Source organism: Sminthopsis crassicaudata, chromosome 3 (genome assembly GCF_048593235.1).
Source record: "Sminthopsis crassicaudata isolate SCR6 chromosome 3, ASM4859323v1, whole genome shotgun sequence".
NCBI classification, from domain to species: Eukaryota; Metazoa; Chordata; class Mammalia; order Dasyuromorphia; family Dasyuridae; genus Sminthopsis; species Sminthopsis crassicaudata.
In genome coordinates, this window is record NC_133619.1 from 337,739,059 (window position 1) to 337,864,065 (window position 125,007).

At 38.6% G+C, this 125,007-nt stretch overlaps 3 protein-coding genes and 3 long non-coding RNA genes across 8 annotated transcripts in view; 1 reads left to right on the forward strand and 5 right to left on the reverse strand.

The window, feature by feature from the left end:
• The window catches only part of LOC141564773 (uncharacterized), a 7,074-nt gene extending 2,741 nt beyond the window's left edge, over positions 1-4,333 (forward strand). Inside the window, exons 2-4 of the long non-coding RNA XR_012488712.1 lie at positions 1,810-1,994; positions 2,979-3,162; positions 4,087-4,333. This is a non-coding gene — a long non-coding RNA (uncharacterized LOC141564773). The remainder of the gene's footprint in view (positions 1-1,809; positions 1,995-2,978; positions 3,163-4,086) is intronic.
• Positions 4,334-28,118: 23,785 nt separating this feature from the next.
• LOC141561653 (uncharacterized) lies at positions 28,119-35,823 on the reverse strand. Of its 2 annotated transcripts, none has more exons than XM_074301551.1 (4): positions 35,544-35,823; positions 32,337-32,387; positions 29,205-30,656; positions 28,119-28,325 (listed from the first exon to the last, which is right to left on the reverse strand). In XM_074301551.1, the coding sequence occupies exons 2-4, from the start codon at positions 32,368-32,370 to the stop codon at positions 28,147-28,149; spliced, it is 1,665 nt and encodes a 554-aa protein (XP_074157652.1). In that variant the 5' UTR covers positions 32,371-32,387; positions 35,544-35,823; the 3' UTR covers positions 28,119-28,146. The 2 variants fall into 2 exon arrangements, with proteins under 2 accessions (XP_074157652.1, XP_074157655.1); XM_074301554.1 differs by having other exon boundaries at positions 32,337-32,383; positions 35,544-35,815.
• A 19,157-nt stretch (positions 35,824-54,980) lies between these two features.
• Positions 54,981-63,909, reverse strand: LOC141562095 (uncharacterized). Its single transcript, XM_074302107.1, has 6 exons — positions 63,766-63,909; positions 60,676-60,725; positions 58,971-59,069; positions 57,367-58,550; positions 55,401-55,469; positions 54,981-55,268 (listed from the first exon to the last, which is right to left on the reverse strand). The coding sequence occupies exons 2-6, from the start codon at positions 60,704-60,706 to the stop codon at positions 54,981-54,983; spliced, it is 1,671 nt and encodes a 556-aa protein (XP_074158208.1). The 5' UTR covers positions 60,707-60,725; positions 63,766-63,909.
• A 4,318-nt stretch (positions 63,910-68,227) lies between these two features.
• On the reverse strand, positions 68,228-74,286 carry LOC141561654 (uncharacterized). The gene is made up of 2 exons (XR_012488104.1): positions 73,906-74,286; positions 68,228-72,234 (listed from the first exon to the last, which is right to left on the reverse strand). It is a non-coding gene; the product is annotated as an uncharacterized LOC141561654 (long non-coding RNA).
• Positions 74,287-83,228: 8,942 nt separating this feature from the next.
• LOC141564774 (uncharacterized) lies at positions 83,229-92,888 on the reverse strand. 2 transcript variants are annotated; one of them, XM_074307658.1, is made up of 5 exons: positions 92,709-92,888; positions 89,917-90,018; positions 89,621-89,673; positions 87,687-87,739; positions 83,229-87,165 (listed from the first exon to the last, which is right to left on the reverse strand). In XM_074307658.1, exons 4-5 carry the CDS (start codon positions 87,718-87,720, stop codon positions 83,252-83,254), a joined length of 3,948 nt encoding a protein of 1,315 aa, XP_074163759.1. In that variant the 5' UTR covers positions 87,721-87,739; positions 89,621-89,673; positions 89,917-90,018; positions 92,709-92,888; the 3' UTR covers positions 83,229-83,251. The 2 variants fall into 2 exon arrangements, with proteins under 2 accessions (XP_074163759.1, XP_074163757.1); XM_074307656.1 differs by lacking the exon at positions 89,621-89,673.
• A 13,718-nt stretch (positions 92,889-106,606) lies between these two features.
• Positions 106,607-121,683, reverse strand: LOC141559539 (uncharacterized). Its single transcript, XR_012487471.1, has 3 exons — positions 121,510-121,683; positions 110,907-111,092; positions 106,607-106,855 (listed from the first exon to the last, which is right to left on the reverse strand). It is a non-coding gene; the product is annotated as an uncharacterized LOC141559539 (long non-coding RNA).
• Between the last annotated feature and the right edge of the window lie 3,324 nt (positions 121,684-125,007).

A 125,007-nucleotide genomic window follows, 5' to 3' on the forward strand; every position in this document is an offset into this window, starting at 1 on the left:
GACAGAGGTTAAGGGACTTGCCCAGCATCACATAGCTATTAAGTATCTGATACCAAATTTGAACTCAGAATTCCAAGCCACTGATCTTCCTAACTACTTTCTAGATCAGCTTTCTATCCACTACTCTACAAAGCCTCTCAAAAAACTGTTAATTTCCTAACAACAAATTTTTGGATTGATATGAAAACCAGTCCTATATCTTAGGTACCCACGATTTCAGGTTTAGTGGACCCAGTTGAATATAGATTTAAGATTAACTCAGAGGATTCATAACTAATTGTTCAATGAGCAGTGTAGACATTTGTTGTCATTATTTCAATCATATTTGGCTCTCTGTTACCCCATTTGGGGTTTTCTTGGCAAAGATACTAGATTAGTTCACCATTTCTTTTTGCAAGATGAGGAAACTGAGATAGTGTTAAATGACTTGCCCAGGGTCACACATCCAGGAAGTGTCTAAAATCAGATTTGAACTGAGGAAGATGAGTTTTCCTGATTGTAAGTCTGGCATGCTATCCATTGTACCACCTAGTTTCCCTTTAGACTCAAAATTCAGAGTTCAGCTTTGATGTGGACTCTTTCTCAGAGGATTTTGAGAATGGAGCTGGGCCTTGAATGATGGTTAAGAATTGGATGGGGAAAGAAGGTAAACAAGAAGCATCTTGAAAGAGTGTTAAAAGCATAATCCAGAGTCTACATCCTCCCCTCATCATGGCCACCTTTTTGACTCAGTACTCCTCCCCAGTTTTAGTTTCCCTCTCTGTTAAGTGAGGAAGATTAGTGAGAGTGAGAATGCAAAATGAGGGAATCTGGTGAAAACAGGCTGGTCACTTCCATTTCTAATCTCCTTATGATTCATCCCTATAGGGATAATGGTGAGAGTAGAATGATGGAAGTACAAAGACACAATACTTATGACAGACAATTTCAAGTCAATTTTGATTCCCACAAAGAAATAGTGGGGCACAATGGCAGTCCTTGCCTGACATAAGAACTTGCTAAATTTTCTGCAAAGAGGTGGTAAACTATTTACATGACAATCAAAACCATTTGAATGAATAAATGAATTCTCCCAGGGACTAAAGCAACATAGATTTAGAGCTAGAGGTGATTTCAGAGATTATTTAGTCAAACTCCTTCCTTTTATTGATGAGGAAACAGGCCCAGAGGAGTTTCACATCACATAATGTCTAAGATGCTCTCTTAACACTCTTTTCAATGTCCATGCTTTCTCCTCTAGCAGCATGACAAAAGATAGATAACAAATGAAAAGGCTGCCTATGAAATATGTATTCACATGAGTATGCTAATGTGTATAGACAGGTGGTATTCATTGAGCCTGTGAAGTAGCTTTTAAAAATGATCCTTCTAAGAAGTTTGCCCCCAAGGGGAACCTAACAAGTGAAGCATAGAAACTAGTGCTCAATGTCTGGGAAACAATCAGAAGATTAAGGTTTTTTCTTTCTCTACTTATACTAAAAGGTATTTGGAAACAGAAGAACAAATTACATTCTCCTTGGTCTTGAAACAAGAAGTTTGTTTTGAACCTCAAGAAAAAGTCTCATGGACGGAAGTGTTCAGCATAGGATGAATGATGATTAGTTATAAAATGTGAAGTTGAATTGTCTTTCTGGGGGGATAGTAGATATTTTCTTCTTTCCATAAATCATAATGGCACAGATGTATAGATTTTTTATGAAGAAGTAAATTAGAGCCATAAGTACTATAATTACATGAGTAATAGCCTGTAGATTAACAAGTAGTCAAAGTAGAAATGGTTGTTGATGTTTACTTTCATTCTCATTTCAGGAAAGAATACAGAATCTTGGGCAAAAAATCTGAAAAGTGCTGACTTTAAGTTATTATGTTTAAATGGAGGCCAGGATGATGTGGAAAATTTTGAGAATTGTCACCTGGCTAGGGCACCAAACCATGCTGTGATCTCACGGCAAGAAAAGGCATCGTTAGTTCGCCAGGTGCTATTGGATCAACAGGTCTGTATAATCCAGTGCTTGCTATCCCTTTTCCTTACTTAATTGGACTTGAATGCGTTAATAGGACCCAGAACCCAGTCACTTAATTTTATTTCCACTTAAATCTGAAAGTGGGTTATTGGCTGTGGCTGTATATTAACACTATTGCCTTAAGTCTCTATATAGAAAGTAAAAGAGAATGTGCAGGATCCTTTATGATCTTCTGTTAGTGAGCTTTCTGACTCAAGAACAGAGGAGCAGGAGCATTAAGTTTTTCAAACTCTGTGCCTTCTTGATTTTATTGAGAGACTTTGGGAAAGCTTCCTGTACTCAATCCTATTTCACTTAGTTCTTTTTCTAGGTGAGAATGATGGTTTAAATCACTTGGCAGACAGTCTGGATATAGGTAATGATAAATATATTTGGCTTTGTCCTTGATTATCTGCTTTTTAAAATCAAAGTTAAAACAGTCAGAAATAGCACTGGTAGAAGTTAGCATAACACTGGACACTATGAAAAAGACATGGTCTCTGAATTCAAGATATCACAAAAACGACAAACCAAATGAATAAACCAGGGAAAGCAGTAGTTACTGAATAGTATAATTGAAGGAGGATTCTGAAAACTTCGTTCCTCTCAGAAGGCAGCTTCACAATTTGGATAACATACTGCCTCAGATTTGGCCAATTATTCCTTTAGATAAGGGTATTTTATCTCTAGGAAGGCCATTTTAAATTCCCCTTAAGGCAATGTGTTAAGCAGAAATCTTTCAGGATCTGGGAAAACAGTGGCATAGCCTTTGGGCTATAAGGGGACCAGACAGAGGACAAATAAGAGGTGTCTATAATATTAGGAAGAGATAATGTTGACAAGGTAAAGAAAAAGATACCAGAGGTCAATGTGGATTGCTTTGAAGTTTTCTCTAAGGTTGATCCTGAGTATATTATATTTTTCTCCCTTTTTCCATGGATGCCTACTGATAACATGTCTGTCTCTTTGACTCAGAACCATTTTGGAACTTATGGCAGTGAGAAAGAAACTTTTAATATTCTACCCAAAACCAGAAACCTCTTGTTCCAAGACAACACTGAGTGCCTGACAAAAATCCCAGATGGCACCACCTATGAAAGTTTCTTAGGAAAAGACTATGTCACAGCTGTTGGCTCTCTCAAGAAATGCTTGACTTCCTGTAAGTAGGAAGACACATAATGGGGAAATGGAGCACATAATCAAATGAATTCCTTAGAAACACGGGAATCATCAAATCTGATAAATATTGAGTATTTGCTATGGGTCCAGCACTGTCCAAGGTGCTGAATAGTAGACAAAGAGCAATCTATTAGTCTTCATCTTCTGACTGTCTCTAGTTAACAGCCATGTAGGGGAATAGCTGGTGACCACACAGATTTCCTTCCAGCTTGCTGCTGGCCTATTTCTTCCCCTTTCAGACTAAGGTTGGCCCTGAATGTAACCTATGGCAAAAGGGGTGATGGTCTAGAGCAAGACAGAAGAGAATAAGTCAATAAGCATTGTATGAAAACTCATTGCCTTCATACCAACAACTCTTTCCAGGCCCTTAACAACCTCTACTCAGGCTGGGATCACTGGCCTGGGTCACAGGTGACAACTCCAGTGACTTGAAACTTGAGGATTGTGCACAAAGCAAAATTTAGACTAGATGACCTTTCTGGCTTCCATCCAACCCTAAAAATGTGTGTGTGTGTGTGTGTGTGTGTGTTTGTGTGTGTGTGTGTGTGTGTGTGTGTGTGTGTGTGCATATGACAACAGAACAGAATAAATTAGAAACAGATACAGGAAGGTAGCAGAATAGGAAAATAATAAACAGTCATTTTAAAGATACTTCTTTTGTGATGTATGAAGTTGTATAAGGGACCTCTTGGCTATTAAGGGGAAAGGTAGGAATATGTGGCCATGGCAGATCTCTTATCCCATTAAGATAAGGGTAAGGGAGAATTATTTCTATGCTCTTTATTTCCCGTAATTTCTAGTGTTTAACTGCCATTTACATATTGTAGGAAGGTGAGGATAGAATCACTTTTAGCAAATAGCCAGCAGAGTCTGAATAACCATCTGTTCTATTCTTTCCCCACAGCTATTCTGCCTGTTTGTGAATTTCACAAATTCTAGAAATCCAGGAAAACCAGACATCCACCTATGAGGGACTAGCCACCAGATTGTTATATTTCTCTTTGCCGCTCTCTTTCCTGATCACCAAGTATGGTGGGGACTTCCTTCTCACTTTCTTTTAACAGATGATCCTAGAGAGGAATATTGTCTTCAACCTTCACACTTCCCTGTTTTCATCTGAACAATAAATAAAAGTGGAAGAATGTCACTGATTCTGTGTGTCTTTGTATCACACTTCCTTCACACCTCATGATTTTACTTAATTCTAAACTACTTTGCCATATTGAAATGCCATTTTTGTTTTACACTAGATACATGATTTCATTGGTACAAGGAAGTCTCTCTCAGAGAAAATAACTCTGTCAATATAGACTGGTTCCTATTATATCAACTACAGTCTTAAGCATGGCCTGGAGATCTTGAAAGCTCAAGGGTACTCAAGGGTATCTAGCAAGGAGTAGAATTAAAATTAGCTCTTCCATGTAGAGGCCAGTTTTCTAAGGATTCTACTACTTACTACTAGCCACATGACTCTTGGTTAACTATTTCACTGCTTCGTCCTCACCTCCCTCATCTGTAAAATGGGGATAATCATACTTGTACCTGATACATGGGATGGGTATATTGAGAAATCCCTTAAATATTATAAAGGGCCATATCAGAAATCTACTTTGACAAATATGTAAAAGGTTTACCATATCAATATTTCCATGTAAACATATTTTAAGTTTTTAAAATGCATTTAGTTTTGGAAATAGGATATATATGCATTGATATATGTTTACATACATGTATATGTGTATGTATGTATGTATGTATTGTCCTTTGTAATTCTTATTTTCCTAATTTGCTTAGCAAGGGTAACTTCAGTTTAGCCTGGCTCATACTTGAAATAATTTCCAGAATTTGATTATTGAGACTTGAATAGTAGCTAGATAGAGCAGTCCCCAGTCTGGAGTCAGGAAGATTCCTCTTATAGGTTCAAATCTGGCCTCAGACACTTACTGATTGATCAAGTTACTTAATGCTGTTTGCTTCAGTTTCCTCATCTGTAAAATGAAGTGGGGAAGAAAATGACAATCACTCCAGTATCTTTGCCAAGAAAATATCAAATATAATCAAGAAGAGTTGAAAACAAATGGAAAGACTGAACAACAAAAAATCAATTTGAATAAGCAAGAATAGTCCCATAGAATTTCCTTGATTTCACCTAGATACTCTTATTTATAAAACAATTGAGGAAATTCAGGCTTCCTTTTTGGCTGTTTATTACACAAAAAGTAATCAGAGGCGCAGATAACAGAGAAAAAAATGTGACTTTTTCACTACATCTTTCCTCCTGCCTTACTTTTCCTAATTTTGCTCCTCTTTACCCTGATTAGCCGCTACCACCTCTCCTTAACCTCCCAATCTACCATTGCTTCTCTGACGTTCCCACATAGTAGCCTCTGCACTTGACCCTTTCAGCTTTTTACCAAACATCAACCCTTGCTTATACTTGTCATCTTTCTTATTCACTCTTACTGGAGTATTGCTAATATAAAGAAAGAAGAAACTTCCAGGAAACAGTTTCTAGTAAATTAATGATAATTTAACTTAATAATATAATAACTTTATAGTATTAATTAGAATATAAGATAATATTTAGCAATAAATAAAATTATTAATTAAGTTAGTTAATAATATATTGACGGTTTGCTTTATCTTGGCAATCAAAGACAAAAGACATGGAAAGCAGGAAAGTTTTAGATAATCCTGGAAAGGAATTCCCTTGACAACTGAAAATCAACTGATTGGTGGACATTCAATGAGGAAATGGAATAGAAAATTTCAGCTCTTCCTACTGAGAATATGTTGATCATGAGGTTTAACTATCTCCAGCAGTCTGGACAAGAGAAAACCTCTTCATTCAGACCACTCTGGTTGGCTTTCTCTTAAATGATCTGGGTGACCCTAAATTCTAATAAAGAGTTACAAGGGTTCATTTCCTGGGGCTAGATTCTATTTACACTCTCTCCCAAAATTGAAAGGAATGTTATTAAATTAGGACCCAGGCTTTTACTCTGCTGTTTCTTCATTGAGATCCAGCTCCTGTGGAAGGTTAGCCTCTGAAGACATGACTGATTGAGTGAACCCTAATCCAGAGAATGTGGATGACTCAAACTATGATCCACAGTTTGAGCCCATAGTGCCTCTTCCTGAGCAGGAGATCAAGACTCTTGAAGAAGATGAAGAGCTTTTTATGATTTGGGCCACGTTGTTCTGATTTGCAACTGAGAATGATCTTTCCAAATGGAAAGAGCTAGGAGCAGGTAACACAAATTTACTGAAACACAAGGAGAAGGAGATGATTTGCCTCCTCCTGAGAAGGGACAAAATTTTGAATATCTGTGCAAATCACTATTTGACACCATTGCTGGAGCTGAAGGCCAATGCAGGCAGTGCTCAAAGGGCCTGGGTCTGAAACACACATGTTGACTTTGTTGATTAAAATCCCAAGCCTAAATGTGATCCAGTTCATAAATGCAGCAAATGCCCTGAAGCTTAAGGCAAAATATGAAAATAAGGAATGTATAGGATGAATTTACAGGCCCAAAAACCTAGATTGATAAATAAAAGGTTTATTGTAGGAATTTGGAAGTAAAATTCAGTTAGAAAGATGCCAGGGCCAGAGGTGGCCGATGGGTGGGCAGGAATCCTTACATGGCTGGAAGGATACCATGTGTTGGCTGGGAGGGCTCCTGCAAAGAGGGCGTTCAGGCTCACCTCTTTTATACACAAAAGATGATGGGCGGTACCCCTAAGTTCTCGTCGGGCTTTTCAGTTAGCTCAGATCAGGTGAGGACTGGGGGAAGCTGAGCTGATAGTGAGGCAGGGCCTGATATTCAAAGGGTGCCTTTGACCAGGATTTGTGAATCAAGGTCAGCCTGGGTTGGGCAATTAGAAAGGAATCTTAAAGGGATCCCGACCCTCATCAGTTCCCCCCTTAAATAGTTGAGACTTAAATTCATTTAAGAAAAAAAGAAAATATGGGGCAGTGTGTAAAGGGCTAGACCCCTCCTACAGAGAAGATTTCTGATCAGCCCACATCAACTCCACCTTCAGGGACGGAAGGAGGAGGAGTAGTGGGAGGGGTGGTGATATCATCAGCACCTCCCCCCCAGCAATCACCAACTCCCATAACTAGATTACAGAAAGGGCTTATTGAAGTGATCAAAAATGGAAAAGAAATACATAATTATTTCAAACTTCAAATTTTTCCCATGATTCAACAGCATAATTCTGCAGGTCAAGAAAGTAGAAAATATACTCCTTTTAATATGGATGTCCTTAAAGACCTGAAAAAATCTTGCACTGTCTTTGGGGCTACATCAGATTATGTTAAGATGTTAATACACAATTTGGCTTATGAAACCTTAACCCCTAGTGACTGGAAAGTCATTGCAAAAGTGTGCTTAGAACCTGGAAAAAATTTGTTTTGGTTTTCTGAATATAGTGAGCTCTGTAGGATTCAAGCCCAACAAATAGTCAAAGTGCAGTTAATACTTCCATCACCTATGACCTACTAATAGGTGTAGGTTCTTATTCAGACGTTTCGGTACAGATTAATTACTCCATAACAGCATTTGAGCAAATTGCTGCTGCTGCTATCAAACCATGGGCTTCTCTTCCCAGTAAAAACTACAAGGGTGAGACCTACACAAAAATTGTACAGGGACCAAATGAACCTTTTGCTGATTTTGTGGCACGTTTGCAGACAGCTGTCATACAGGCAAATGGTGAAAATGAAGTAACAGACACTTTGGTGAGGCAACTTGCTAGAGACAATGCCAATGAGGTTTGTAGAAGGATTATACTAGGACTACGTAAGGATGCTCATTTAGAGGAGATCATAAGACGCTGTGCCACAATGGGCACAAATACCTTTTATAGCCAGGCTATGATGCAGACTTCCCAAGATCCCAACATAAGAAGACAGGGTCCCTTTTGGCAAGGGGTTTCCAGAGAGACTCGTCAATGCTTTCAATGCGGTAAAGTAGGCCATCTGAAAGCTCAATGTTGGCATAGAGACAGAGTGAGAAGACAGGCTGGGAGAACAAGCCCCAAAACCCCATGTCCAAAATGAAACAGAGGACTCCTTTGGGCCTCAGAGTGTAGACTGATTCAGGGAAACGGGATGAGGGGCCCAGCTCCAGGGCCCCAGGCAAAAAACACTTGGGGCATGATGGCAGCCGATGCCACACCCAGAGAGTGCCTCCAAGTCCAATACCCAGACATGACCAATCAGCCAGGAAGCAACATGATGGGAGAAAGGGATTACAATTAGGGAGGATAGAGTTGTATGCAGGTGGGACAACTGAGATATCCCCTAGAGAGGTGAAATCTGTTCCTCTCCAACCTATGGATCCCTTGCCTCCAGGGACAGTAGGCTTGACCATTTCACCTCCTGAGAGTACTTACAAAACAGTGCTCATTCATACACTGATGTGGGAAACTGGGGAATGTGTAGATAATATCCCAGTCACTAACACAGGTAGACAATATGTGACTTATCAACCAGGGGAAATAGTAGCATTGGGTTTATTGATATAGACCCCTAATATGCAATCTGGTGACAGTCACCCACATTCTGACTCCAAGCAGCAAAACCCAGGAATATACTGGACAGCAGCTGTGACAGCTGACCAGTCTATGCTCACCATCTATATAAATGGCATACCATTAGGAGGACTGATGGACACAGGTGCAGATCACACAGTCATTAGAGGTGCCAGCTGGCAGTCACTGGCTAAAGATTAAGGCATACACCTACATGTCTGGGGTAGGAGGATCAATAGCAGCTGAAGTTAGTGCTACCCCTTTAAGATGGATATTTGAAGGTGAAACAGGAGTTTTTACTCATTTTATAGTTGAAAAAATCCCCATCAATCTGTGGGGAAGAGACATTTTATAACAATTAGGGTTAAAAATGAGTACTTTGGTTTTTTAGGCAGGGTTGCTGTTAAAGGCCTGCCACAACTTTCACCTGTTCCTATCCAATAGAAAACTGATACACCAGTGTGGATAGAACAGTGGCCCTTAGGTAGTGACAAAATTCAGGCCTTACTAGACATAGTACAGGAACAACTTGACCAAGGACACTTACAACCTTCTCCAAGTCCTTGGAATTCCCCAATATTTGTTATAAAAAAGAAATCTGGAAAATGGAGGATGTTGACTGATTTAAGAAAGGTAAATGAACAGATGGAAACTATGGGAACTCTTCAACCTGGACTTCCATCTCCTACTCAATTGCCTAGAGAATGGCCTCTGTGGGTTATAGACATTAAGTATTGTTTCTATTCTATCCCTCTAGATAAGGAGGATATGAAAAGATTTACCTTTTCAGTGCCCAGCATTAACTTAGCTGAGCCTTATAAAAGATATGAATGGACAGTTTTGCCACAGGGAATGAAAAACAGACCTACTATGTCAAATGTATGTTGCTGCTGCTCTTACTCCAGTAAGAAAAGCATTTCCAAAAGTAATGTTATTACCTTACATGGATGATATGTTGGGATGTGCACCTGAGGAACAAATGTTAGAAGCATGTCTACAAAAAAACATAGAAACACTAAGGAATTATAAATTGCACATAGCTTCAGAAAAGATTCAAAGACATGCTCCTTTTCAATATTTAGGATATGAAGTATATCCTAAGGTGCTTACAGTACAAAAACTCTCCTTAAGAATAGAGAAGCTAAACACCTTAAATGACTTCCAGAAATTGATAAGAGTTATCCAATGGATACGTCCCATGTTAGTCTTGACTACCTGTCAATTGCAACCATTATATGACATTTTAAGGGGAGACAGTGCTTTAAATTCACCATGCCAACTTACAAAAGAAGCTCAAGAGCTTTGAGACAAGTTGAATTGGCTTTTTCTAATGTGGTTGAAAGAGTCACTCAAAAACCCTTGGAAATATCAGTTTTTGCTACACAAGAGGCACCCAGAGCAGTCCTTCATCAAGGAGACAGTGTGATAGAGTGGGTGAACCTCCCAGCACAACCAGAACAAAGCCTTATTCCTTACCCAGTGCTTGTGGCTAGAATTTTATTAAAGGCCATTAAACAAGCAGTACAATTATCTGAAATAAGACCTGACAAGATATACACCTTTTATACTAATGCACAAGTTAATGTGTGCTGTGAAACCATTCCAGAGTGGCAAATTTTATTAGCCATGGCTCCAAATTTTACACACGGGTCTCCATTAAAGATAACCAGACTGTTACATAATTGGTGACGGATTCTTGAAGAAAAGGTTTCTAAAGTTCCTCTTAAAGGACCAACTATCTTTACAGATGCATCCAAACATAATATTTGTGCTGTATACTCTTGTGACTTAACTATAAAGAGAGTAATCAGAACTCCTTTTCAGTCCACTCAGCAGAATGAATTGTATGCAATCATTCTAGCTCTTGCTTATTATCCAGGAGACATAAATATAATATCTGATTCAGCCTATTCAGTAGGTGTGGTACAAAGAATTGCCACAGCCCAAATAAAATTTGTAGCCTCCAATATATGTCAACTCTTTAAGGAGCTTCAAGAGCGAGTGAGAAAGCATCCAGGTAAGATTTATATTTTGCATGTCCACTCCCATAGTGGACTTCCGGGTCCTATTTTTGATGGTAATTCAAAGGCAGATAGCCTTCTAACCATGTTGGCCAGTACTCCTTTATTTCAAGAAGCACAAGAATCTCATTCTAAATATCATCAGGCTGCCTGAGCTTTACATTTACAATTTGGAATAATAAGAGAAGAAGCTGGGAGCATATTAAAAGCCTGTACAGCTTGCCTTCCTTTCCATGCTCCTACACTCCCTCCAGGGAAGAACCCTCGTGGTTTGAGACCTAATGAAATTTGGCATATGGATGTGACCCATTATAAATCTTTTGGTCATCTATCTTTTATCCACATCATGGTAGACACCTTTTCAGGATTCGCATTTTGCAATGCCAGCAGCAAAAGAGACACCTGAGTGGTCACTGAATTCCTTATACAAGCATTTGCAATTATGGGTGTGCCACAAGCAATAAAAACAGACAGACCTGCATATACTTCTAAACATTTTGCATACTTTTGTGCACAGTATAAGATTTTACTTAACACCGGCATACCCTTTAATCCTCAAGGGCAGGCAATAGTAGAGAGAAGAAACAGAGATATTAAGACACTCCTCCAAAAACAAAAGAAAGGGGGAGCCACAGGTAACCCTAGAGAACTTGTAAATTTAGTTCTCTATACCATTAATTTTAAAATTTTTGACAAAGATGCACTGGCTCCAGCAGACAGGTTTTATAACCCACCGGAAGGGCAGTGTCCAGTGCGGGCAGCTCCACTGTCTTTAGATAATCGTCAGGTGATGTGGAGAGACCCAGAAAGTGTGAATGGAAGGGACCAGATAGGTTAACTGCTTGGGGGAGAGGGTTTGCTTGTATCTCCACAGATGGAGAAGGAATCAGATGGGTGCCAATGAGCTGTATTTGCCTTGTCCATTGGAGAGAGACAGAGCAGACCCTTGAAATGAAGAAGAAAAAGACCCAAGAAACATCAGGTGGTTCCATTGCTGATTGTGCCCACCACTGAAAGAACCTGGCAGTTATGGTGTTTGATTCATGGACATCAAAAACTGTTGGATTTGAAAATCCTCAGAAATCATTGGATTCTTTGAGATGTGACAAGACTGTTATAGGACTTGAAAGCCCTCAGGAATCATTGGATTCTCTGAGGCATCATAAGACTATTGCAGGACTTGTAAGTCCTCAGGAATTATTGGATTCTCTGAGGCATCATAAGACTGTTGCAGGACTTCAAAACCTGTAGGGATCATTGGATTCCCTAACATAGAAAAAGACTGATGTGGGACTTCAAAAACGTGTGGGGATCATTGGATTCCCTAACATGTGAAGCAATGGACAATAGATTGGTTTTGGACTATCTCTTGGTTGCTGAAGAAGGTGTATGTGACTGATGTTTACATACCCTCCTTCTAGGACTTACAAAACCGTGTTGATTTATATTGTTTGTTATATCACCACTTGTATGTACAATTCCTGTTTTTTACATCACATCGAGTCTGCACTCACTGTGGGGAGAATCACCACTAATAGCCTCTGCGTTATTGCTATGTGCTTGTGTAATAACTCCCATGCCGATGGGTTTGTGCATACTTGTCTCTAATAAGGCCCTTCAACCCAGAAACCCACTAGCAAATCCCCACTTCCCTTTGGTGCTTTTCATCTCCCCTCCTGAGAAGTCAGGGAGGACGTGATCACCTCCTTTTTGGGGGTTCTCACCTCCCTGAAAAGTCAGTGATGGCGTGACCACTTGTGATCTAAAACAAAAGAAAGTGGGAGCAGTGTCCTTCATTTAAGGCAAGGTTGAAGATTTTCTCCAAAGATCTTCAGAGTAGTGGGGTCCCCTCATCTTGTTCCCCCCTCAAACCATTGCCTCCAGATGCATGTGGGAAAAGGGGCATCGATCTCCTCTTTAACTGCTTCAAGCTGACAAGGGTCATAGAGATTTGGGGTTTCATGCCAGGGGATGAGATGTGAGGTGTGGGGGATGGCAGGGCATTGAGGAGGTGTCCCGGTCAGCTGTCCCTGGTCAGTTGTCCCCAGTCAATGTTCTCCAGGCTGAAGCCTAGAGAAAACAGATCTTGGGAACAGATTAAAAGTGGGTGTCATTCAGGGTGGAGATGGTGATATTCAGGAGAATAGGGCCCTTAGCAAGAAATGCATCAGGTCCCTTCTGTGGGCTGCTTGTCTGATGTCCCATCTAATTATCAAAGAGAAATAGGAGAAAATGCTGAGAGAAAAAGATCATTTGTAGCCTAGCTCTTTTACCCTTAATTTCTAGGAAAGCTAATTTCTCCTGGGTTTGGGATAAACGGGCGTGGACTCTTCTGAGTCTTCAGGGGAGGCAAGAGGCCTTGATACCCAGTAGATGCAATGAACCACTGCTCTTTTGTAAGGCAGGGTCTAGGGATGGGTATATCCCCAGTTGTCAGAGCTGCAGATCAAGATAAGAATGCAGTTTAAGCTCTTGGAAATGTTGGGAAAAATGTGCTGTTTTTCTTGAAGAGAGTTAGTTATTCAATAACCAAAGATCCTGAATCTTTTCCTTCCTAGTTTCCCCACTCTTTATGGAGGAGAGGTGAAAAGTATCAGTATAGCCTACCCAGCTTACCGGCCCCTGAGGTGTTCGGGCTATCCTTAGATAAAAGGGAAACAGGGCCAGACCTCAAATTCCTACCAGGGAGCAGGATGCTGGGGGGCTAGTTCAACCCTTGTGGTGTTCTGTGGTGGTGAGAAGGCAGTTCCTCCTGCTCAGATTCAGGGCAGAGACTGGCGTCTTCTAAGGCTTAAATCTAGAAGAGATTTGCATTAAAAGGACATCTCTGCTTCTTTCTGAGTGTCTGGAGGCAGGAGTTGCCCTAGAAGAGAACTGAGAATCTCAGGTTAATTAGATAAACCAACAGGTGTTAGAAATTAGTTTTGGTCTTACAGATCTCTACTAGTTGTCCGTTGTCCAGTAGCAGACAGATGACCAGGCTAAATGATTATTTGCTCAAGCATTTAGTATACAATGATTACATATAATCAGGCTAGAAACAGCAAGGTATGACATAATTGAATCGCATTAACAATTTCTATTGACTATTGCTCTGATCTTAAAACCAGTTATATGAGGGAAAAAATGCAAGAACATAAACAAATATTTAGCATAATCTTATATTGATAACAATAAGGAATTTTTCCCAATTAGTTTATATCCAAGTAGATGTAATCAGTTTGTTTTTAATGTAAGAATTTCTTGAGTGAAAAGGGGTCAAGAGTGGAAAAGTTTAAGAAGTCCATTTAGAATCTAGATGGAGATCTTTGAAACAGTGGCCAAAGGAGTCAAAGGGGTTAAAAAAATGCTTAGTTGATTTTTCTCCTGACCCAGAAGTAGCCAGTTGGAGCTCCCTGATAAGATAAAAATATAGGAGGTAGGAAGAAAGACATCAAAACATCTTACTTCAGTCAGAACTGGCTCCACCACACAGGACCAGCAAAGCAGATAGCTGTGGCCAATCTGGAAAGATTCTGGAAAGGGATTGGATTAGGGCAACCAGGTCACTAGATGTGACTCCTGTATCTTCTCTGACTACCTACTAGCCCCTTTTGTGGAAAGGAAAAAACCAGTAAACGGAGGAAGGAAACCAACGGAGGAAGGAAACCAGCGTAGCAACAATGATGATGTCCATAGACAATGGGGGTTTCCCAGAGGCTGGAAAGACACTCCTGCCGGTAACGGCAGTCCTACCATGCTGTTAGTACATGAGAGTATACATGGGCACTTTAGGGACACTTCATCTGTCTGCTGCCTCTAAGTGATCAATTATTGCAACACCATCTTCCCTTGCTTCCCACATTATTAGCATTCATCTGACCACTGGTCACTTACCTAGTATTCCAAAGGATAACAAGGCAGGGAAGATGAGTTTCATTTCTTGTTAATTCTGAATTTAGCTTCAGTGGAGTGGTAAGGTGTCTGTCACCTGATTGATCCCTAGAACTCTGGAATGGCTTCTTAGCTGCTCTCCTGGCTCTGTTATAGAGAGACAAGAATGGAGTTAGCACAATTGGTGATCAATGTTTGACTTTCCTTGTCCCAATCCTTTATGTTTCTTGGGTTGACAGCTAGGAAACAGTAGAGTATCAACCTGACAATGATGCTCTTAATTCGATGATAGTTTCTTAGCTGTCTCCTGCCCCTTGGATTAACAATGTTGGCTATGATGACCAACTCAACAATTTGTCAGTGTCTGTCCTTCCTTCCTTCTTGTCTTATATTCCACCTTTTCATCCCCACCCTTCCCCACATTCCTTCTTACTCCACATTCCCACTCAGTCTGACCATTTTCAGGAATGAAAAGGCACTAGTATAGTACCTGTTGTAGCAGTGGGTGGTAGCAATGGAAAGGAATGCTGATTTCTAGAGGCAGATAAGAAAAAAAATAAAGAAAAGGCAGCAGGTGTTTACTGAGCTCCTAATGTGTACACTTGTTCCTGAAAGTCAGCTTCTCCCGGGTGAAAAGAATGCTAGATTTGAAGTTGAAGGATCTGGACTTGAATAGCAACTGCAAGACCTTGAGTATCACTTAAGTTCCCTCATCTATAAAATGAAGAATTTGGATTTGGGCAAAAATATTAATAGTGGGTCTTTCTGTAATAACCAAAAAATGGAAACTAAGGGGCTACCATTTACCATAAAATAATTCTGGTATGTAAATGTAAGAGAAAATTCTTGTGTCATAAAAAAATAATGAAATGGATAGTTTTAGAAAAAATTAGGGAGATCCAGATGATCTGATGCAGAAGAAAATGAGCAGAACCAGGAGGGCAGTTTATTAATAGCAATAATATAATAAAGAAAAACAAATGTGAAAAACTTAAGGACTTAATCAATGCAATGTCAAAACAGGATTCCAAAGGACCTCCTGACAGAGTGGTAAATGGCTTAAGATGCAGAACAAGAAATGAATTTTTGTAAATAGTCATTTTGGACATGGGAATGTGTTTTGTTTGAGTTTACATATTTGTTATGAAGATTTCATTTTTTCTTTTCCTTTTTGCTCAACTGTGTGTGTGTTGGGTAGGAGAGGTAGGGTGGGAAGGAGAGTAAACAAATTCTTGTTTAGCTGAAAAAAGGTAAAATAAAATTTCAAAAGTAAAATGAAGGCGTTGTATTAACTAGCCTCTAGCTTGTGCCTCTGAATTTAAGTCTGTTAAAGGAGAATATGGGATAATGGGAAGCACACTTTCTTTGGAAGCAGAGAATCTCAGGCTACCATTTTGTAAAAGGCAGAATCTATTCTGTCTGAATTACACCAATTGTAGGGTGGCGTACTCTCCAAGAGAATGCTGAGATACCAAAGAAAGAGGATCTCATACCAACTTGGTTATTAATAGATTTTTAAAGCTAATAAGATAAATAAGGGGAGCTTATTCACAAGAGACCAGTTATCCTGGGAGGCAGCAGGACAAAGTAATGTCATGGATTCCTACACCAACCTTAGGCTGGGCTGGTAAATGTACATTAAAGACTTAGAATTAGGAAGATTCATCTTCCTGAGTTCAAATTTGGCCTCAGACAGTTACTAGCTTCGTGATCCTGGACAAGTCATTTAATATTGTGTACCTCAGTTTCCTCATCTGCAAAATGAGCTGGAGAAGGAAATGGCATATTGCTCCAGTATATCTGCCAAAAAGTCACAAGAACAGCAACAACAACAGCATAAACAAGTGTTGTTAAGGTCTTTGTTTGTAAAAGGCTTTTTCTATATCTTATTGAGATAATATAAAATTCTCCTTTAAGTATTCAGAAACTTTCACAACTTGCCATTCCATTTTTGTCTTTCTAGTCTTTATACTTCCCATTTCTCCCTACATACTTTGGTTTTTTTTTTTTTTAATTTAATTTAATTTTATAATTATAACTTTTTTTTGGACAGTACATATGTATGGGTAATTTTTTACAACATTATCCCTTGTGCTTACTTCTATTCAGATTTTTTCCCTTCCTCCCCCAACCCCCTCCCCCAGATGGCAAGCAGTCTTATATATGTTAAATATATTACAATATATTCTAGATACAATATATGTGTGTAAAACCGAATTTTTTGTTGCACAGGAAGAATTGGATTCAGAAGGTAAAAATAACAGTTTACACTCATTTCCCAGTGTTCCTTTTCTGGATGTAGCTGATTCTGTCCATCATTAATCAATTGGAATTGGATTAGCTCTTCTCTATGTTGAAGATATCCACTTCCATCAGCATACATCCTCATACAGTATCATTGTTGAAGTGTATAATGATCCCCTAGTTCTACTCGTTTCACTCAGCATCAGTTGATGTAAGTCTCTCCAAGCCTCTCTGTATTTCTCCTGTTGGTCATTTCTTACAGAACAATAATATTCCATAACATTCATATACCACAATTTACCCAACCATTCTCCAGTTAATGGACATCCATTCATCTTCCAGCTTCTAGCCACTATGAAAAGGGCTGCCACAAACATTTTGGCACATACAGGTCCCTTTCCCTTCTTTAGTATTTCTTTGGGATGTAAGCCCAGTAGTAGTATGGCTGGGTCAAAGGGTATGCACCTTTTGATAACTTTTGGGGCATAATTCCAGATTGCTCTCCAGAATGGTTGGATTCTTTCACAACTCCACCAACAATGCATCAATGTCCCAGTTTTCCCACAGCCCCTCCAACATTCATCGTTATTTGTTCCTGTCATCTTAGCCAATCTGACAGGTGTGTAATGATACCTCAGAGTTGTCTTAATTTGCATTTCTCTGATCAATAGTGATTTGGAACACTCTTTCATATGAGTGGAAATAGTTTTAATTTCATCATCTGAAAATTGTCTGTTCATATCCTTTGACCATTTATCAATTGGAGAATGGCTTGATTTCTTATAAATTAAAGTCAATTCTCTGTATATTTTGGAGATGAGGCCTTTATCAGAACCTTTAACTGTAAAAATGTTTTCCCAATTTGTTACTTCCCTTCTAATCTTGTTTGCATTAGTTTTGTTTGTGCAGAAACTTTTTAATTTGGTGTAATCAAAATTTTCTATTTTGTGATCAATAATGGTCTCTAGTTCTCCCTTGGACACAAACTCCTTCCTCCTCCACAAGTCTGAGAGGTAAACCATCCCATGTTCCTCCAATTTATTTATGATTTCATTCTTTATGCCTAAATCTTGGACCCATTTTGATCTAATCTTAGTATGTGGTGTTAAATGTGGGTCCATGCCTAGTTTCTGCCATACTAATTTCTAGTTTTCCCAGCAGTTTTTGTCAAATAATGAATTCTTATCCCAAAATTTGGTATCTTTGGGTTTGTCAAACACTAGATTGCTATTTTTATTCACTATCTTGCCCTGTGAACCTAACCTATGCCACTGATCAATTAGTCTATTTCTTAGCCAATACCAAATGGTTTTGACTGTTGCTTTATAATACAGTTCTAGATCAGGTACAGCTAGACCACCTTCACTTAATTTTTTTCTCATTACTTCCCTTGAAATTCTTGACCTTTTGTTGTTCCATATGAATTCTGTTGTTATTTTTTCTAGGTTATTAAAATAGTTTCTTGGAAGTCTGATTGGTATAGCACTAAATAAATAGATTAGTTTAGGGAGTATTGTCATCTTAATTATATTCGCTCAGCCTATCCAAGAGCACTGAATGTCTTTCCAATTATTTAAATCTGACTTTATTTTTGTGGCAAGTGTTTTGTAATTTTGCTCATATAATTCCTGACTCTCCTTTGGTAGATATATTCCCAAATATTTTATACTATCGACTGTTATTTTGAATGGAATTTCTCTTTGTATCTCTTGCTGTTGGATTGTGTTGGTAATGTATAAAAATCCTGAGGATTTATGTGGATTTATTTTGTATCCTGCAACTTTGCTAAAATTCTGAATTATTTCTAATAGCTTTTTAGCAGAGTCTTTAGGGTTCTCTAAGTATACCATCATGTCATCTGCGAAAAGTGACAATTTGATTTCTTCATTTCCTACTCTAATTCCTTGAATCTCTTTCTCGGCTCTTATTGCCGAGGCTAGAGTTTCTAGTACTATATTGAATAGTAATGGTGAGAGTGGGCAACCTTGTTTCACTCCTGATCTTACAGGGAAAGGTTCTAGTTTATCACCATTACATATGATGTTTACTGAAGGTTTTAAATATATGCTCCTTATTATTTTAAGGAACAGTCCATTTATTCCTATTCTCTCAAGCGTTTTTAGTAGGAATGGATGTTGGATTTTATCAAATGCTTTTTCTGCATCTATTGAGATGATCATATGGTTTTTATTAATTTGATTATTAATGTGGTCAATTATACTAATAGTTTTCCTAATATTAAACCAGCCCTGCATTCCTGGTATAAATCCCACTTGGTCATAGTGTATTATCCTGGGGATGATTTTCTGAAGTCTATTTGCTAATATCTTATTTAAGATTTTAGCATCAATATTCATTAAGAAAATTGGTCTATAGTTTTCTTTCTCAGTTTTCGATCTACCTGGTTTAGGTATCAGTACCATGTCTGTGTCATAGAAGGAGTTTGGTAGGACTCCTTCAATCCCTATTTTTTCAAATAGTTTACATAGCATTGGAGTTAGTTGTTCTTTAAATGTTTGGTAGAATTCACCTGTAAATCCATCTGGTCCTGGGGACTTTTTCTTAGGAAGTTGGTTAATAGCTTGGTCTATTTCTTTTTCTGAGATGGGACTATTTAGACTACTTACTTCTTCCTCTGTTAATCTGGGCAAGCTATATTTTTGAAGGTATTCTTCCATTTCATTTAAGTTATCGAATTTATCGGCATAAAGTTGAGCAAAGTAGCTCCTAACTATTGTTCTAATTTCCTCTTCATTAGTGGTGAGTTCACCCTTTTCATTTTCAAGACTATCAATTTGCTTTTTCTCTTTCCTTTTTTAAATCAGGTTTATTAAGGGTTTGTCTATTTTGTTGGTTTTTTCATAAAACCAACTCTTAGTTTTATTAATTAATTCAATAGTTTTTTTACTTTCAATTTTATTAATCTCTCCTTTTATTTTTTGAATTTCAAGTTTTGTGTTTGTCTGGGGGTTTTTAATTTGTTCCTTTTCTAGCAATTTTAGTTGTAAGCCCAATTCGTTGGCCCTCTCTTTCTCTATTTTATGCAAGTAGGCCTGTAGAGATATAAAACTTCCCCTTATTATTCCTACGAGATCTAACATACACAAGGATGAGGGGAGCCCAACAATTCCATGTTATTTATAAAGACTTACTAAATACAGAACACTGAACTTAGTGCTAGAGGTGACAAAGTTAATATACCTGGAACTTGGGGAGATGGGACTAGATGATTTTAAGTCTTCTAGCTCTAATTTTTGAGAACTTTTTTCTAGAACTATAGAATGTCCAACAGGAAGAATTTTTTTAGGTCCTCTCTTGAAACCCCCACCTTTGAAACAGGTAAAAATTCCTATTCTTAAATAAATGCTTGTTGACTGAATGATTGGATGGACACAAAAGATAACTTTCAAGTACAAAACTATTGAGATTCCTCCTCATAGAACAAAAATCTCAGATTTCATTAATGTCTTGTAAAGTCTTGCAAAGGAATGAATCTAGAATTTCTATATTCTATGTTTTAAGAAGGGCAGTTAGGTGATGCAGTAGATAGTGTTGGGCATGGAGTCTGAAAGACTCATTGAGTTCAAAATTGGCCTCAAACATTTTACTAGCTGTGTGACCCTGGACAAGTCACTTAACTCTGCCATCTGTTTCCCATCTGAAAATGAGTTGGAGGAGGAAATGGCAACCATTCTAATATCTTTGCCAGGAAGAAAAATTCCAAACTGAGTCACAAAGTGTCAGATACCACTGAAATTACTGAACAGCAAATGTTGCAAGAAAATCAGAGTTTTATATAAAATCTAGGGACTTTGGATCTTTCTAAGAATATACAGTTTACCTTTCTATTCTCTCTGTGTCTCTGTGTGTGTTTCTGTCTATCTGACTCTCTCATACTTTGCAGCTAACCTTGAGCAATCATTGGAGTTTTCTTAAGGCAGAGGACATTTGGCATCATAGCCAGACCAGAATAGGGATTGGCCCTCTTCTGAAGAAAACTTTTGTCAGTAGTCAGAATCTAATGGTGATTTGATTCTACATTTTTCCCATCTATGCAGCCATGCCCTATCTCAAATCAATCACTTTTTTTTCTTTTCTGAGGTTTTTTTCCTTTTCTGAGGCTGGGGTTAAGTGACTTGCCCAGGGTCACACAGCTAGGACGTGTTAATGTCTGAGACCAGATTTGAACTTGGGTCCTCCTGAATTCAGGGCTGGTGCTCTATCCACTGCTACCTAGCTGTCCCAAATCAATCGCTTTTAACAGACTCTGTAGTACTAGTGGAAAGTACTCTGTGGACAAAGCAGTCCCTGTCTGCAAGTTTTAGTATTGGACAGTGATAGCAGCCCTCTGAAGAGCAAAACAAGTCATTCGACAAACCAATCAATCAAAAAAAAAATTACTGTTTAATGTGCAGGAAGAAAACGGGACTGCCAGTGTAAAAATGTTTCTTGTGGTGTGCACCGTTATTCAGATGTACACAATTGTTCTTACAATTACAAAATTGATGCTACTGAGAAAACCAGGAAAAGAAAATCTGGTAGTTGTGTTAGGGAAAAGATCCAGAAGATTTGAATTCTTGCTGGAACACAAAAATCTTTGTGATCATCTGCAAACTAAATTGACTTGAGCTTCCTCCTCTTCTGCTCCCTTCTCTCTCCCCCATGTCCAGTTATTGGGAACTTAGAACAAAGGTCATGCATAGAACTTTTAATCATGCATGCCATCAGAAGATGATTTCATTTTTGTTTTGAAATGACTTGGAACATTTTTTGTAATTTGCGTAGCTGAAAAGACGTAAGTAAAATTTACAATTATTATTCTTTTAAGATCATTTTGATTTTAGTTGCGTTCAGAAGGCTCTTATAGCAACCATGACTGTGCTTTTCCAGAGTTAAACATGCATAGTTAACCTTGCAGAAGTTCATTTTTTTCACTGCAGCATTTTCTCTGCAGCATAATTTCTCTTTGGATAATGCCCCTTATGGCACAAATAGGTATCAGTAGCTGAATGTATTTTAATCATTGTGGATACTTCCATTTTTTATTAACAAAGGTTATACATGTCAACATATCTTCTTTGCTTCCACTAACTATTTATATATGAATCATTTGTAATAGGACAGTATGTACCAACTTTTAAAAAAATTTTAAATTTTTTTAATTTAAAAATTTTTTTAAATGTGAGAGTTTCACTTTAAGTTCATCAGTCTGTATTTGCACAGATATGAAGAATTATCTGAAGTAATTGTGCTGTATTTATATTTATTCACCAGTCTTAACTTTGATTAAATTAGGGGGGAAAAGACATACAACTACCATTTTGTTTCAACATTTTTCAGACATACTACCAGCTGATTTTGACTCATCTCTGAGTCTGAATTTTTTTTTTTAATGTAAGGATCGACAGATAACAGATAACCAGCTGGAACAACAATGTCTTACCTGTCTTAATATGACTAGCCAAGTGACTGAAAATTCAAATAAAATGAAATTAGTAATTAAAAGAAAACCTCAAATGGGGTCACATAGAATGAGATAACTGAAAAATCTGAGCAATAATCCACAATGCACAGTCTCTAGAACATAATTATGAATCTAATAAATATTTGTAGAGTGAATTTATAAATCTTCCATATCTACTGAATCTATATTAATTAGGTGAGACAGACAGCAAAGCAAGTGGGTTGTTTTGGGAGCTTGTTTTGCTTTGTTTTTTCCTTTTAGGGTCCTATGGGACTCATATAGGTAGTAATGATGGAAGGCTTTATAGTTCCCCTTTTAAATTCTCTTCACAATGATGTTAACTAGTATGAATTGAGAGGCTAAAAAACCTTTTTTTCCTAGATGGATTTTAGTACAATAATATTTAAAAGAGCAATGAAAAATATGATTTTTGGAATTTTTTATCAATATTTTCATTTTTCACAATAGTGATGAAATTATAATTATGAAAAAACTTTCAAAATTATGTTCCTGTTTCATTAAAAAAGATTGTTTTCTTATTGATAGTCATTTTCTCTTGAGAAATAATTATAAGCACTTTTCTGTCTTTCTGACTAGAGAAATCTATACAGCAAAGTTTTCTTATTTTGTAACGTAATAACCAAGGTTTAAAAACGAGTGAAATATTGGAACATTCTGAACAAAGAAAAATTAAATTATACCCAGCAGAGTTTTTTTGGTATTGTCTATTTTTATTGCATTCAAGAACTTCAGCTTAACAATTAACCCAAAAACCAAAAGGTGGAGCTATTACTCCATGTAAGTCTTGGGCATGTCAATTTGTGTTGCTTTTCTATGTCCATGTCTGTTTCTGTTTGTTTTTTCTGCTTTATTCTCTCCCTTCCTCCCTTTCCCTCTTTCCTACTTTCCCTAATTTTTCCCTCTCTCCCTCCTTCTCTCTCTCTCTCTCTCTCTCTCTCTCTCTCTCTCTCTCTCTCTCTCTCTCTCTCTCCCTCTCTCTCTCTCTCTCTCTCTCTCTCTCTCTCTCTCTCTCCTCCCTCTCCCTCCCTCCCTCCCTCCCTCTCTTTCCTTCTTCTTCTTCTCCTCCTTCTCCTTCTCCTTCTCCTTCTCCTTCTCCTTCTCCTTCTCCTTCTCTTTCTCCTCCTCCTCCTCCTCCTCCTCCTCCTCCTCCTCCTCCTCCTCCTCCTCCTCCTCCTCCTCCTCCTCCTCCTCCTCCTCCTCCTCCTCCTCCTCCTCCTCCTCCTCCGCCTTCTTCTTCTTCTTCTTCTTCTTCTTCTTCTTCTTCTTCTTCTTCTTCTTCTTCTTCTTCTTCTTCTTCTTCTTCTTCTTCTTCTTCTTCTTCTTCTTCTTCTTCTTCTTCTTCTTCTCTTCTTTTCTTCTCCTCTTCCTCCCTCTTTCACTCCCTCCCTCCCTCCTTTCTCTCTCCTGTTTCTATCTCCCTTCCCCTGTCCCCCTTCGTGCTTTTTGTATATCCTTTCTTTCCGTTTGCCCAGAACATAGAACTGAAATACAATTTCACATACACATACACAGATGCATAAATATTATAATCTTCATTTTAAACTATATTCTTTTCTTTTTTTTTTTTTTTTTTTTTTTTTTGAGGCTGGGGTTAAGTGACTTGCCCAGGGTCACACAGCTAGGAAGTGTTAAGTGTCTGAGACCAGATTTGAACTCGGGTCCTCCCGAATTCAAGGCTGGTGCTCTATCCACTGCGCCACCTAGCTGCCCCTAAACTATATTCTTTTCAATAAAAACTTTTATTACCACAGAAAAATATATTTCCTCTTTAGTGGAAATATTTAACATTCCATAGTGGCAGCTAGGTTGTGCAGTAAATAGAGTGCTGAACCTGGAATCAGGAAGACAAATTCAAATCCAGTCTCATTCAATGGCTTAGCTATGTGACACATCTGCCTCAGTTTCCTGATCTGTAAATCTCTCAGGATTATTATGAGAATAAAGTGAAATGATGTTTGTAAACTTTTTTTTCCCACAAACCTTAAATTGCCATATACATGCTAGCTCTTAGTAACAATGGAACCCAGGAGCCCAGGTGCATTTCCAGTAAACTGGCCAGATCAAATGAGAGAGTAAATTCTGGGGGTTTTATTTTATTTTTATAGAAACACTTTCACAAAAGGAACCTTGGAGGCTATCCGGTTTAATCAGTACCTGGAAAACAAAAAAGATCCCCTCTACTAAGCCATCCTTTTAAAAAGATTCCCTCTAACATACTTAACAAATCAACGTCCAGTCTTCACTGACAGGGTACTTGTGAAAATGAATTCACCTTCTGGAATTGCCTACTTCAATTTTGGACAACTCTAATTGTTGGATAGTTTTTCCTAATTTCAAGCCTAAATTTATCTTTTTTGCTACTTCCACTTGTTGATTCTAGTTCCATCTTTTGGGACCCTAGTTTTTCTTTCCTATACTTGAATATATTTGTGAAGACTAACTTTTCTCTCTTCTAAGCTAAAGATCTTTAGTTCATCCATTCCTCATTTGACATGAACTCAAGAACCTTCATGACTCTGCTTCCTTTCCATGGATATTTTTATTTTATTATCATCCTTCTGAAATGTGGTAATTAGAAATGAACAGAGCCTTCCAGATGTAGTCTGACCAGAGATCATATATCGCCTTTTTCTTCCTGGGTGCTATGCCTCTTTTATAATGATGTAGCCCAAGATTACATGATCTTTCTCACCTGCCAGAGCACATATGTTTATTTTTTTAAACTCATTTTGAGTTTTGGGCTCAATAAAGCTTCAGCTCTTTTTTTTCTTACACATTACCATTATTTGTTAAAAAAAATTTCCATGTGCTGTTTTTTTTTTGAACCCAAGTATATTTCATATAAATTCATCTCATTTGATTTGGCCTGATGTTCTGTCTACTCAAGATCTTTTTGAATCCTGATTTGTCATATATTATGTCCTTTACTTTTTTGTATCATTGGCAAATTTGTTAAATGTAGCCCCCTCACTCTTAAGGAAGAGAATGTGGTGGGGGAGTGCTGTAGTGGGAAGGAGTAAACAAATATTAAGCATCTTCTTCCTCAACCCAGTTGAGGAAACTGAAGCAGATGTTAAATGACTTTCACAGCTACTAAGTGCCTGAGGTGAGTCTTTTTGAAGTCCCAGGTCAGTATTCTATCCACTAGGCCACCTAGATGCCTTTAGCTAGTCCACTCTCCAACTCATGTGGTGGGTTTTTCTAATAAGGTTACCTCCAAATTCACATTAAGCCTCTGGACCCACTGCTTCCTATGAAGTTCCACCAATGTCTTCAACTTTAATATTCAGCAGGATGATAGATAAGAGAATTCTGAACCCCAAAATGTAAATTAATGGACCAGTTAACCTGAAAAGTCTCCAGTGTACTAAACCACTTGTTTCAATTTGACTTGACTTTTTTTTTTTAACAATGACTTGGATTTCAGAATAAATAGCATGCAGCTAAATCCTGGGTTCATGAATCCCATCACATTGTGAATACCTTTAATAGTCAGCCAGAGACAGCATGGCACAACTGACTCATAAGAGTACATAGTACTACATCTCTAGCTGATATTTGCTATAACTGCAGAACTGTTGTTCATAAGTTCTTCAGACTTTATTTTCAAAGAACTAGAATTCCATGAGACATAACCTGAAAGAGGATAGCTCCAGAGTGAAAATGAAAAAAAAATCTAAAGAAGCAAAGAGGAACCCAGAGTAGATGTTGGAGATCTAAGATTCTTATGCAGGGTAGTAAAAGGAAGAAGGACCAGAAAACTTGGGGCTAAGAAACAAAAAGGAGAGTCTTTCTCTCTTTCTAAAGAAGGGGAAGCTATACATTAGGGAAAAAACCCATCTGTTTTTTACTCCATGGGATGATATGTGAATCTACTCATAGGTACTCTCAGGCAACAGATCATCCACTAAATGTTAGAGGAAGAAGAGATGAATAGAGATGCTTTGGGGGATTTAGACTGCTGTATCATCCTTGTAGATAAATGTCTTCTTGGAGAATGTATCCAAGATTTGCCAAATTATATGACTACTACTAATTCTGATGATTCATGTAGGTATAAATGATATTGCCAGAAGAAAGGTAGAACATTACCAAAAATTACAGTCTTTGATCTTCAACCAAAAACTCAGGGCAGAAGCATTATTTTCCTTACCCTTGCAGATGAAAAGCAATTGAGGAAAAAAGAGAGGGAGATGAGTATCTAGTTAAAAATAATGTCTCATTGGAAATTTAGGGGATGCCCATCAATTGATGTAGTATGAATGTGATGGAATTCTACTGTGTTATAACAAATGATGAGCAGGCAAATTTCAGAAAAACATGGACTTACATGAACTGATGATGGGTGAAATGAGAACCATAGTAAATAATAGTAGTAACATTGTGCCATGATAAACTATGATGGATTCAACTCTCCTCAGCTATACAATGTTTCAAGAAAATTCTAAAAGATTAATTATGCAAAATGCTATCCATCCAGAAAAAGAAGTGGAATTTGACTTGCATAGCAAAGCCTACTATTTTCATTTTCTTGGGATATTTTTTTATTTTGTTCTATTGTTTCACAACTTGGAAAATGTAGAAATATATTTTACATGGTTTTAGATGCTTAACTTATTATCAAATTACTTGCTACCTTGGGGAGGGGGACGGGGTAGGAGAGAAAGAGGGAAAAAATGTAACTCAAAATCTTATAAAAATGAATGTTGGGCAAAAATGGTGCCTGGACCATGGCTTAAAATATAAGAATGGCAGACTTCTGGGCAAGGATGAAATATACCTAACAAGGGTTAATAAAATTGATTTGCCTGAATTTTTGTAAATCTGACCAGAAGGAATTTAAAAATTAGAACAGTGGAAAAGGAGAAATTGTTTATGCATTCTCACGAAGTCAAATACTATAGAGAATAAGTACAGTGTTGGAAGAATGGGAGTTGCAACATTTAGGAGGCCATAAAAGGAAAAATCCAGGAAATAAGACTTATATAAAACCTGTGACCTTAAAGTAGAGCTAATAAGGAAAATGAACTGAACATATTAAATATAAAGACAAATTCGACCTCATGAATATCATTGAGATTTGGTGACATGAGATGTAATTGAAATGTCTCCAGAAGAGTCATATTCATATTATCAATTTTTTTAAACTTTGAACTATGGAGTTTGTTCTTTGAAGTTGGGGTTTGGGTAAAGAAGAGGGAATAGAATTAAAAAGGATTGTGGGTACCAGGTGTACTTTATCAACACTAATGGGGTGAAAGATATTGTTTGAGCCACTTTCATATAGAAAGAAGGGGAGAGAGAAAGAAAACACTATTTTGTTCTATGGGGAGTCAGTCAGAGTAGAATCTATCTTACCAGAGGTTAGATTATGGCATGAGAGGAAGAAGAAAACATAAGACTTTTTCTCCTTGAATGCCCAGGAGAGACTCTAACTGAAATTTTCTTACTGTCTGATATATTCTAAGAGAGTGAGAGACAGAGGCAGAGACAGAGACAGAGAAAAAAAGAGAGGCACAGGAGGGAGGAGGAAGAGAGAGAGAAAGAGGGAGACATAGACTAGAAAGAGAGTGAGACAGACTGAAACAGAGAGATACAGACAGAAAAAGGGAGATGGGGGACAGACAGAGACAGACACAGAAACAGAGACACAGAGAGAGAAAGACATACACAGAGACAGGCAGAGAGAGAATCAGAGACAGAGAGGGAGAGAAAGACAGACAGAGACAGAGAACACAGGTTTCAAATATATACAGGGTAAAGGTTTTCAGTTCATTTCTTTTCAAAGAGAAAAAAAGATTATTTAATTTCCTCTTTGTCTTAATCCTTTTGGCCCTTCTCTGTTGCTCCTACGCCTCTTCCTGGGCATTTCTTTAATGCATGACTGTCGGCTTCTAACTGCGGTTTCTCCCCTTAGGTGGTGATTCTTGCCAAGGATGAAGTGAAGCCACTTTTTCTTTGCAGCCTCAGAGAGTACCGGGTCTGAATGGGAAGATGTGGGAAATACTGGCGAGCGGTGTAAGGGCCTTTGAAAACAATAATGGGTATATGGGAGGCTGAAAATGTTGCATGCTATTGTCTGGGGCACTTGGAAGATAAATTTCACATTTAGCTTTTGCTTAGAACCAGGCAGCAGCATTGGTATGGCCAGTAATTGTATGACACATGGATATTTTGTTTTTTGAACATGGGGACAGCCATATGGGATCCAGGAGACACAAATTAAACAGACCAAGTAATTACTGGAAAAGAATTGACCAGGCCAATGAGATGGAGAATTCCCAATCCTCCATAAGTGAATCTGCTTGCTGATGTCATTTTTTATTTGCTCTTGAGGGATGGAATTGATGATGGCATGAACAATTTTAGCAGGCACAGATCCTCCCTCAATAATGTATGGTTTGATGTAGTTAAAACCCCGTGGACCTTGTTTTTTTGGTACAGTGTGGGCCTGATGTTGGGACCCGTTTCGGACCGGTCCTTGACGGTTAGGATCTAGTGCCATTAGAATCTCACTCTGATGGCTAGGAACTGGTAGAGATCTAGTCCTATAACTGGGTCTTGCCTGAGGTGTTTTGTGATTATTCAGCCTAATTGGAGGTGTGTGATTCGGACGGAAATTTCTGGAGCCTGGTACAGACTTATTCTGGTTTTTATGTTGGGCTAGAGTGTTGGGGCTAGGTGTGAAGTGGTGTATTGAACCCCCTGACAATTTTGTGTGGGATGATGGAAAGGAAGCCTGCGTGTTGGGGCGTGGAGCACTTTCCAAGTGATGGACACCGCGGGATGGACTTGGTGCCTGGTGGCAGCCAGGCAGACTTGTATTCTGTAAGGTTGAGCTCCTAACAGGTGTTGTCTTACCATTCTGGTCTAAAATTATGCTCTGGTGGTCTATTTCTACAGAAGTTGTTTTCCAGCACGCTTCTGTCTGAGTTGAGACACTGGCTTTGCTTTGAGAAATCAGGTTTGATATATCCCTAGCCTGGTAGGTAAGGCTGATTTGAGTTATGGTCTCATGGCTGGAGGCAGATAGAGTCTTTTTCTCTGTGTCTAGTGGAGATAGAACAGATGCTTTCCCATGGTCTGGACCTCTTCGTGCAGCAGCCTGGTGGCTGGTTCTTGGTGATGTGACCTTGTTCACTTGAGAGGTATCCAGGTGGTCAAGTCCCTCAGGTGAAGCTTTATCCTGGAGATCTAAGGCTTCCTGATCCTGACCTGTTATAACTGCAGCCTGATGGTCTGTCTTTGGTGATGTCATTTCCCAGCATTCTACCTCCATTGGAAATGAGGCTTGGGTGGTGGGGACCGGTAGACCAGCCTGCTCTTCAGGGCTGGGGGTTAGTGCAATTCTAGTTTTTTGATCTACATGGGACGGCGTTACACCCAGCACCTTGGACATCGGATGTTCACCACATCTTGATGGTGATGCTGTTTCCCTAGGGCACAGGTTAGTGTGTGAAGTCTTAGAATGTTGAGCTTCATTTGGTGATTCAAAAGCTGTGGCCCAAGAATAGGACTGGTTATCACAGGATGGTATGATTATGATGTGCTTCAAGTTGGTAACACTTTGACTGGACTTCTGCGAAGTCTCATCCTGGTTCTCGAGGCTCTCTGCCTCTGGTGGGTCCTGCTCTGGGGGGTCAGGGTCTGAACTAGGGATCTCTTCAGCCTCGGACGTGGGATCCTCGCTCCCTTGATCTTCCCAGGATGGAACTTCAGGGGATTGGCAGTCGGGGGGTGGTGGACTTGGGGACTTCTGGTCGTAGCTTGGAAGCTTCTCAGGTGGTTGGTTACAGCATTGGTTAATCTTAGAAACATGACAGGAAGGGCTTGGAGAATTCACTGTCTGGTGATCAGGATGCAATGGAGACTCAGGCTGATGTTTGGAGCTAGGTACCAGCACAAGTTGTTTATCAGTTTTTAATGGCACATCAGTTTTCCTGGTCCTGGTATTGGGCCGAGGAAAAGGCTTGGCTGAGGCCCGTGGATGCCCTCTGTGGAGTGTAGATGATTTAGCTGTAGCCTGGTGATGAAGATGCCCTAATGGTGCTACCACTGTTTTGTGATAGGCGTGAGGTACCTGTGGAGATGTAACTAGACGCTGGAACCATGGGGAGGGTGTGCTTTTGGACCAGGAGCAGGGAGGGGGTGTTTGCTTAATGATTCTGGTCAAGTGGTTGATGCGGGACATCTGCTTTATGGTGGACCTGTTGTTTTGTTTCCACAGTGGTGGAATCCGGTGTGGGGGACATGGTAAGAGCGTCTGTGGAGCCTGGTAATAGGGGCTTTTTCTAGTTGTTGATGCAGGAGAAACTGAGCAAGGGAAACAAAATATTACATAAATAAGTGTGAATGTGTTTATTTTACATATTTATACACACATGCATATATTTTACATATTTATACACATATATTTTATGTGTTTATATGAATACACACATATATTTGTATATTCACACATATGTATGTTTATATACTTACATATTTTATGTTTGCACACATAAGTATATATATTTTTATTCATGCAGATGCATATACTTTTATGTATTTACATACATACAAATATATCAATATATTCATGCATATACTTTTACAGATTTATACACTTATATGTATATATTATATATATGCATATATTTCATATATACAAATGCATATAGTTTATATATCTATGTACACATGCATATGTTTTATAGATTTATGCATGTGTGTATTTCATATTTCACATACATGTTTATTTTAGAGATTTATACACATGTGTACATTTATATATCCATATACATGTATATTTTGTATCATGCAATGTATTTTATACACAATATTTTATGCATCTACACATATGCATATATTTTATATATTTTTATGCATATGTAAATTTCATATATTTACACATGTTTTATAGATTTTATACATATAAATGTATATATTTTCTATATTTATAATACATATATATCCACACATGTATGGGGAGTCTATGGGGGGGTCTACAGAACATTGAGCTGTGGAAGCATTAGCCAGGAGATAACTTACATTTGTTATAGAAACTTTATATTCAGAAATTTTTTTTAACATATACCCTTTTTTTTTCCATATAGGAGGCTCTTTGAACTTAAGGAATATATCAAGCAAAGTAAGCAACCATTTATATAATAATACTTTTCCTCTAAAAACAAACTTTCAACCAACTAACCAAATGAACAAAACACTTGTTTTCCTAGTCCTATGAAGTAGGAATTACAAGTATTTTTTCCTTTGTTATTTTGCAGATGAGGAAAACTGGGATCTAGAGGCTTAAGCAATTTGCTCTAAGTTCCATGTATGTCTAATAAATGGTGCACAGACAGGAAAGGAAAACTGGAAAATTGAATTTCAGAGCATTTAAATGACTTAATAATAACTAGCATTTATGTAGCACTTTGAGATTTGGAAATATCTTATTTCATCTTAATACAAAAGTTTTATTTGATCCTCACAACAATCCTGAAAAACAGGTATTATTATTATCCCCATTTAAACAGGAGAAAATGTGCAGACAGAAAGATTAGTTAAATAACTTGCTCAGGACCACATTTCTAATAAATGCTAGTTTGAACTCAAATTGTTTCTTTCTGACTTGACCAAAGTATACATAGGTAATAAGTGGCAACAGTTGCATTAGAATTCAGGTTTTTAGATGTTTAAATCATTATTTTTTCCACTATAATGTTATATCTAAAATTTATAGCTTCTAGAATAATTAGATGAGCCACACAAGAAATTGTTGAGACATTCCATCTTGAGTGGAAAGGGACCTTGGAAACCATCTTGTCCACTTCTTCCCATTTTACATGTGAGTAAACTGAGGTCCTGAGAGGTTAAGCAAAGTAAAATGAGAGAGGTAAAAGGTGAATCCAGACCCTGTGATTCCATTTGCAATGCTCTTTTCATTTAACTAAGGCAAGTTCTCTTTGTGATGGGAGCCTCGCTGAAATGACTGAAAATTAAAGTTCTTACCTTTCAGAGGTATCCTGGCCCTTCTGACCTCCATTTCCTCTAAAGGGCTTCCTTGAGAAAACAACATATTAATGAAGGAATATAAAGTTCTCTCTCTGATTCTCAAAATGGCTACCAAAGACTGATGACACTTTCAGGGACTTCCTTCCTTCCTTCTTCTATCTCTCTTCTCTCCCTTCCTCCCAGTCTTCCTCTCTCCCTTCTTTCCTCCTCTTTTCTTTCTTTCCTTTCTTCCTTCTTCCCTCTCTCCCTCTTTTTCCTTCTTTCTTTCCTTCCTTCCTTCCTTCCTTCCTACCTCCCTCCTTTTCCTTCCCTCCTTCTTTCTCCCCTTCCTCCCTCCTTTTCCTTCTTTCCTTCCTCTTTCCCTCCCTTTTTCCTTCCTCTCTCCCTCCCTTTTTCCTTCTTTCCTACCTTCCTCTTTTTCTTTCCTTCCTTCTTTCTCCCCCCCTCCTTTTCCTTCCTCCCTCTCTCCCTCTTTTTCCTTCCTTCCTACCTTCTTCTTTTTCCTTTCTTCCTTCCTCCCTCCCTCCTCTCCTTTTTCCTTCCTTCCTTCTAATCTTCTTTCTTTTCCTTTCTTCCTTTCTTCCTCCTTCCTTTCCCTTCCTTTCTTCCCATCACCTTTCTTTTCCTTCTTTCTTTCTCCCTTCCCTCCTTTTCCTTCTTTCCTTCCTTCCTACCACCTTCCTTTTCCTTCCTCTCTCCCTTCTCCCTTCCTTCTCTTCTCTCTCCCTTCCTCCCTTCCTTCTCTTCTCTCTCCCTTCCTCTCTTCCTTCTCTTCTCTTCTCCCTCCCTCTCTCCTTCCCTTCCTTCCTTCTTCCCTCTCTCCTTCTTTTTCCTTCTTTCCTTCCTTCCTTCCTCCCTCCCTTTTTCCTTCCTTCCTCCCTTCCTATTTTTCCTTCTTTCCTTCTGACCTCCCTTCTTTTCCTTCCTTCCTTTCTTCCTCCTTCCTTCCTATCACCATTCTTTTCCTTCTTTCCTTCTCCCTTCCCTCCTTTTCCTTCTCTTCTCTCTCCCTTCCTCCCTCCTTCCCTCCCTTCCCTTTTTTCACTTCCTTCTCTTCTCTCTCCCTTTCTCCCTCTCTTCCTCCCTCTCTTTCTCCCTCTCTTCCTCCCTCTCTTCCTTCCTTCCTTCCTTCCTTCCTTCCTTCCTTCCTTCCTTCCTTCCTTCCTTCCTTCCTTCCTTCCTTCCTTCCTTCCTTCCTTCCTTCCTTCCTTCCTTCCTTCCTTCCTTCCTTCCTTCTAAATAGGCACCTCTGAATCCTTCCAAGATATCTTGGAGTTTACTGGCTAGATTTCTTTCTAAAGGACCAGGCCTTAAACCAAAACCAATCTGATTCTAATTGGCCACCAATAGGTCTTAGGCCAAAACCCATTTGATATTTGTTTGAATCCTGATTGATCCAGATTGAATATAAATAGCAATTATTGCTGATTTGACCAGAAACCCTGAAGGCCTTTTCAGATTCATCTATTTGTTTATTTGGATTTTTTTTTTTTTTTTGACTAGGTGAAAGGGGAGATTCTTTGCCCAATTGCTACCTAGCCTTAATCACTGAATAGGAGTTGCCTCAGACAAACTGAGACCTTGGAAAGACTTTAGCTTAAAAAGGCCAAAGTCTCCCATTGCATCCAGGACCATGTCCTGTCATCTTGATCTATATCTGGCCACTGGAGCCAGATGGCTCTGGAGGGGAGAATGAGGCAGATGATCTTGCACAGCCCTCTCTCTCTTAAATCCAGTTCACTTGCATGTCATAGTTATCACCTTCCTGCTGTCATGATCTTCTTCCAGAACTAAGGAGAAACAACTGGCCGAAGTCTAGCACATAATACACAGTAAGCAACTGGAAAACTAGGTTTAAAAAGACTTAGAAATTACTTGAAATTATTTTGATTCTACTGTCCTGCAATTAATTATTTTGTTAATATCTTGGACAATCCCTAAGATATTAAACTGAAATTTCTCTGGAATATCACATCCATACTTTGGATCTTTGGCCTAGGTCATCTAGTCTTTCCTTTTAAATTAGAGGTTTTTAAACTGAGGTCCAGGAAGTTGAAAAAAACTAATAACTACATTTCAGTATAATGGTTTCCTTTGTAAATTTGCATATTTTATTTTATGAATTTAAAAACTTTATTCTGGGCTTCATTAAACTACCAAAGAGGGTACACATAGCAAAAGAGGGTATATAGCAAAATAGGCTAAGAATCCCCATTCTAAACTCTCCCAACCCAGTCTTCTTGATTCCATTTCAATATCCCCTCTCTTCCATCATCAGAATCCATTCAGAATTTGGCCTGGTCCCGAATTGTCCATGAGTCAAAAGCAAGCTGCACTATAGAGTCCAGGAACTGGAACCTGAGACCTGCTGCTAGGCTTGATGCAGATTGTGGTCCCTTTAAGACCACAGATTAATTTATTCCTTTCTGATTCCCAGTCCCTCCTAGCTGACCTTTGATTCATAAATCCGTGTCAAAAGCACCCTTTTGAATTCCAATAGGAAATATCTGGACTCTCACAACCCCCATGGAATCTGAGCCAACTTGAGCTGTCCCAACCCCCATTCTAATGATCTGCTCAGGTTTCCCAACCCCCACCAAGCAAATTCTCACCCTCACTGAAACCCATCAAGGAGCCAATTTGGTACTCCACCCACAGGCCCCTTTAGCTAAATCTCTCATTATAAAAGAGCCAAGCTGGAGTCCTCTCTTTGCAGAAGGTCTAAACATGCCAGCCTTATGCCTGGCACCAAGGACTCTCTGCCCACTGGAATCCTATTTCTAGTGCCCTTTTACCTCTACCTTCACCTTTTACTAATTAGATTTTAATTTTACTTCCAAATCCCACAATAAACCTCCTTTATCAATCTAGGTTTTCAGGTCTGTAAATTCCTTTACAAAGGACTCTTGCACCTCTACTTCATTTAACCCGTATCCTTGCGCCGAATCCAAAGGGTTTGCAGAGGAGCTCCCATTTGACTCCCTGTACCCCGAGCCTGCCACTAAACCTCAATTAATCCTAATTTTATTTAGGTACCCCAATTCTAAACCTCATCAGGCCGACTGTCTATTGATGTTATGTTCTCATTGTTGAACACAGATTTCCGTCCCTTTCCTTTTGCCCCACAAGATTACATATCACATTTGTCCCTGGGGGAAAAGTTCCTCCATAATCAGAGTCAGTCCCAGAGGACCAAGACCTTACCATTAGGAACTTCCAAGAAGAGCAGGGTGTTTCAAATGTTCTAATGATTAGCAGTCTCAGCCAGCCTGATTCTTGCTTGTGGTTCTTTATGGTTACAAGATTTTCCAATAGGGAAAGGCTTACTTAGTTAGGGACTGGTTCTGTAGAATTATGAAGTAACTAAAATAAAAATCCAGTCATTTCAAAAGAGTAAGCACTCTCTCTGGAGAGGACCGTGTGCTGGGATACAAAGAAAAGTAGATGTTTTTTCCTTACATACTTAGTGCAGCACTGAAGCCTTTGGTCTCTTATCCCAGACAGAGGACCTAAAGTGGCCTTGACATCATAAAGCACCACTTGTTCTTTGTCCTCTTACAGGCAGAGCTGCTGTCCTGCTCATATTTAGGGGACTAGTCAGTGCAAGCAGGTCAGGAGCCCTCAGAGATGGAGGAAGGTATCTCATGGAGCTGTGGGGAGGCACTGGATGCAAGCAATACTGTGTTTTGGTTCTATATAAAACACTCATTTTCCTTTTGGTTCTCATCAGTTAGCGGCCCTCCTCCTTGTTCATAGTTCCTTTCAAGTCATTTAATAAACCTTTATTAAGTATCTATTATGTACCAGTGCTATGCTAAGTGCTGGACAGTAAAGAAAATCAAAGGATTGACTATTTCTTCAAGCACTGAGACGTGAGATAGAAGAGAAAAAGTTCAGCCATGCATGGATATGGCTCCTTTTTCTTTCTTTTTTTTTTTTTAAGTAGGACATTGAATCCACATATCTGATTTCCCATATCACTTTCTACAAATTATTTATTTATTTGTTTATTCAAAAATATTTATCTAGTTCTAGGTAGCACAATGGATATAGAGTGCCAGGCCTGAAGTTAGGAAATCTTATCTTTTCGAGTTTAAATCTAGCCTCAGATATTTCCTATCTGTGGAAGGCAAGATTTGGACAAGTCACTTTGATGAGGCTTGTAATTGGGGTACCTAAATGAAATTAGGTTTAATTAAGATCTAGTGGCAGGTTTGGGGTACAGGGAGTCAAATGGAGCTCCCCTGCAACCCCTTTGGATTCAGCGCAAGGATAGAAAGTTAAATGAGGTCTAGTGGCGGTGCAAGAGTCCCCTGTAAAGGAATTTACAGACCCAAAAACCTAGATTGATAAAAGAGGTTTATTATGGGGTTTGGAAGTAAGGTTAAAAGGTGTTAGGTAAAGAGAGGAGGGCACCAGAACTAGAGTTCCAGTGGGCAGAAATCCTTTGACATGGCAGGCATAAGGCTACCATGTTTGGGACCTCTGCAAAGAGAGGACTCCAGCTTGGCTCTTTATAATAGGGGGCTTAGGCTACAAGCTGAAGGGAGCTTGTGGATAGAGTCTCAGGTTGGCTCCAAGCTGGGTTTCAGACAGGGATAGAATTTGAATAGAATTCAATGGGTTTCAGGACTGAGCCAGATAAAGATGAAACTGTTTATGCTTAGGGTGGAGTCCCCTCCCTGAGGTAGAGTCCAAGGAGGTTTTCTCCTTTAAGGATTTTTCAGAGTTTTGTGGTTTCCTCGTCATTCCTCCCTCAAGCAGTTAAAACTTAAATTCATTTAAAGGAAAAAGACTTGGGGCAGAGTCTCTTATTGAGGCAGGGTTGAATATTTTCTCCCAAGATCTTCAGAGTAGAGGGATCCCTGCTTCATTCCCCCCCCCAAGCACTCACCTCCAAATGCATGTGGGAAAAGGGGCAATGATCTCCTCTTAACTGCTTTGAACTGACAAGGATGATAGAGATTTGGGGGGTTCATGCCAGGAGATGAGGCATGAGGTATGGGAGATGGCAGCAGGACATCAAAGGGCTGTTTGTCAGTAGTCCCCAGTCAGTCGTGACATGTTCTCCAGGCTGAAGGGCAGCTGAGAATGCAAACTTTGAAACCTAGAGAAAACAGATCTCAGGAGCAGATTAAAAGTGGGGTGTCATATAGGGTGGAGATGGTAATATTCGGGAATGGGGAAATGCATCAGGTCCCTACTGTGATGGCCCATCTAACTATCAAAGAGAAGTAGGAGAAAATGCTGAGAGCAAAAGATTATTTGTCTATAGTCCAGGAAAGCTAATTTCTCCCAGGTTGGGATTAAAGGGTGTGGACTCAGAAGTCTGGGGAGGTTGGAATCCTTGCTATCTAGTAGATTTAATAAGCCACTGCTCTTTTGTGAGGCAGGGTCTAAGGATGGGTGTATTCCCGATTGTCAGGGAAGCAGATCAAGATAAGAATGCAGTTTAAGCTCTTAGAAATCTCTTAACTGTCTGTGCTGCTTTTTAAAATAATTTTACCAGATTTAATCTTTAATCTTACCAGAAAAATAAGCAAAGATCCTCCTACTCCCCACTCTTTATGGGGAGGGGTGGAAGGAGTCAGAGGGAGTGCACAGTAGCAGCGCTGCACACCCAGCATACCAGCCCCTGAGGTGTTTGGACTGTCCTGGGATAAAAGGGAAACAGGGCCGGACCCCAAATCCCTACCAGGGAGCAGGACGCTGGGGGACCAGGTCAACTTCTGTGGTGTTTGCTGTGGTAGTGAGAAGGCAGTTCCTCTTGCTCGAATTCAGGACAGAGACTGAGGTCTCAGACAGTTTCCTACAGGCCTAAGTCTGGGAGAGATTTGTATTAAAAGAAAAGCACATCTGCTCTGAGTGTTTCTTTCATGAAGCAGAAGTTGCCCTGAGAAGGAGAGCTGAAAGTCTTAGGTTAGAGAGCAGCAGAATGGAAGAAAGAGGTTTTTTTATGTTTGCTTTGAAAGACACAAGTGTGTTGGGTGTGGTTCATAGCCGCCTTTTGTCTGAAGGCAGAAGTGTTAAAATGCAAAGGAAGCTCCTTTCAAGGTGGGTGGAGGGAGATGGGATCCCTTTTAGCTAATCTATTCAGTATTCAAATTGTCAGGTGGAGGCGTTTTTTCCAAGCCAATTGTGTCTCTGCATTAAGAAATGGTAACAAGGAGCAGCTAGGTGGTGCAATGGATAGAGCACCAGCCCTGAATTCAGGAGGACCAAATTCAAATCTAGTCTCAGACACTTAACATTTCCTAGCTGTGTGATCCTGGGTAAGTCAGTCAACCCCAGCCAGAGAAAAACAAAACAAAACAACAACAAAAAAAATGGTAACAGACCCCAAGCACCTCCCAAGAGAGAGAGACATGACAAAACTAATTTTTGTCAACTTCACAGAAGTTTTTCACCATAGACATCTCTATGGGAAATACCCAGCAAAGCGTTGTAATTCCAGACAGGTCAGCCAAATCCGGAGAAGCTGAGCTGTCTCAGGAGAAGCTGAGCTGTCTCACCTCATTATAGAAAGGGTGGGGTTTTAAAAAGAAAAACAAAACCACATGAACAGTAAATCAGAAAGACTGAAATAGACTGAAGCAGAAGTAGAGACAGAGAACTGAGAGCTGGAGTGAGCCTATGGAGAGAGATGACATAATCAGGGGAGATGCCCTGGACATGGGAGAGGCATCTTGATAAGACAGTATTCTGACATTCCAATAGCTTGGGATGGGGAGAAGCATTGTGATATTCTAAAACATAAGTTCTTTTACGCTTATCAAGTATTCTGATAAAGAGGGAGGGGAGGTTTTACAGAAATGAGAAGCAGAGAAACTGAGGCAGGACTGAGGCAGGATAATTAAGGAAATTGAGTCAGGACAATAAGCCAAATAAATTGACTAAAACTAGAAAAATGTAAGGACTTGTGGCAAAGACCAGTTTCTCCCTGGTAACCCCAGAATTATTAGCATCAAACTTCCTTATTTAGGAAGACACAGAGGCCTCCTTGTTCAGGTCCTCTGCAGTTGGGGAGCATCTCAGCCAGAGATGGGCAGTCTGAGGTCTGTGGTCATTTGTGCACTAAACTCAGCCTCTGCTGAGTAGCAGTGCTCAAGGCAGTCCTACTGCCCTAAGAGGGGCACCCCACATCTATCAGGGGCTCCAAAAGAGGGGAAAAGTGGGGCCTGGAATAGCTCCAACTGTCCCCTCTCTCTGGAACAGGAGCTGCTAGTAGGAGACAAGATTTCTGAGCAAATTATGTATGATTCCCCCCTCCATGGGGGAGGAGGAGGAAAGGCAGGAGAGAGGATGGGGTGTTATCTAATGCCCCAAATGGCGAGGGCTCATGCAGGAACTTGAGGGCGGGGTAGCTTGTCTAAATCCCCCAAATCTTGCTGGGAGAGCAAGACCTGAAGGGGAGACCACTTACCCCTGTACAGGGAGTAGCAGCCGGGTAGAGACATATCTCCAAACTCACCTCAATCTAGTGACCTTTCTCCTCATGGCTACAGCCTGACCATTACAGACTTTATTGTATTTAACAGTGGAATGGGAGAAGGACTCAAACTCGGATCCTCTTAAGTTTCTCTGGTTATCTCCCCAGAACAGATCAAAGACAGTGCTGGCCTTGGACTCCCAAAAGGGGTGGAGTCCCCAAAATGGCCATGTGTCTCCTTGGTCTGGGGGGGTGGGGTGGTGGTGTTAGAGACACTTCCTCATGTCTCAGAGTTCCTGCAGGAGAACAATTTTCTGGTGAGAGAGAAAAAGGATTAGAAATGCCTTGAGATGCAAAAGAAGGTCCTTTGTCTCTGGAGGGAGTTTCCTCAAGCCAAGCATCTACTAAGGAAGGATTTTAGAGGCAGAGGTGTGTCTAGATTGTGGACAGGTAAAAGCTTTTAGTTTTCCAAATTCTTGCAGCTTCTCTTTTATCTCTAGAGACAGAGAGTGAGACAAAAGGAGGCCTTTTGTCAATCTGCAGCAATTCCTAAAGAATCATGCCTGAGCATAAAGCTCTAACAACAATCCAAGACTGACTGAGCGGCTTTGGATGTCCACTGCAAAATAGGGAAAGAAAAAAGTCCTTTACCTCGTCCAGAGTTCTGGATTTCAAGTTTTCGGGGCTCCAGTTTTTGGGGTTCCTGGTTAGGGAACCAAAATGATGAGGTTTATAATTGTAGTACCTAAATGAAATTAGGTTTAATTGAGGTCTAGTGGCAGGTTCAGGGTATAGGGAGTCAAGCAGAGCTCCTCTGAAACCCCTTTGGATTTGGCGCAAGGATACAGAGTTAAATGAGGTCTAGTAGCAGCGCAAGAGTCCCCTGTAAAGGAATTTACAGCCCTGAAAACCTAGATTGATGAAAGAGGTTTATTATGGAGTTTGGAAGTAAGGTTAAAAGGTGTTAGGTAAAGAGAGGAGGACACCAGAACCAGGATTCCAGCGACATGGCAGGTGTAAGGCTGCCATGTTGGGATCTCTGCAAAGAGAGGACTCCAGCTTGGCTCTTTTATAATAGGGGCTTTGGCTACAAGCTGAAGGGAGCTTGTGAGTAGAGTCCCAGGTTGGCTCCTGGCTAGGTTTCAACCAGGGTTAGAATTTGAATAGAATTCAATGGGTTTCAGGACTGAGCCAGATAACAAAGATGAAACTGTTTGTCCTTAGAGTGGAATCCCCTCCCTGAGGCAGAGTCCAAGGAGATTTTCTCCTTTAAGGATTTTTCAGAGTTTTGGGGTTTCTTCCTCAACTTAACCCTGTCTCCCTCAGTAAAATGAGCTGGAGAAGGAAATGGCAATCCACTCCATTGTCTTTCCCAAGAAAACCCTAAATGAGTTCCCAGAGAGTCAGATACAACTGAACAACTATAAACTTTTATACAATTCCAAATAAATACCCCTCATCATCCTAGCTTCTGGGGAGACATGACCTTATTACATTCTATTGGAGGAATTATATGTACTCATATTGTTGTGCCACAGTTCTCTTCTAATCATCCTGACTCAGTTTCCCTAAATTGGTTCTGCCTCAGCTCCCTTAATTGTTATGCCTCAATGCCCTTAGTGGTAACCCCCTCCTCCCTTCATGAAAATTGATATAACTCAGGGCTATTTGCTCTAAAGTTATAAATTATCAATGTATAAACTCAGAAAGGGGGACCACAGACTTTGTGTCTGGACTCTGACACTTTCTTACCTCCCAGCTTGTTAGAGTTTTGGCTCCACCCCCCTGCCTTTGTTTAGCTACTGTGTATAAATATGTCATGGAGAACTCACATTGGCTGCTGGATGCTTGCTGGATTATGGATTCTTGGAGACGATAGTCTCATTCAGCCCTGGGACCAAACCATGGATCCTAATTTGGTCCCCGTATATCTCTCCCATTCAAATAAATTATTAAAACTCTTTAATCTCTATCTTGCCTGAGTTTCTCTGGCATTACAATATCATTAAATGCAAAATATTAGGAAGTTTCCTTACAAAGTTATTTCAGGATTGACCCCATCAACCAGAATTGTAGGAGTTGACTCTTGAGCTGAACTTTGAAGGAAGATAAAGATTCCAAAGTACAGGGGCACTCTATATTTCTGCCACTCAGATCCCCTGAACAAAATGATATGTCATCATTTTGTACCTGACAACTTCACTAGAAAATATGACAATTTGACACTACCCCAGGTTTATTAAGTCCTTGACAGAAATTCCAGAAGAACATTGCAAGGGGAACAGTCTTTTCAGAGGATCCAACTATTGCATGTTGAGCTCAATTGTCTGTACATTTGGGAGTCTTTTGAAACTAGAGCCACAAGTGTTGTAATAGTCACAGAAATTCTCATAGTAGGCAATCTCAGGTGGACCTAGAATAATAGTAATAATCCCAAGGTAGCTTCCACATGTACTTTATACTATTTTCCACTCTGTGGACCAGATGGCCTGTGTTCCAACTAAAGAGACTGATAATTCACCTTGCATGACTTGCTTGCCCTCATTCTGTCTGGGAACCAGCAATTTCTGAGGTTAATTAGATTTTCAGTTGCTTATTATGCTAATTAAAACAATTGAAACAACCAACAAGTATGCATTATGTGTCAGGCACTATGCACTAGGCAAAGAATTGAAACTGAATCAATAAACCTTTCATTAGGACACAAATACTAAAGTAATGAAAATAATATTTGCCATATTCTGGAGTGAGTACCACTATCTCTTCCCAGGAGAGTTATTTGGGCTTCTTACAAGTCCAAATACTCAACTCCCACGAAGTTAAGAGCATGATTGGAAAGTCTTTGCAGATGAAGGTTTCAATAAACTGTTGAACTGTCTAAGATTATCAGCCTTTCCTCATCCTTATGAATAAATCAACAAACATGCTGAATTAGGAAGGAGGAGGGATATAAAAGAGTTCACAGATGTGAAAGTTGACAAGGAGTTTCATGTGATAATAAACATTTTAAGACTCTGTTCATGGCTGTCAGGAGTCTGTGGTGAAGGATTTTTTGTTTGTTTTGTTATAGAACAAGTTTTGGCATATTCACTGACAATATTACATAGATTGTTTTGTACTTCCCAGTTCATAATTTGTGTTTTCAGTAGCTTCTTTAATTTGTACTGCAAAAATAAAAATATAAAGGAGGAGGACTAAAGAGAAAAGTACTATTTTTTACATATCATATGTGTTAGGGGCACAGTGCCTCTGTGATTTGGAAAATCTGTGAAAAATGTTCCCTTTGTACCAGAGAAGTCTGAATTATCATGGAACTAAAAAAATAAAATATGTTGATTTTTTTTTTACAATATTATAGAGATATTTTATTCATTTCTGAGTTTCTAAACTTTTTCTGTGTTGTCTGCTGGCACATATGTGTCATCTCCAGCTTCTGCAAAACTCCTGCCCTGCAAATTCCCATTTAATTTCTTTTTTTTTTTCCAAGACAAATTGAGATTAAATGACTTGCCCAAGGTTGCACAGCTGATATGTGTTAAGTATCTGAGGCTGGATTTGAATTCAAATCCTCCTGACTCCCCCCACCCCCAATTTAATTTCTTACACCAACCTGTGATATATTGAAATTATGATGGGAAAAATATTGTTGAAGGGATAATTGTACCTTCTAGGGAAACTGTTCCTACAATCCTTCCTTGATTTCAGGGAACCTTGATTTCTTTTTGGTTTTTGTATCTCCATCACCTAGCCCAGTGTCTGGCACATAACATGAATGTTTTTTGATTGGTTGATTAATGAGGAAAACTTAAGAAAATTTATAAAACATTTACTTTTTCACAGACATATATATATATATATATATATATATATATATATATATATATATATATATATATACACTATAAATGTACATATTCATATTGTGAGCTCAGTGAGAAATATATAGGTGTAGTCAAATTCCAATAGGGGTATATAAGGGAAATATTTTGAATAAAGAGAAAGCATTGCTTGTTTAAAAAAAAAAATCAGGGAAGCATTCTCATAGAATTAGAGAGCTCTTCTTTTGAAGAAGTAGAGAAGCTGAGAATAATAGCATTGTATGGTCTAACATGTAGTCTTATGCTAGGCCAGTGGTTCTTAAACTTGTTGGTTCCAAGACCCTTTTAAAGTCTTATAAGTTATTGAAAGCCCCTAACGCACCCCCCTCTCTCTCACACACACAGAGCTTTTCTTCATGTTGGTTACACATATGGACATTTACCCTATTAGAAATTTAAATTTCATTATGAAAATAATTTAAACTTTACAAATTTCCAAAGGGTCTTGAGAGCACTAGGAGTCACTAGACTATACTTTAAAACCTGTTCTTCTGGCCGGTCAAATAAGGACCCATTTCCTGTGCTTTAAATAATAATAGCTAGCATTTAGATAGCACTTTGAAGTTTGCAAAGCCCTTTAGAAATATCACCTCATTTGATCCTTATAACAATATATAGGTGCTATATTTATGCCCATTTTATAGATGAGGAAATGGAGGTATTAGAAATGGAAATGGAAGTTGATGGTTAAGTGACTTTTCCTTGGGATCCTTATCAGAGACTCCAAGCTTTAGTCACATGTCTAGACCCCTAAGGAGGAATAGAATGGGAGTTCACCCTCCACTGGGTCATAGACAAATATATAATCAATTTTGAAGGCAGATGGTAGCTGGGATCTGTGATTTTGAATGAACAAAAAACTGAATTGATTTTCTTTGATCAACTAATGAAAAACTGAACTTCCATTGTGCATTTTTCCTTTCTCTGTAGTTAAAAAGAGAGAGAGGGTCAGATTTTGTCATTCAATCATTTCAGTTGTGCCTGACTCTTTGTGACCACATTTGGCGTTGTCTTGGCAAAGATATTGGAGTGACTTGCCATTTCATTCTCCAGCTCATTTTTACAGATGAGGAAATTGAGGCAAACAGGGTAAATGATTTACCCAGAATTACACAGCTAGGAAGCATCTGAGGCCAGAATTGAATTTAGGAAGAGGAATCATCCTCACTTCATGTTTGGCGCTCTATATTCACTGTGTTAATTTAGCTGCCCCTAGGAATAGATTGCCTTTTCTAAGACATAACATCAGAAATTAACGGCGTTTACTTGAGGAAAGATAGGTAATTCTCAACACCAAACACAGAAGTAGAGAAAGATAAAAAGGGAAGAAAAGGAACATCAACAAGCCTTAGCCTGAGATAAAAGAATTTTAGGATATGAGAAAAATTGATAAACCTCTTTATCAATAGAAGATCTTTTCTTTTGGTATATGAAGTTATTTCCTTGTGGATTAAGACACAGGGTGAATTCAAACTCCTTAAACTCTAATTTTGGGAGGAAAGTTTGTAAATGCAACCAAAAATGTCCTGGGATTTGCCTAGTAGTGATGAATAATGGAGCAGCTAGGTGGAGTCATACTGCAGAGAACCTAAATCAGAAAGACTATTCTGAATTCAAGTTTGACCTCAAGAAACTTAGTAGCTGTGTGACCCTGGGAAAATCACTTAAGTCTGATGTTTGGTTCAGTTTCCTACCTGTAAAATGAAGTTGAGGAAAAAAATGGCAAACCACTTTAGTGTCTTTGCCAAAAAAGTTCCACATGGCATCACTAAGAACTAAAAATAACAACTAAAAATGACTGAATAATAACAACAGGAATGAATAAATAAATATCCATCAGCATCTTAGAAATACCACTGATTCAATTCAGTACATGAGAAATGGCTAATTTGAAAGACTAGTAAGACTTTTCTCAAAAGTAAAGTCAGTAATTTTTTTTTCCCTGAGGCTAACGTTAAGAGACTTGCTCAGGGTCACACAGCTAGGAAGTATTAAGTGTCTGAGACCAGACTTGAACTTGCGCCCTCCTGAATTCAAGGCTGGTGCTCTATCCACTATGCCACCTAGCTGCCCTCCTAAAGTCAGTAATGTTGATAAGAAATCATTTTCAGCATCTGAGAGTTGTTGTTTTGCTTTTGGGGGTTTTTTTGGGTAATAATTTAGGGATTTAGGGTGAATGGAAAGAAGACTAATACTGAATTGAAATTATACTAATCAACAATTATAGGATTATTCTAGGGAAGTTAGGAGTATGCATAGAGAGAGGGCAAGGGTATGAGTTGAATGTGATGGGATTATTAAAAAACAAAATTAAGGGATGGGAAAGAGGAATACACTAAGAGAAGGGGAAAGGGACTGGTAGAATGGGGTAAATTATCTCATATAAAAGAGGCATGAAAGAACTTTTACAGTGGAGGGAAAGATAAGGGAGGTGAAAGGAAGAGAATGAATTTTAATCTCATCAGAATTGACTCAAAGAGGGAATAATATATAAACTCAATTGGATATAGAAATCTATAGTGGTAGATGTGATAGAAAGGAAGGCAAACTGAAGTAAATGGAAGCGAAACACTTTTGAGGATAGATAGGATGAAAGGAGAGAGAGAATAGGATAAATCATGGAGAAAACAAGATGGAGGGAAATATGTAGTCACCATAATTGTAAAAAAAAAAAAATTTACAGCAAGTTTCTCTGTTAAAGACCTCATTTTTCAGATTCATAGAGAAATGAGTCAAATTTGTAAAAATGAGAGTCATTCCTCAATTGATAAATGGTCAAAAGATATGAACAGGCCATTTTCAATTAAAGCAATCAAAGCTATGTATAATTATATGTAAAATGCTCTAAATAATGATTGATAAAACAAATGCAAATTAAATAACTCTGAATTACTAGCCTACATTTACAAAATTGTCCAATATGACAGAAAAAGAAAATGATAAGTATTAGAGTGAATGTGGTAAAAATTGACACACATGCACTTATGATGAAGTTGTATACCTATTCTGTAGAGCAAGCTTCTTAAACTATGAATTGTGACCCCAGTTTTCATCATGTAACTGAATGTAGGGGCCATTAAACTACGATTTATTGTCAATAAATGTTTAATTTATATTCTTTTAAATGTACATATATACCTGGGGTTATGTAAAATTTTCTTGGGTGAAAAGAGTGAAAAGAAATTTAAGAAGCTCTAGTATAGAGTAATTTGGAACTATTCCCAAATGGCTAAAAAACCATGAACATTTTTTTGGCCAAATGCTATCATTACTAGCAGGTATGCCAAAGATATTTTTTAAAAAGGAAAAAGACCTATAAGGACAAAAATATTTATAGCAGCTCTTTTAGTGGTGTCAAAGAATTGATCAAATCAACAGCATATATTTATTAGTCTCTACTATGTTCTAGGCTCTGTGCTAACCACTGGGGGATTCAAAGAAAAGCAAAAAATAAGCTTTGCTTTCAAGGAACTCATAGTTTAATGGGGGAAGACATGAAAACAACAATGTACAAACAAGATACATATGAGATAAAGACAATCTCAGAAGGAAGGCACTAAAGGTTTTTTACAGAAGACCTAATATTAGTTGACATTTGAAGGTCAGGTGACAAAGATGAGAAGAGGGTTCTAAGCATGGAGAATAGCCAGTAAGAATGTTTAGGATTAGCACATGGAATGTTTTGTTTAAAGAGGAACAAGGAAGACAGTGGGGAGTGTAATATGTGAGAATACTGGAAGGGTAGGAAAAGGCCAATTTAGCAAAGGTTTTGAATGCCAAATGAGGGAAAGAGGGGGAATTATTTGATCCTGAAAACAATAGGAAGTCACTAGAATTTATTTAATTGGTCAGACCTGCACTTTGGGAAGTTGTGGCAGTGGAGTCTCTAGAGAATGGATTGGAGTGGAAAGAGAAGCTTGCTTAGAACCTCGATCAATAAATGACTTCAAAAGTCAAAAAAGAGTTATAGACCCAGCAGAAACATTACTACAAGTACCAGATGGGTTTTTCATATGTGAGAATCATGAGAATCATGGTACAAGACTGCGAGATAGTAAATATTGTCATTTGGGAAATCAGTAAGAATGATGTTTTATCTGTAAGTAGCCACACAATGTATTTTCTTCTCTTCTCTTCTCCTCTTCTCTTCTCTTCTCTTCTCTTCTCTTCTCTTCTCTTCTCTTCTTCTCTTCTCTTCTCTTCTCTTCTCTTCTCTTCTCTTCTCTTCTCTTCTCTTCTCTTCTCTTCTCTTCCTCTTTCTCTCTCTCTCCCTCTCTTTCCTTTCTCCCTCTTCCCTCACAATTGGGATTAAATGACTAGCACAGAATCACATAGCTAGTATCATAGGTCACATTTGAACTCAGGTCTTCCTGACTTCAGGCCCTTTGCTCAATCCACTGCACCACTTAGCTGCCCCAAATATATTTTTCCATTTCCCATAGACCCTTGCTCTGCATGAAGTCCTAAGGCCAAATTAATACTGAGTGGGTGGTTTTGAAAACTTTGCCAAATCTTGCTGCCTGTACTACTGCTGGAAAGGATTTAGTTACTAACCTAGAAAAGGGTATCATGTCATAGAAAGGACTCATATATGGTTGGATAAACATTGCTAAGTAAATGGGATTTTTTTTCATCTTAATAAAAGGTAAAAATTAACAACTCCTCTCATGGTTCCAGATTCCTACTATATGTTGATTATGAAGAGTTTGGATTGATATCATTATAAGTATTTTGAAGTTTTAAAATGATGAAGTATGGAATTATGAGCATGATTTTCTTTGAAGCTGGATTATGGATGAAGAAGTAGATCAGAATAAATAGTAAACTGTATGATCTTTTGGATTGATGTTTTTTAGGCTGGGTCTTCTAGGGAATGATTCCAATACTGTGAAGAAAGAGATCCAGCAAAGAATCCAGGGCAAAGAGTATTTCCAAGTGAGGCTTGTTTATGGATGACTTTGTTTGGAAGAAATCTATAAAACACTCAAAGGAAATTGGTCTATCCATCCATTCAAGAAATACCAAGCAGATGAAGTATATCTGTTGATCAGATTTTAACATACATGTGAATGGATTTCCTATATAGCTTGTCCAATAATATGTCTCTATGAGACAGATTGTTCAGATGAACAATAGATTGAACCCAGAGTTTGACAGGGGGAAAAGCATGGGCTGGATTGTTTTGAGGTAACTGCAAAACTTTGATGACCTCAATCTTCCCATGACAGCAATTTTCTCAGTATTAATATAGGATAATGGAATATGGATCACTATTTCCTCCAAAGAACTAAAAATGATTATCACATTGAGGGATGATGGAGAGGCACAAGATATGTTGAGCAGATTGCAACATTTTACCCTAGAGGAAGATGGATAAATAGGAGTAAAGGATGTAAGAAATCATATGGTAGGAAGAGAAGATGGATCTGGAAAAAAATAATGGATGGAAAGGTAGACATCCACTGGTATTTTGTCAATGTTGGAAAAACTAAAAAGAAAAAACAAGCAAATAACATAAAAGGTGAAAATACTATGCTTTGATCCACATTCAGTCTCCATAGTTCTCTCTCTGGATGCAGATGCCATTTTCTATCATTAGTCTATTGGAATTGCTTTGAATCACCTCACTATTGAAAAGAGCCAAGATCTAAAAAAAAATAAAAATAAAAATAAAATAAAATAAAATAAGACAAAGAAAAAAATTTAAAAAAAAAGAGCCAAGATCATAACAAAATGTTATTGTTGTGTAAAATGTTCTCTTGGTTCTGCTCATTTGACTTATATCAGTTCATAAGTCTTTTCAGGCTTTTCTGATCATTTTTTACAGAACAACAATAACCATCCTTCTATTCCATTTTATGACCTATTTAGCTATTTCCCAACTAATGGGTGTCTACTCAATTTCCAGTTTCTTGCCTCTACAAAAAAAAAAAAAAAAAAAAAAAAAAAAAAAAAAAAAAAAAAAAAAGGCTACATTTATATACATATAAATCCTTTTCCCTCTATGACCTCTTTGGGATACAGGTCCAATAGACATTCTGCTGGATGAAAGGGTATGCACAATTTTATAACCCTCTGGGCATAGTTCTAAATTGCTCTCTAGAATGGTTGGCTCAGTTGACAACTCCACCAACAATGCACTATCCCTATCGCAGTATTCTCACATTCCCTCCAACTTTAATCGTTATCTTTTCCTGTCATTTTAACTAATCTGAGAGGTGTGAAGTGGTACTTTAGAATTGTCTTAATTTTCATTTTCTAATCAATAGTAATTTAGAACATTTTTCACATGACTAAAAATGGCTTTATTTATTTATTTGTTTAGTTTTTTAGGCAATTGGGATTAAATGGCTTGCACAGGATACTTAGATGGCTTCTGTCTGAGGCCAGATTTGAACTGAGGTCCTCTTGACTTGAAGGCAGGTGCTCTATACACTGTTATCATCTAACTGCTCAAAATGGCTTTAATTTTTCATCTGGAAATTAAATGTTCATATCCTTTGACTATTTATCAATTGAGAAATGACTTGTAGTCTTATAAATGTGAGTCAATTCACCAGATGGATTTACATGTGAATTCTACCAAACATTTAAAGAACAACTAACTCCAATGCTATGTAAACTATTTGAAAAAATAGGGATTGAAGGAGTCCTACCAAATTCCTTCTATGACACAGAAATGGTACTGATACCTAAACCAGGAAAATTGAAAACTGAGAAAGAAAATTATAGATCAATTTCCTTAATGAATATTGATGCTAAAATCTTAAATAAGATATTAACAAATAGACTTCAGAAAATCATCCCCAGGATAATACACTATGACCAAGTGGGATTTATACCAGGAATGCAGGGCTGGTTTAATATTAGGAAAACTATTAGTATAATTGACCATATTAATTATCAAATTAATAAAAACCATATGATCATCTCAATAGATGCAGAAAAAGCATTTGATAAAATCCAACATCCATTCCTACTAAAAACGCTTGAGAGTATAGGAATAAATGGACTATTCCTTAAAATAATAAGGAGCATATATCTAAAACCTTCAGTAAACATCATATGTAATGGCGATAAACTAGAACCTTTCCCTATAAGATCAGGAGTGAAACAAGGTTGCCCACTATCACCATTACTTTTCAATATAGTACTAGAAACTCTAGCCTCGGCAATAAGAGCCGAGAAAGAGATTCAAGGAATTAGAGTAGGAAATGAGGAAATCAAATTATCACTCTTTGCAGATGACATGATGGTATACTTAGAGAACCCTAAAGACTCTGCTAAAAAGCTATTAGAAATAATTCAGAATTTTAGCAAAGTTGCAGGATACAAAATAAATCCACATAAATCCTCAGCATTTTTATACATTACCAACACAATTCAACAGCAAGAGATACAAAGAGAAATTCCATTCAAAATAACGGTCGATAGTATAAAATATTTGGGAATATATCTACCAAAGGAGAGTCAAGAATTATATGAGCAAAATTACAAAACACTTGCCACAAAAATAAAGTCAGATTTAAATAATTGGAAAGACATTCAGTGCTCTTGGATAGGCCGAGCGAATATAACTAAGATGACAATACTCCCTAAACTAATCTATTTATTTAGTGCTATACCAATCAGACTTCCAAGAAACTATTTTAATAACCTAGAAAAAATAACAACAGAATTCATATGGAACAACAAAAGGTCGAGAATTTCAAGGGAAGTAATGAGAAAAAAATTAAGTGAAGGTGTACCTGATCTAGAACTGTATTATAAAGCAACAATCAAAACCATTTGGTATTGGCTAAGAAATAGACTAATTGATCAGTGGCATAGGTTAGGTTCACAGGGCAAGATAGTGAATAAAAATAGCAATCTAGTGTTTGACAAACCCAAAGATACCAAATTTTGGGATAAGAATTCATTATTTGACAAAAACTGCTGGGAAAACTGGAAATTAGTATGGCAGAAACTAGGCATGGACCCACATTTAACACCACATACTAAGATTAGATCAAAATGGGTCCAAGATTTAGGCATAAAGAATGAAATCATAAATAAATTGGAGGAACATGGGATGGTTTACCTTTCAGACTTGTGGAGGAGGAAGGAGTTTGTGTCCAAGGGAGAACTAGAGACCATTATTGATCACAAAATAGAAAATTTTGATTACACCAAATTAAAAAGTTTCTGCACAAACAAAACTAATGCAAACAAGATTAGAAGGGAAGTAACAAATTGGGAAAACATTTTTACAGTTAAAGGTTCTGATAAAGGCCTCATCTCCAAAATATACAGAGAATTGACTTTAATTTATAAGAAATCAAGCCATTCTCCAATTGATAAATGGTCAAAGGATATGAACAGACAATTTTCAGATGATGAAATTGCAACTATTTCCACTCATATGAAAGAGTGTTCCAAATCACTATTGATCAGAGAAATGCAAATTAAGACAACTCTGAGATATCATTACACACCTGTCAGATTGGCTAAGATGACAAGAACAAATAATGATGAATGTTGGAGGGGCTGTGGGAAAACTGGGACACTGATGCATTGTTGGTGGAGTTGTGAAAGAATCCAACCATTCTGGAGAGCAATCTGGAATTATGCCCCAAAAGTTATCAAAAGGTGCATACCCTTTGACCCAGCCATATTACTACTGGGCTTATATCCCAAAGAAATACTAAAGAAGGGAAAGGGACCTGTATGTGCCAAAATGTTTGTGGCAGCCCTTTTCATAGTGGCTAGAAGCTGGAAGATGAATGGATGTCCATCAATTGGAGAATGGTTGGGTAAATTATGGTATATGAATGTTATGGAATATTATTGTTCTGTAAGAAATGACCAACAGGAGAAATACAGAGAGGCTTGGAGAGACTTACATCAACTGATGCTAAGTGAAACGAGCAGAACCAGAAGATCATTATACACTTCAACAATGATACTGTACGAGGATGTATTCTGATGGAAGTGGATATCTTCAACATAGAGAAGAGCTAATCCAATTCTAATTGATTAATGATGGACAGATTCAGCTACATCCAGAAAAGGAACACTGGGAAATGAGTGTAAACTGTTATTTTTACCTTCTGAATCCAATTCTTCCTGTGCAACAAGAAATTCGGTTCTACACACATATATTGTATCTAGAATATATTGTAATATATTTAACATGTATAAGACTGCCTGCCATCTGGGGGAGGGGGTTGGGGGAGGAAGGGAAAAAATCTGAAATTACCCATGCATATGTACTGTCAAAAAAAAGTTATAATTATAAAATAAAATAAAAATTAAATAAACAAAAAAAAATTTGAGTCAATTCTCTATTTTAGAAATGAAGCCTTTATCACAAAAAAACTGGCTGTAAGATTTTTTCCCTAGCTTCCTGCTTCCAAAACAATGGCTGCATTGTTTTGTTTGTGCCAAAATGAAATATATTCATTTTGAGTATAATTTGTTTGACTAGAGGCTAGACAATAGCATAAGAAGTTGGAAAGAACATGAAGTTTTTCTCACTCTCAAAATTAAGAGAGTTCTAAATTGAGCTGTTCCTAAATTAAAAAGATGGCTTTATCCTCAACTTATCAAACTACATTTTTTTAAAAGTGAGATACAAAATGAAACACAAATTTCAAATATACACAGAGTCAATTCTTTTCAAAGAGGAAAAGTTAGCCATTTAATTTACTTTTTGCCTCAACTGAAATCTCTCTAGCAGAGACTTGAAAAATATCGGATGTTTCTTTGGCTCATCTTCTCTGCTGCTGCACTTCATGGGTTTTATAGCTGGGGGTGACTGTTGACTTCTAAATGTGGCTTTCCCCACTGGCTGGTTATACTTGTCCATTATAAAGCTAAGAGTCTTTAGCCCTTCGGGGACAGGGGATGGCATCGAGGTTTGATGTTTCAGGGGTAAAGGGGCCCTCACAGATTCATCTGAGTGTGAAGATGAAGAGGATGCTGAATGATGTGAAGATGCTTGTGAAATGTAATGCATTTCTGGGAGAACAATTGTAAAGCGTTTGGTCTGGGGCGTTTGAAAGACAAATCTCACACCCATATCCTCCTTAGCATTAGACAGAGGGGTTGGTATGGCCAGCAGTTGTGCCTCACAAGGATATTTCATGTTCTGAACATGGGGACAGTCATCTGGAATCCAGGAGGCGCAGATCAAACAAACCGGGTAACTAGAGGAGATCCGTTGACCACTTTGAACAGCTGAAGATACTTTCATCCTTCTTAGGAGAATCTGTTTTGAGATATCATTTTTTATTCTTTCTTGAGGGATGGAACTAATGATTGTTTGCATAACTTCAGTAGGAATAGCTGTTCCGTCAACAGTGTATGGTTCGATGTATTTGAAACACCATGGATTCTGCTTCCCTTGCTTAGGCTTGAGGTTGGTAATGAATTTGGGCATGACTTTGTGATTTAAGTTAATTGATAATTTTGGCAAATGGTGGTTGTTTGAGGTAGTTGTGACATGGGTGTGGAGATCTGAGGCAACCTCTGTCTTGTGGTTAGGGTTGATTGGAGGAGCAATAGCCTGGTGATTAGAGTTAGAATGATTTGGGTCCCAGGAAACTGAGCTCAGTGGAAATACTGACCCATTAACCTGACTTACGTGATTTGTCACCTGATAGTTGCCTCTTAGTAGCATTGTTTCTTTGTACTTTGGTTCAGTGGTAAATGAGATGTGGGCATTGGAGTTTTGCACAGGCACCATTATCTGGTCAGGGATGAATTTTCTTGTGTCCTGGAGATTGAGGGTAGATAGAGTTTTGCCCTGGGAGTCTAAGCTTAGGAGAGGTATTGACCCATTACCTTGGCCTTTGACAGTTGTGTCCTGATAGTGGTTTATTCTTGGTGGCATTGTTTCCCAATTCTTTGGCTCTTTTTCCAGGAAGACGTGGACAACGGGCCTTTGTATATCCCCTGCCTGCTGGTCAGGACTGAGCATATTTGTGTCTTGGTAATTGGAGTCAAATAGAGATGTCTTGTGGGAATCTAAGCTTCCTGGAAGTATTGGAGCTTTTTGAGTTGTGGTCTGGTTGTCCATTCCAGGTGGAATTGTTTCCCAGAGTTCTGGGTCAGTTTGAAGCGAAATATGGACAATGGGACTTTGTATATCCCCTGTCTGCTCACAGAGGTTAATTGAAGGTATGGCCTGGAGCCTGGGGTTGGTAAGAACTTCATCCTGGTCTGAACTTGAAAGAGGTGTCGCCTCATGATCCGGGTCTCTCTGTGCTTTGGCCTGGGGACCTTTTCTTTCTGGCATTGTTTTCCAAAGGTCTTGCTCTGTCTCTGTTTGAGTTGAGGCATGGACGCTGAATGTCAGCTTACCCTCTGACTGATGGTCAGGACTGGGTAAACAGATGAGATGATAGAGAGCAGGCTGTACTTTATCTTCCTGGAAGCCCACTGCAGGTGCTGTGTCAGGATCTTGGACTGATGGAGCTGCAGGCTGTTGGCCTTTTGCCGTTGGTGGCTTTTCCAAGGGCTCTTGCACCATTTGAGGACAGACATGAGTAACAGAGTTTGAGGTGTCTTCAGCTGACTGTTCAGGGTTGGTTTGAGGGATGGCTTTATGGTCAGGGAGTGGTAGAGTCTGATCCTGTAGGCCTAAGGCCAGTAGAGGTATTTCTTGGCTTGTAAGCGTTATGGTCTTAGGTTCTATTCCTTGTGGTATTGACTTTCTTTGGTCTTGTTCTGACTGAGGTGAAGCCAATGCTTTAGGATATTGCGCATCCTTACCTTGACAGGAAACACTGGGTGAGTGTATGTCCCAGTTGTCAAGGTCAGGTCGAGTTCTTTCTTGGTTACCTACATCCAAGAAAGGAGGCAAGTCTGAGAAATCCTCAACTACTAGATTTATATGATTGAGGTCTTTTTCCTGTGATATTTCCCAGTGATTCAGATCTTCCTGAAGTGTGACATGGGCAGGGTGATCTATAACCATTTTATCCTGTTGGTTAGGGCTATTTCGAGATGAGGCCCAATGGTCAAGACCTACAGGACTTGAATCTGCTGGAGTTGTTCCATAATCTTGGTGGTCTGTTCTTGGTGGTATTGTTTTGAGTAGCTCTTGTTCTGTTTGAATTAAGATTTCAGGGACATGGTTTGGTGCGTCCTTGACCTGGTGGTGAGGAGATGGTGGTGTGGACAGTTGCTGGTCAATCTCCAAGAGAGTAGCAAGTAGAGGTACAGCTCCACGAACCTGGCCTTTTAATATTGTGGTCTGGTTATTTGTTCCTGCAGGTATTGGGTCCTGAGGATCTTGTTCTGTTTTCAACGAGGACTGGAGAATCTGGCCTTGGGGATCTTCAACTAGTTGATATACTTGAGGTTTGATACCATTTTCAGGCTTGAATTGGGTTTTATTCATTGCAGGTATTTTTTCATAATTTTGACTTGTCAGAGCTGAAGTCTGTCGGTCAAGGCCACGGATGGATTTATCCTGGGTGTCTAAATGCATTGGAACTGTCATGGCCTGGTGGTCTCTTCTCTGTGACATTGTTTCCCAAGACTCTTGTCCTGTTTGAATGAAGTCTTTGGTGACAGGACTTTGGGCATCCTTGACTTGTTGGTCAAGCTCAGACAGGGTTTTGTTCTGTGGTCCTAACGTGAGTGAAGGTGTGGTCTTATGATCCTGGCCTCTTAGAGTTGTGGTATGGGGGTCAGAGGCAGATGAAATTTTGCCTTGGGAGTCTATGCTCCATGGTGTTATTATCCCCCAACTCTGGTCTACCAGCATTGGGGTTTGGTGGTGTGTTTTCTGTACCACCTCTCCCAAGGAAGTCGATTGCTCTTGGATTGTGAATTGGACTTTGGGATCTGGTATATTCCAAACCTGGTGGGCAGAGCCAAGTGGAAATGTGGCCTGGTGGTCAAGGCTCGGTGAAAGGGTACCCTGGGAGTCCAAGACCAGCAGAGGCACCGTTACATTATGAACTTGGCTTCTTAAAGTTGTGGCCTGCTGGTCTGTCCTCCTTGGCATTGTTTGGTCTCGATTTGGAACAGAGATTTTAAGAAGGTGGCCTTGAATAGCATGGTTTAGGTGATGAGGGCTTGTTAGAACCATGGGGCACTGAGCAGCTTCAGAGATTTTGTTCTGTGGGCCTAAGGCTAGTGCAGCTGATGGAGTTGTAACCCAGTGGTCAGAGACAGGTAAAGATTTATTCTGGGTGGCTAAGTTGAAAGGAACCCCAGGCTCTTGGTTTGTCACCAAAGTGGTTTGATGGTGTGTTCTCAGTGCTATTTCTTGTTCTTTCTGAAACGTGAGTTGGATATCCAATACTGATAAATCCTCAGACCGATTGTCAGTGCTGGGTGGATACATGGACTGATGGTCAAGACCAGGTTGAGGTGTATCTTTGGAATCTAAGCCTTGTGAAAATGCCGCACCACAATCCCGATCTATTAGAACTGTAGTCTGCTGATATGTTTTTGGCATTTTATCATAGGGTTTGTGTGCTTTTTGAACTGAAACACAGGCAAGATGACCATGTGTCTCTTTAGTTAAGTTGTAAGCATTTGTTAGAGATATAGCGTGTTGGCCAGGTTTAGGTAGTATTCTTTTCTGTGAGCCTAAGGCCATTGGAGATATAGTCCCAGGATCCTGACTGGTCTGTATTGTATCTTGGTAGTCTGAGCCAAGTAGAGTTTTGTCCTGACGGTCTAAATCCATTGGCCTGTGATCCTCATTTATGAAAAACGTGACCTGATCTAGGTCTGTTTCTTGTTCCATTTCCCCCAGTGCATCTCGCTCTGCTTGAAGCCTGAGAAGAGGATTGATATCTACTATATTTCCAGTCACCTGGTGGACTGAATTCTGTGGGGCTATGGGATAGTCATTGAGACCAGAGACTGTCATCTTGGGATTTAAGTCCAATGGAGATGTTGCCCCATGAGCTGAGCCTATGCAAGTTGTGACCTGATGATTTATTCCTAATAGCATTGTTGGCCAGCTCCCTTCTTCGGTCTGAACTGAGACATGGAGCAGAGAGGTTTGATCTGTTTGGACGGAGACATTGGCAAAGAGGCGTGGTGTGGCTTCCTCCTGGTGAGAAGGGCTTGGGGTAAGCTTGGCCCACCGGTCAGATGAGCCATCTTGTGAGGCTGAGAGCAGGTGCGTTGTCTCGTGATGTCTGCTTGCTGGGATTATTGCCTGGTATTCCATTTCCTCTGTCATTTTTTCCCGTAGGTCTTGTTCCGCTTGAAGCATAAAAGGAATATTTGGATCTGGTAAATCTTTAGCCTCTGAGACCACATTTGGTGTGTCCCAGAATTCTGGGTTAACCTGATTCAGCAGAGGCACTGAGTCATGATCTTTGTCTGCTACCGATGTGATCTGGTCATCTGTCAGTGGCATTACTGCTTCTTCCCAGGACTCCACCTCCCTCAGAAATGTGGTCTTGTGGCCAGGACTGGGTGCACTTGTACCCTTGTTCTTCTGCTCCGGATGTGATGAGAGAGTCAGCGTTCTGGACTCGGATTTAGTGTACCCTGAAAGGGATACCATGTTTCTGGGGCAGAGGTCAGAATGTGATTTTTTCAACACTTTGGCCAGATCTGGTGGTTTCAAACTTTTGGCCTTGGACCAGTCTTTAAGACAATGAGAAGAGGTTGAAGCTGTAGGTCTGTCTCCCTTCTTGTTAATTCCTAACAACATAGTGGCAGTTCTAACCTGGCTTCGTCTGTGTCTTAAGGAAGGTTTAGTCGGTTGGGCAGTGGTCACTGGCCCGGATTTGCTTCCTGTGTGAGAGTCTAAGTGGGCTCTGCTGGCAGGTCCTGGTCTGGTCTTGTCACCCTCGCCTAAGGAAACGTCAGCCTTGTGAGCAGAAGTTGATGGAGATGAACCTTTTTGGTCAGGGTGTGTGATGATCTCAGTCCGATTTTTGTAGCCTGGGAAAATTTTAGGAAAGTGGTTAGGGCTTGAGTGAGTCAAAAAATGGTGGTCAGAGTCTAGTAGACAGCCAGGCTCATTTTTGTGACCAGGTGAAGGCGTTATACTTTGTTCATCAGCCATTAATTTCAGAGAGTTTTTCTTGGCCCTAACATTAGACCTCGGAAAAGGTATAACTGAAGCCAGCGCCCGGTGTTTATACCGAGGGGATGGTTTAGCCAGATTTCGGTGGTGGAGACAGGGTAAAAGGACAGCCATTGTCTTGTGATCAGTGTGGGACAGATGGGAGGACATGGCCAGCTGCCTGAGCAGTGGTGTTGAGGATACTCTCTCAGCATTCCTGAACGTAGGGGCTGATGGCATTTCAGTGACTCTGGCTTGGTAGCTGAGGTGGGGTATCTGCTCAGCCCTGGACTTACAGCGATGTTCCCAGAGAGGGGAAACTCGATGTGGGGGACACGGTAACAGTACTGATGGAGTCTTGTTCTGATGGCCTTTCCGAGGGAAATGGACCAGTTCTGTTGGTAAGGAAGATAATAGGTATAAAGGCAAAACAAAACAGAACAAAAAAAAAACTCTTCACCCACTATGTCATATGGGAAAAACAACTAAGCATTCAACTGTCATTTCTAAAGAACAAATCTGACCAAATAACTTCCTTACTGTTCTAAGATAACACACAAACACCCTCCCACCCTCCCACCTTTTTTTTTTAATTTTTTTTTGAGATAATCGGGGTTAAGTATTAAGTATCTGTGGCTGGATTTGAACTAAGGTGCACCTGAATCCAGTGCCCATGTTCTATCTACTGTGCTGTCTAGCTATCCCTAAGTGTTTTCTTTTTGTTATTTAGAGCACTTCATCATCTGGCTGATTATCTTACCCTGCCCTCCACCCTCTTCCTACTCTACTTCATGACGATCAGTTTGTTATTCTTGTCACCCAAGGCTCTATCTGGAATGCTCTCCCTTTGGACCTCCACTTCTTGCAATCCCTAACCCCATTCAAAGCTTAACTCATCTCCCACTTTACATAGGCCAGATTCTCCCATTTGTCAGTATTCCTCCTTTTCTACTCTCCCCTCCTCAGCCCCTTTTCACTCTTCTGGAAATTCCGTTGTTTTGGCTCTACATATATTTTATATTTCCCTAACTGTATACATGGTTTTTCCTCCTAAATAGAAAATACAGGGGCAGCAAGATGATGCAGTGGATAGAGCACTGACCATGAAGTCTGGAGGTCCTGAGTTCAAACCTGGCCTAGCTGTTATGACCTTGAGCAAGTCACTTAACCCCAATTGCCTTGCCAAAAAAAAAAAAAAAAATTCTCTTTCTAAATAGCCTACTTTGTATATAGTCAACTTAACACAGTGCTAGGATGCTTTTCAAAATATTTAGTAAATTGAAAAGAAGTGAAATGAGTGAAACACACATATACACATACACCTAAAATATAAGTATATTATGTGTATATATGTATATGTAATTATATATTACATATAATATATGCATGTATCTTTATCTATAAAACCACTTGAATTTTTTTGTCATACTTTGTGCATTTTCAAAGCACTTTTTGTGTCTTCTTTTAAACCAGGAAGACTTTGCTTCCTGGTTTGCTAAACTGCTAAGCTCATAGGACAAGGCATATATCACTATTTCAATATTATAGATGAGGAAAGAAAAAGTATTTTATACTTTATCATTTAATATGCTTTATTATATCATATAATATAACTATGATTTATTATATTCTGCCTTTAAAGTTCTTTGTAAGAAGTTACTCTCATTTACTCAAAGTTTTTATGGATAGTAAATGATAGGTAGTAGCTGGGACTCAAACCCAGGAAATAGCAATTCAGAACATTTAAAATGACTGGGACAAGGCTATATGGCTAATATATCCAGCACAAAGCTAGAACAAGATGTTCAGGTCTCACTTTTTTTTTTTTCCAGTCAGTGGTCTTCCCGCTACATTAAGTTTTATTCTGCATATTCTTATAGGAGCATGGTAAAATAGATGAACAAAAGCTCACTCTATCCTCCCCCCCCCAAAAAAAAAAAAGTAGCGAAGGAAAGATGTGATGGGGACCCAGTTAGGATGACTGAAAACCTAAGTTCTCACCTTTGGGAAAAATCTTAGGTCTTCTCTCCATTTTTCTTCCAAAAGGTCTCCTTGAGAAACAAAGTATTAATGCAAAGTGTCAAATTTGTCTTCCAGTGAATTTTTCAAATGATCATTCAGTTAAAAGGCTAGCTGGACTGATGACTCACTTCAGCTTTGCTTCTAAACCCTAACCCAGTCTGCCTGGGAACACTGTAGCCTCTATTTGGAGACAAAGGTGTTTCTAGCCTTACCTTACCATTCACAGGGATAGAATGGATAAGACTGGCTAAAGCAGAACTCTGTTTTTATTTCTGTGTTTATCTCAGTCTCTTTCTCTGTCTCTATCTCTTCCTCCCTCCTTCCTTTCTTCTTCCCTTTCGTTTCTTCTGTCAGTCTGTCTCTCTTTCTCTCTCCTCTGTCTGTCTGTCTCTACTTCTCTGTCTTCTGTGTCTCTGTCTCTGACTCTCTCTGTCTCTCTGACACACACACACATTCTCTCATTGCTTTCTAAGTCTTTCAAACTTTTTCTAAGGGTCCAACCCCATCTCCCCTCCTCAACCCAGGGTGACCCCCCCCACAATTTCCAGTAATAGTTCCTCTAAGGGAAAGATAAAAAAAACTCACTTGTGTAACTAAACAAAATTCACTGAGAAAAGAAGAAAGCTATCCCCTTTTCAGGGGGTCACTTTTTAGCATGTTAAAAAGACAAAATGTCAAAGCAGAGATTTCTAATTCAACCTCCTTTGATGTCAGGTGTCATATTTTTTGGCCCAATATTTCTTTTCCCAGCCTCATAGAAATCAACTTACCCAGAGTCAGGAGAATGTCATATATTTCCCAAAGGCTAGCTCAGGCTGAAATCCCTTAAATCACTCCTCCATGCCTAATGAGGTTGGTTTTTTGCTTTTTGTTTTCAAGGCAATTGGGGTTAAGTGACTTGTCCAGGGTCACAGAACTAGGAAGTGTTAAGTGTTTCAGGTTGTATTTGAACTCAGGTCTTCCTGACTCCAGGGGTGGTCGTCCTCTATCCACTGTGCTGCCCCAAGGAGTTTTCCTGTATGTATTCATATTCTTATGTCCCACAGTGATGAATGCATCTTATTTTATTTTTAAAAAATATTTATTGATTTAAAATTAAATACAAAATAGAAAGAGAAAGACAAAAAAGGGAAATTTTTTTTAAATTGTCATATGCCTAGCAGAATATCAGGGAAGAATCACAATATGTAACAATAAATTTACACTTAAAGAAAGCATATATAGTAATAAAAGAAATTATTTTCATGATTGTTCCATCTTTGCTTCCTTATAGGTTATTTTGTTCTCTTCTGTGTACTTTTTATTTTATTCTTTTTCCCCCTTTCATCATCCTCATCTCTCCCAAGAATATATATATATATATATATATATATATATATATATATATATATATATATATATATATATATATATATATATATATATATATACATGCATACATATACGTGGATCCTTCCCTTATCTTCTCTCCTGCCCTTTTCCCTCTATCGTTATTCTCTTCCCATTAATCTACACATTTTGTCTCACTGCCATAAATCTCTACAACCTTCTGTACCCTACCTTATTTTATTGCTTACCCTCTTATTTCTTTATAAATTGTGGAGAATGATATACCTTCTATGGGGTGTGTGTGTCTGTGCCTATGTATGTGTATTGTTCCCTATTTAATTTATTCCTGATGTGAGTAGGTTTTTCAGAATTGCCAGCTCTCCTTCCCCCTAATGCTTTGTTCTTTCTCTGTATCTTATTCATATAGCATTATTATTATTTTTACCTTTTCCTAGACAATTTTACTTTTTAGTCAAATCATACTCAGCTTTGCTCAATCATTCTTTTGAACTATCCAGTTACTGATGTCAATTTTAAACATATGGTTTACATTTCTGAATACATTTTATTTTGAAATTGAAGAAAATTATAGGATACCTTTCTCAAACTATTTTGATTATTATACAGTTATAGCTAAAATGGGCAGGAGATATTTCTTTTCAAAACTCCCATTTTCTTCTCTTAATCATCTTAGTGACCTTACACTCCATTCATCCCTCCCCAGGTCACTTTTCCCTCTTCTTCAGCATTTTTCACCAATAAAATCTGCAAGAACAGGAAGCAGGGTATTCCAAATGCCCTAATGACAATGAACTTGAGAATAGTATAATTCCAAGGAATTCTTGAGGGTTCAGGTTTTTTGTTTTTTTTAATTTATAGAGCTTTAAAAATCAACATGTAAAATGAATTAAGAAAATAAAAATAAGCTACACACACACACACACACACACACTCTACTCCTAAAAAGGTTAGATCTCAAGAGACACAGAAAACTAAGTGGACAGTGTCTTGGGTCCCTTTTAGGACCCTTAGTACTATGGTTCCAACTGCTCTGGGGACCTGAGACTCTGACATCACAGAATAGTAGTAAGGGTCCATTGTCCATATGGATATTTTCAGGTCAAGGTAATTTAAGATCCCTTTATATTGGCAGGCTTCTCTAGAGACACAAAAACAAAAAGCTTGACCTTCCAGCTCTATGAAAAATAAAATTGGAATGTTATGTTTATCCTTGCTTGCCTAACATATCCATTCACTGAGTAAGTATCTTATTCAATAAGAACCAAGAGTATGAATAGCCTTGTCCCTTTTGTTATCATAATTACTGTAAAAAATAGTGTTAACAGGCAGTGACTGTTTTTTTCATTATTTTGCCTGATGTCACACAAATTCAGTGCCTCACACAAAACTATTTTGTTATATTTCAGTGCTTCCCCCTTAGTTTGAAAATAGAATATATTTGTGGTTAAGGAGGGCATGTCAGATTCTGAGAGTTTCATTCAAAGCAAAAAAAAAATAAATATATATATATATATGTATATATATATATGTATATATATATATACATATATATATATGAGTTTGAATAGAGAGTTTAGTGAAGGAAATCTACCACCTAACCTAAATTGTCTCAATATAAGGTTGCCATAATAATCGCTGGCATTTATCTAGTGCTGTAAAGATTTGCAAAACAGTTTACTACATATACTCAGAGGGAGTATCATAGGACCAAGATCTTACCAGTAAGAACTTCCAAGATGAGCAGGGTATTTCAAATGTTCTAATACTCAGCAATTTTGCCAGCCCAATTCTTGCTTGTGATTCTTGTTGGTGACAAGTTTTCCCACAGTAATAAAGCCTTTGGGGACAGCATCCACAACAAATATAAAAGGGGCCTTGACATCATAAAGCACACAATTTTTCCCTTGAGGGGGCCTTGACATCATAAAGCACCAATTTTTCCCTTGTCCTCCTTTACTCAAGCTGCCCCACCCCATTTTCAGGGGACCAGTTATTGCTACAAGCAAGGTTACTCAGAGATGTTGACTATGGTATCTCATGGAGCCAGTGAGAATAAGCAGCCTAACTTTGAACTGGATAAAATACTTTAATTTCCTCAATTACATGCTTTTATCTCTCCCTAATCTATAGGACAGAGTCATAGAAGCCATTGACAAGAGTTCTCCATGAAGGAAACAAATTCTTGCTGAAGCCCTATGAGGCATCCTTATACTGAATGATATAATCCTCAATACTTATAAGGCATATAATGGACAGTCACATGAGAATTATATCACCAATTGTAATGAACAAAATACCCAGATTTGGTGGAGTAAAGATGCTGTGGAGGAAAAAAAAGACATTCCGTGAGATTCTACAATATTCCAGGTTGCTGCTTTCCTGAATCTATTTCTCCTAAGGCAGCTAGAGGTGATCCTGGTTTTAATCAGAAATTCTTTTTTTTTAAGCTTTCAATATTTTATTTTTCCAAATACATGTAAAGATAGTTTTCAGCATTCATTTTTGTAAGACTTTGTGTTCCAAATTTTTCTATCTCCCTTCCTTTACCTTTTCCCTCCCCACTACAGCAAGTAATATGGCATAGGTTAAATATGTGCAATTCTTTTAGACATATTTCCATAGTTATGTTGTTCAAGAAAAATCAGATCAAAAGGAAAAAAAAATGAGAAAGCAAACAAAAAGATGAAAATGTTACTCTTTGATCCACATTCAGTCTCCATAGTTCTTTCTGGATATAGATGGCATTTTTCCATTCCAAGTTTATTGGAATTGCCTTGAATTACCATATTGTTGAGAAGAGCCAAATCCATCACAATTGATCAGTACATATTCTTGTTACTGTGAACAATGTTATCTCATTTTTCTTCACTTCATTCAGAATCAGTTCATGGAGGTCTTTCCATGCTTTTCTGAAATCAGCTTGGCTCATCTCTTCTCATAGAACAATAACACCATAACTTATCCATCCATTCCTCAACTGATATACAATCACTCAGTTTCCAGTTCCTTGCTACTACAAAAAGGGCTGCTAAAAATATTTTTACACATGTAGGTCCTTTACCCTCTTTTAATATTTTTTGGGGGATACAGATCCAAAAGAGTGTTGGATCAAAAAGTATGCATAATTCTAAATTGCTCTCCAGAATGGTTGGGTCATTTCACAACTCCAACAACAATGTATTAGTGTCTCATTTTTTCCCACATCCCCGCCAATATTTTACCTTTTCCTGTCATTTTAGCCAATCTGAGAGGTATGAAGTACTATATAGTTGTCTTAATTTGTATTTCACTAATCAAGAGTGATTTAAGTATTTTTTTTCATATGACTAGAAATGGTTTAAATTTCTTCTGAAAAGTGTTCATATCCTTTCAAATCAATTGGGGGAATGACTTGTAGTCTTATAAACTTAAGTCAATTATCTAAATATTTTAGAAATGAGGCCTTTATCAAAAACACTGGCTGTAAAATTTTCTTCTTCCCTTCTAATCTTGGCTGCCTTGGTTATTTTTTGTTTGTGTAAGACCTTCCTGATTTAACGTAATCAAATTATCCATTTTACATTTCATAATGTTCCCAAGTTCTTCTTTGGTCATAAATTCCTCCTTTTCCCACAGATCTGATTCTAATTTGCTTATATTTATGCCTAAATCATGTTTTGATCTTATTTTGATATGGGTGTGAGATATAGGTCTATACTAAGTTTCTGACATATTGTTTTTCCAGTGTTCCCAGAAATATTTTGTCACATAGTAAGCTCTTATCTCAGAAACTAGAGTCTTTGGGTTTATCAAACAGTAGATTACTGTGTTCACTGAGTATTGTGTCTTGTGAACTTAACCTATTCTACTATTCATCTACTCTATTTCTTAACCAATAACAAATGGCTTTGATGACCATTGCTTTATAATATAGTTTAAGACTGGTATGACTAGGCAAATTTCCTTTTATTTATTTTTTCAGTGAATTCCCTTGATATTCTTGACCTTTTGTTCTTCCAGATGAATGTTACTATTTTTTCTAGCTCCACAAAGCATTTTTTTTCCAATTTGTTAATCAGAAATTCTTGAAGGGGTTTTGGTTCTGTTATATATATATATATATATATATATATATATATATATATATATATATATATATATATATATATATATATATATATATATATATGTATATATATATATATATATATATATATAAAGATGGTATTGTTCTATTTTAAACATTATTAGTCAGAAGTATATCAGCACTATTATACATTTACTATGTGCTGTGAGATAAGGAAAACAAAAGCAAAATGATTTATATCAATTGGACAAAGCAACAAGCATTAAAAAAAACACAAAGCATATAAAAGTTAAAGTTAAATTTTGAGGAGGATCAGAGGCTTTATGATTGAGCTTGAGAACCAGAGGCAAGATGGAAGGGCACTACTCCAAGCCTGTGAAAATATATGAAGATGGCAGGTGGCATACCAAGGCATACAATAAGCTGAACTACAGGGTAAACAAAAGGTATAGTGGAGGCTAAAAAGGTAGGTTGGATCCACGAAATAGGGCTCAGTCTCCTTGATTTTTCCAGTCAATAGCACATTGTAGCAGATGTTTTTTCTGCAAATGATACTTGAAGACCTGAGAGAACAGTAGATACACTTATTTTGTAAATTTAGACCCACAGGACTATTCATTTTTTCTGTCTCCCAGATGACAGAGTTTGCAGTAAAATCCTACTCTGATGTCACATCATGAAGTTGACTGTGGATCTGGAAAACTGCTAGTTTTGGCAAGTCCTATGAAACCAGAAGAGGAACTAGCTGATGCCATAGTGCACAGAGTGCCAGGCCTAGAGTCAAGACTCTCCTTCCTGTGTGCAGATGTGACCTGTCACTTCCTAGCTGTGTGGCCCTGGGTAAGCCACTTAACCCTGTTTGCCTCAGTTTCCTCATGTGTGAAGTGAGTTGGAGAAGAAAATGAGTAACCATTCAAGTATTTCTGCCAAGAAAAGCCCAAATGGGATCATGATGAGTCAGACATCACTGAAAAACACTACCATCAAACTGGAAAGACTTCCAATGCTGTACCTAGAGAAGTGTTCTTATTACTGATTAGAGAGACATTACCAAATGAGAGAAAACCAGATGATGGAATTTTAAAAAACTTGTTTAATATCTTATTTTTCCAAATACAAAGATAATTTTCAAAATTCACTCTTGCAAGACCTTGTGTTTCAGATTTTTCTCCTCTCTTCTCTGTTCCTTCTTCCCCAATTCAGCAGGCAATCTGAAATAGGTTAAAATGGAACTTCTAAACAAATTTTCATATTCATATGTTGTGGGAAAAAAAACCTTACTAGAAGATAAGAATGATCGACTAATTAAAGTTTCACAAACAAATCTACCTGTACTTGTATTCCTAATGTTTAGCATGGTACCTGACAAATAGTGCTTTAAAAATCTGTTGACTGAACTCTGTTTTGTCCTCCAAAGGGTTTCACTAAGTCTCACTTTTACAGGATATTTCCGCCAGGTCCTGGCTTCCTGATTGAACTTCTAAGAGACTTTGATCATCAATATAAGATTAAATTGAAATTTAATCAGGTTCATTCTAGGTTCTAATGCTATCTTACCTTAATTTCCCCCTCAATGGTATATAGTTCAATGTTTTTTTAAATATCAGAGAAACTTTTCTGTCTCTCTCCCACCTCTCACTCTCCTCCCCCTCCACCTCCTAGCAAATTTTGCTGTTGAACTCTAGCTAGAACCTGACTGATCTCATCAGGTGGGACAGTTGGCTCTTATCCTGGACCTTTTGAAATATAACTTATAAACCAAGAACACAATTTCCTTGGAAGCCGATATATGACTAAGGAATTAGATACTACAGTATGCCATACTGAGGTTTATAGGGACAAAAATATTTATCAATGTGCTATAAAATAAAAACAAAGAGGCAGGTTTTTCTGATCTATTTTGGGTCCGGTCTGCCCTCTGAGGTTAGACTGGGGCATGAATAAGAGAGAAGAACATGGGGATCTTTCTCCTGGCATACCCAACAAGTGTCTTTAATTGGACCTTACCATGAACTGAAAAGAAGACAAGTCTCCCTGTCCTGCTACATTAAAACAAAAATAAAACATGCAAAGAAATTAAATATAGGTTCCAAATAAACTCAAGGAGTCAATTGCTTTCAAAGAGAAAAAGATGATAATTTAATGTCTTTTTTGCTTCATTTGAAATATCTCTCGAAGAGACTTGAAAAGTCTCTTAGTAGGCTTCAGGCCCTCTCCTTTGCTGCTCTTCCTCTTCATTTCCCCTCCATGAAAGGATCTCCCTTTGGAGGAGTTCCTCCCCATTAGGTGTGGATCCTTACTAAGCATATATTGAAGCAATCTTTCCTTTGCTGGTGAAAGGGACGGCACAGACGGGGAAGAACAATGTATGCCCGATGAATGGTACAAGGGTCTGTGTGATTTGCTGCGAGTGTTTTGTTGTTTGTGAACAGGAAATTTGCCCTTGGGCACTTGGAGAACAAATCTCACCCCTAGTTCCTCCTTAGGACCAGGCAGAGGGGTTGGTATGGCCAGAAGTCGTGCCTCACAAGGGTGTCTCATGTCTTGCATATGTGAACAGCCATTTGGTATCCAGGAGGTACAGATTAAACAGACTGTATAAGTGGTGAAAAGTCTTCCATCTTTATGAAAAAGGGGAGACACCCTCATCCTTCGCAGAAGAATCTGCTTACAGATGTCATTTTTAATTTCCTGCTGAGGAATGGAATTGATGATGGTCTGAATGATTCTATTAGGGACAAATCCCCCCTCGACATTATATGGTTTGATGTAATTTAAGCACCATGGAATTCTTCTGTTTCTTACTATCTGCGTTTGGGATTGGAATCTAGTCTGAAGCTGATCTTGATACTTAGAGCTCAGTTCGACTTTACTCTGATAGCTTTGGCTTTTTGAAGGCTCACTTTGGTGGCCAGCCCCCAGTGGAGGTGTGAGCCTATAGTTGGCACCTGGCACAGCCCTGTGAGTATGAAACAGACTTCTTGGAAGTTTGCTCTGGATCTTTGTAGAGTGAAAAGTGGTTTCAGTTTGTTTTTCAGAATTGCATGGAAGAAAGTCTTGGGACTTGGGTGTGGATAGAGTAACTTTATGGTCTAACTCCACTGATACTATTTGGAAGTCTGGAAGAAGTGTGGCTTGGGATTGGGAGTCTGAAGCATCCTTCAATTTGTGTTCAACAATGGGTAAAGATATGGCACGGCATTTGAGCACATCTAGATTTGTGTCCTGGGGATCTGAACTCAGGGGAATTGCCCTTTTATGCTGGCCTGTTTGAGTTGTAGCCTGATGAGTTCTTGGATGCCTAATTGCCCAGTGCTCTAGTTCAGTTGAAGTTGAGGAATGGCTAAAGACAACTTGTGTATCTTCCTTCTGTTTGTTGGGACTAGATGGAAGCATGGCCTCAGACACAGGGTCACATGGGATTGAATACTGGGGTTCTAAAGTCAGGGTGGATATTGATGGGTGATTCTGGACTTCTGAGCCTATGTCCTGCTGGGCTGCCATTGTTTCTGGATGTTGCTGTTCAGTTTGTAACAAGATATGGGCAATAGGATCAGCTGGATTTTCAGGGCTCATGGAAGATATGCTTTGGTAGTTGAGGTCAGATAAAATATTATTCTTCTGATCCAAATCTATTGGAGGTCTCGTACAATCTTGATTTGACAGTGTTTTGTCCTGGTCATCATTTCTAAATGGTGTAATTTCCCAGGATTCTTGTTCTACTTGAAGGGACACATGACAAATGGGGTCTGATATATTCTCAGCCCAGTGTTCAAGGTTGGTGCAGAGTATGGTCTGGTGGTCAGAGGAAGGTAGGGTAAATTGATCCTGGGGACCTGAGGACAAATGAGAAGTTGTTGCCCTATGATCAATATTGGACAATGTTATAGCTTTATGGTCACTTCCCTGTGGTAATGTTTCCCAACATTCTTCTGTTTGAGGAGAGGTGACAGTATTAGAATCTGGTCTATTTGCAGTTTGGTGGTTAGGATGGGGTGGAGGTGTGCCCCAACAATTAGAGTCAATTAGGGTCTCTTGGTTGCTTATGATCGGGGAAAGGGGTGATTCCCAGAAATCCCAATCAACTGGTTCCATATGCTGCTGGTCTTTTACCTGTGATATTGTTTCCTGGGGGGCTATTTCCACTGGAAATAAAACATGAGCATTGTGCTCTAGTATGTTCTTCTCCTGGTGGTCAGGACTTGCTGGAGCTGAGGACTTGTTTTCAGGGCCAGAAGTAATGTTGTCTTGACTGTCTAAGCCCGCTACAGGTACCCCATTGTCCCAGACTATCAAAGTTGTATCTTGGCTGTGTGGTGTTGGTAGCATTTTTTCCAGTTTTTCTTTGCCTGTTTTCTTCAACTGAATTGAGACATGTACAGTGTAACCAGGTGTTTCCTCTTCAACCTTATGGTCCATTCTGAGGTGAAGGGTGTCCAGCAGCTCAGGGCCAGTTTGAATGTTGTCCTCCTGGTCTAAGCCCAGAGAAAATCTTGCTCCAGGTTCCTTGTCTGTTAAAATTATAGTCTGGTGGTCTGGTTTTGGTGACTTTGCTTCCTGGTCTGCTAAAATTATAGTCTGATGATCTATTTCAGGTGATTTTTTTTCCTGGTTTGTTAAAATTATGGTTTGCTGGTTTGTTTTTGGTGACACTTCTTCCCAAGACTCTTGTTCTTTGAAGTCCTGTGTTTCCTCAGCTTGCTGGTCAGATCCAGGTGGTGATGTGGATACACAATCCTGGTCACTGAGAGATTTTTCCTGCTGGTCTAATGTCAGTGGAGGTGTTGCCCTGTGATCCTGGCCTGTTACAGTCATATCCTGCTTGTCAGTTGTATATGCCACTTTTTCCTCTGGTTCTGCTGGAAATGTTTGGATATTTGCATTTGTAATATCCTCAACTTCAGCTTGGTCCAGGTCAGGGATGAATGGAGGGGTCACCTGGTCATCAGAATCAGGTAGAATTGTGTTCTTGGTGTCTAAGTCCAGTGGAACTAGGGCAACTTCCTGATCTGAGTTTAATGAAATCATGGTCTGGTAGTCTTTTGATGCTGACATTATTTCCCTTTGTCCTTTTTCTGCTTGAACCGAGCCTTGGGTATTGGACCTGTACCTCTTCTCAGTTTGACTTGCAGTCTTGCATCTTGTTCTCTGATTTAGTTGGGATGAAGACATAGTCATGGAGGCTCTGGACTGGCGCTCAGGTAATCGAAGCAAGGACATCACTATTGTGGATCTAAGGTGGGTCCGAGATTCCTTTGAGGCTTTGCCCACAGGGCCTGATGATTTCAAAGCTGTGGCTCTTGAAAGATAGTCATCAGGAAAAGATGATGATGGTGCAGCTGTAGCCTTGGGCTCATGATTGTATAATCTTGCTAGGGAACTTGAGGTCTTGACTTGGCGTCTGGACTTTGGTGAAGTTTTAGTCTGTTTACAAGGGCTCATTGGCACAAATGTGGTGACTGCCTGAGAGCCAGGACATGTTTGGGATTCGGCATCAGCCTTGGACCTATGGCCACTACTTGGTGGAATTTTAACCTGAGGACTGGAGATTGATCGAGATGGAAGCTTCTGATGGAAATGTATCAGATCCTCCATTAGATGGTCAGTACTTGGAAAAATCTTAGGAAGGTGGTCAGGACTTAGGGGATCCCCTGGACTCAGTGGGTCAGGGTTCAAAGGAGACTCTGGTTGATGTTTGGAGCTAGGTGGAAGTATAAGTTTGTGTTTGGTTGCTCTTAAGGATTTCTCAGTTTTCTTGGCCCTAACTTTAGGCCTAGGTAAAGTCATAACTGGGATCCCAGCACTCTTTTTAATGTGTAGTGTTGATTTAGCTCTGGCCTGTTGTTGAAGATAGGGCAATGGCACAGACAGTGCCATGTGGTTAGTGTGGGGGTGGTGTGGAGATCTGATTAGGTGTTTGATCCAGGGTTCAGGTTTTGATTCAGTCCACTTGGAAGGATGAAATGATGACTGGTTGGTTCTAGCTTGGTGGCTAAAGTGGGATGTGTGATCTGTAGACCTTTGGCCTTGTTTCCATTTCAGTGAAATACGGTGTTGGGGGCGTGATAAAATTATTGATGAGGTCCATGGATAGAGGCCTTTTCGAGGACACAGGATCAATTCTGCTAATGAAGAAGAAATTGCATGAGGTAATCAAATAAAAGTATCTACATATATTGTGTATGTAAAAGGCATCTGTGAAGTAGTAAGCAGTGGAAGGGTGGCTAGGACTTAAGTCAACCTGATATTTATTATAGAAAAAAATCTGACCTTTATTATAGAAATTAAATAGTTTTCAAATCACTTTCATATATATATTGATACTTATTAGATCCATGCAAAAAGTTCATATTCTGGCACTTTCAGCAAATATTCTCCTCATTTGACAGGTGAGAAAAAAATTATATTTTAAAATAATATTTGTATATATTAATATATGTATATTTGTATGCATGAATACATATATATATTTCCATCTCCCTTTTATTTCAGTATTAATTTTTGTATTATCATTATTCATCATCTTTTTTTGGAGGCATTCTGAATTAAATAACTTGCCTACGATCACAACAACTAGTAAGTGTTTGAGATTAGGTTTAAACCCAGATCCTCCTGTCTCCAGAGCCAGTGTTTTATCCACTTAGCCACCTAGCTTATCCCCATTCATCTACTTTAAAAACATTTATTGTCTCTTCATCCCCATTCCCCTTTTTCAATTGAATAATAAAACAGAAAAAGAAAACCTTTAGAATAGATACGCATAATCCAGTGAAACAAATTTCCAGTCTTTTCCAGAAATGTGTCTCATTCTGCATTTTAAATCCATCACTTTATTGGCAGGAAGTGGGTGCCAACAGAAAAATCATACTCATATAATGCTTGCTTGATGCTTTCCAAAGCATTTGTATTCTTCCCAGCAACTTTGAGAGGCAAGATATGTAAACATTTTTATTGCCATTTCATAGATGGGGAAATGGTCAGAAAGAAAGATTAAGGGACTTGCTTTAAATAATATGGTTGATAAAATGATCAAGGTTTTAAATTAGGGAACCAAAATTCAGGGCACTTGAGCAACTTGCCAGAGTCATAGAGTTATTTAAATGTCAGAAGCAAGACTAAAAGTTATGTCTTCTGACTAAAGGTTACAGTTTTCACTTCCACATTGTGGAGATTAGCATTGCAGTGTCCTAGTGATATAGAAAATCTGCATAAAATTTTTGACCCTCCATTCTTATCAGAGAAGTCTGAATATCTTTTCTTTTTCTTTTATGGGATGTTTACATTAGCTTATTATAAAATTTGGGTTAAATATTTGGTAATAGGTTATGTGTAGGTCAATGTTAAGTAAAAATACTAGCTTTGTGTAGTGTCTGCTGGCTTTTGCATTCTTTATGGCATTTAAAAATAAAATATGTTAATATCCAATACTATACATATATTTTATGCATTTCTGTGTCTCTTAACTCTTGAGTTTTCTATGTAATTTACTGGCCTTTGCATGTCATCTGTGGCTTCTGCAAAACTCCCCCCCAAATCCCCATTTAATTTCTATGCCAACCCTCAATATTTTGAAACTGCAATGGAGAAAATCACACTGTAAAAGAGATAGCTGTAAATAATTTTTCCACTATACCAAGTTCATTCTGGAATTTATAATAGAAATGGGATTAGCACCACAAAAAAAAAAATGATTAAAGAAATTGGAAGGGGAGATCATTCAAGTTGATTGCAAAAAAAACAAAAACAAAAAACAAACAAACAAAAAAAAAACCCTCAAAAAACTAAGTACTCACCTTTGGGAAGTATTCTGGTTTTTTTCTCCATTTCTTTTTACAATTTTCAAGGCTTTCTTTGGGGAAAACAAGCTTAAAAGGAATGTGAAGAACTCGGATGAGAGCTCACCAGTTTTCTCACTAGTTAAGAACTTAAAGAACAGGAATATCAGATAGTCCAAAGGTCCTGGAATATTAGTTAGCCCTTTCCTGCTTTTGCTTCTTGGTAGCTGCAAGTGTCCTCCAAAAATGGGAGGCTGAAGAGGTTGACAGTCCCCATTAAAAATAAAATAACTCAAAGTGAAATCAGTATTCTCAGAAAAATTGTATTGTACTCTATCCTGAAAAGACTGAGTCTTTAGGATGTTTGAGAAAACTGTATGTGCTTCCTCAGATATTTGCTCTAACGAGACTGAAACTTTGAGCATTTAAACCCAGGGAGGGGTATTGAGGTGGCCCCAACCATCATAAAGCATCAGTTGTCCTTTGTTCACTTGTAGTCAGTGCTGGACCATCCATCTCCAGGGGCACAGTCAGAGTCAATAGGAGTACTCAGAAAATGATATTTTGTTACTATTCAGTCATTTTAGTAACATCTGATTCTTTGTAACTCCATTTGGGGTTTTCTTGACAGAGATACTAGAATGGTTTGCTATTTCATTCTTTAACTCATTTTACAGATGAAAAATCTGAGGGAAACAGGATTAAGTGATTTGTTCAGGGTCACACAGTAAATGTCTGAAGCCATATTTGAACTTGAGTCCTCCTGACTCCATTCTATCCATGATCCCATCTAGTTTTCTAGAGAGTAATAGTGGTTCTTAATTCTTTGTTATTCAAGATAAACATTTCTTCCTTGGTGTTACATTAGGCACTCATTTGTTGTTGGTTCTCTACCTCTCTTACTCTTGGGTAGGTCCTTTGGACAGAAGATTCAATATTTCTTAGCAAGGCCAAAATAACTGAGCTTTTAGTCATAGGCTCTGTCTTTATTTTAAGAGAGGAAACATTTATATTCAGGCCATGGGTAGGTCAAAGGAATTTTGTAGGCTGTTTCTTGGAGCTTTGGAATATGTGTGAATTGTAAAAGAAAAAGCTGATCTGAGGACAAGTGTGGTTTCTTCTCTTGGTAGGACATTGCATTATTACCATCCTTATTCCTTATTTATTACTATCCATTTGGAACTAATGAAACAGACCTTGAAAATTTTCCTCCTCTCCATTACTCTTTGTGGCAGCTAGGTGGTTCAGTAGATAGCATGATAGGCTCTAGAGTCAGAAAAATTCATTTTACGGAGTTCAAATTTGGCTTCTCATATTTACTAGCTAAATAACCTTAGGCCAGTTATTCTACTGTATTTGCCTCGATTTCTGTAATCCGAGTTGTAAAATGAGCTGATGAAAAAAATGGCAAATCACTCCATTATCTTTGCCAAGAAAACCCCAGATGGGGTCATAAAGAGTTGGACACAAGTAAAATGACCAAATAACAATAAATAAAAATCATTCTCTATCATCTTCTCCTTCTCTCTTCCTCATAACTCTGCCTTTTGTCTTCTTCCAAGATCCCTAAACCTGACTTGCCTTAATTAGAAAATTATTTATCACTGCCTGAATCTCAGCCAACAGAAATTTAAATATTAATCACAATTTCCTGGGAAGCATTAGAAAAAACACAATCTCTTATTGGGATCTTCCTTTGTACTCTGATGTTAGTAGATCTTATAGATGTCTGGAGTTCTTGGTCCCAGAGTCACAGGAAAAGCAATACTTCCATTAATCATTACAAGATCTAGTTTACAATCAACAAACTATAACTCTGGCTTCTCTGGCAAGACCAGAAGGATTTCTTTAATCTTTCTTTCTGGTTTTATTAACAGAGCTGGTGATTCCCCTATATTTTTTCAAGTTTTTCCTTTCTAATCACAATGTAACCTTGAAATACACCTTGCCTGATTATCAGTCTTCCATGCATGCTTTATTGCTTTATTTATTTCTTCTATTATTAGTCCCTACTTCTAAATGATAGGTTGTTTAACTGGCAGAAAAACCACCAGGTTTGATGTCAACTGCTCAGGAAGCTATATCTACAAATCTAATGCAGGGGATTATTAGTGCATTGTGCATTCATTGTTTTCTTCTAGAGAGCTGGTTGTTAAACATTTCCCAACATTCCACTTGCAAGGAACTCTGTAATTAGAAACTGGTTAATTTTTAAGGGGTGTGAAAATGGATGACCAGCTTGGTATGGGTGGGCACTCTTGTAATTTCTTGGAAGAGCTAAGGAGGCCCAGTATCTTAAAAACAATAAGATAAAAGAGTGGATAAACAGAATTTGAAAGATTAAAAAACTTTTTGTGATCAGTAAGATATCAATGGAAAATCCAATGGTCCTTCAGTGACTATAGTTTAGAAGCTTTGTGAACTTACATAGAAAAATCCCTTGTATGAACTCTTGGGAACTTAGGTTTGGATTGTGGGATTTTTCAATGGTAGTATACCTAATCTTGCCTTGATTGTCCCCCACAGTCTAAAAACTGGGAATTTCTAAAGTTAACTTAAACCTATGTTTTCAGATACTCATTGTAGATCAAAATCCTTCCCTTCCTCCCCCAAAATCCAGTTGTATCCAATGCATATGTATATGTTATAGATATCCATTATTTAATCTCTATTAATTTAGGGTAGTATTGTCACAAACTGTCCCAGGGTATAGAGATTATAAGGGCATATAATATATAGCATACATGTTAGAATAGTATTTTATATTGTAGACTAAATACATAGGTTTCTTGTAAACACATAAGATATAGCATCCATGTTAAGAACTGCATATAGTAGATCAAATACATAGGTTACATGAGTAATGTGGTCACATCCAATCAATCATTACCCATTTAAGTACCTGATGCCATGAATATAAATATAAATAATGAAATAATTAATACTCTCAAGGAGCTTAGATTCTTTTTTTAAAAATTTAATAGTATTCCTCCCCCCCCAAGTATATGTAACAATAGTTTTAACATTCATCTTTGTAAGATTTTGAACTGAAAATTTTCTCTCTTCCTCCCTCCCCTATCCCTTTCCCAAAATCACAAGCAATCTGATATAGGTTATACATGTACAATCACATTATACCTATTTCCACATTAGTTATGTTGTAAAAGAAGACAGAACAAAAAGGAAAATCACAAGAAAGAAAAATAACAAAAAAAGTGAAAATAGTATTTTCTGACCTGAATTCAGACTTTATAGTTCTTTCTCTGGATGTGGTCAGCATTTTCTACCATGAGTCCTTTGGAACTGTCTTGGATTGTTAAGAAAAGCTCATGTAAGAGCAGTAATGAACTGAACCAGATACACCCAGCAAAAAAACTGGGAGATGACTATGAACCACTACATAGATTTCCAATCCCTCTATTTTTGTCTGCCTGCATTTTTTATTTCCTTCACTAATTGTACACTATTTCCGATTCTTTTTGGACAGCAAAACAACTGTTTGGTCATGTATACATATATTGTATTTAATTTATACTTTAACATATTGAACATATATTGGTCAACCTGCTATCTGGGGCGGGGGGGGGGGAGGGGGAAGGAGGGGAAAAATTAGAACAAAAGGTTTGGCAATTATCAATTTTGTAAAATTACCCCTGCATAATAAAAACTATTAAAAAGAAAAAAAGAAAAGCTAATGTATCATAGTTGATTACTGCACAACATTGTTAATGTTCTCCTAATTCTACTTACTTCACTCAGCATCATGTGAGTCTTTCCAGGTCATTCTGAAATCTGCCTGCTCATCATTTCCTATAGAACAATAGTATTCCATTTCATTTATCTGCCACAACATGGTCAGCCTTTCTTCCCTTAAATAACAATTTTTTGTCACTGCAAAAAGTCCTGCTATAAATATTTTTGTACATGTGAGTCCTTTCCCTTTTTTATGATTTGTTTGAGATACAGACCTAGTAAAGACATTGCTAGATCAAAGGGTATGAACAGTTTGTTAGCCCTTTGGGCAAGGAATTTACATTCTCATGGAGAAGACAATCAATACATATACAGAAGCATGCACAAAATAAATATAAAAATAATAAATGAAAATAAATGCAAGGTTTCTTGGGAGAGAGAGCATTAGTCATTAGGAGTACCAGGAAACATGTCATATAGAAGGTGGAGTCCACACATGAACAATTTCTCCCCTTTTTCCCCCATCTCCTATTTGCTTTCCTCCCCCCTTCCTTGCCCTCTTGTCCCCTCTTCTCGCCACCTCCTCTTCCCCTTCTCTTCCTGGAATTACGAGTGGGACAGCTGTGATTTGTGTAGCCAAATGGTGGACATTAAAAAACAAAAAACAAAAAAAAACAAAAAAAACTTATGGTGACTAAGAAAATGATCAATGGGCCCTATTGATCAATAGACTGGTTTATTATAGGGAGATATATAACTTAGGAGAACCTTTTTCAAAGAAAGAAATATAGGTTAACAAATGTTACAAGAGAAAGGTGATATGACACAGTAGATAGAGGAATGGCTTTGGAGTTAGATCTTTATTAAATTCTCATCTCTGACTGACTGTGTGACCTTTCAGTACTGAAGGCCAGTAGTGTCAAACTCAAATAGAAGGACATCCCTACCAGCTGCAGTTTGACTTAGAAAACTACAAATGAACTTTCTCTCTGGTGCATTGTATTTTGGGTTAATTTATTAAACCAGGATGGGGTCCATTTCTTGAGATTCTAATAAATAATTCTGCTTTCTATGAGTGATCTGAGTAGTCAATTTGGGTAGGTCTCTTTTTGTCCCAAATTTTCCCTCCCTTCCTTCCTTCCTTCCTTCCTTCCTTCCTTCCTTCCTTCCTTCCTTCCTTCCTTCCTTCCTTCCTTCCTTCCTTCTTTCCTTCCTTCCTTCCTTCCTTCTTTCCTTCCTTCCTTCCTTCCTTCCTTCCTTCCTTCCTTCCTTCTTTCCTTCCTTCCTTCCTTCCTCCCTCCATTCCTTCCTTCCTCTCCTTCCTTCCTCCCTTTCCTTCCTTCCTTCCTTTCCTTCCTTCCTTTCTTCCTTCCTTCCTTCCTCCCTTCCTCTCTTCCTTCCTTCCTTCCTTCCTTCCTTCCTTCCTTCCTTCCTTTCTTCCTCTCCTTCCTCTTCTTCCTCTCCTTCCTTCCTTCCTTCCTTCCTTCCTTCCTTCCTTCCTTCCTTCCTTCCTTCCTTCCTTCCTTCCTTCCTTCCTTCCTTCCTTCCTTCCTTCCTTCCTTCCTCTCCTTCCTTCTTTCCTTCCCTTCCTTCCTTCCTTCCTTTATCCCTTCCTTCCCTTCCTTCCTTCCTTCCTTCCTTCCTTCCTTCCTTCCTTCCTTCCTTCCTTCCTTCCTTCCTTCCTTCCTTCCTTCCTTCCTTCCTTCCTCTCCTTCCTCTCCTTCCTTCCTTCCTTCCTTCCTCCCTTCCTCCCTTCCTCCCTTCCTCCCTCCATTCCTTCCTTCTTCTCCTTCCTTCTTTCCTTCCCTTCCTTCCTTCCTTCCTTCCTTCCTTTATCCCTTCCTTCCCTCCCTCCCTTCCTTCCTTCCTTCCTTCCTTCCTTCCTTCCTTCCTTCCTTCCTTCCTTCCTCCTCCTTCCTCCCTCCTTCCTCCCTCCCTCCTTCTTTCCTTCCTCCTTCTTTCCTCTCCTCCTCTGTCCACATAGAGTATCATATCCTTACCTACAGATACTCTTTAAAGCTTTTTTTTTTTCTTTTCTTTTGTACCTCTGAAAATTCCCAAGATATTTTGGGGCTTACAGGCTAGATTTCTTCCTTAAGGACTGTGCCTTAAACCAAAACCAATCTTATTCTCATTGGCCACTAATAGGCCTTAGGCCAAACCTCATTTGGTCATTGTTTGGGTTCTGATTGACTCATATTGAATGTAAATAGCAGTCATTTCTGATTTGACTGGAAACCCTGAGAGTCTTCCCCTTCCAGATTCATTTATTTAGATTTTTTTTTTTTTTGGACTAGGTGAAAGAAGAGATTCTTTGCCTCAATGGGTGTGGCCTCAGTCAAGCTGAAACCTATTGAAGATCTAAGCTTAAAAAGGCTGAGGTTTCCCACTGTATCCTGGGCCATCCACTCATCTATATCTGGATGGCTCTGGAGGGGAAAGTGAGGGAGGAAACCTCCTTCACTTAAATCCAACTCACTTGCATGCTATGGCATGACATCATGGTTTTCTTTGGGAACAAAGGACAAACAATAACAACTTTATTAAACACTTCCCCTACATTGTATCTGGTTCTTGCTTCATTGAAAGTTTCACACATTTGTTTTAAGCAACTCTTTCAGATTAAGTTACAGATGTGTGGGACGCGGCTTCAGGTATAACGAGGAAGCATTTATTTGGTCCTTGCCAGGAAAGGTCCAAGCACACCTGAGAAGACCCAGAGCCTCTCAGCTCCCCTCTCCCAGCCATAGTGTCTGATAGTGAGCTGAAAATAGTGAATTGGTTAAATAGCAAAAGACCTGGGTTCACTGGATAGACTGAAAAGCAATGCTGTCTACTTCCTGTGGGTCATGTGACTTCCTGAAGCTTAGGTCTAGGGTCTCACCCACTCATGGACTTTTTGAGAACTCTTCCCCAGGTCCTATTCAGTTCCTCCTCTTTTTCACATGTTTAAAGATTTCTCACAACAGTCCTGGCATATTTCTCTACTAGCACATCTCTGTGAGCTGGGCCTTCTGGCTTATCCCTCTTCAGTATTAACCATAATCCTCCCTCTCCCATTCAGAACCAACAGCCACACATCAGTGGAAGCTTTCAGGAACCACTTTAGCTAAGAAATCTTGAACTACTCTAATGATAAAGTGCATAAGCAAGGGGGTGACAGGATATTGCTGCTTAAAGCAATGAGCAGGCATCAGAGACCCCGCTCCCACCAGCTCCCACCATTTGTCATCACAGACCAGATTGGTATCTGGCAGCCATAGAACTGCAGCACTGGGGGGGCCTCAGGGCCATTGTCACATCCTTCCCACCTCAAGCAGTCTAGACCTAGACTCATGTGGGACAGAGGGACGAAGGTCTCATTTTCTAGAGCTGCTTCAGGCTGACAAGGTCATAGAGTGGGCCCTGCCCAGTGGGGTCGGAACTGAGAAGGGAGACAAGTGAGTTGCAGGTGGTGGGAGCAGCATCCAGTGCTGAGTGTCCGAATCTGGTCTTAGGTGATTTCAGGTTGGCCAAGTAGTTGGAATTTCATGGATCAGAGTCTGGAAGAAGCAACTCTCAGAAGTAGATTAAATATGGACTAAATATGAGCTAAAGAGAAAAAATAAACAAAAGTGGAGTTAATATGGGGGTTACTAGGGACCCCACCCAGAGGAAGACTGGGGGGGAAATGAGGCTATCATGAATGTCTCTCATCAGAAAGCTTTTCCTGGGGTAAATACCAAAGAATGTTTTTTCCCACATTCCTGCTTTCGTTTCCTCAAAAGAGATGAGGCAGTGGGTGAAACTATGCCTTAAGTGAGTATGATCTCCTTTAGCAAAACCCTTAGAGCCTTTTCAGTCTTACAAGGAAAGGCTTTTACCCAATTAATACAGGTATTAACAAAAACCAAAAGCAGTTTCAAGCCCCAGCCATGGGGCATATGTATAAAATTCATCTGGCAAACCTCCCCTAAGGACTGGCCTCCAGATAGGCCTTTTTAACAGTCCTTTCAGAATTTACTTGCCTGGGAGCTTTGAGGGAATGCAGGTGTCTGGAGCTGAGGAATTAAAGGTGCCCTGGTCAGGGCCAATTAGGCAGCAGCATGCTGAATCTGCAAGCCTGTTTCTCTTGGCCTGAAGTAAATCTCCTTCTTTATGAAACATAACAGAAACTTCATTAGGTCCATGGATAGCTTGCAGTAATTGTTCCTCTGCTTACCTAATAGGGAATTTTTGGCTGTCAAAAATCTTCTTTCTTTCCATATAGCCCCCATGAGCATGCAAAATAAGGCAAATTTGAAGTCAGTATAGATATTCACTCTCATTCCTTTCTCCAATTCTAAAGGCCTGATATAGTCAATTAGAAGGGCTGTGGAAACCACTGCTCTAAGGTCTTAGGAGGGTCACCCCAAAGACACCAAGTTTCTTTGAGAAGTAAGCAGAGTCTGGGATCAAGAACTTGGCCCTGTCTTTCATCAACATACAGAATAAAAGGCTTTAGGTAGGGCTAAAATGGAGGACAGATCAGTTTAGATTTTCAAGGTCTTAAAAGCCTTGGCCCGATCAGGGAGTGACAGGATTACCTAATTCCTCTCCACACTGAGCAAAAGGGAGATAGGAGGTGATCCAAATACTTAACAGACTGATAGGCCAAGGGCGCCTTCAGACAAAGAAATTCTTGAGTCAGACAGCAAAAAAGTTAAGGGTTTTATGGCTGCATCCAGAAAAGCCTCCAGGGCTGGGCTTCAGATCAATGTATCCTCTACATACTTGTACTGGGCTCATGTATTCTACTCACCATTTGGTATAATTACAGAAATTTGCTATAAGAGGAAAAAGCAGGAACATGATTATAATATATAATCAATCAAAATTGATTCTTCAGGGCTTCAACCTAAGAGCACATACATGACAGAATAAGGCATCCTTAGCTCTGTTTGACAAGCAATCATCAGTAACACTTCCACCTTATAGCTAGACTCAGGAATAATCAGGTAGCAAACAAAAAAACTGAACTGAGAAACTGAGCCAGAAGGTTCCCACCTTAAGCAGAGGTAAAGGCTGTCCGCCCTGCATTTGCCAAGATAAGATATCTATCTACTGGAAGGCATCCCTTCCAGTAATTTATGGCATTCTTCCCAAATGAAGGATTATTGATTTAATAATCCATCAGGCAATCATATCTCTTCTAAGTTCACTATGCTTCTCCCCACTTCTACTTAAGAGTTCACTTTTTTAGGGTGCTAAGTCCCTTTCAAGATGTACCTTGCCAGCTAAGGACACCACTCCTTCAAGAGGTATTTCCTTTCTCTTGGCAAATGGCAAGTTCCTTCCACTAAAGAACTTGCCATTTTTTCCATTCTGCTCTTCTCTGTGCCCTCACATCTCCTCTCCGTCTCTGTGTCTGTCTGTCAGTCTGTCTCTCTCTCTCTCTCTCTCTCAGACACACACACACACACACACACACACACATACACACAAAATTTATCACTTCAATAATCACAATCTTAATCAATAATCACATCTTAAGAGTTTTAGGTTTCAATATTATGACAATAATAAAGGAAATGCAAGAGTTTTGTCATCTGCCCATCAAAGTATGTAGAATAATAAAATGAGATACAAAATCAGAAACAAATTTCAAAGACTTTCAAGATGTCAATTCCTTTCTGAGAGAAAAGATAGCCATTTAATTCCTTCTTTGTTTTTTTTGAAACATGTCTAGTATAGATCTGAGAAATGTCCTGTGTTCCTTTGGTGTTGCTTCCTCTCTTCTGTCATCATTTTTCATGGATGTTTTCCCTACATGAGGCCGTTGGATTGTAGGTAGTGTCTTTCCTTCTGGCTGGAGCTTCTTACCAGGTATAAAACCAAGCCATCTCCCCTTCACAGGCCTAGGAAGCTCCAGCTTCTTGGGGGAAGATACTGGAGAATTGAATGGATGGGTTAAAGGCCCCTGAAAATCATAATAGGGGTATGGGAGGGTAAAAATGGAACGCTTGGCTGTATGCTTTACTTGGAGGATAAATTTCACATTTATCTGCCCCCCAGAATTGGACAGAGGCATTGGTATGACTAGCAATTGTGCCTCACAGGCATATTTCATCCCCCAAACATGGGGACAGCCATTTGGGATCCAGGAAACACAAATCAGGCACACTGGATAGTCCAGTGGGATGCACTGGTCACTACAATGAGGGGTGGATACCTTCTTTATCTTCTGCAAAATAATCTGTCTACAGATGTCATTTTTTATTTCATCCTGAGGGATGGAATTAATGATTTCATCGATAATTTTTTCAGAGACATTACCCCCTTCAGTAATGTATGGCTTGATGTAATTTAAATGCCACAAAATTTGTCTTTTTTCCTTGGAAAAGGTCTGGTATTGAAGTCCAAGCTGAACTTCTTCTGGGTTGTCAGAGCTCAGTTCTGCCTCCAGGTGGTAGTCACGAGCTGTCAGAGCCTCATTTGAGTGTGTTGGACCTGATAGGGTTTGGGCCCTGTGCACAGGACTTAGTGGAGTTGTTTTCTCCTCATCTAGACTTGGAAGCGGGCTTTCTGGGTTAAGGACATCTAATTTAGCCTCAGTCTGGTTTTCAGGACTTAATAGAAGAACAAACGGGGGCTTGGAACGAGATGTTGGTGTGGCCTGCTCTGGATCCCCTAACATTTGTGCTGAGTGATGTAGAGTTAATGGAGTTGTGATCTCGGGATCAGCCTCTAGTTGATGATTGGGGATGGATTGCAATTTATTCTGAGAATTGAGATCAGAGAGAGCTACTTTGTGGAGTTCTAGTATTAGTGAAGGTGTTGCCCCCTGATCTCGGCTGGGGACAGTTATATCTTGGTGGTCTTTTGGTGATATTTCCCCCTGTGAATCTCGTTTCAGCCGAACCTTTGAGACCTCATCATTTGCGTCTGGAACTGCGTCCTCTTGGTGGCCAGTTGTGAGGGGAGGAATGATCTGCAAGTCTGGGCTGGGTGGCTGGGTGGCCCTGGGGTCAGGATCTTGGCCAAGTAGAGCTGTTAGTCCATGATCCCAGATTTCTAGAGTTATGACACTGTTACCTGCTCCAAGTGGTACTGCTTGCCAGTGATCCTCTTGTGTCTGGAGGGAGACTTGGAGATTGCTGCTCAGTGCATTTTCAGTTTGTTGGTCATTGTGTAATAATAGCCTTGGAATGTGGGCTTCTGACTCAATTAGATCTTTATTCTGGAAACCCAAGTCTGATAGAAACAATGCTTGGTGTGATAATTCTTCAGCAGTCATGACCTGGCGGTTACATTCTTGTTCATTCTGAAATATGAACACAATTTGTTCTGTTTGAAGTATGCCAGGAGCATTGGCCCCTGGGGTACCTTCAGCTGGGTGAGAAAGGCCATGTGGTATCCGGGCCCTTGGACCGGCTGGAGATGGCGTCTGGTTCTCAGGGCCAAAGGGCGTCAGGTGGTGGTGATCCATTATTCTTTGTGGAGATGTTTCCCACTCTATCTGATCCATGAAAGCTGGCCCCTGGGATGCCATTTCTGGTGACATTTTCTGCTGTTCTGGTTTCACATAAGTCAGCACATTTGGACCTGGCACAGCCATACCTTGGAAGTCACCAGTGGGTGAACATGTAATCTGGGGGTCAGGACAAGATGGATTTATATCCTTTTGTTCTATGTCCAATGGGAATGCTGCCCAATGAATCGGGTCTGTTTTATTTTGGGATTTTGCACCTGTTGAAAATTTGTCCTTTTGATCCTGGTCTGTGAGCGCTATAGGCTGGTGGTCTCCACCCGGAGCTCTTGTTTCCCTCTGGTCTAGTTTATCTTGAAGTGTGAATTGTTGGTGACAACTGTGTACATTTTCAGTCTGCTGGTCCTCAGGACTAGGTGAATATGTGGCTCTGCAGTCAGAGTCTGAGTGCCTTAAACTCTGGGCCCAGTTGGCCTCTACCTGAGATATGTCTTGGCTGTCAGCTTCTGTTGGTGGTGTGGTCTGGGGGTTATTTGGGGCTGCTGCAGCAGGTTCACTCCTGTGTTCTTTTCTGCCTACATCTATGGCCTTGAGTTCACAGCTGAGTGGTAGTGTGGCCCTGTGGTCTGGCTTTGGTGCTGATATGGAGAAGTCCAGGTCAGCTGGGGTTATGCCCAGATGATTGAGACTTGGGTTCCTGTCTTTTAGAACTTCATCCCAGGGGTCCTGACTTCCTATCACTGCTGTGTACTGGTGATATGCTAAGGATTGTGCTCTCTGGATAGACAAGCCTGGGCCATTCTGTAGAGGTGGAACTTGGACATCGGAGCCTGCCAAGATACTCTTCTGGTGGCAGGGGAAGGACAGGGCTGTGTCCTGAAGCTCAGAGTCCTGGGCTTCCTTGTTGTAGAGGCTTGAACAGATTGGAATCATGATTGGTGCAGCTTGGCGTTCAGAGAATAGGGATAACCCAGATGGGTCCTTGGTCTTGTAATCAGGGTCCAGTGGAGCCTCCCTGAAAGGGGAAGGGGACGCTTGAGCACACAGATCTTCCAGGCATGAGGAAGGAACTTCTAATGGCTTTAGATCTTGTGATGGTGTAGGTGTTGTATGGGTCTGGTGTTTTGGAGCTGGTGATGGCAAAGCTGTGGCTATAGTCCAGTGTTGTGGGCAGGGTGGACATGCAGTTGTGGCCCTTGTTTTCCCATTCAGATCTGATAAAAGCCTAGATGGATCTTTGGAACGGTTGTCAAGGCATCGTAGCAGTGATACTGTCTCCCTTACGTCATGCTTAGGTTGAAAAACCTTAAAAGTTTTGGCCTGCACCCAGTAATCCAAGTCAGATGTCTTAAATGAGATGGTTTTGGACCAACGGTCGGGACAAAATGGTGAGGGTCCACCTGTGGGATGCTTCTTAGTGCTTAGAACTCTGTCCTGGAATCTGGGTCTTGGAAAAACTTCAAGGGAGCGAGTTGATTTCACTGGTTTGTGAGCAGCCGTGGCTTGGTGCTTTGAAAATGTTTTATTTCTTTTTACTCCCTTGGTCCTATTGCCCATGAATGAAAACTCAGCTGGATGGCCTTTTGAAGATGGGAATTGCTGGCTGAGGTGATCCTCATGCGGATGGGCAAAGTCAGCAAAAATCTTGGGAAGGTGGTTAGGGCCTGTAGCAGCCTCCGTTCTGTGGTTAGAGTCTAGTGGAGTCTTGTGTTGGTATTTGGAGTTAAGCAGAGGAGATATGAGATGCTGTTTGGTCGATATCAGAGGTACAGTAGTAACTCTGGATTTGCAGTCAGGCTTAGGTTGATTGGCTGTATGGTGTTTGCCAGGTAAGGATGTTTTATTCCCATCCTGGTGATTAAGATAAAGGCAGGGATCTGCCCTGGTATCCATGCAGGACACTTGTGGAGCTGTGCTTGGCTGTTTGGGACAAGGAGAAGGGGCAGATTTGCTCTTGTGACATGGATGTAGTAATGGCTGGGTGTTTTTGGCCTCATGCTTGAGGTAGGCTATCTGCTCAGCTTTGGAATGGTATTGTTGTTCCCACAATGGTGAAATCCAGTGTGGGGGACAGGGTACTGGCACCGGTGTTTCCTCGTTAAAGGCGGCTTTCCGAGGGAAATGGACCAAATCTGCAGCTAAAAGAGAGACCATGTGAGTGATAGTGAAGAAATAGGACATACAGATAGTACAGGAGAGGTGGTTATGGATAAGGGAGCCAGAATATGATCCTAGTAAGTAAATGCCTTTGTAATTTATGAAGTACCTTTCACATTTCCTTCATTTGATCCACATCTGGCAAATGACATATCAAAGTTGTAATAATAATGGCATTTCTTTCATTTATTAAAAAAGACTTGCTTTTCTGAGTGCAAGGAGTACAAGTGTAATCATTCCCATTTTATGAAAGGAGAGTTACTGGGGTTTGGGGAGGTTCAAGGTCTTGCTGAAAAGCTAGCAATCAGCAGAGAGAGAGCCAGGACTGAAACTTAGGAAACTGAGATTAAGAGCAAACATTCCCAGAGCTACACATTGAACAAGGATGGGTTCTGAGAAACAGAAGATTAGGTGCACAAGGATGAGCCCCACAAAGAGAGATGGTTCCAAAGGAGAGAAGTGATAGTTCCTATCTGAGGTTATCAAGAGCCAAAATTCTTACCATTAGGAAATAATCCATGCCGTTTTCTCCTCATCTGGGGTCTATAGGATTTCCTTGAAAAAAGAATTTTTTGCGTTCATTGTTTTAATCATGGCCGGCTGTTTATTTTATTTTATTGTTAAAGACACTAGAGTGGTTTGCTGTGCCCTTCTGCAGTTCATTTTATAGAGGAGGAAACTGAGGCAAGAAGAGCAGGGTTAAGTGACTTGCCCAGGGTCACACAGCCAGCAAGTGTGGGGCGCTGGATTTGAACTTGGCAAGATGATGAACTTTAGTGACTTCATGCCTGGCACACTGCGGACTCTGCTGCCAACTAGAGGCCTTTCTCTAGCAGCCTAGTTGTTATAATGGTCCTATAGCAGAGACTCAAAATGTCAGCTGGGGCCTCCCCCTTTTCTTTCATTCTGATTCCCATCATTCCATACCTTTTTGAGTATCACTTTTAGGAAAGAAATGGAGAAATGCATTTTCATAAATATGCAAAAAGCTGACTTGCCCTTCTTTAGGCATCTTAGGAGGATTTGAGACCTTAAACAAAAAGCTGTATGTGAAACATCTACCCAGTGCAGTGAATCTGGAGTTGGGAGGACCCAAGTTTAAATACAGCCTTGTATACTTACTAGTTCTATAACCTGGCAAGTCACTTGATTATCTGTGCCTCAGTTTCCTCCTCTGTAAAATAGAGATAACAATGGCATCTACCTTCATGGGGGTTCTTGTGAGGATCAAACAAGATAACAACACATGCAAGAGTGGAAATGATGGGGGACCCTGAAGCTGTCCTCTGACTTTGGGGGGGACCTCTCGAGAAACTCTTGTCCCTGAGAGAGACCCACCCCAGTGAATCAAGATGAAGTGGTTTCATTTCATTATCTGGGCAGGACTAGTTGAGGACCACTCCTACTTAGCATGAGCTGGGGATTGAGGTGTCTATCCAATTCTGTGAAGTTGGAGATTACTCCAGGACTACTCATTCAATTGGAAAATTTCTATTCAATTCAAAGATCTCTGTCTAACTTCAAACAGCCCCCAGCCCTTAGCCAAAGTTTCAAATTCCTTATCAAAAAGGACAACTTGGGGCCCTTCCTTGCAGAAAGCCAAAAGCAGCAATCAGGCCAGGCCTAAGGTCTCTCCTTGACCTAGCTGCCTGGGAGGACGCCCTGCCCCCTGTGAAGAGACTCCCTTTGCTCAGTGTTAACACCCCTCTGGAACCTTCTGCCAAGATTTCTTTGCTAGATGATTTCTCTGCTAGGAACTTTCTCTCTCTGTCAGGACCTTGCCACTAAGGAAGTTAGTCTTCATAGCAAAGGTTGACTTTTCAGTGCCGATAATAAACTTCTTTTTGCCAGTCTAACTTTTCAGGTTCCTAAATTCTTTTACAAAGGACCTGCACTGACTAAAAGGGGTTCCCACAACGCTTTTCCCCGCGCCAAACCACATCATTTGGTTCCCTGACTGACTGGGAATGGAGGGCATCTGAACCTCATCACTAATATTATTAAAATTATGCATCATCTGAAAAAAATATATGCATCATCTGGCATTTTCTAGTATCACCCTATCAGTTCTTTCATGGAAAGTATTTTTCCCCCAGTCTCCTTGAAAAACAAGTTCCCTAAGACAGTCTTTGATTTTGCAAGATCAATAAATACATGAATGAATTCATAATTTGTTGATTTTGTCATTTGTGATTTTTGCAATAGATTTTGTAAATGATGCTACAAGTTCTCAGATTCAATCTCCAAACACACATGCATGTGCATGTGCATGTATACATATATGCATTCATATACATACATATGCATACACACATACACAAATATATATACATATAAAGCAGAGAGAGCTAGGTGGTACCATAGTGCACAGAGAACAGGGCTGGGAACCAGGAAGACTCCTCTTCCTGAGTTTGAATCTGGCCTTTAGACACTTACTTGTTGTGTGATCCTGGGCAAGTCACTTAACCCTGTCTGCCTCAGTTCTTTATCTGTAAAAATGAGTTTGAAAGGGAATGTTAAACCATTCCAGTAATTTCTGCCAAGAAAATCCCAAATGGGGTCATGAAGTCAGACAAAACTTAAATGGCTGAACAAGAACTGAATATCTAAAGCATACATGCATGTATTCTTTAGTTCCTAGTAATAACACTTATTTGGAAATCATGTAGACTTTCATGATACTACATAAGGAAATTAGAAACAGACTGTAGTAGTAAACTGAGGAGTATTACCTAGGTCATCCTTAGACTTCTTCTCATCTTGCTTTTTTCTCCTTTTCTTTGCTTTCACCAGGATTCATCTTGGTGACATACTGCATTGCCTTGATGAGGAATCTGATAAAAATGCAATCTAAGAATTTTCCTTGGATTTTTAGCACATAGGAATAGTAGATAAATCTCCACCTCTCATTATAACAAAAGTTCCCAGAAGGGGTTTTTAAAATTTTAAATGAGAGTGGAGCTTGGGCCTGCCAGCAGGTTACCCCACAATACCTCTCACCAGGAAGAGGTACAAGATGACTAGGAACTTAAAAGTATTTCATATGTCCCAAACTCAAGACATTGGAATGTCGAGGGCCAAACCTCTGAAAAGATGTACCTGAATCTGAGACTGCAGAGTACTTAAGGCTAATTACCTATTATTCAATGTGAGATAATGGTTCTATATACACATATTTAGATGAGATGGTGATGTGATGGCTCTCCTCACCACTGATGCTTGCTGAATGTGTGGTGGTGAGATAATTGTGGGCAAGGGTTGGAGGGCTGAGGGAGAGGGTCAAGGTCTTTCTGCCAAAAGATGAGGAGGAAAGAGAATTCAGGCACTGGACTCCAGAGACCCCAGGATTCATCCTTGGCAAGCCGTGTGGCAGCTTGCGGGCCTCCTTCACTTCTCCCCCTAGGGACCAAGGACTTTGACTGATCCTGACTCTGATTCTGAGGCCCTCTGGAGAGCTGGCCTGGATATTCTACTGGAACAATACCAATTCCAAATGGCTTTTGTCCGAAGTTTTCCTAATCATCTGAAATGAAATGAATGCATCTCCAATGGAAACAAATCCAAAGTTTGGGGCTGATGAAGATTGGCTCTTTTAAGCTTTAGTATTTTTGTGAATGGACAGAACCTTTTAGTTGGGAAGAGTTTGAAAATGCCTCCTGCTAGGGAGGGAGATTAATGGCTACCCAGATTTTTCTGGTATAGTCTGAAGAAAAAAAAAAAAAAAAGAGGGTTGTAATTGTTGCATACTCTCACTCCCACTATCCAAGCACGGATAGACTTAGTACTGGAGGAAGAAGATGAGGTAAGGAATGGGAGAAGTAACATCAGGATGATCCCATAGTAGACTGAGGGAAGAACTCACTGCAAAATGGATATTGAAAAGTTTCCCTCATACTGGAGATATGGGAGTAGGAAGAGGTGTCTTAGGGTTGAATAATCAGTTTACCTGTTATTATTGTGGACACTTCAGGAGGCAGTATCTGGAATTTAAGAAGGAGGTTTTTTGTAAGGTTTTGTTTCCATAGTTGAAAATGGATATTTCTGAAGAAGGAGGAAAAGGTTGTGCCCCTCTTTCCTTTTGAGGAAAATGAGGATGGGGGTTCCTTTTTCTAGACCCCACTGGGAACCCCTAGTAAATTAGAAGGATGGGACTAGCTGGGAGGAAAAAGAAGATTTAGTAGATGATACTGGGGTGGAGAGATCCTTGCTCTGTAAATTAGTAAGCAGTTTCAGGAATTTTTAATTGATGGGAATAAAAGAACAAGATTTCCATATACCCATTTTATAAGTCACTCCTTATGTGGGAAATAAAGCATAGATGTCCAAATTTTATATATCCCAGAAGTGGTGAATAGTTATGCAGAGATTTGATTATACAACTGGGATTGAAATTAAAGATATTGAATCAATATGTAGTTGTTAAAATATGTCCTCTTCTAGTAGAACATGAATGGCAGAAATAGGGGAAGTTTAAAAATACCCCCACTTAAAATCAATCTGAAAAATCCAGGGGAATATTGTATGTATGTGTGAGACAATTGCAATCTGTAATAAAGGGATTCTTGAGGGATAGGCTATTAGAATCTTGTATGCCTGTTTTTAGTTATCTCTACTTTGCCCCTTAAGAAATCAAATGGGATTTGTGGATTAATACATGACCTTGGGAGCAGTAAACAGGATAGATACATATTAGAGAGCATCAGAAAAGAATAACCTCTGAGGTAGTGGGGAACTGTTTAATTGATGAGGAAAACAGTTAAAGGAAATGGTTTATAGAGAGAGGAGTGAAGAAAGGACATTTGTCCTCATCCCCACTCTACAATAGAGACATCTTCAATATTTTCTAAAGAGGAAGAGAAAAGATTGGAAGAGATTGGAGCAATTATCCGATGAGAGGAGAATTTTAAATAAGACTATATAAGGTTAGGAAAATAAGTCAGGTTAGGGAAATTTTAATTGTATTGTATTAAGGAAGTCATTGAGATGTTTAAGCAATGTGTGATTTTTTTTTTAAAGAAAATTTGGCTGTATAAGAATAATTGCAAAATAAATATCTAAAAGGTATGTAATATGTCTAAAGATAAATAAGAAGATATTGAGGAAACATCACTCTGGAGGGAGGAATTGGCTCCAGAGTATTCAAGTAGATTTTACTGAAATGACACCTTCATCTAGTTCTTTCTAGATCCTCCCAATACACAATCTCTTTGTTTTCCAGCTGTCTCCCATAACAGGGTCTGATTCATCTGCTCTTCTAGTCCAGTTTTCCAAGGAAGCCAGAACAGAGGCACTTTCAAGGAAATCCAACCTCAGGCCTGCTTCTGGGCTGACTTATAGACTGTTTTCACTATTGAGCATAGACTCTCAATAATATTTCATTTCTCCAACTTTTAGACTCAAGAAAATATCTCTATCAATCACATTTGTCTCTAGAGGCAATCCCCAATCCCAACCTCCATAGATGCCACAAAACTTCTCATCACTAAAAATTTCAAGAACAGGAAATAAGAAATAGATCACATACTCTGAAGATCAGCAGTCTCAGCCAGTTCAATTTTAGCTAGTGGAGCTTGGTGGTTAAAATTTCCCCAAAAGGAGAAGCCTATGAGGGACTAAGTCCCCAGTAAGAAAAAGATAGTTTAGAGTAAAATTCACTAAGTTTAGAAAACAATTCTCATTCCTGCCAACTCAGACACCAGTGTCTAGACTGAGCCTTCAGGTCCCTTTATTCCAAGTAAGGGATCTGAGTTGTCCTTGACATCATAAAATACTATTTGTTCTTTGTCCACCAACAGAGCTGCCCCACCCATTTCTTCACATCAGCTCCAGCTCCCCTTTTAACTTTGACCCTCTAAAAGATCATTAGTTCATCTCTTTCTAAAACTTACCCATAGAAGGTAATGGAGAAAGTTTCCTGAAAAAAGAAAAGCATATCTTGTTGTTCTTTATAGCATACTCAATTCAGTAATCTTTATTGATCTCTGTTTTTTAGTCCAAGGACCAGAAGCAAAGTAATATCCTATTGCATTTCATAGTAGCAGTCAATTTAAATGGTTTAGTATAAATTTTCTTAATTATCCATGGCCTACAAAATTCTAGCAGTCACTTCAAAATTTGTTTTTCTTCATTATCAGTTTTTCATTCATGCTCTGTGGGGCTCACTTCATCCTTCTTTTGTTAATCATTCTTATTTCTAAATAATAGTGTCTTTGGTTGGGAAACAAAGTTCAAAGTAACTATTCTCTAAAGTTGTCTTACTTTTTCCTGGCACATTGGCAGGATAATGGAGCCTGGACCCATGGCACATGCTCAGATGTAACAAACCCCAAATGATTCATCCAGCATACTTTTTGAAGCAAAAAAAAAAAAAAATTACCCTTGTATACATGCATACCAATAAGTCATTCTATTAATTGAACCCCACACCACAGATTAAATATTGGCTGCTCTGCAAGATAAAAACCTTCACTTTATCTTAGTGAGATTCAATGAGCAAAAGGAGTCTACATAATGACTTTTCATATACCTTCATTATTCTGAGAATTATATATCAGATTTTATCACCTGCATTTTAAATTTTATTTGAATTAATATCTTTTATTTTTATATTATCTTCATTTTTCAAATATATTTTTCCCACTGGAAATTAGTATGGCAGAAATTAGATATGGATCCACACTTAACACCATATACCAAGATAAGATCAAAATGGGTCCATGATTTAGGCATAAAGAGGGAGATAATAAATAGATTAGAGGAACAGAGAATAGTCTACCTCTCAGACTTGTGGAGGAGGAAGGAATTTATGACCAGAGGAGAACTAGAGATCATTATTGATCACAAAACAGAAGATTTTGATTACATCAAACTAAAAAGTTTCTGTACAAATAATACTAATGCAAACAAGATTAGAAGGGAAGTAACAAATTGGGAAAATATTTTTAAAAACAAAGGTTCTGACAAAGGTCTCATTTCCAAAATATATAGAGAACTGACCCTAATTTATAAGAAACCGAACCATTCTCCAATTGATAAATGGTCAAAGGATATGAACAGACAATTCTCAGAGGAAGAAATTGAAACTATATCCACTCACATGAAAGAGTGTTCCAAATCACTACTGATCAGAGAAATGCAAATTAAGACCACTCTGAGATACCACTACACACCTGTCAGATTGGCTAAGATGACAGGAACAAATAACGATGAATGTTGGAGGGGCTGTGGGAAAACTGGGACACTGATACATTGCTGGTGGAGTTGCGAAAGAATCCAGCCATTCTGGAGAGCAATCTGGAATTATGCCCAAAAAGTTATCAAACTGTGCATACCCTTTGACCCAGCAGCGCTACTACTGGGATTATATCCCAAAGAAATACTAAAAAGCGGAAAGAGACATATATGTGCCAAAATGTTTGTGGCAGCTCTTTTTGTTGTAGCTAGAAACTGGAAGATGAATGGATGTCCATCAGTTGGAGAATGGTTGGGTAAACTGTGGTATATGAAGGTTATGGAATATTATTGCTCTGTAAGAAATGACCAGCAGATGGAATACAGAGAGGCTTGGAGAGACTTAAATCAACTGATGCTGAGTGAAATGAGCAGAACCAGAAGATCACTATACACTTCAACAACAATACTGTATGAGGATGTATTCTGATGGAAGTGGAAATCTTCAACATTAAGAAGATCCAACTCACTTCCAGTTGATCAATGATGGACAGAAATAACTACACCCAGAGAAGTAACACTGGGAAGTGAATGTAAACTGTTAGCACTAATATCTGTCTGCCCAGGTTGCATGTACCTTCGGATTCTAATGTTTATTGTGCAACAAGAAAATGATATTCACACACATGTATTGTACCTAGACTATATTGTAACACATGTAAAATGTATGGGATTGCCTGTCATCGGGGGGAGGGAATAGAGAGAGGGGGGATAATTTGGAAAAATGAATACAAGGGATAATATTATAAAAAATATATATATAATAAAAAATTAAAAACAAAACAAAACAAAACATATTTTTCCCAGAAGGTTATCCCATATAATAAAAATGTTTTTTGAAGTTTTTTAAAAAATTCAGGAGAGTTTAATCAGCACATCAATAAAATATAACATCATATACAGTGTTACAAACCCATAGTCTTCTATTTCTGTAATGAAGGGAGGGAGAGACATTCTTTTATCTCTTTTCCTGAAAAGTGACAGTAATGGTTGGTCAGTGAATTAACATTTTTTTAATAGATACTTATATGGTTCTGCCAAATTCTGAGGAAGAGACAAAAGAATGTGATTCCTATCCTAGAGGTCCTTAGACTTTGATCAGATAGAAAAGGTAAAACTTTAAAAAGTTTACAAAGTACTGGGTATAGAAACACAAAATAAGCTTATGTAGCTGAGGTATAGAATGTAGAAGTGTTATCAAAGTCAGATGGAGGACATCAGAAAAGACCACAAAAGAAAAGGTATATAAAAGTCCTGACAAGAGGATTGGAATTTTTTTCAAACAGACATATAGAGATGCTCCCATAAGGCAATAATGGAATTGGGATTATTCACAATAAGCTATAATTTATAATTTCATACAAGGCAGTTCATTGGGAAAGTTTTTTACATATGATAATATTGAACATATGGAAAGTGCTTTTTGATTTTCATTTTTAATGTAAGTTTTCTTTTTTTATCCGAAATAAACGAACATGAATATTTCAAAGGGCAAAGACTAGAAAAGAGAGTTACATATGAAACAGTGAAATTCTGTTATTTTTAAAATATATATTACATTTAATATAGCAGTAACAAAACTCTCCTGCTTGCTTGTGTTCCCTTCTGAATTTCTTTCTACTCTTTTCTATGTATTTTTTATATTATTTTTATTTCTGAATCTAAAAATTCTAAAATCTCTCTCTCCTGCCATTCCTCTTCTACACTCATTGAGAAGGTAAAAAAATATGATGTCCATTATATATTTGAAATAATGTGGAATTGATATTAGTCATGTTTTCTGTGCATTTTAATATTTTGTATCATTTTGTATCATTATGAATACATTTTATCTCTACCTTGAACAAAAGTATCTCTACTTTGTAACAAAGAAATATAATTGAACAAAGAAGACAGATGTTGGCTATATCTGAAAATGTCTTATTCCATAACTCTAATTCATCTTTCTTTTTTTTGCTTTTCTAAGCAAAAATTTCACATCTGTCATTGTAATATGTTCTCACATTAACTCTATAAGGTAGAGCTTGCATAATTTTGTCCCTATAACAGAAACTGAGGGACAATGAAACCAACAATAAAGAAGGACTAGATAATTAAAGGAGTCATGAACCAGAGAATGATGATCTAGAGTATATAACAAGAGAGGGTAAAAAGGGGTAGAGAAAGTGAAATTTTAAAAATTAATAAACAAATTAAAAGGGAAGAAAAAAAAAAGATGTTTGTATTTGACTAACTAGGAGGGAGGAAAAGAAGAAAAGAATTAAATAACCAGATAATAATAAGAAGGAAAAGAAATAAGCAAAATTCCAGAAGGGAACAGGTAACAAACAAGAAGGTGACACTGGGGCACTAGTGGGGGCAAAGGAAAGAGAGTGGTGGGAATATAGCCATTTTAAAAAAGATTAAGTTGAAATGATTGAAGAGATGTCATAGTAGTATATTTATAGTGAAAGAGAAAAAAATAATAATTTAGAAAAAAACTATATTAGAGATAAATGAAGGAAAATATAAACCTAACTCTGTTAACTTTAAATACGAAGAAGTGAAGAAACCAAAAAAAATAAAAAGATGAACAAATCAGATGTGTTTCTTGTTACTTACAAAATACACATTTATTATGCATCAAGTGAATATAGAAAATCAGGTGTTCCAATCATACTATCTAAAACAAACATTCAAATGGATAATGAAACTATCATGCTTAAAGAAAACATGGACAAAGTATATATACATTTAAAAATAACCTGAACCCTATTATGGAATATTATTGTTCTGTAAGAAATGACCAGCAGGTTGATTTCAGAAAGTCCTGGAGAGACTTACATGAACTGATGCTAAGGGAAATGAGCAGGACCAAGAGATCATTATATACTTCAACAACAATACTGTATGATGATCAATTCTGATGGATGTGGCCATCTTCAACAGTGAGATGAACCAAACCAGTTCCATTTGTTCAATAATGAATAGAACCAGCTACACCCAGAGAAAACTCTGGGAAATGAGTATGAACCCCTACATAGCATTTCCAACTGCATTTTTTATTTCCTTCACAGGTGAAGTGTACATTATTTTGAAATCTGATTCTTCTTGTGCAGCAAACTAACTGTATGGACATGTATACATATATTGTATTTAACTTATACTTTAACATATTTAACATGTATTGGTCAACCTGCCATCTGGGGGAAGGGGTGGGGGAAAGGAGGGGAAAAGTTGAAACAAAAGGTTTTGCAATTGTCAATGCTGGAAAATTACTTATGCATAAAATTTTTTGTAAAAATTAATTAAATTAATTCATTTTTAAAAGTGGTATTGCTGGGGTATGTCCACTGCTCATACTATAGTTTCTTGGAGCCACAAGTAAGAGTTGGATGAAGTTGAGATACTAAAGATGGATGAGTAGCTCTAAAAAAGGCTTGACAAGCCCTCACACCAGTCCTCACCATCTTCCCTGAATGCCCCATATGCCCCTGACTATAAAATTATAAAAATTGGAAAGGGGTCAGTATCCAAAGGGTATTGTGAAGAGTATTTTACATTTGATTCTAGAGGTGATCAGGGATCCACTCGATTGTTCTGAGTAAGAGGGTAAGTGTCAGACCTGCACTTGGCCAACCAAAAGGAGGATGGACTAGGGTGAAAAGAGAAATGAGAGGAGGTTACCCCAAAGCAAGTTAGTATAGTAGTCTAGGTGGGAGATGATGAGGGTTCACACCAAGGTGATGACAACTGTCAGAAGAAAGAAGATAATTTGCTAGGACTTGGCAAACAGATTGGCTGGGGCAGGGAGGGATGAGAGAGTAGGAAGTTGAGGATGGCTTGTAAGAGCCAAGGTGTCTGGGAGGATGGTAGTGCTCTTGAGAATAAGGAAGCTTTTTAGATGGGTAGGAGTGGAAAGGAAGGGGGAGGACTAAGGAAACATGCTTTGGAAACATTGAGTTTAAGACTTCCATGTCTAAATCTAGGACCCTATACTCTCTTTAAAGAGAAATTATTTTTTGCTCTCATATTAATAACTAAGTATTGAATTAGGACTAAGATTCTCAAAAACAATTATACTCTATTTCCTTATCTCCTCGAGGCTATTCAATCAGTCTTTGAAGGGCAAGCATGATAAAGAGATGAAATCTTGGGCAAACAATTCCCACTAGGAAATCTCAGATCTGTTCAAAAGATAAAGAAATTTTAGTTTAGGTGAATTGATGGATTCTGACCCATTGGGTTTTACTCAGGTCTGGGTATAAGTGAATTTCCTCTCTGTCTAGATTATCCTCAATGAGATGATATGGGTATAGATAAGTCTCTTTGAGCAAGACTGAGTGATCAGTCACATCTTCCACACCTCTCATTATAATATTCACTCTCTTATTACTTGTTAACCAATCAAAATTAATTTTCACCCTTAGGAATACCCACTCTTCCAAGGACATATGAATGTTGGGTTCATGAGAAGTCTTTGGCATTCTAGAATGCCATCTACCCTTTATTAATTATCTGCTAGCATGATTAATAAAATGATTAATTACTCAGAAGTTATGGCTAGCAAATCTTTTATATATCATGCTTTATACAGGCTATTCCCATGCCTAGAATTAATTCCCTCTTTATCTTAACCTCTTAGACTCCTGTGATTCCTTCAAAGCTTAGCTGAAGCATCAGCTCCTCCATGAGGCTTGAATGGAACTGATTGGATGAAGTGTTTCTCAGTATTGAGACTAAGTCACATGATCCCTGTTCCCAAAGCTGGTTAATCAGGAACTCTGGTTTCTGGAGGGACCCTGAAGGGAGTCATGTGATCTCTGGAGGGTCAGACCCTGGGTTTCAGGAGGTAAATAGGAAGTTGCAGGAAGTTATGTGACCTGTGGGAGTGGACAACATTGGTGACCATTGGTCCAGGATGGTTACATCCTTTTGGTCTATCCAATGGAAAGGTCTTTTCCTATTTAACCAGCTGTCCTACTTCTGGCTGATCAGGTTCAAGACCACAGGCCAGGATTTGTGGTGGCTCCAAGGTGCCTGTCTGGGCCTTTCCCTGTAGGGATTAAGTAAATGCTTTCTCTTTGAACCTGAAGATCTCTCTGATTAGTTAATTGAGAAAGGGTCTAGGATGGGTGCTAGACTCTCTCAAATTAACTAATCAGAGAGATCTTCAGGTACAAAGAGTTCCACACAAGCTTTTCCCAATTATCTCAGCTCTCCTGCCTGTCCCCCATTATATGTATTTATTTTGTTTATAATCTACATGTGCTTCCATTGGTTAGAAAGTCTGTTCTTTAAAGGTAGAACTGTTATCTTGCTATCTTTGTATTCCCAGTCTCTGGCACATAACAGTCTCTTAATAAATACATGTTGAAGGATTGATTAAAATCAATTTAATTCAATTATAAGACCAACTTTTTTATATTACCCTAGCAAAGGTATTTGAGTCAGATGTGTAGTAAACACACAGATTGCTAGATCCTTGTTGCAGCATCAAACACTGTTATTAGTTTCATAAGGAAGTCACCAAAAAATATTTCAGAGACAGTGAAGAAATATAAAGTTAACCAGTCCCCAGGAGCATGAAACTATTTTTGTGCTCAAATAAGCAACTTGACCTCCATCCTGCCAGGTTTAACAAACTGGAATGTTATTATAACTCAGGTTTTCATCATTGAGAAAGAAAAGTAGTCCCTGAAAAGTTGGAAAATCTCTCTCTCTCTCTCTCTCTCTCTCTCTCTCTCTCTCTCTCTCTCTCTCTGTCTCACACACACACACACACACACACACACACACACACACACACACACACACACACACACATTCTCTCCCTCTGTCTCTCTGGTGTCTCTGTCTCTCTCTGTCTTTGTCTCTCTGTGTGTATGTCTCTGCATATCTCTTCTCTGTCTCTCCATCTCTCTGTGTCTCTGTCTTCCTTCTTTTCTTCTTCCTCTTCTTCCTCTTCCTTCTTCCCCCACTTCTTTCTCCCCTCTCCTTTTTACTCTCTCATTCCCCCCACATCCTTCTCTCCCTCCACCTCTGTAACAAAGATTGCTTCAAAATAAACAAACAAACAACTTGGCCTAGAATTTCTGCAAAAATTTGAACTAGGAAGTATAATTGTAAATGACCAATAAGAAGTAGATCAAATTAAGCAGTGTCCAGATTCCTACTTAAAGTGTGCCGTTTAGGAGAGACAACACTGCTTGGGAGGAGGAGAACTAGCCTTGCCTGAGTTTAAGTGCCCTACCTCTGATGTAGTCTGGCCATGTGACACTGGGCTGGACAACTTATCTACAGTTCAGTGCCCAAGGTCCCTCTCTATGAGTTGTACAGAAGGTACTGATCAGCATTAGTAGAGGGAGTTTTCTATACCAAAGAAATCACAGGCTCACTGCCTGTCCTTACAGAGTTTATAGGCAGGATTTCCCAAAGGAAAAGAATTTTTAATTCTGGTTGACTGAGAGTGGGTGCTGTAGAGGAGGTACAAGAAGATAAAAGGTTAATGAAGAAGGCAGGAAAAGACATACTTTTGCAAGAAAAATCCCCTTTTCCTCTTAGGGTGGTAGCAGGTGAAAATCAGCCAAATTTAGAATACCAGGAACTTATCTGGGAGTTTCCCTGGAGTAATCTTATCTGGACTTCTGAGAACTGGTCACTAGATTTGCATAATGCTTTGTATAGTCTTACAATTCTCTTCCAGGTTGTCCAAGATAAGCAGAGACTTTTCTAGTTGTGATAGAGGATAATTGTACTTTTGTATCATGTTTTCACATTTCTTAACCCATTTGATTATTATTTAAGTCTCTGGACATATTTCCTGCCTCAGAATCCTCATCATAATAAATAACTTTAATTAAAGGCTCATACTCTGGTTGCAAGATAACAAATGTCAGGTTTTAATGTTCTCAAATTACCACTGGTTTGAAACTAACCCATAAGCTGTTGAAAGAAAAGCAAATTCCTTCTGGAACATTCATGAAACACCAGGTACTCAAACCTAACTGGCAGGTAGCCTCCTTTTTGATAATAATAATAATAATATTTGCATGATTAGAGAGACAGAATGGAATAGCGAATTAATCAGTCAACAATCAGTCAACAAGCATTTATCAAGTGCTTACTATAGGCCAGGCTCAGTGCTGGAGATAGAAATATGATGAAAAAGAAACGCTATCTTTTTTCTCAGAGAGCTTATGGGGAAAGGCTACTTATAAAAGTGAAGCTGGAAGGGGAAGAGAAAAGAGATTCCGAAGGGAGGAAGGTATGGTGGCAAAGTCTGGAACGAGGGATCATTGATGCCTTCTCCAAAATGGAGGTTCTCAAAGAATTCACCAATGGGAGAAAGGACTCAAGTGGACAGAGAGGAGTGGCTAAGATGTGGTGGTAAAATCTAGAGAATGAGGAATGGATAGAGAGCCAGCCTCAGGCCCTGAGTTCATTGCCTACCTTTGACAAATATTGAGTATCTGAATCTGGGAAAACCACAATTTCTCAGAGTGGCCTGCATTAGTGCATGGAATTTCCTCAGTGGGAGTTCTTTATACCAACAAAATCACTAAATCAGTACTTTCCTCTAATGATATTGTATGAGACAGGTGGGGTGCAAGACCCCCTTTCCAATCCAATTAACTAATCAGAGACATCATCAGGTACAAAGAGAAAGCATTTATTTAATCCCTGCAGGGAGAGGCCCAGACTCACACCTGGGAGCCATCCCAACTCCCACCATGTGGGCCTGGAACCTGACCAGCTGTCCAGGGTTTAAAAGGCAAAGGATTAGAGCCTTCTCATTGGATAGACTAAAAGGACATAACCATCTTTGACCCATAGTCACCAATGCTGGCTGCCTTCCATAGATCATGGTCACTTCCTGCAACTTCCTGTATCTCAGGTTCAAAGTTCATCCCTTCAGAGATCAAATGACCTCCCAAGGTCCCATTCTGGGAACATGTGACAATACTGATAAATACTTCATCCAATAAGTCCCATTCAATATTAATAACTAATAATATTTAGATTATTAAACAATTTTTATAAGCTATCATATGAAAATAAATGTTATAATTTAATGAAATAAATATTAGTTATTAATTTATTCTGGGCAGTGGGGAAGTGGATAGAGTCATAGAGTCAGGAAATATCCATTTTCCTCAATTCAAATCGAGACTCAAACACTTACTAGCTATGTGAATTTGGGCAAGTTGCTTAACCATGCTTGCCTCAGTTTCCTCATATGTGAAATGAGCTGCAGGAGAAAAATGGCAAACCCCTCCAATATCTTTGCCAAGAAAACCCCAAATAGTGTCAAAAAGAGGCAGATGCAATTTTTAAAATAACTACAATAACCATTCACAAATACTGCGTATTTTATAAGCATTGGAAGAGAAATAAAAGTTAGTCTCTAGGCACTGACACTTGATTCTTGCATTGAACATCAGAGAATCACAGGATCTCAGAGATGAAAAGGACTTCAGAAGCCATGTAGTTCAACCTATACATAATCACAACATACCAAACATCTGGCTGTCCAGTCTTACTTCACTGGTCTCTAACTCAGAGGAATCCAGCAGGCAAACCAGGCCACCTTTGGATTGCTCCAATTATTTGAAGTTTCCCTTTCCTCAAGCATAAATTTGTTTCTTTGTGATTTCTGTCTATTATTCCTATTTCTGCCTCCTGAAATCAAACAGGATATGCCCTTTCTCTTCTACATGGTAGTTTATCTAATACTTGAAGACAACCACTATTTAATACAAACTCCCAAATTCCTTTGCCAGGCTAAATATCTTCAGTTCTTTTTATTAGTTTCTAAAAGAGCTAACTTGAGATGTTTCCTCATTTTAGTTGTCTCTCTCTGGATGTTCATCAGTTAATCAATCTTATCTGACACATAGCATCCCAGAACTAAACAGTATTTGAGACATAGTCCCCCAAAAGGCAGAATATAAAAGAACTACTACTTCCTTGATCCAGGATCCAATATTTCTTTTAATAGATGGATGAAAACAATTAGTTCCAGCACATATGAACTTAGTTGAAGCAGGCTCTGTGGAGTTCTTAGAGCTTGTTTAGACATCAAAGACACCGAGGTTACCCACTGTGTTCTGGGCCATCCCCAATCATCTTACTACTGGACTTTAGTGATTCTGGAAGAGAGAATGACTCTGTGCAACTCTGTCTCACTTAAATTAAATTCATGCGTGAATCAAGACATCATTAAATTCATGCATGAATCAAGATATCATGGTTTTCCTTGTTGTGGTTGTTGTTGTTTTTGGTGGTGTTTGAGACCAGTTTTGAGCTCAGGTCCTCCTGACTTCAGGGCTGGTGCTCTATCCACTATGCCACTTAGCTGCCCCTCATGGTTCTTTTCAAAAATGAAGGATGAACAACAAACAACAGTAACACAACCCAAGGTAGCATTCGTCTTTTCAACTACTTCAGCATACTATTGACTCATATTGAGCTTCTAGTTCACTAAGAAACAGTTGTAGTCCTCAGATATTTTTCAGATGAACTGCTATCTTTGCATGCTTTACTTGTGATTTTGAAATTTTTTTGGACCCAAATGGAATGCTTTACATTCATCCCTTTGCATTTTCACCTTATTGAATTCGTCTCAGAATTCAAACTGTTTCCAGAGAGAACTAATTGATAAATTGACAGTCTTAACAGAACTGGGATTAATTTATCATTTTTTAGTTGTTTAGACTTAATATATATTAATAATGCAGATTAAATTTATATGTGTATTCTTTCTGCCTCTTTTTTGAGAGATAAACTGTTATTATATATTGATGAGTACACTCCTGACTATATCTCTTAGATAATTTGATAAGTGTAATGTCTCTGCCTTTATCCAGATTATTGACCAAAAAATATTTCAATAGCAGAAGTTCAAACTCTGGTCTCTGCAGCACTCCAGTGGAGCCTACCTTCTAAGATGGCAATAAGCCAGTAATGACCATTCACTGGATTCAGCCATGCAACCAATTTTTAATCAACCTAATAATACCTGTCTATTCTATCATCTTACTCATATCTCTCTTCATATTTCCCATAAAAATAGCTTGAGAAACTGTCTAAGGTATGCTGAGATCTAGATAAACTGCTTCTACACCACATCATTGCACTCGAATAATAATAATTCTATCAAGATCAAGCCAGATAATGTTTTTGCTACAATTGCGAATTTTTGGACGGATCACTAACCTTTTCCTTCAGTCAAGTTTTCCATAATGACAGGAATCAAAGTCATATGAAAACTGGAACACTTGCCTTTCTCTGATTTTTAAGAATTTTTGCTATAGACCATGATATTACAAAGTTACCAATGGTAGCTCAGTTCTCTTCATAGCTTAAGATTGTTCCTCTGGGCTTGGTGACTCGAAACCAAGGATAACTAGGAACTCTATACCTTTCTCTTTACTTTTCTTGATTCTTAACATTTTAGCAGTCCTGAATAATACAGAATAATTCTTATGATGCCAGGCATTTGTATTCATCCTATGTTTCCCTATTTTTCTTTCTTCCTCTTTTTTATGTGTTTCTTTTTTTTTCCCCTTTTTTTATTATAGCTTTTTATTTACAAGATATATGCATGGGAATTGCATTGACAATTGCAAAACCTGTTGTTCCAACTTTTCTTTTTAATGTGTTTTTTAAAAAATCTAAGTTTGTTGATGAATTCCCTATGAATTCCCTATGTATCCTCCTTGGTCTTGTCATATAAGTAACCTTTCACTTGCTCTTCAGAATTATTTTTTTTATATCTTTGGAATATCATTTTCAAGACCTCCAGGCTTGGCAACTTGGGCCATGGGATCCTACTTGTCATTTTTTTTATTCCTTTGAAATCTATTTTCCTAAAATCTAAGATGCCTGTTAAACTTTCCTCTCCTTAAGTATCACTGGTTCTAAAATATCACTAAGATTCCCATTGTTTTTACCTAAACAATCAATTTTCAATTTTTCTTTCTTGGTCTAAGTATCATACTCCTATGTTACAGTAACAATATTGTTTCTATTTCTGCCTCTGTTGATCTTCACCCAAGTGTGTGTCCTGGATTTCCTCATGGGAATGTATCTTCTTTATATATGATGGCACACTTTCCTCCCTACCCCAATTTAGGTCTCCTGTTCTCTTTAAGTTAAATGTTCCTTTGTGGAGCCACTAGCCAGTCTAATCCCACCAATTCTCAGTGATACCTACAAAGTCCAATTTGCCCTTTTGTATGGGATCTCTAGTTTACTAGAGTTGTTATTCTTGTAGACCTAGAAAATCATGGGCTTCTCTGAATTTCTGGATATTTCTCCTGCTAGTCTTCTTCCTATATTATAGCTCTTCTTTCTGACATAGAATTTGGTAGATACATTTAAACAATTTTCTCCAATTTTTTATTTTCAGTTTAGGTTAGCCACTTAGACTAGATTTGGAAGACTTCAAATACAAGTACATTCTTACCAGCCTTTGTTAGGTACACCACATCCCTGGCCCGGACTGTTTTCATTCCTATAATTTTCAGCTATGGTCTAGAAATTCAAATCCTATTCTCAGACATTCTCTGTTAAACCAGCAGCTTACTTCCTATTTCTGCCACCATGTGACCTATTTCATGGGGGCTTTGGATTTGTTCCTCCAGTCAAGGTGATAGATGTGCAAGACAGCTGGGGCACTTTGAGTAAAAGAAATCATTTAATTGTAGAAGCCAGTGGACAAGAATAGAAGCTATTCTTTACACTAGAATAGAGGAATAGCTTTGTTCCAGAATGAATTCAAAATCCAGATTTCTGAGATTCATCGAATTTAAAAGTGACTGAATGGATGGATTGATGGAAAAATATTTATTAAGCAATATGCTATGTTCAAAGCTAAGCATTAGAGATAAAAAGTAAATCATTTCCATCTCTCAAGAAGTTCATATTCTAATGGAAAGTTTTAACTCCAAGTTAAATGATAGGTCCCATAATCTGTAGAGGCACTAGCAAAGTAGAGGGTAATGCCTTTTAAAGGTCATTTCCATATCTGTTTCTGATGCTAAATCATTTAAAAGTGTCAAAGACTTTGGGGACTATAATTTTCTTTCCTAAATCTACGGGCATTAGCATCTGAAGGAGCTATTGCCAGGGTACATCTTCCCAGGGGTGTTTTCTCAGGATGGTGGCTGATGACACTGGTCTGCAACCAGGACCAGTTGAATGGGGGGAATGGTGCCTTATTGTCCATCTGTGGCAGTTGGGAATCAAAATCATTGAATCACCTTGCTTACCTTGCAGATAGAGTCTTGGAGGCCCAGAAGTCAAATACAATATTTGTCCAACAACACTTAGACCTTATGTATGAAAGCCAGGTTTCAAATCCAGGTTCCCTTTACTCTAGAGTCAATCTTCTCTCCACTATACCATTTTGCCTTATGTTCCCAGAGTTTTATTTTTCTTTTGTTCCCCATGAAGAACCTGAAAATATAGAAAAATAGTATATCACTATGTGCTCTCTTTGGGATTAACTTATTTATGCAACTTATTGTCAGGTAATTGTACTGTGTCTTACTGTACTGTGCCTATCGCATCAGCCATCAACTTCCTATTGGTTCATACAACTATATATTTTCTGAGTCCCTTCAGTCAATCAAGTCAATAAGCAGTTATTAAGCACCTACTATACTTAATAAACCTAATTTGCGTCAGTTTCTTCATCTGAACAATAAACTGGAGAAGAAAAGGCAAACCATCCAGTATCTCTGCCAAGAAAACCTCAAATGGAGGGTGTCATACTTAGTTGGACATAACTGAAAAACAACTGAACAATAAGAAAATATACTTACAGATCAATGCATTGAGATAACAAAACGAAATGCACTTCATATACATACAGTTGGAGAGAATCACTATGTTCTTCCCTATTAATGCAGAATATCTATTTGCAGATCACAGATCTATAAAATAATCATAGAATGTCAGAACTGGAAGGAACATTACTCTTCATTTTACAAATGAGGAAATTGAGATCCAGACACACGGAATGCCCAAGGTCATAAAGGTGGTGAGAAAATGAAGTAGAAGGCTGCTTGGCAGCTATCCTAACCTCGGCTATCAAGATGATATAAAAAATTGATCAAGCACAAACAAGGGATATTTTTAAAATATAAGATGCACTTGGGCAAGGACACATGATGTGAAATCAGATTCAAGAAGATTTGCAATCAGTAGACAGCCAAACGCCTCTCTCTGTCCCTCACAGTAAGACTTATCCTAGATCCTACATCAATGTGAAAGAAAGGTCTCTGAGGTCAGAGAAGCAGAGTATCAGCTCCCTATAATTGCTTTTCTCCCCAAATACCAGATATATTTTGGCAAATGGCAAGGAAAAAAGGGGGGACTGTTTCTGTGATGTATGTCTATTTCACATTTGACTATTTTTGGGGGGTTTTTAAACTTTTTCCCTTCCTCTATTTTACAACCTTATTTTTCCACTCACGTAGTTAAATTCTTACTATACACATCATATTTTAACAACCAGACCCAGTAGGGATTGCAGAAGGACTTGGCCCACTGTAGCAGCAAAGGGGGGATTCAAAGTCAGTTCTCCTGACTCCAGATCCAGAGTCCTTCACAAGATTCAGCTGGGAGTTTATGTAGTGAAAGCCTGAATTAGATCTTTGGTTCCCAACAAGAGACCTTGAGAGGCTACTTGGTACTTTGGAGCACTCATTATTATTGTGGTTGTTGTTGCTATTTCAGTCATGTCCAACTCTTCATGACTGCATGGGTATAAAGGGGATGGGTTTGCTTTGCAAGGATATTAGAATTGTTTGCCATTTCCTTCTCCAACTCATTTTACAATGAGGAAACTGAGACAAAAAGGTTAAGTGTTTTTTATCTTTATTCCCAATTATCATTTCAGATTCCAATTTTGTCTCAATTACCAATTACTAATACTTAGCAAAATGCTTGGCGTATAACAAATATTTAATGACCATTCATTGAATAAATGAATGACTCTCTTCCATAAAATATTATAAAACAGCTAGGTAGTGCAGTAGATAAGACTACCAATTAATCTTAAATCCATATATACATATGTGTATATGAATATATATAGCATTTGTATATGCATATACATATATATGGATAGATTTCTAATTTTTTACTTGTTTCTCCTATGTAAATCACGATAAGGACCATTGTTTGAGATGTATTAAGTGACAAGAATTAAACTATTCACAATGTCAGAGAAAACAGTCAACACTGAAAATTGGAATGGGGGAAAAAAAGGCAATTCATTGCTTAAATATTGATACTAGCTATAGTTATAAATTTTAATAAATTCACTTCAATCCATGCCTGTTTTTCATGTTTGAAGATAGCTATTATTTCTATTATTGAATATGTTAATAATAGAAATATGTTACAAGGTTTTTGTGGGGTTTTTTTTAATACTACACTAACCTAGATGCTCTCAGCCCTCACAATTTGTTATTCATATCGTATGGTCATCAGCTCAAAATTTTAAAAGTTAGTGGGAATGTTGACTCAAGGTCCTACTTCCCAGGTCCTTACTGCCCATCATTAACATACTTTCTTTGGCTTAGAGTATATTTCTATAAGACCTTTGGTAAAACTTCATAATTATTTACATGTCAGTTTTGATTAGCTTATCAGAATTTCTAGCTATAATCTCTTGTCTTTTATTAAAGTTTTTTATTTACAAAACATATGGATGGGTAATTTTTCAACATTGACCCTTGAAAAATCTTTTGTTACAAATTTTCCCCTCCTTCCCTCCACCCCCTCTCCTAGCTGGCAGGTAATCCAATACATGTTAAATATGTTAAAATATATGTTAAACCCAATATATGTATACATATTTATACAGTTATCTGGCTGCACAGGAAATATCAGACCAAGAAAGAAGAAAAAAATGAGAAAGAAAACAAGATGCAAGCAAACAACACAGAGAGAGTGAGAATGCTATGTTGTGTTCCATACTCAGTTCCCACAGTCCTCTCTCTGGGTGTAGATGGCTCTCTTCATCACTAAACAAGTAGAACTGATTTGAATCATCTCATTGTTGAAGAGAGCCATGTCCATCAGAATTAATCATCATATAATCTTGTTGTTGCCATGTATAATTGACAGGGGTGAACCCTGAAAAATGATGGGGTGAACTCGGAAACTCTTCTCTGACAGAAACCCATCCTTCAGGGCAGTTAAGTGGTTTCATTCTGTTGGAAATCTTGGTGGGGAGAAGGTGCACCTTCTATTGAGTTGAAGATTAGCCCAGGACCACTCCCAGTAGCTATAACACTCCCTTAAGTGGTCTCATTCAGTTGGAGATCTGGGCCTGATATTTCTATTTGAGTGGCTTGAAACTCCAAGTTAAGTACTCTCTTTTCAACTGAAAATCTAGGTGTGTGTGTGGGGGAGGTTAACAACATTGAGGGATTCTCATTCAATTTTGAATGGAAGCTCTAGCCTCAGACTGCTATAAAAAATAATTCTGAACTCCAAATCTCTGCAGAAGTCTGAAGTAGGATTATGCTTTGCCAATTAAGCTCTCTTGGCAAAGCTGCCTACCAGGCCTCTTGCCCATTGTGAAGACATTCTGTTTGGGACAAGAAGACCAACCAAATTGACTACTCAGAGATCACTCATAGAAAGCAGAATTATTTATTAAGATCTCAAGAAGCAGACCCCATCCTGGTCTGTGAGCCAAATTCACAGCAGGATAGGGCCAGAGCCTTGAAAATGCTTATAGCTTTTATACATTTCCAACAAAGAACCTCCGAAATCCTGCCCTCTATATGTTGTGACTAGTCACATAACTCTACTGTACCCCTAGTTGGTAGTAGACAAGGTGATATACAGCTACTTCGGCCATGTTGGACAACGGAATGTGGTTTAGGCCTTATCTAAAATCACGTGATTCTGGAGAAGCCAAAACTGAGGACTCATAGGCTTGGTCTACTTTAATAGACAGTCTCTGATCAATATGTGCTGTAAGTTCTTCACTCTTTTTCCACACAGTCCCCCCTGTTATTCATAAATATATTTGTATATATATATATATATATATATATATATATATATATATATATATTTCTTCATGAAGAACTTACATAATGGTCAAATTCAATTAACCTCTCTACACATAGCTTGTTAATCTCCTCATCTGGATCATCACCAGTTTGTTCCCATTATCCCCTAATGAATGCTGATAGACACAATTAATCACTGACCCATCATTATAAACAATATTTAACTTGCTCCATCTGTTTCTACACTCACCACAATCTATGATATCTATCTATCCTCTCTGGTTGATGAGTAGAAGTCCATTCACACTTACTCTCTCCCATCCATAGCCCTTCACCTGTTTGATTTAGGCAATGCCCCAATGAAGTACCCCAGATCAATACTGCTATCAAGATTTTACATGCACAGTTCATCAGTTCCTTTTTAGTGTTTGTCTCAGCTCGTTCTCTGCATTCAGTTGGGAAGTCCATACCCTCGGAGTGTCCACCGGTCCTTTAATTCTGGTATTCTGAGTCCACCCTCTTTCCTGTGTAGTACTGTTGTATTTTATGTCAAGAGGATCTGTAACGGTTCTTTCCAGTTCAGGATCAGCTTGTCCTCCTTCCACATCCGAACCAGGACCCAGTCTCCAAGCTAGAACTCATGCACTGTTGAAATCCTAAGGGAGAAGTCTGATCAATAAGCCCTTTTAGGTGTAAAGTTTTCAGATGTTACAGTAAAGACATAACATATTTCCTTAAAAACAAATCCTTGGTTTGAAATATTGGATCCAAGGAAGAATTTTGAATCCCTTTTGGATAAAGGTGACCATACAATAATTCATAAAGTGACAATCCCACATCTCTTCAGGGTTTTGGGCTAATTCTTAATAAGGCAAGGGGAAGGCACTTGGTCCAGGACAATTGTGTTTCAGCCAATTTAGTCAGTTGCTGTTTAATTTCCTTATCCATCCTTTCCACTTTACTTGATGAGGGCAGATGCTATGAGGTATGTAAGTCCCATGATATTTCTAGAGCTTGGGCCACAGATTGGAGGATCTTAGCTGTGAAACAAGTTCCTTGGTCCGAACCAACCCATACCCTGGAATGATATGCTCAAGGAGTACTTTTACAACTGCTGAGGCAGTTTCCAGGGCAAGGGGAAAGGCCTCCACCCATAAGGTCAGATGGTCCACTATGACCAACAGGTATTTGAGATGCCCCACCAATGGCAGCTCGGTAAAGTCTACCTGTATGTTTTGGAAAGGCCTGATACCAGGAGCCTTCCTCCTTTTAGACTTGTCATTAAGCCGCTTTATTCATCCTCTGACAAACAGGACACCCGCTGACCAGTTGCCTGCTATTATGTATAAGCCAGTACCACAAACCTAGTCAGCACCAGGTCACATAGGCCTTGGACACCCCAATGACTGCCCTGATGTAAATGTTGGAGTACATATCTCATACCTGCTGTGACCAGTACATTTCTGCCATTAGGGAGGAGCCAGTGCCCTCTTTATCCTCCTGAGCACCAAGGCTTTGGATTTCCTGCTTATCTTCTGGGATATGGGAAGGTGGAGGCATTGGAGGCAGAAATGCCAGAATTAGCACCATCATCTCCTCCATACTTACAGATTCCTCTTCTCAGGCTGTTTCACCTCCTTATCTCAAATGAATCTCCTCTTTTGTGCCCCTGCACATGAATCACTGCAAAGTTCTTAGGTAACATAAGATTAGTCAAAATTTCAGTGACCAATGCCCTGTGTGCCAATCCCTTCCCTTTACTGTTTCCATTCTTTCCCTCAAGTAATTTACAGGAGCTAATTACTTTTTCCCTTCACTTATACAATGAGTATGCCTAGTTTTCCCACAGCTCCAACAGGTCAGAGAGCCCCCATGTTCAGCCATTTACTTCTCTTACTCTATTTTTATTTCTCCCTTCCAATATCTGCAAACCTAAACCTCACATTTCACAAATTGCAATTTGTCTTGAGAAATTCTCAGACCCTGTGCTCTTAAATAATTTAACAATTTGATAGTGACTTGGACAAGGTCACTCTTTTTTTTTTCCTGTCACAAGAAGATCATCTACATTTTGTAAGACTTTTAACAATAAGAAATTTATCCCAGAATGTTCACACAATTCTTATATATCCAAATAGATCTTCCATAAATTGAATATTATACCAATCATTTTGCTTTTTTTTTTCAAATACCCAATACACAGAAATATCCCAAACTACGCAATGCCCATAACAAAAACATTCTTAAAAGGACAAAGGCAAAAACTATTATCCTTGGAGTCTCTCTAAATAATTGGCATCAATACAGTTAATTAAAACTTCCTATTTTCACATAAAAGAATCTGAAAAGTTCTTAAAAACATCAGTTAAACTTTTTTTTAATAACCCTTTCAAACTGTATATCACATTTCTGATCACATTCTTTTTTTTTTTTTTTTTTTGAGTTTTCCCTCTAGCAACCATTTATTTGATTTGGGTTCTTTTCAAGAGTTTACTTGAAAGTTTTTTTTTTTTTTTTTTTTATATATATATATATATATATATTTTATAATATTATCCCTTGTATTCATTTTTCCAATTTACCCCCCCTCCCTCTATTCCCTCCCCCCGACGACAGGCAATACCATACATTTTACATGTGTTTCAATATAGTCTAGGTACAATACATGTGTGCGAATATCACTTTCTTGTTGCACAATAAACATTAGAATCCGAAGGTACATGCAACCTGGGCAGACAGATATTAGTGCTAACAATTTTCATTCCCCTCCCAGTGTTTCTTCTCTGGGTGCAGCTACCTCTGTCCATCATTGATCAACTGGAAGTGAGTTGGATCTTCTTTATGTTGAAGATTTCCACTTCCATCAGAATACATCCTCATACAGCATTGTTGTTGAAGTGTACAGTGATCTTCTGGTTCTGCTCATTTCACTCAGCATCAGTTGATTTAAGTCTCTCCAGGCCTCTCTATATTCCTCCTGCTGGTCATTTCTTACCGAGCAATAATATTCCATAACCTTCATATACCACAATTTACCCAACCATTCTCCAACTGATGGACATCCATTCATCCTCCAGTTTCTAGCTACAACAAAAAGAGCTGCCACAAACATTTTGGCACATATATGTCTCTTTCCGCTCTTTAGTATTTCTTTGGGATATAATCCCAGTAGTAGCGCTGCTGGGTCAAAGGGTATGCACAGTTTGATAACTTTTTGGGCATAATTCCAGATTGCTCTCCAGAATGGCTGGATTCTTTCACAACTCCACCAGCAATGTATTAGTGTCCCAGTTTCCCCACATCCCCTCCAACATTTGTCATTATTTGTTCCTGTCATCTTAGCCAATCTGACAGGTGTGTAGTGGTATCTCAGAGTGGTCTTAATTTGCATTTCTCTGATCAGTAGTGATTTGGAACACTCTTTCATGTGAGTGGATATAGTTTCAATTTCTTCCTCTGAGAATTGTCTGTTCATATCCTTTGACCATTTATTAATTGGAGAATGGTTCGGTTTCTTATAAATTTGGGTCAGTTCTCTATATATTTTGGAAATGAGACCTTTGTCAGAACCTTTGTTTCTAAAAATATTTTCCCAATTTGTTACTTCCCTTCTAATCTTGTTTGCATTAGTATTATTTGTACAGAAACTTTTTAGTTTGATGTAATCAAAATCTTCTATTTTGTGATCAATAATGATCTCTAGTTCTCCTCTGGTCATAAATTCCTTCCTCCTCCACAAGTCTGAGAGGTAGATTATCCTCTGTTCCTCTAATCTATTTATTATCTCCCTCTTTATGCCTAAATCATGGACCCATTTTGATCTTATCTTGGTATATGGTGTTAAGTGTGGATCCATATCTAATTTCTGCCATACTAATTTCCAGTTTTCCCAACAGTTTTTTCCGAATAATGAATTTTTATCCCTAATGTTGGAATCTTTGGGTTTGTCAAAGATTAGATTGCTATAGATGTACCCTTTTTTGTCCTTTGTATCTAATCTGTTCCACTGATCTACCGGTCTATTTCGTAGCCAATACCAAATGGTTTTGGTGACTGCTGCTATATAATATAGCTTTAGATCAGGTACACTTAGACCACCTTCCTCTGAGTTTTTTTTCATTAGTTCCCTTGCAATTCTTGACCTTTTATTCTTCCATATGAATTTTGTTGTTATTTTTTCTAGGTCATTAAAATAGTTTCTTGGGAGTCTGATTGGTATAGCACTAAATAAATAGATTAGTTTGGGGAGTATTGTCATCTTTATTATATTCGCTCGGCCTATCCAAGAGCACTGAATGTCTTTCCAATTATTTAAATCTCATTTTATTTTTGTGGCAAGTGTTTTGTAATTTTTCTCATATAATTCCTGACTTTTCTTTGGTAGATGGATTCCCAAATATTTTATACTCTCAACATTTGTTTGGAATGGAATTTCTCTTTGTATCTCTTGCTGTTGCATTTTGTTAGTGATATATAAAAATGCCGAGGATTTATGTGGATTTATTTTGTATCCTGCCACTTTGCTGAAATTTTGAATTATTTCTAGTAGCTTTTTAGCAGAGTCTTTGGGGTTCTCTAAGTATACCATCATGTCATCTGCAAAAAGTGATAGTTTGATTTCCTCATTTCCTACTCTAATTCCTTGAATCTCTTTCTCGGCTCTTATTGCCGAGGCTAGCGTTTCTAGTACTATATTGAATAGTAATGGTGATAGTGGGCAACCTTGTTTCACTCCTGATCTTACTGGGAAAGGTTGCAGTTTATTTCTATTGCATATTATGCTTACTGACGGTCTTAAATATATACTCCTGATTATTCTAAGGAATAATCCATTTATTCCTATACTCTCAAGAGTTTTTAGTAGGAATGGATGTTGGATTTTGTCAAATGCTTTTTCTGCATCTATTGAGATGATCATATGGTTCTTATTAATTTGATTATTAATATGGTCAATTATATTAATAGTTTTCCTAATATTAAACCAGCCCTGCATTCCTGGAATAAATCCTACTTGATCATAGTGTATTATCTTGGAGATGATTTTCTGAAGTCTTTTTGCTAATATCTTATTTAAGATTTTAGCATCAATATTCATTAAGGAGATTGGTCTATAATTTTCTTTCTCAGTTTTCGATCTACCAGGTTTAGGTATCAGTACCATGTCTGTGTCATAAAAGGAGTTTGGTAGGACTCCTTCATCCCCTATTTTTTCAAATAATTTATATAACATTGGGGCTAATTGTTCTTTAAATGTTTGGTAGAATTCACATGTGAATCCATCTGGCCCTGGGGATTTTTTCCTGGGGAGTTGATTAATAGCTTGTTCTATTTCTTTTTCTGAAATGGGACTATTTAAGCAATTTATCTCCTCCTCTGTTAATCTAGGGAGCCTATATTTTTGGAGAAAGTCATCCATTTCACTTAAGTTATCAAATTTATTGGCATAAAGTTGGGCAAAGTAACTCCTTATTATTTCTCTAATTTCCTCTTCATTGGTGGAAAGATCCCCCTTTTCATTTGTAAGACTATCAATTTGATTTTCCTCTTTCTTTTTTTTGATCAAATTTACCAAAGGTTTATCTATTTTATTGGCTTTTTCATAAAACCAACTCTTGGTTTTATTTATTAATTCAATAGTTTTTTTACTTTCAATTTTATTGATTTCTCCTTTTAATTTTTGTATTTCGAGTTTAATTTTTGGTTGGGGGTTTATAATTTGGTCTTTTTCTAGCCTTTTAAGTTGTAAGCCCAATTCGTTAATCTTCTCTTTCTCAATTTTCTTCAAATAAGCCTCTAAAGATATAAAATTTCCCCTTATTACTGCTTTAGCTGCATCCCAAAGATTTTGATATGATGTCTCATCATTATCATTATCTTGGGTGAAATTGTTAATTGTTTCTATAATTTGCTCTTTCACCCAGTCATTCTTTAAGATGAGATTATTCAGTTTCCAATTACTTTTTGGTCTATTTACCCCTAACTTTTTACTGAATGTAGCTTTTATTGCATTGTGATCTGAGAAGAAGGCATTTATTATTTCTGCCTTCCTACATTTAATTTTGAGATCTTTATGTCCTAATATATGGTCAATTTTTGTATAGGATCCATGAACTGCTGAGAAGAAAGTATATTCCTTCCTATTGCCATTCAGTTTTCTCCAAAGGTCTATCATACCTAGTTTTTCTAATGTTCTATTTACTTTTTTAATTTCTTTCTTGTTTGTTTTGTGGTTTGATTTGTCTAAATCTGAGAGTGCAAGGTTGAGATCTCCCACTATTATAGTTTTACTGTCTATTTCTTCTTGCAGTTCTCTTAACTTTTCCTTTAGAAAGTTAGATGCTATACCACTTGGTGCATATATGTTTAGTATTGATATGGCTTCATTATTTATGCTACCTTTCAGCAGGATATAGTTTCCTTCCTTATCTTTTTTAACGAGATCTACTTCTGCTTTTGCTTGATCTGAGATAAGGATAGCTACCCCTGCTTTTTTGGCTTTACCTGAAGCATAATAAGCTCTGTTCCAACCTTTTACCTTTACTCTGTATGTATCTCCCTGCTTTAAGTGTGTTTCCTGTAGACAACATATTGTAGGGTTCTGCTTTTTGATCCAATCTGCTATCCGTCTCCGTTTGATGGGATCGTTCATCCCATTTACATTTACAGTTAAAATTACTAATTCTGTATTTCCTGCCATCGTATTATCCCCAGATTATACTTTTTTCCCTTGACCCCCCTGATCCCCCTCCCCGATATTTAATTTACAGACCCCCCTTGTGACGCGCAACCCTCCCTCTTTTTTTTTTTTTTTTTTTTTAGGATCCCTCCCCCCTCCCTCCAAGTCCCTTCACTTATTCTCCTTTTCCTTTCCCCTTTTCCTCTCCCCCCTTTTAATGAGGTGAGAGAAAATTCTCTGAAAAACAAATATGTTAATTATTTACTCTTTGAGCCTCTTCTGATGAGAGTAAGATTCACACAATGATTCTCCCCCTCACTAAGTTCCCTCAGATATGGTGTATTTTCTATGTCTCTTCCTGGGATGTAGTTTCCCTCTTTTTATCACTCCTTCCCCTTTTTCTGAACCGACCTCCTTCCCTTTACCACACCCCCCTTTTTTTCTTTTATATCAGTAAAATCAAATTATCCTTGAGTATTTTTTATATACCCACAACAAAGTTACAGTTCTCAAGGGTTCTGTGTACCTTTTTCTGTTTCTCTTCAGTCTTGTGGATGTAGATCAAATTTTTTGTTTAAGTCTGGTTTTTTTCTTAGAAACATATAGAATTCCTCTGTTTCATTGAATGACCATCTTCTTCCATGGAAAAAGATGCTAAACTTAGCTGGGTAGTTCATTCTTGGTTGCAGTCCTTGATCTTTTGCCTTTCGGAATATCAGGTTCCAGGCCCTTCTATTTTTTAATGTGGAGGCAGCCAGATCTTGGGTGACCCTTATTGTGGCACCTTGGTATTTAAATTGTTTTTTTCTAGCTGCTTGCAGGATTTTCTCCTTTGTGTGGTAATTCTGCAGCTTAGCCACAATATTCCGTGGTGTTCTTTTTTTAGGGTCTATTTCAGAAGGAGTTCGATGAATTCTTTCCACATCAACTTTCCCTTCTGTTTCTATTATCTCTGGACAGTTCTCTTTGATAATTTCCTGTAAAATAGAATCTAGGCTCTTTTTTTGGTCATAGTTTTCTGGAAGTCCAATAATCCGCAGATTATCTCTCCTAGATCTATTTTCCAGGTCTATAGATTTTCCCAGTAAGTATTTGACGTTGTTCTCCAGCTTCTCATTTTTTTTGTTTTGTTTGACTGATTCTTGGGTTCTCTGTGAATCATTCATTTCTATTTGTTCCATCCTGACTTTTAAGGAGTTATTTTCTTCTTTCACAGTTTTTAGTTCTTTTTGTAAATGCCCAATTTCGTTTTTAAATGAATTATTTTGCTCTATTGAGTTTTTTTCCATTTCCCTAATTTTTTTTTTTTGAGAATTATTTTCTTTTTCCAATTCAGAAATTCTATTTTCTTGAGACTTTTTTATCTTTTCCAATTCAGAAATCCTACTTTCCTGTGTTTTTTTAACCTTTTCTAATTCACTAATTTTGTTTCCCTGCATCTCCTGTGAATTCTTTATTTTTTCCAACTCCAATTTCAGGACATTGTTATTCTCTATCATAACTTCCCTTTCTTTTCCCCATTTTTCTTCGATCTCCCTCAATTTCTTAAGAGCTTCTTCTAGGAGAGAGTTATGTGATGGGGGGCAGGAATCGTTCCCCTTTAGGTTGTTATCTGATTCTCTGCTGTAAACTTCCTCGGGGTTGGACACCCGCTCTTTCTCTGTATAGAAGGAATCTATAGTTTTTCTAGCTTTTTTGCTCATACTTAAAAAAAATCTTTTGGGGTCTGTCTCTGGGGTAGGAAATTATTTACTTCTTTACCAGCTTCCTCCCAGACGGGATGGATGCAGCGGCTCCTGAGCCTGAGCTAAGAGAGAGCTCTGGGAGAGAGTTCCCCACCCTCTCCCTGGGAGTGCCTCAGAGGTGATTAGCACTACTGTGCTTCGAGGGCGTAGAATAGTGAAGACAGCAAGAAGCCCAGCCTATGTGTCCGGGTTGGGCGTGGATGTCTGCAGCAGGTGACGTGAAAAGCCCCTGTGCTCAAACTGGAATTGTCTGCCAGAAACCGCGGTCCCTAGTTCAAAGGTTCCGCTTCTCTGGGACTTCCTGGAGCTGAGTTCCACTCCCTCCAGCTAAGCTAGGCAGTGTGTGTTGCCTTGGGCCGTATCCACCCACTTGTCAGTCTCTTAACTATTCTCAGGAGGTAGCTGAGGCCACACCCCCTGGTGCCTGAGTCACCCCCAGGGTCCGGGGAAAATCTAATCTGAGTTTTAAAATATTTTGGCTTTCTCTTCTGAACTGCTAAATAATTAGCAGAGAAGAGCTAACAGCCTGTGCCAGATTCCTTTACCTCAGTGGCTTCTCTGATCCCAGAGCCCCTCCCAGCGCAATGGGCGCAGTGTGCCCCTACCCCACCGTCTGTGCTGGTCTTTCTTATTCCTCCCCTGAGAACTGACCTTTCCTGTTGAAACTCCAGATTCTCTTCAGCTGGTAAGTCGTGCTTCCAGTCCTTGTGGTATCTATCAGTCCTGAGCTAATTTTGAGACTTAATTTATCTAATTGGTTGTGAGGGAGTGAGGACGTTCACTGAATCGTGTGTTTCCTCTCCGCCATCTTGGCTCAGCCTCTGATCACATTCTTTAAACACGAAAACCATTATGTATTTAAAGAAACAAATGTTCAATCAATTAACATCTTGTAAGAGCAGCTTGATCCTTTATCAGTTTGCTTTCTTCAACCAAAAACAGCTGCAGCTTTCCACTGCTGCTTTCCCCCTGCAAAAACACATCCCGTCTCACAGTCATCTCTCCGGGACTACCCTTGCCAACCAGTTCCTTCTTTTCCCCACTGATTTCTTCTTGAAATCATTTGCTCCCACTAATCAGTCCTTCTTAAATTACCTTCATTCTCCTGTCCCATCTCTCTGTCTCTCTCTCCTCCCAATGCTTGCTTACTTAAACCTTCTCTGACATACTTTAAACACTTCCAAACCAATAACTCTTCTGACTAGATGCTCCATTTAAACTATTAATTACTTTTGTAAATCAATCTCTTTTGACCCTTTTCTTTAAATCACCCTTTTTTTAAACTTTAAACTGCAAGATTCATAACCCATAATGTTAACAAATTACCCAATGTTTCAGAAGCAAACCAAATAGTCTTTTTTTTTTTTCCTTCCTTCTGCCTGAGTGCTTCAAGGCCACTAGCAGAAGCTTCCCAGGTGGCATTAAGCAGATAAGATTGTATTGCTGTTACTCCTCTTTAGCAGACTTTGAAAATCTGCTTTTCAGAGAAAACTTCCCCACCAGTTTAAAATAGTCAAGTTTTTTTTTTTCCTTTTACTTACAAATTGGTACAACAGGTTAAAAAGTTTAAAATCACAAAAATTTATAACAAGCATAGTTACAAGATGAAAATAACCAATTGCCAAATTTCTGAACCTTTGTCCTTAAAACCCTTAATCAAATGTTGCAGACAATTACCCAGTTTAGCCTTCTTAAACTTTCTGTTCTCTAATTCCATGAAAGCAAATTTGCTAATAATGATTTTTCTTTTTTTAGAAGTATGCCTAGTTTTCCCACAGCTCCAACAGGTCAGAGAGCCCCGATGTTCAGCCATTTACCTCTCTTACTCTATTTTTATTCCTCCCTTCCAATATCTGCAACTTTTTATTTCCAATCTTAAGTTTCCAATCTTAACATATATGCCAATTTAAAGTTATTTTAAAATTAACCAGTACTTTAGTTTGTGAAATTTCCTAAAATCTACCTAGATATTCCATTCACACTTCTTTTTGTTTTAGTAAGCCAGGAAAGAGTTAAGCACCAATTATTGTTTTACCTTGAAATATATATATATATATTTTGGCAAGATTCCCACAAGCCAGAGTTCTGATAACAGGGCTCCTTGTTTATAGGAGTGATAACCACTGTTCTATTTTCTCAAAACTTTCTTATTTTCCCCCTTCTCTCCCTCCTCCTGCAAAGCCAGAGCCAGAGGAAGAGAAAAAGGAAAAAAAAAAAAAAAAAAAAAAAAAGATTTTTCAAACTTCTTTTCTTTCTATCTGAGCCATTTTGAAAGAATTACTACTTTGAATGAATTCCGATTCCCACAATTCAGTCTGCTCTTTCTCTAAGCCTGTAACATTGAGTATGAATTCTTATCTCTTATGAGCTTTCCAACTTTTAACACAGAACAAAAAATGCAAAGCAGACAAACATAAATACACAGACACACACAGAGTTCTATTTTTCTTGAATTCCCTAATGTCCTGACATAAATCCATGGACTGCTACCTTCCCATATTCTCAGCACCAGTGTAGGTCACCCTCACATCAACAGTCCCCCAAGAGTGTTCTCGGAAGCCCTTTCCTTGGGGTCTGAGCAGTCCTCCACTTCTTTTAGAGAGCTTGTCTCTCCCTCAGCCAATAGACCCTCAGGCTCCGATTCGAGCTTACCTCTTGAGCTATGTGTACATATTCTAGACTGTGCTGGCTGTCAGGACTTGTCCATTATCCTCTTTCTTCAATCTTCAATTCTGCTTTCCACTGAGTATCTCCACTTCGGGTCATTGTCTAAGAGGGGAGGGAGGCTGCACACCCAGAGTCAGAGAACATGGAGAAAACTGCTCTGTGGGCGCCCATCCCTGTTCGGGTGCACACAGCCATCTCCCCCAAAGACTCCATCCGGGACGAGCCCCCAACTGTTTGGGACAAGAAGACCACCCAAATTGACTACTCAGAGATCACTCATAGAAAGCAGAATTATTTATTAGGATCTCAAGAAGCAGACCCCATGCTGGTCTGTGAGCCAAATTCACAGCAGGAAAGGGCCAGAGCCTTGAAAATGCTTACAGCTTTTATACATTTCAAACAAAGAACCTCCAAAATCCCGCCCTCTATATGTTGTGATTGGTCACATAAGTCCACTGTACCCCTAGTTGGTAGTAGACAAGGTGATATAAGGCTTCTTCAGCCATGTTGGACAATAGAATGTTGTTTAGGCCTTATCTAAAATCACGTGATTCTGGAAAAGCTGAAACTGAGGCCTAATAGGCTTGGTCTACTTTAGTAAACAGTCTCTGATCAATATGTGCTGTAAGTTCTTCACCCTTTTCCCACACAATTCTCTTCTCAGTGTTGACCTTTATGTCCCTAATAGGATCTCTTGGCACTAAGGGGTCTGTCTTCCTAGTAAAGCTGGCTTCTCAGTGCCAATAAAAATCCCTTTTACAATTCAGACTTTTTGGGTTCACGAATTCTTTCATGTTGGACCTGCATCTCCAACCAGAGGGGATCCCCACTTCAATTCTCACACTTCTCCACTACCATTAAAACTGCATCATAATGATCTACTCGTTCTGCTCACTTCACTCAGCATCAATTCATGTAAGTCTCTCAAAGCCTCTCTGTATTCATCCTGCTGGTCATTTCTTACAGAACAATAATATTCCATAATATTCATATACCACAGCTTATCCAGGCATTCTTCAATTGATGGACATTCACTCATTATTCAGTTTCTTGCCACTACAAAGAGGGCTGCCACAAACATTTTGATGGGAGCCAGAGATCAGCAATGATCAGAGTGATTAAAGTCCTTGGTCTTTGATAGCTAGGTGGTCATTGGTCAAAAGAGGTTAAATTACTATATACAATCTAGAAGCCAAACCCCATTCCCTGAGGCAAGCAGGGAGGAACACTGATAGGATTATAAGTGGACCTTTTGATTTTGATTAGACCTTTTGTTTTCCTAAGTAGGCCTTTATTGTAGTGGCCCTGATTGAATTCCTTGTTCAATTCTGAAAATTGACAAAACTTACAAATTATTATATTTTTCCCCCATAAAGGAACCTACTGTATTGTAAACCCACAAAACTCCTTTTTTTAGGAATTTATCCCACTTTATGACATCATGGGCTCATTAGGAACTTGCCAGGCTTTGATGGCATCTTTCTACTGGTTCTATTGAGTTTCACTCAGAATCCCTCTTTCCCCTTGTTAACTGCTAAAAACCCTTTTCCTTGATAAAAAACAAAACAAAAAACATATGGATTTAACCTACTGTTGGTAGCATAATAAAATCTTTCCTTTTGATTTGGAGATGATCTAAGCCTACACATTCTTTTGAGATACTATGCAACACTGGCTCATAATTCCATTCTACTTTTGGTGCCCAATAGTCCCTTACCCAACATTTGATGGCAAAATCCCATCATTAGGATTCTGAGAAGAGTCCCAGAAAAAAGTACCCAGGGCATCCTAAAGGCAAACTTTCTCTACTTCTCTGTGAAGGTGACCTTCAGACAAAGTTCCTGTAACCAGAATTGTAAGGCCAGCATTTTCCATAATAGGTAGAAACTGGAGAATCCCCCGGGAGAAAAACAAATCTCTGTGTTTAGCTGACTGGGCTATTGCATGAACTAACACAGTTCAGAGAAATGTACCCTTCAGCTGGCCACCAAGTGTTGTTTTTTGTAGCAAAGGAAAACCCAGAGGCAGTGAGGAACCGTGAAAAAGGAATTAGTAGTTCCAGCACAGTCTTAAAATATTCTCAGGGAGGACACTTCTTAAAAGCCTCTATTTTTCCTTCCCATCTCTCTCTTTTCAGGCTGCTGGGCAGTCACCACTTTAAGGATGAATAAGGAGAATCAAAAGGAGTTTTCAGAGAGATGAGGCAGGCAGCCAGAATCCTGTGATGAGGGAGGTGAGTTTCAGAGGAAAGAGGGAAAGAAAGATTTAGGTGATGTTATTATAGAGGAAAGGTGGGACAGCAACATTTGCTTCCAATGGATATGAAATTCCTACAAAACTTAGCATACACTTTAGCATTTAACTATATATACTCACTTATTTCCACTAACCCTCTAATATTGCTTCATGAGCTTTGGTCTAGTCTTCTTACCAATATGGAAAATTACTTGGTTAAAATTATGTGTATTATTATTCCCTAGGTTCTGCTGCCTCCATCCCATTTCCCCCAACCTTCACTGTTATTACCACAATCACCAAAATGCCTAGAAAATGCTAAATATAAATTGGTTCATAAAAAATATCTCAGTTGACTGATTTTTTAAAATTATGATTTTAATGACAAAAATATATAATTATCCATCAACAATTATTTATTTTTTCTTGATGTGGTTGATGTAGCACCAAATGTTGGGGTTTAATCTTGTGAACAATAGCCATTCTCTTTGACAAAAGGTCAGTATTATTAGGAAAAGAGGTTACAAACAAAATGAAGTGATACAATTAATCAATATCAGGAAATATTAAATAGAGTTGGAGAGCACATAGCAAGGCAACCAATGAGGGAAAAGACAAATTTCTTAGTAGAACTTGCAATTAGCCAGGAGTAAAGAAACATCCCCATGAATTTGATTTGTGCCCTTAGCTATCTGACTAAACTTTAAAGGGGATTTTAATATCTAAAAGAGTTGCTTGGATATAAGAAGGAGAAAGAAACCATAAAGCATAGTGGGGTTTGAAAGGAGAGACTCCACATGGCATGGGGTAAGGGTAAGGGAAAAGACATTAAGAGGCAGAGTGTCATGGCAGACATGGGCCATAAGCAGATTTGTAGGGAAAATTTAGGACAAGGACATGACTGGTATTTCTGATTGAATATAATTGGGCTATCCATGACCCCCGCAGATGGTAGACCTCAGGAGCTTGACAAAACTTGGATTTCTGACTGGATGACCTCCCCAGAGGGTGGGAACATGGATCTCTATCAGAGCCTTTTCCCTGCCTGCCCCAGGGAACAATTCCATCAATGTTCTAGTTTCTCTCTGCCAACCCCAGTCAGTCATCTGACCTCATCATTTATTATATATGCCAGGCCCTAAAATACAAAGTTAAAAGTTCCTATTTCCCAGGAGCTTCTGTAGCTTAGGAGAAAGTTTAAGATAGTTCCATAGTTCTGAGAGTCAGCTATCATCAAATGGTGATTGC

Excerpts from the sequence above, each read along its gene's own strand:
- LOC141564774 (XM_074307656.1), bottom strand. The coding sequence starts at position 87,720 with ATGAGGAGAAAACGGCATGGATTATTTCCTAATG. Across the intron at positions 87,166-87,686 it reads GCATGGATTATTTCCTAATG|CTGCAGATTTGGTCCATTTC; the intron begins GTAAGAATTTTG and ends TCTCTCTTTTAG.
- LOC141562095 (XM_074302107.1), bottom strand. The coding sequence starts at position 60,706 with ATGGAGAGAAGACCTAAGATTTTTCCCAAAG. Across the intron at positions 58,551-58,970 it reads CCCTCTCTGGGAACATCGCT|GCTACAAAAATCGGACTGAG; the intron begins GTAAGTCCAGGG and ends AAATTTTCCCAG. Across the intron at positions 55,269-55,400 it reads ACCCAGTGTTTCCTGTCAAG|GCCTACAGGATCAGACTCTA; the intron begins GTAAGGATGCGC and ends TACTGGCCTTAG.
- LOC141561653 (XM_074301551.1), bottom strand. The coding sequence starts at position 32,370 with ATGGAGGTCAGAAGGGCCAGGATACCTCTGAAAG. Across the intron at positions 30,657-32,336 it reads GGCCAGGATACCTCTGAAAG|TTTCTCCTGCATCAACAACT; the intron begins GTAAGAACTTTA and ends TCCCTTGCTCAG. Across the intron at positions 28,326-29,204 it reads CATAATTTTAGACCAGAATG|ACCCGGTACTCTCTGAGGCT; the intron begins GTAAGACAACAC and ends CTTCCCATTCAG.